General features: G+C 34.9%; 7 protein-coding genes, 4 long non-coding RNA genes and 3 pseudogenes across 17 annotated transcripts; 10 read left to right on the forward strand and 4 right to left on the reverse strand.

Annotated features, from left to right (window-relative positions):
• The first annotated feature begins 3,618 nt into the window (after window positions 1–3,618).
• Window positions 3,619–6,298, forward strand: LOC147544545 (cationic amino acid transporter 6, chloroplastic-like). Its single transcript, XM_086634742.1, has 5 exons — window positions 3,619–4,152; window positions 4,259–4,478; window positions 4,757–5,087; window positions 5,215–5,446; window positions 5,571–6,298. Exons 1-5 carry the CDS (start codon window positions 3,753–3,755, stop codon window positions 6,155–6,157), a joined length of 1,770 nt encoding a protein of 589 aa, XP_086490868.1. The 5' UTR covers window positions 3,619–3,752; the 3' UTR covers window positions 6,158–6,298.
• Window positions 6,299–13,866: 7,568 nt separating this feature from the next.
• Window positions 13,867–14,406, forward strand: LOC147544546 (secreted RxLR effector protein 161 pseudogene; annotated as a pseudogene).
• A 7,576-nt stretch (window positions 14,407–21,982) lies between these two features.
• LOC147544547 (glutamate dehydrogenase 2-like) lies at window positions 21,983–26,029 on the forward strand. The gene is made up of 9 exons (XM_086632637.1): window positions 21,983–22,333; window positions 22,447–22,560; window positions 23,798–24,019; window positions 24,269–24,343; window positions 24,452–24,568; window positions 24,644–24,894; window positions 24,995–25,070; window positions 25,438–25,524; window positions 25,619–26,029. Exons 1-9 carry the CDS (start codon window positions 22,226–22,228, stop codon window positions 25,802–25,804), a joined length of 1,236 nt encoding a protein of 411 aa, XP_086488763.1. The 5' UTR covers window positions 21,983–22,225; the 3' UTR covers window positions 25,805–26,029.
• Window positions 26,030–26,272: 243 nt separating this feature from the next.
• LOC147544548 (light-harvesting complex-like protein 3 isotype 2, chloroplastic) lies at window positions 26,273–27,653 on the forward strand. Its single transcript, XM_086632638.1, has 3 exons — window positions 26,273–26,636; window positions 26,762–26,899; window positions 27,338–27,653. The coding sequence occupies exons 1-3, from the start codon at window positions 26,273–26,275 to the stop codon at window positions 27,598–27,600; spliced, it is 765 nt and encodes a 254-aa protein (XP_086488764.1). The 3' UTR covers window positions 27,601–27,653.
• A 9,181-nt stretch (window positions 27,654–36,834) lies between these two features.
• On the reverse strand, window positions 36,835–39,900 carry LOC147544549 (protein FAR1-RELATED SEQUENCE 8-like). The gene is made up of 4 exons (XM_086636481.1): window positions 39,709–39,900; window positions 37,391–39,597; window positions 37,198–37,311; window positions 36,835–37,118 (listed from the first exon to the last, which is right to left on the reverse strand). Exons 2-4 carry the CDS (start codon window positions 38,108–38,110, stop codon window positions 37,038–37,040), a joined length of 915 nt encoding a protein of 304 aa, XP_086492607.1. The 5' UTR covers window positions 38,111–39,597; window positions 39,709–39,900; the 3' UTR covers window positions 36,835–37,037.
• An 8,162-nt stretch (window positions 39,901–48,062) lies between these two features.
• Window positions 48,063–50,301, forward strand: LOC147544550 (ankyrin repeat-containing protein BDA1-like). The gene is made up of 2 exons (XM_086636189.1): window positions 48,063–48,676; window positions 49,306–50,301. Exons 1-2 carry the CDS (start codon window positions 48,104–48,106, stop codon window positions 50,119–50,121), a joined length of 1,389 nt encoding a protein of 462 aa, XP_086492315.1. The 5' UTR covers window positions 48,063–48,103; the 3' UTR covers window positions 50,122–50,301.
• An 11,363-nt stretch (window positions 50,302–61,664) lies between these two features.
• LOC147544551 (uncharacterized) lies at window positions 61,665–64,424 on the reverse strand. Its single transcript, XM_086635102.1, has 2 exons — window positions 62,272–64,424; window positions 61,665–61,918 (listed from the first exon to the last, which is right to left on the reverse strand). Exon 1 carries the CDS (start codon window positions 63,987–63,989, stop codon window positions 62,313–62,315), a length of 1,677 nt encoding a protein of 558 aa, XP_086491228.1. The 5' UTR covers window positions 63,990–64,424; the 3' UTR covers window positions 61,665–61,918; window positions 62,272–62,312.
• A 4,265-nt stretch (window positions 64,425–68,689) lies between these two features.
• On the forward strand, window positions 68,690–71,358 carry LOC147544552 (uncharacterized). Of its 3 annotated transcripts, none has more exons than XR_015223641.1 (5): window positions 68,690–68,839; window positions 68,945–69,146; window positions 69,245–69,327; window positions 69,645–70,885; window positions 71,205–71,358. It is a non-coding gene; the product is annotated as an uncharacterized LOC147544552 (long non-coding RNA). The 3 variants fall into 3 exon arrangements; XR_015223642.1 differs by having other exon boundaries at window positions 69,245–69,812; window positions 70,017–70,885; window positions 71,205–71,356; XR_015223640.1 differs by having other exon boundaries at window positions 69,245–70,885; window positions 71,205–71,356.
• A 4,209-nt stretch (window positions 71,359–75,567) lies between these two features.
• LOC147544553 (pre-mRNA-splicing factor SLU7-B pseudogene) lies at window positions 75,568–76,011 on the reverse strand (annotated as a pseudogene).
• A 4,780-nt stretch (window positions 76,012–80,791) lies between these two features.
• On the forward strand, window positions 80,792–81,763 carry LOC147544554 (importin subunit alpha-4-like; annotated as a pseudogene).
• A 3,558-nt stretch (window positions 81,764–85,321) lies between these two features.
• On the forward strand, window positions 85,322–87,078 carry LOC147544555 (uncharacterized). 2 transcript variants are annotated; one of them, XR_015223893.1, is made up of 3 exons: window positions 85,322–85,640; window positions 85,772–86,794; window positions 86,901–87,078. It is a non-coding gene; the product is annotated as an uncharacterized LOC147544555 (long non-coding RNA). The 2 variants fall into 2 exon arrangements; XR_015223894.1 differs by lacking the exon at window positions 86,901–87,078 and having other exon boundaries at window positions 85,772–85,843; window positions 86,028–86,890.
• A 22,323-nt stretch (window positions 87,079–109,401) lies between these two features.
• On the forward strand, window positions 109,402–113,436 carry LOC147544556 (uncharacterized). Of its 2 annotated transcripts, XR_015224255.1 has the most exons (5): window positions 109,402–109,898; window positions 112,096–112,147; window positions 112,330–112,692; window positions 112,810–112,984; window positions 113,075–113,436. It is a non-coding gene; the product is annotated as an uncharacterized LOC147544556 (long non-coding RNA). The 2 variants fall into 2 exon arrangements; XR_015224254.1 differs by having other exon boundaries at window positions 112,810–113,436.
• Window positions 113,437–113,886: 450 nt separating this feature from the next.
• LOC147544557 (uncharacterized) lies at window positions 113,887–116,754 on the reverse strand. The gene is made up of 2 exons (XR_015223412.1): window positions 116,176–116,754; window positions 113,887–114,373 (listed from the first exon to the last, which is right to left on the reverse strand). It is a non-coding gene; the product is annotated as an uncharacterized LOC147544557 (long non-coding RNA).
• Window positions 116,755–124,182: 7,428 nt separating this feature from the next.
• On the forward strand, window positions 124,183–129,575 carry LOC147544558 (uncharacterized). 3 transcript variants are annotated; one of them, XM_086634130.1, is made up of 7 exons: window positions 124,183–124,451; window positions 124,871–125,069; window positions 125,174–125,224; window positions 125,570–125,621; window positions 125,693–125,751; window positions 127,739–127,784; window positions 129,201–129,575. In XM_086634130.1, exons 2-7 carry the CDS (start codon window positions 124,944–124,946, stop codon window positions 129,341–129,343), a joined length of 477 nt encoding a protein of 158 aa, XP_086490256.1. In that variant the 5' UTR covers window positions 124,183–124,451; window positions 124,871–124,943; the 3' UTR covers window positions 129,344–129,575. The 3 variants fall into 3 exon arrangements, with proteins under 3 accessions (XP_086490256.1, XP_086490257.1, XP_086490258.1); XM_086634131.1 differs by having other exon boundaries at window positions 124,313–124,451; window positions 124,866–125,069; XM_086634132.1 differs by lacking the exon at window positions 124,183–124,451 and adding an exon at window positions 124,588–124,707.
• Window positions 129,576–132,145: the final 2,570 nt, after the last annotated feature.

Here is a 132,145-nt window from a genome sequence, read left to right on the forward strand (position 1 = left end):
AAAATATTTTAATTAAAAACTTGTCAAAAAATTCTAACAATTTGAGGGATAATATACCGAGAGATTTATAGGACAGTGGAGGAGGAAATATTGGCGTGAAGAAGAGGGAGAAAGGTGGTTAAGGATTGTTAGATTAATCTTGATCATAACCATAAATTAACTAGAGAGTTCTACGAGAAAAATTAAGTAATGGTCTGTTTGGAGGAATGAATGGTGAATCCGTGGATTCACGAGTCTTTTGGATTCATGATTCCTCGGATGCATGAGTCCAAATGATTTTCTTTGATATGTTTGGTAACTAGTAAGAATCCTGAGATGCATAACTCCTTGAATTCTTTTTTAAACACATATTTAAAATTATTACTTTTTTGATAGAACATTTTTTTTTTGCAAAAACTTTCGTTTTCTTTTTCAAAGTTCGTTTTTTCAGAAATCATTTTGTTCTGGTCGAAAATCGTTTTCTCGAACACTATTTCCTTTTAGGAACCTTTTTTTTTCACGAGAACCGTTTTGTTCACACGAAACAATTTACTCCACGAAAATTGTTTCTTTTCCCGAAACAATTTTTTTCACGAGAACAGTTTTCCTCACGAAAAAACGTTATTTGTCTTAGAAAATTGTTTTTTACGAAAACGGTTTCTGAAAGTAATTGTTTAAAAAAAACGATTTCTTAAAGAAGAAGAAAAAAAGAAAACAGTTTCTAAAAAAAATAACGGTCCCCGAAAAAAGACTGCTTCTTAATGAAAAAACGGTTTTGTGGAAAAACAGTTTTCGGAGACAGATGATTTTTCCAAAAAAAATAAGGGTTCGAAAAAACGACTTTCCGAAAAAAAGATAGGGGAAAACGGTTTTCGATAAAAAAAATGCAAAAAATTTCATTTAAAAAAAGTTTTCATAAAAAAAACAACTGTTTTTAGAAAAAAAAATATTTTTCTTGGTTGAGTTTAAGTTTAAAATTTGGTCTCCAAAATCCCAACAAATCAGAGAATGGTGAGATTTTGGTCTAATTCAAATTTTAGACTTGAGGAGTCCTTAGGATTCAAGAGTTTTAGGATTTTGATAGGCAAATAGACTAAATAATCTTAAATCCTACAAAATCTCATTTTTAGTAGGAATCCGGCAACCAAACGCACGATAAGTTGATTTCGAATGACAATTGCGAAGGAAAACTATGTTTTTACTCATTGGTGTTCATTTTTCATCATGTCTCCATCCCTCATTTGGTATTCTTCTGAAAATCTTTTGTAACTTTTTTTCAATTTTGAAGAGAATATATGGCTTTGAATCACGTCCCATCTCTGATCCCAAGTGGTAAATATTTTGGCCCTACTGGCCAATGAACTTTCTGCCCTATAACTTGCCATCCACCTATAAGCACATCAATAAATCAGTTTGGTGATTTGTAGCCCCTGGATTCTTGGTTTCTTTTCCATCCAGTTCACAAGAAAGTAATCTAGGCGGAAAAGTTACTCCTACTATTAAATATATGCATAATTGTGGTGACCGACAGTGTCTTCAACCAGCGAATGATTTGGATATCTAGAAAAACTAGTACCATCTTTTTATTTTCCAAATCTCAACAAAAAAAAAAAAAACTTTTTATTTTCCAAACCGCAAAGATGAAAGTATTTCGATGGTTTTGTACAGTTGAAAAACAAAAATATCACCGGAAAAAGTCTTTCCAGACAGTACAAAAACCGTCAGAAATGGAGAAGTAGGAAATACTATTTGCGATGTACCCATCCTGTCATGAAGGACTATTTCAGATGGCTCTGTATCAATGTGCCGTCGGATGTAGAGGTCGTATGGTGCAGGGAAATCCTATAATATCTGATGGCATATCGACACATACCCGTCTAAAATAGTGGGGCATACTAATTTCTTGGGATATTTTGTGAATGCGGCAAAAGTAAGTAATGGATGATGAATTTGAGACATATAATAGATTATGGAACTGGAGTGAGTTTTAAGAATCTTCTTCAACTATACTTATGATTTTGAGGACGTTACAAGAATAGATATATGTCGCAAAGAGATAAACATTAAAGAGAAAAGATAATATTAAAGGAATCTTAATATAGGATATATTTGTTTCTTCTTTGAAGCCAGATAATTCTTTCTCTAGGTTTTTTCTTCTCTTGGTCTCTTTACCTTACTATCGTCCTGCAAATTGTACAGAGGATTAAATTAAAAGGTTAATTTGAAGGATAATTTGATAAAATAGCTTTGATGTACTCTTTAGTGAGACAATCATTGAACTGGTTGTTGATCAAGTTTCTATTTGGTTTAGAAAATACAAATAACCAAGTAACTAATTTTGGAACTACAGTGAAGAACAAACATGTCATAATCACGACAGATTCAGAAGCCATATAAAAAGAAAGGTTGCACTTAAGTATATCCTCTGACCACCACCGCTATTTTTTCTCATTCTCCCTCCCTCCCTCCCTCCCTCCCTCCCTCTCTCTCCCTCTCTCTCTCTCTTCTCTCAGTGTTCCGGGGAAGGAACCCCCTTCAGGTGAAAACCTTATAAAGGGTTTCCTTTGAAGTCTTAAAACCCTTGAGGATTTTGAACCCTTGATTATGGGTCTCAAACCCCCGAGGAGGATTACTAGTGTTTCGACGAAGGGAATGGTGTCCTTCGCTGGAACCCTCTTTGTCTTCACGAAGGATAAGATTGTCGCTTGAAACCTTAATCTTTCAGCCTTCTGAAGCCCTCGAGTAAGGGTTGGAAGCCTTCAATTGAGGGTCTGGAACCATTTGAGAAGAGTTTTGCCTGAAACACCTCCACTTCGTCCCAAACGAAGGGGGAGCCCTTTGCTTTGTCAGAGAAGTGAGAGGTAGTGGTGGTAGGCATCCAAGATTTTCTCACCCAAAATCTTAGATTCCTCTAATCCATAATGTTTCTCCAATGTGGCATCCTAATTATTTTATCTTTTTGAACAACACTAAGTTACTTGAATATTGATAGATATAATTTTGTAACATTATGATACATAAATGCTTATGAATTAACAATGTTTATATTTATTTTTTAATTAATTTTTATTTGAATTAATGGATGGATGCATACAATCAACTTTGTGGTTACAGTTCCTGTAATATGTATGTTTGTACACGAGATTTATGAATTTATGTGAGTATGTAAGTTTATGTGTATATGTTTTATAGGTGTACTTAGGTTATTGATTTTCATATTGAATATTTGTGATGTCTTTTCATCAAAACTAGTATTAGGGGCATCTGAATTTAAAATTAAAAATTCGAAGAATTCAGTGGTTAAGAAATCTAACTTTTGGATTAAGGGAAGATTTAACTAACATTATGGGTTGTTTGACGTCGTTACTCTTTGGACCACATAGCTAGTCAGGGTTAGTTCATGCCCCAATTAAATGAGGCAATGCCCGACCATAATCCCGGCCCAATCCCAACCGGGGTATGTGGTCGGGATTGTGGTCGGACATTCTATCAGGGCTGATTAAAAAAACAACATCTTTATGTCCCAAACTCATCACCCAGTAGTTATGTAATCATAAATGTATGCATCCACATAAGCTCACATTTTCAAAAAGTATTTGATGGTAATATGTGATCAGGGTCACACCACATAGGTTTCTTGAGTAAGACTCTGAGTACAACTCAAAAGGAAAATCATTTTAATATTTCCCAAGGTAGTATTTAAGGTGTATGTCATTTGGACTTTGTCATGAAAAGCAAGCCAAAGATTTCAAACCATTTCAAATTGTTATAACATGACTACAACAATAGCAAATCCTCCTGGTGATAACAACACCAACATCTTCACAACTTATCTTCAGTCTCTCTCTAAAACACCTCATAAACTTAGAAAGAGAATGTTAGCTACATGGACACCAGATGAAGAACTTAATAAAGTAAGATTGAGATCAGGTTCAGACATGAAAAGAAAACTGAAATGGCATGATCTTATTGCTCTTGGTGTTGGAGGTATGCTTGGTGCTGGTGTTTTTGTAACAACAGGTGAAGTTGCTCTCAACATCTCTGGCCCTGCTGTTTTCATTTCGTATATCATCGCTGGTGTTTCCGCTCTTCTTTCTTCTTTATGTTATACCGAATTCTCCGTTGATATTCCTGTCGCCGGTGGTGCCTTTAGCTATCTAAGAATAACCTTTGGTATGAAAATCATCAACTCACAAACTCATAGTGGATTATTGAAGTTGATGATTTCATGTTTTTAGCTTAACTTTTTTTTTTCTTTTTGTGTTGAATATTTGGACAGGTGAATTTGTTGGTTATTTTGCTGGACTAAATATACTAATGGAGTACGTATTATCCAACGCTGCTATTGCTAGAAGTTTTACGGAGTATCTTTGTAGAACAGTAGGCGTCGACCCAAATTCATGGAGAGTTGAAGTTGATGGATTAACAAAAGGTTATAATAAGTTGGATTTTCCTGCTGTTGCCCTAATTCTTGTTCTAACTCTATGTCTTTGTCATAGGTTTGATTCTTTCTACCTTTATTTCTTTCTCTTTTTCTTCTTCTTTTTTTTTTTTACTTTGTTTGTTCTTGGTTTAGTGCCTTAGTGGCCATTTTCTTTTGTCACCTCCTCATTAACATAAATTGTGTTAATGGGTAGATGATATATATATATATATATATATATATATATATATCATGTCAACATCATTTCTATTTTGACATAAAAGTCAATCTGATCTTGTCTTGGTGGGTTTTGAAGAGATGGGTTGTGTCTAATTTGGGATATACTTTTTGCAGTACAAAGGAGAGCTCAACATTGAACCTTATAATGACAGTGTTTCATTTGATGTTCTTTGGGTTTATTGTTATTGTTGGTTTCTATAATGGAACTTCCAAAAACTTAATAAAACCAAAAGGATTAACTCCTTTTGGTGTTAGAGGAGTTATTGATGGATCAGCATTAGTTTACTTTAGCTATATTGGTTATGATTCGGTATCAACGACAGCCGAAGAAATAAAGAACCCATCGAAGAGCCTTCCTATAGGCATAATAGGATCTGTCCTTATTGTTTCGGTTCTCTATTGCTTTATGTCCTTAGCTTTGTCCATGATGCTTCCTTACAATGAAGTTAGTATTCTTATAACATCTCTTTTTATTATATGTCCATAAGTTTCTCTTTTCTTTCTATACATAGCAAGCCATTTTCATTGAGGAAACTTTCTTCTTTTTTGTTTCTTCTTTCGTTTATTTGTAGATTTCAGCTACAGCATCATTTGCTTTCGCTTTTGAAAAGACGGTGGGATGGAAGTGGGCGGGTAATGTTGTTGGGGCTGGAGCGTGTTTAGGAATTGTGGCTTCGCTTCTAGTTGCAATGCTAGGTCAAGCTAGATACTTATGTGTTATCGGACGGGCCCGCCTTGTGCCCGTTTGGTTAGCTAAGGTTCATCCTTCTACTGGGACTCCTATGAATGCCACACTATTCTTGGGTAAGGATTATATCACTCATTTCATTACTTACAAGTTAATGTCCTCTCTCTCTCTCTCTCTCTCTCTCTCTCTCTCTCTCTCTCTCTCTCTCTCTCTCTCTCTCATTGTTATTACATTTTGCAGGGGTGTGCACAGCATTACTTGCACTCTTCACAGACCTTCAAATAGTTCTAGAGATGATCTCCATAGGAACACTACTAGTATTCTACTTAGTAGCTAATGCACTAATATACAAAAGATATGTAAACATTACTAACAATACTACAAATCATAATAAATCCCTCCCAACTCTACTCTTCTTGACTCTCCTTTCATCAAGTTCAATTGGTTTTTCTTTATCATGGAAGCTCAACCAACAATGGTGGTGCTTAGTCTTATTTGGAGGTGTTTCCATTACAATTACTGCATTCTTCCAATACTACATGAACCATCACATTAGTCGTCCTTCAAAATGGTCAGTGCCGGCGATGCCATGGCCTGCTGCAGGATCTATCTTCCTCAATATATTTCTCATGGCTAGCCTCCAGAAAAGATCATTTCAAAGATTTGGAATATGGGCTTGTGTGATCACTTTGTTTTATGTATTTTATGGAGTTCATTCAACATATAAAGAAGAAGAAGAAAGGGAAGTTAGGGTTGATGATAATCAAGTGAATCCTGAAATTTCATCTACTCAACGACAAAGTAAGGTAGAAATTCAATTGGCTTAGAATAACCATAACTTTGTGTCCTTTTGTTGTTCTTCTCTCTCTCTCTCTCTTTTGTTTTTGATTTTTGGATGGCCATTGTTTTAATTGGTTGGCACTCATTATTGAAAAGAAAATAAAAGATTAAATTCTTTTTTAGAAAAAGTAGATAGGGATAGAAATATTAGAAAAAGGTAGCTTTCTTCTTTAAATTTGTTTGGCTTTTTTGCATTTTATATATCCTCACTAACCAATAACAATTTTTACTACCATTATCATACAAAGAAAAAACTGAAGTTGGCTTACCATGGTAATAACAATTTTTACTACCATTATCATACAAAGAAAAAACTGAAGTTGGCTTACCATGTACCAGCACTAGATCTTTGTTGGAACCGGACCCCTACCCGGGTTCGTTTTTCCCTAATTTGACAGACCAAGGTCGTCGAAATCATAAGCTCTCTTGATCGTGGGGTTCCTCTCCTTGAGATCTTGAATTTAGACGTAAGGCTCGTTTAGTTCTGATTGCCAGTGAATGAGTCTTTAAATCTTTAAATTAGGTATGAGAGTAGAAGGTCAAACTAAGTTGTGAGCTTAAAAGACCACATTAACCAAAAAGAAGGAAATATTCCTTATATTAAACAATATACCCATGTCTTTCAAGAAAAATACAACTTACCCTGTAAATTAACCACTTGCACGCCTATGGGTGTTTAGGGTGCACTAGGCGCTTCTGCCGCAAACTCTGTGAAGCACGTGTCCTATGATCAAGAAGACAATGCGTCAAATAGTTAGAAGGATTGGATGATGAAAATCTTCGAATTTAGTTATTTCAGTGATCATAGTGTTTAGCTAGAAACCAACTAGGGATTTTGGAAATTTCTTTTTCTCTAGTATTCTTATAAGTTGAAACAAAAAAAAGGAGGAGTTTAACTCACCTGAAGTTCTAGACAACTATTTCGTGGTGATAGTGGATTGAGCTCGTGTGTCTCAAGTAGAGGAACTGCAATTAAAATTCTTTAATTTTTATTTATTGGAAATCTCAAATCTTTATTTGAAGGAGCACGCATGTTATTATTCTAAAGGAATATTTGGATCATATTAAGGAATTAAGCGCATAAGGTATATGTTTCTGCAACCTCTAAGCTAGTTCTATTATATTTGGGTATGTTCTCCAACGTAATTAATGATAGATGTTAGACTTATGAAATTTCGTTAATAGTAATAAACTACCTGAAAATCCTCATTGATTTTTAATGATTTTGGAAAGTTGCTTCCCATGAATTGTCATTTTTACCTTCGATTCATATGTGCCTCCTTGTCGTCGGCGACTGGAAAATGATTCTTAGGGAAGGGTAGGGGTTGTCACCGCCTGACAGAGACAGAAGTCGGGGCCAATTCAAATGAATCCGCGTCTGACCACCTACAAAGACGCTATGACGCTTCGGTCAATTTAATATTCTTTCTAGGGCAAACCTGTGTTGTTTATCTAGATTTGCATGGGTGGTCAATCACCGTATGTGATTCTGCGGGTTAGAAATCGTCTTGATGAAGGTCTCGTGGCAAAATCGTTAACGGAAAATTTCGATATGATCATGGTAGTATGATCATAAATGTTTGCTAGGGCAAGAGATTATTATGCGCAATCTGGCCTTCTGCGTAACTGATGTTTCTCACCCAAAGTACGGATCTTGGTGTCAAGCTCGTTACTGCACATGCCACCCCTATGTCAGTTCTATCAAAGTCTCACTCATGCGTATTCTCGGTTGCAGCACATGCTGCCCTAGTCAATCAGTTGACTCCCTTACTAGTCAAGGCTAAGCAATATAGGAGCCTCTTGAACAAGTCCAATTTGATTGGTCGCGGCTTTAGGGCATCCTAAAGAGTCTTCGGAGGATAAATATTTAGTCAATATATATTTACGTAAGGGGCATAATTTTTAATTAGCTCAAAAGCTCACTTGAGTGTTTTTTCCCCTAATCTCCATATTCACCTCTCCTCCACCACCATAACTTTCGACCACCACCACCGACCACCTCACACTCTCTCTATATGTCTCACTCCCTTCATCTATTTCTCACTCTCTTTTTCTGTTTCTCTTTGTATCACTTGTCTATCACTCGCTCTATCTCACTGCCTCTCTTGAAGGAGATGTCCATTGATCAAGATGATAATGCGATCAATTTAACAGGCATGAAAAATTATGAAGATCATAAAGTTAGTTTCTTTTAGAGATTGTAATGTTTAGCTAGAAACTCACTATTTGTGGCTCATTCGGATGACCTGCAACTAACGACGACTGCGCGGTACACATAAAGAGTGTCAACTGATCAAAGATCTGAATATAGGGAATGAGGCATAACGCGTGGATTAGATCTGGGCAAGGGATGCTCAATGGGTCCACTAGAAGTCGGGCCAAAGATGAATATGGTGAAGGAGTTGAAGGAGATGTCCTTCGACCAAGGTGACAATGCGAACAATTTGTCGGATAGGCCAAATGATGTCGAAGATCATCAAGTCCGATTGATTTAGGGATCGTAGAGTTGTAGCTAGAGACCAACTACGATCGTCGAATTACGAAGTAATTCGCGACTAACTTCGATCGGATCCTACAACGGGTTACACATAAGAATGTCAAATTGATCTAGGATATGACTAGTGGGAGTGAGATATAACAATGGAAATATCCCATAAACATATCTCATAGGCCTAAAAAGGAATTAGGCAAAGGTAGTACAAAAAGGCCAAAAACAGAGTTTTTGGGCCTTAGCCGATTCGAGCACTTCTAGCACTCGGATTGGGATGAAATTTTTATGGGAGATTTATGACATATCCAGTAGTATTCATGCAAAATTTCGTGGTGTTTGGACACCTCCTCATTAGGGAATTGAGAAAATATCGACTATTTCCTTAAATCTTATTCTAAAGGGTGTTTTAGGAAACCTTTGAGGAGGTGTATTCTCATTAGGGTTCTATATAAACACTTTTAGGGAAGAGAATAAGGTGTGGAATTTCTCTCTAAGCTTTCTTACTCTACCATATCAAGTAGAGAGGAGAAAGTGAGCTAATTCCCATTAACTATCTATCTAGTCAAGAAGAAAGGAGTTCTTCTTCCAACCACCATTGGTGTGCTAGCTAAACAACAAGGTGGGAGATCAAGTTGATTGCTCATGTCCCAAGTAGAGAAGCTATGCTTGAAGCTCTTGGTCTTCTCATAAGCAATTGGAAAGGTTCGAGGGAAAACTAGCGAATAAGGTATTTATCTTTCTAGTTTTACTTAATATTATTATGGGCTTATGCATGTGATCCTGGGAATACTAGTGTAGACATTAGATGTCTTATTTCCGCTGTAAACACTAGTAGAAGGGTGTAAAACCCAACAGTGGCGTCAGAGCCTCTTGCAATTAGCCTATCTTATCTAAGTTTTGGACCAATTCCATGCTTTTCTAGATAGATTATTGTGTTTAAAAGTGTTTTGAACACAAAATTTTGATGAATTTTGTGGCGTCAGAGCCTCTTGCAATTACCCTATGGGTCGTGCCATGTCCGGACCTTGTCCGAGCCCTTTTTGAGCTTGGGTCGGGACTTGTCTAGGACTTGTCCCGGGCTTTTTCAAGGCTTTTCGGACCACGAGAAGGGACCATCATTCAAGTGAGAGTTTTATCCAAATTTTCTCCCGATTCCAATACAAATATTTCCGAAATTAACCCGGGTCATTCAAGGCCCAAACGGAATTTCTCTTTAAAATCGGATTTTAAAATCAAACCAAGATGAACCATTAGTCTAATCCTTTGATGTAGACTTAAGGTCCGTACATGACATATGGATGTCGACAAGAGTATCTCCCCTATATACATGCATATATAATTGATTAGCCTTGAAATATTATATGATTGCATGTGATGCGAATGCGGAAACTAGTATGGCCATAGAATTTATTTCTTATTCTTGTTTTAAGCACGGATGGGTGCATAATTTGTAATAATATTAATTTCAAGTTTACACGATCTGCGAATCGTTTGAGTCTTGTAATTAGAGTTTAGGGTTTATGAGACCATTGAAAAAAACTCAAGGAGGAAATCCAAAGACGAGTGGGAGAAATCAATAGAGGTTCAAAGATGGAGATCTAAACGAACTAAAAGGCGAAACAAGAAGCAAACCAAAAGAGATTAGATCTTCTAGGTTAGGGGCCATACTAGGATCCATATGTGCTTGATTTACTTTCTCGCGCGCATTTACTTACTTTTTTTATGTCGTGGATGTTAGTTAGGCTAATTAGTTCACTAAAACAAACGCCAGACTAGCGTAAAAGTCCCTAAAAGTAATTTTGAGTATAGTGCCTATCCAAATTAAGACCTATCCAAATTAAGACACTCCTTGCACCCTTGTTCGAGGAAGGTGGGTCGGCCTTCGCAGAGTACCTCCTCTACCTTGGGACATTGAGGGTAGGCCTATAGAAGAGGCCTACATGTCTAAATGGTTCTACTCAACGAGATCAGCAAGAGAGGCTTGGATACTCGAGCAAAAGGATGGATTTTACACTAAACATGTAATCCATCAACCGAGAATCATATGGTATGATCAGTGAAAGTGTTCACTCACCTAAATCAATAGGAATTAAGGGCAGGGCCCTAGTCCGCTTAGTCCTTGAGAGGTGGGATCTCGGAATCGCATTATTCATCTAGGGACACGTTTTATCTTGAATAATGTGGCAAAAACTTAGGACTTTTTCCAAAATTATCGAATGTAATACTTAGCAAAATCCTTTTTCTGTTTCATGTAGTTTTACTATGGCGAAAATCAATCTTTTCAACCTATGTTCAATCCTCGATGAGGACAAATTGAACATGGATAACTTCCTTGATTGGGAAAAGAGATTGAGAATTGTTCTCAAGTCTACAAACAAAGAAAGCGTACTGGATACCCCTATTCCAAGGATAACTGCGAACTCAAAGGTTGAGGAACAAAAGCAAGCCAAAAGTATCTGGATGAAATCAGTTTCAGTAACTTGCCTTATGTTGGCCACCATGGAGCCTAATCTTCAAAAGAGATTCAGGAAAATGGATGCGCACACAATCATCCGCCGATTAAGGGACATGTCCCGAAAGAAATCACGGTTGAGGAAGTACGGGACTTCCAAGACAATCCGGAGTGGCATTGGAATGTCTGAATCAAAGAACGAACTTCAACTGATTCAGAAGAACAAAAGGAAAAAGGAAAGAACTCACGGTTCCGACCAGGGTATCAATGTTATCGAAGTTAACTTAGCAAATACATTTGATTCTCAATCGTGGGTATTCGATACCGGATGCGGTGCTCATATCATTTCTGATGTGCAGGGCCTTAAGGGAATCAAGTATTTATCTGCAAGGGAGCTTGTCCTACGAGTAGCAAATAGAGCAATGGTTGCTGCGAAAGCTGTAGGAACATTCAGTCTACCTTTAGAAACTATTCTAGTTTTAGAACTTCATAATTGTTATTATGTACCCTCTATTTCTAGAAACATTATCTCTGTCTCAGAGTTAGACAAATAGGGATATCACCTATTAATAAAAAACCAGCGTTGTTCTTTGTATAAAGGTGAAATGTTTTATACCAGTGCTAAGTTATACAACGGTCTCTATATTACGAATATTGAGAACGAAGTCTTTAACATAGAAACCAAAAGGCTACGGTCAGATGATTCGAATCCAAGTTACCTTTGGCATTGTCGTTTGGGTCACATTAACAAGACACGCTTGAAGAAGCTCCATAAGCATGGACTTCTAGGTTCGTGTAATTTAGAATCATATGACACATGCGAATCATGTTTAACGGGTAAAATGACGAGGTCTTCTTTTAAAGGAAAAGGAGACCGAGCCAAAGAACCTTTGGAACTCATACATACGGATGTATGCCGACCAATGAGTACTCCGGCGAGAGGTAACTATGGCTAATTCATCACGTTCACGGATGACTTCACTCGTTATGGTTACATATACGTGACGAGGCATAAGTCCGAATCGTTTGACATGTTCAAACAATTTCAGAATGAAGTAGAGAATCAACTTGGCAAGAAAATAAAAGCCATTAGATCCGATCGAGGTGGTGAATATTTGAGTCAAGAATTTGACGATCATCTTAGGAGTTGTGGTATAGTATCTCAACTCACTCCGCCAGGAACGCCTCAGATGAATGGTGTTTCCGAAAGGAGAAATCGCACCTTGTTAGACATGGTTCGATCTATGATGAGTTTAGCAAATCTTCCGAACACGTTCTGGGGGTATGCTCTAGAAACGGCTGCTTTCACACTTAACCGAGCTCCGTCAAAAGCTGTAGAAAAGACGCCATATGAGTTATGGTTTGAAAAGGTTCCAAAGTTGTCTTTTCTCAAAGTCTGGGGATACGAAGTTTATGTAAAACGTTTACAAGGAGATAAACTCGCACCCAAATCAGACAAATGTCTCTTTGTGGGCTATCCAAAAGAGACAAGGGGTTACTACTTCTACCACGAATCTGAGAACAAAGTGTTTGTTGCTCGAGATAGTGTCTTCCTTGAAAAGGAATTCCTTTCCAAGCAGACAAGTGGGAGAAATGTAGATATCGATGAAATTCGATATGAGCAACAAATAAACAAGGATATAGAGATATCAAGAGGTTTAGCGCCTCCTATCTATCCACAAAGTGTGGAAGAGGATAATGAGGTCGAGATAGAGAAACTCGTGGAACCTCCTGCACAAGTCGAATTAAATTCGCAGGAGACATCTCAAATAGTTGATAACACTCCAAAAGTTGCTCAGGCCCTTCGTAGATCTCAAAGGGTCCAGGAATTATCTCAGAAAACAGATTTCCCACTGTTAGAAGATAATGAGCCGAGTACCTACAGTCAAGCTATGACGAGCCCCGACTCCGAAAAATGGCTAAAGGCCATGAGATCGGAAATGGATTCCATGTCAGAAAATCAAGTATGGGACTTGATCGATTTGCCCGATGGAGCAACACCAATCGGATGCAAATGGGTTTTCAAAGTAAAAACTGACAAGGATGGACACGTTAGCGTTTTCAAAGCTAGACTCGTGGCAAAAGGATACAAACAGATTCATGGTATAGACTATGATAAAACCTTTTCACCTGTGGCAATGCTTAAATCCATTCGGATCATTCTAGCAATTGCAGCTCATTATGATTATGAGATTTGGCAAATGGATGTCAAAACCGCCTTCCTAAACGGACACTTGGAAGAGGATGTGTACATGTCACAACCCGAAGGTTTTGTAGATTCCAAAAATGCTGGAAAAGTTTGCAATCTTAAGAAACCCATTTATGGACTCAAGCAAGCAAGCCGGAGTTGGAATCTTCGATTCGACGAGAAAATCAAAGAATTTGGATTTCTCAAGAATGCAGAAGAGTCTTGTGTTTACAAGAAGGTTAGTGGGAGCAACCTAGTTTTCTTAGTCCTTTATGTCGATGACATATTAATAATAGGAAACAATATTCCGATGTTGGAATCAGTTAAAGTCTGGCTTCAGAAATGCTTCTCTATGAAGGACCTAGGGGAGGCAGAATACATATTAGGAATCAAGATCTATAGAGATAGATCAAGGAGGATGATCGGACTCAGTCAAGAAACTTATATAGATAAGGTTCTTCAACGGTTCGAGAAGACAAACTCCAAAAGAGGATTCCTTCCCATGACACATGGCATAGTGCTTAGCAAAGATCAGTGTCCTAAGAGTCCTGATGAGCTAGCACACATGATGAAAGTACCTTATGCTTCGGCAATAGGATCAATCATGTACGCCATGATCTGCACTCGCCCAGATGTCTCATATGCATTGAGCATGTGCAGCCGTTACCAATCAAATCCAGGCGAAACGCACTGAAGCGCCGCCAAGAATATTCTAAAGTACCTGAGAAGGACTAAGGATCACTTCCTGGCATATGGCGGGGAAGATACTCTAAAGGTTGTAGGCCATGTGGATGCAAGCTTTCAGACGGATAGAGATGACTTCAAATCGCAGTCCGGTTACGTCTACTGGCTGAATGGAGGAGCTGTGAGTTGGAAAAGTTCCAAGCAGAGCACAATTGCAGACTCTACCACTGAAGCAGAATACCTAACGGCCTCGGAAGCTGCAAAGGAAGGAGTTTGGATTAAGAAGTTCATAATAGAAATTAGTGTCGTACCTAGCATAGAAGAGGGAGTGACTCTCTATTGTGACAACAATGGAGTGATCAAGCCAAGGAACCAAGAGCACACCAAAAATCCAAGCATATCCAAAGGAAGTACCACTTGATTAGAGAAATCATAGAGAGAAAAGATGTGGTCATTTGCAAGGTTCACACGGATGACAATGTTGCAAATCAGTTGACTAAACCGTTACCTCAACCCAAACATGATTCACACATGAAGGGCATTGGTATAAAGCGCATTGGGGAATGGCAACAAATGTAATTTGGATTCATAAAAAATTTAATGTACCTAATTACTTACATTCGATAAATAAAATAAAAGGAATTTTATTTTTGTCCTTAAAATTTGGTTTGCTATTTAAGAGACAGTCCGTAGATAAAGAAAGCACTCCGAGTAGGCTTGTCAGATACGTGATCTGATGAATGAAACCCTACTAAGTGAACTTGGAGTGATTCATTATCAATTCCCTAGTCCAGGTCATTGCATGAACAACAATGACTCACGAAGACTAGTACGGGAGTTGATGGGACAGCGCAGTTTCATGGGCTATAGGAATAGTATATTCGATTCGACTACGTGAGTGCATAATAGGGATTATACGCTGGAATAACCCTCAACATGAGAAGTTCATCCAAAGAATGATAAATCGTCAAACTTCTCAAAAAGACAAGATTGAAGAGATTCCTGAAAACATGAGTGCTAAGCTCATCTTATGTAAGGAATGTCTGACTTTGGTTGCGTTAAATGCCGCGCCGTAAAAGGAGGTTATAAAAACGGATACTGGGAAGGACAGGATAGGCATGAAGTTGAGTGGGAGCCCAAGAATGGATTATGCCCTCCTAACCATGTTAGGATGCAGTGTCCTCGGCCACTTGACTAGCAACAACTGAAAATGCATGGCCATGCTCAAATGGATTAAAAAATAATCATTTGTTTTGACAGTTGTACTCGAGATCAAGAAAGTCTGGATGACGTGACGTATCAGATGGGATACTAAGTGACATGGGAATCGAGCATTGTACTTGTTCTAAGTCCAAGTGGGAGTCTGAAGGAGTAGAAGGAGATGTCCTCCGACCAAGGTGACAATGCGAACAATTTGTCGGATAGGACAGTTGATGTGGAAGATCATCAAATCCGATTGATTTAGGGATCGTAGAGTTGTAGCTAGAGACCAACTACGATCGTCGAATTACCAAGTAATTCGCGGCTAAGTTCGATCGGATCCTACAACGGGTTACACATAAGAGTGTCAAATTGATCTAGGATATGACTAGTGGGAGTGAGATATAACAATGGGAATATCCCATAAACATATCTCATAGGCCTATAAAGGAATTAGGCAAAGATAGTAAGCGAGAGAGGGAAACAATGTGAGAAAACGAGAGAAAGAGAGAGAGAGAGAGAGAGAGAGAGAGAGACAAAAGGTAGGAAGAGAGAAGGATATAGAAAACAATGAGGCTACTATTGGGGGGGCAAAAACTTTAGTTTTTGGACCCAAAGTGAAGATGGCCCCCCAAGTCAAATATAATTGACCAAAAATTTTATTCGCCGAAGACCTTTTTATATACCCAAAGCTGCGGCCTTTTGATTAACTTTGATTTGAAACGTTTGATTATCATAAAAGATTATTGAAAAATCAAATGAAGAAAAAAGAAATCTTGACAAGGTCCCATTATATTTAAAAAGTCGACAATTTCTTTTTATTTCCGTAGACAAAAAGGTTTGAAGAGAGAGCTGAAGACGATGGTGGTAGTGGTGGATAATGGTGGTGGGAAGAAGATATAGTTTAAAGTTATTTCCTTTTAGCTTCATAGTCTGTGACCAACTTTTTTAACGACCTCATGTTTTATATAAATTCAAAATTTGCCCTCTGTTTTTAAAATTGTTAGTTAATTTTAACCGTTAACTTTAACTGTTAACTTTTTTGTTTTTATAATCACCTTTATTCTCTAAATGAAGTCTCATTTACCTTTTCTTTCTTTTTCGACATTTGTAAAGTGGTCGTCGGCGATCGTCAGACCGGCCAACCGCCTGCGACCTTCAAGAGATTTATTTCTTCATCTTGTTTCTTCTTCTTATTCTTCTTCCTTCACAATTTCAAATCTCTGCCTATTCACTTCTCCACCCTTTTACTTGCCCCAAATCCCACATCCCATATTTTTTCTCCTTAGATCTGTGTTCTTGTGGCGTCTTCTTCTTCGAAGTAAGATCAAGACTGAAAGTCGAAGGACAACCATCAGGATGTGTAGATATGATAATGGGGAACCACCACCAACACAATACGACTAGCGATTAACTTTTTGTTTACGGTGGAGAAGTATTAATGAAGAAATTTAAGGAAAGAGGATGTACCGCCAAAGAGAGGATTGGTAAAACGCCACCTTGTGTTACCTGAATAAGGGGCTCCATTTATAGAGGCGTGACCAGGGACGGATACAAGGAGTTGCGGTCGCACCCCCTGGATCCTCCCGAAAAAAGAAACTAGTAGTAGTAAATTTTATTTATATATATAGGTATATAAATTATATATATATATATATATATATATATATATCTAATAATGTATAAAGATGACATAAAAAAGCTTGTGTCTTGGTGGTTAAGGCATCCCTTGGAGTTCGACTATGATTGTGAAGTCATGAGTTCAAGTCCCTTCTTAAGTATTATGTTTGTTTGTTTGTGTGTGTGTGTGTGTGTGTTTATAACTATATATCTAATCATGTGTAAAGATGACATGAAGTAGAGCTTGACTCAATGGTTGTGGCGTTGATTTGTGGATGAGTGGGATCTTGTGGTCGCGGGTTCAAATTGTGTTTTAATTTTTATGGTTTGAAATTATTCAATTCATCTACTATAAATCCTATAAACTTTATTCATCCACAATTCAAAAAAAAACCTCAAGTCATCTACCATAAACCCCTACAAACTTCAATTCATCTACCATAAGTCCTATAAAATTCAATTCATCTATCTTAAACCTTATAAACTTCAATTCGATGTGAGGCAGAATGATGATGTTTCATATTTAGATGGGATTGAAACTCTTTCTAGAACATTGGTGGAAACTAAGAGATATAAAGCATATCATTTAGTTTATTTGCTTATCACTTAACTATTAACTTTGCCGTTTGCAACTGCCTACATTAAAAGAGTTTTTTTTTAGCTATGAAGCTAGTTAAAACACGTTTAAGAAATAAGATGAGTGATCCGTGTCTAAATGATAGTTTAGTAGTCTTTATTCAAAAACATATTTTTAGTGAAATTGACAATGAGTCGATTATGCGAATATTTCAATATATGAATTCTCGTAAAGGTCAATTGCGTTTGTAATTATTGACGTATTAATATAATTAATGAATATGAGTGTATTGTTAATTACTGTATTGGAAAAAAAATTTATTTAGGTATATAAATCCGCACCCCTAAGTAAAAATCCTGGATACGTCCTTAGGCGTGACCAACTATGAACTGCAAGTCTCTCATTTACTGCACCTAAACCCTAGATTTACAGCTTTAGTCGTTTCACTCTTTTTTAGACATGGATGGATTGCGCGTTACAATGCTCACCTTTGGGATAAAAGCACCTGTAAGTCTGTAACCAAGGCTAGAATCAGAAATAAAAACAAGGTAAATCTCATTTTGTAATGATACTCTATTCTTCTCTCAATTCCATCTATTGAAGCGGTTCATAGAGAAAATTTCTCCATTTCTTTTTTTCTTTGAGTCTATTGATTTGCATAATAATTGCTTAATTCTTCTTGTAGTCTACTTAGGTAAGTCTAACCAACTTTGATGATTAGTCACATATTATCCTCTTAATTCCCATTCCATGATTGAACAATTAGTAGGAGCTTCGAGAATGATTTCTTATTCACTTCATTTTGGTTGAAATTGTGAACGAAGAAGAAGAATGAGATGAAAAAAAATCTCATGAAGGTCGTCTGCAGTTGGCCGATCAATCGACCACTAGCTACATTTTTCAAACGTCGGGGAAGGGAGAAAATATCGTGTTAGACGAAAGGTAATTATGGAAACAAAATGTTAAAATTTAAACTTAACTGACGATTTAAAAAAAGCAAACCAATTTGAAATTTACGAAAAAAAGAAGGGTCCATGGGTATATAGACCAAAATAATGTTCAAAAAAGGTTTATGATCCAATCTTCCCAAAATATGGATATTTAGTCCTTTTACATTATGGACATAAAAACCCTCACTTTCTAAACATAGAACCGTCAATGTCCCACGCTCAAATTTTGCGCGTTTTGGAAAGATAAATTTGGGCGTGATTTGGGGGATTTATTAGCAAAAAATGGATTGAAAAAATCATAATTTCTCTTTCCTCTAAACAGATCTGGAAATTAAATTTTCTCTTTCCTATTATCCGAATAAATCAGAAACTAAAATCCTAACCAAAACAAAACGCCATCACCACGGATATTTCCAAATCAATTTTCTCTCTCTTCTTTACAGATTTGGAAACCAAATCAATTTTCTCCATCTTACTATGTAATTTTTTTTCGATTCAAATCAATTTTCTCTCACTTAACTTTCAGATTTGGAAAGAGTATATTTTTTGGGATCAATTTAACGTGATTTGGGGGTTAATATACAAAACATATATATCACTTTCTCTTACTTAACTTTCAGATTTGGAAATAATATATTTTCTAGGAACATTAAAGCAGCATTTGTTTTCGTTTTTACTCATATATAAATACACATCAAATACAAATTATGAAACAAATTTGTAAATTATGTATTATTTCTGACGAGGAAACCATCATTTGTCATGTATACAACGTAATTTATCAAATGTATGTGGGTCTTGTTCAATAAATTACACATAATTTCTTTTACATTACACATCATTTACATTCTGTTACTAAAAAAACGTACAAAATCTTCTCTGGTTAAAAAATGGTGCTCATCCATGTACTCTCCATTTGTAGTCTTGACCAGGACAAACAACAGTTACACTATATTGTCAAAAAGAGCATATTCAAATGTTTTTGCACCACCAGGAAACAACTGACCAACTTCAGTAAATATTTTATCCGAGCCATCATTCGTTGACTTACTTTGATTTAATGATTCTGTTTGAAATTCCATCTGTTATATCAAATCTAAACACATAAATACACATATATTGAAAAAATTCATATATTGTATTATAAACTACATGTACAGTTCCGTAAATTATGTATAATGTTTGTCAAATTTTGACAATATTTGAAGGTTTTGAGTAGTTTGGTAAGCTTAACAAGGCTACTGTTTTGTGTGAAAAGTACGCGTAATAGTAAATAAATAATACATAATTTATGTGCACTTATACGCTGTTTTAGAATTTATTATAAATTATATATAATGTATAACAAATTACGCGTATTTTACATAGTCTTATAAAAACATGATTCGGAAGATGTTTGCGTAATGTACTAGAAAGTATGAAAATTTACTGTAAATTACCTATACTGTATATTCTGTTATGATAAAGGTACAAAATAACACCTGGTTCATAAAATTGTACGAAACTAAAGATCTGAGATGAAGAAATATTAGAAAATCAAGAAGCTTAAACCTAAATCTAATAAAATGATATAATAATCAGATGAAAACAAAACATAATCGATTTGAAAGAATCAGTAAAGAAGGAATAAACATCAAGATCATAAATAGTTATGAATATCTTAGAGAGAGAAATAAACAGCAAATCGAGTATGTTAATTAAAAGAGTAATCAAAGTGAAATAGATTCAAACAAGATTTCTGTCAAAATCTGATGTTTTTAGAGAGAGAGAGAATATGATTCTTTAACCTGAGAAGCAATATTAGATCTTATCAATGGTTTGAACAAAGAGTTTCACAGTTTAAAACCTGATAAACAATAGAGGTTTTTATACTGCTGCTGTAATGAAGATGAAACAATGGAGGTTTGTACTACTACTGGTGAGTTTAATGGAGGTTTATTGGAGCTTTCGTTTTTAGAGAGAGAAAGTTTCCAGATTTCAGTTACGGAAGATATTGAAAATAATGTTTACTTTGAATTTAAACGTGATTGGAGAGAGAATGTGGAGATAAAAATGAAAAAAGATCTTTTGGGTTTTAGAATGTAAATCGGATTTTATATATAAAGAAGGTTAGTATAGGTATTATAAATTAATATAATATGTAATCTAGGGATTTGTGTATTCTCTCTAGATGAGACCAAATGGACTAGATATCCATTTATATTATTTTTTGGTTTTGAAACCCTTTATAGGATTAGAGAGGACTATATCTGCTATTAGGACCCGTTTTTTAAGTTATAAACCCAAAAATTAAAAAAAGAATGCCAAGCTAGTAATAAATAAGGGTGCTAAAAATAGAGATAACTATATAATGTATTTTAATGAAGTTTAATTGGTGACTATCTGCCGACATACATTTGATTGAGGAAAATGACAAGGAGAAATACTAAAGGAAAAAAAGATGCCAAACTAGTAATAAATTAGGGACCCAATTAGTAAATGGACATCAGTCTTTTTAGTAAGTGGATATTTTTTCAAAAAAATCTACAAACATCATTTATTCACTTCACAAGACTATGTTAAAAATCTACAGACATCATTTACAAAGTGAAAAACTTTTAATGGTTAAAAGATCACTTTCTCTCTCAAATGATATTATGGACCATCTTTAGATTAAGTAAAAGATTGAAAGAAAATTCTGGAACAACATAATATAAATAGAATTCCCATATAAATAATTCAATTTTTTCGACCACTATGCTCGTAATATGTCTAATATTCCATAGTGGTCGAAAGATATCATCTTTCCCGATAGAAAGTGGCTGAAATTCTAGCAACTAAGATTTATGTACTTTTCTTTTTTCCATTAAGATAGTTCTTAATCCAAATAAAATTTCTTGATTTTTTTCCAACCTCTATAAATAAAGTCTCTCTTACGATTCCCAAAATAACTTAAAATATGAAATGGTAACATTTTTTAACTTAAATTATGAAATGGTAAAATGTTTTAAATACCCCTGTACAATAAAGTCGTGTCCCCTACCAAAGACCTTAATAAATTGTCATTTCTTTTAAATATTATATTAAGGATAATAAGAGATAGTTCAACAAAAAAAAAAGGACAATAAGAGATAAGGGCCTAATCTCTTACGCGGCGACAGGTTGTGATATCTCTCATGTCACGCTGTAACACATATCGCATCCCACGTCAAAATGACAAATGAGATTATTTGCTTAATTTTCTTTCTGAGAAATCAACTACGATCTACATTAGTCGTTACAAAACATTGATACATCATGGAAATGTGATAAGCACGATAACTGTCTAAGTTAAAAAAAGAAGCCTAAAGCCCAACAACATAAAAGAGGCCTAAATAAAATCCAACAAATTTATTACATTATTTATACCCCTAATAACCCAAATCTAATAATCATGGTTCTTCCTCTTCTAAGAATGCAACTTGGGATCTGCACGATTTTAAAATTTATGTCAACACTATCTACCACTTGTGCAACAAAGTATTGACCATTCGCTTAACTATTAAGGTGTATAGTAAATGATAGACTTTTAATCTGCCACTCATCATAACCGTTTAAGATTACATCTTCATAAATGGACGGTACATGTAGGACTAGTTATTTATTAACTTACGTTCAAGATACACAATATCATCCATCACCTTAGTAGTTCATTCGGGTCATTACTGGTGAAAGTCTCTTTCTTCTTAAATTTTGGTAAGAACTGGCGGCGTCTCTTTCACAAAGATTATTGTCTTGGGAATTGTCATTGACCCTCTCTCTCTCTCTATATTTGCTTACTCTCTCTCTCTCTCTATCTCTATAAACATCTCACTTAAATTTGTACAAGCAAATCTCTCTCTGTATCACTACTCTTCTTTTCGTTTTTCATAGCCATGAATGCTTTAGCTGCTACAAATCGTAACTTTCGTCATGCTTCTAAGATCCTTGGATTAGATTCAAAGCTGGAAAAGAGTCTTATGATCCCATTTAGAGAAATCAAAGTAAACTAAAAATGGGTTTGATTTTAATTTTGATTTTGATTCATGGGTAGGTGTTTTTTTTTTCTTTCTCATTAGGGTTTTTAAAGTTTGTTTTTTTGGTTATGAATTTACAGGTTGAATGTACTATACCTAAAGATGATGGAACTCTTGTTTCTTATGTTGGATTTAGAGTTCAACATGATAATGCTCGTGGACCTATGAAAGGAGGAATCCGTTACCATCCTGAGGTGAAAATGTTTCCCCTCTCTTCTTCTGCATCAATTGATGGTCTTGATTATATGCATCAATCATTGGTGTGGTATTGGTTTTAGAATTTGATCTGAATATATTTGGGGTTTTGGGTTTTAGTTCTTCCTGATTCTGTTTTATCTATTTGTGGGTTTTTTATTTGATAATGGATCATCTAAATATAAATTGCTTTTTGTTAGTAAATTGACTATTTTGTTCCGGATTTTTAGGCTAAATAGTTAGATACAGTTTTCAATTGAGATGCATTTGTTTGATTTTCGTATTCCTAGAAGTTCTTTAAGGGTTAAAGATTCAATGTTTGTTATATCCTACTGTTTAAGAATTAGATTGTTTTCTTACTTGATTAGAGTAACAAAAGAAAGGACTTTTAAGCTATTAAAATAAATATGTATTGTTAAGTTTGTGGTCATCCAACTCAAAACCAATTGGCAATGAGTGGAGATGACCTAGACATCATATTCTTGATTGCTAGATAGCACTTCTCCGATGTGGGACTATTCTCACATGCCTCCTCACGTGTGGCGTGGTTAGCCTAACACTTGTTTTTTTTTCGGGTGATGTGGAGCACGTGTGGCTTTTAAGGCTATCACGTGTGGCACTAACTTTGATACCATGTTAAGTTTGTGGTCATCCAACTCAAAACCAATTGGCAATGAATGGAGAGGACCTAAAAGACATCATATTTTTGGTTGCTAGATAGCCCTTCCCCCATGTAGGACTATAATCACACTTATATATATATATGGAGCTTTCCCGATGACATGATCATAAAGAAATGTTGTATTACACGCGTAACGGATACCTAAAGCTAGATTCTCTATTCTATTAATATGATTTTTATACTTTCTGAAATTGTTGCATTAATGTTTTTATGATATGGTGTAATACCATTTTGATTATTTTTTGTCCTTAACGTAAATTTTAATCTAAAAAGAATCGTCCGCTATTAACTTTTTATTACATGCTCTAATGATTTGAATGCGATATCTATTCTCGGTATTCACGTAGCCCTTGGATCATAATGTCCGTTGTTGTCTTAGGAATGTTTCTGTTATAGCGCCACGTATTCTCGTTATGTCTTCTATCTATTCGAATGTAACATGAGAATTAAATTTTGTTTGGTTCTTTATTAGTCATTGATATCTTTATGTTTGTTAGTTTGTCACTTTGTTTTGCTCGATAGTGTACTGAGAGTTGAAATGTTATTCTTACAAGGTTGATCATGATGAGGTAAATGCTCTGGCTCAACTGATGACATGGAAGACCGCTGTAGCAGATATCCCTTATGGTGGAGCGAAGGGTGGGATTGGTTGTAATCCAAGGGATTTAACTAAATCTGAGTTGGAACGTCTGACTCGCGTATTCACTCAGAAGATTCATGATCTCATAGGAATTCATACTGATGTTCCTGCCCCTGATATGGGAACTAATTCACAGGTATAATATTTGACAATTGATTTTGATGTATAAACCCGTCTCTTCCTCGATAACGGGTAAGATAACTATAAGCTACTCAATAACCCAAGTTTGGATAGTCTTCCTGAATCTTGAATAATGTGGGGCTAAATCCATTGCACACAAACCTTACATTTCCATCAGATTTAGAGAACAGGATCTTCCTAAAGTTACTCCCTTCCTATAAAAGCTGCGATTTATTTCCTTTGAAGTTTGAACTGTTTTCTTCAGACAATGGCGTGGATTTTGGATGAGTACTCGAAGTTTCACGGTCACTCACCAGCTGTTGTTACAGGGAAGCCTATTGTAAGTGTGTCTGAATCAGAAAAATTTGGTATTATAGCTATTAAGATCAAAATGAATCCATAAGCATAAACAGAAACTTGATTTTGTAAACTTCATATTTAATTGTAGGATCTTGGTGGATCACTGGGCAGGGAAGCTGCAACAGGACGAGGTGTCGTCTTTGCAACTGAGGCTCTACTTGCCGAACATGGAAAGAATATTGCGGATTTGAAATTTGTTATTCAGGTAGATTCAATATTTCAATCCGCTTTGGTGTTTCAGTGTTGTCTCAATCTATTATAACTAAGATTTTGCTTTTAGGGTTTTGGAAACGTGGGGTCTTGGGCGGCAAAGCTCATTCATGAGCGAGGTGGTAAAATTGTTGCAGTCAGTGATATTACTGGAGCGATTAAGAATCCAGACGGAATTGATATTGAAGCACTGCTTCAGCATAAAGAAGACACCGGCACTCTAGGTAACTTCCAAGGTGGAGATGTCATGGATCCGAGCGAGTTGCTCGTCCATGATTGTGATGTTCTCATCCCCTGTGCTTTAGGAGGAGTCCTCAATAAGTATGTTTCTTTCTCTGATAACCTCAATTTTATTTGATATATTAATCAAGTTTATCTACTCCGACACTCTTTCTTATTTTATCTTATACTTGACTTACAGGGAAAATGCTTCCCATGTGAAGGCCAAATTCATAATTGAAGCTGCCAATCATCCTACTGATCCTGAAGCGGACGAAGTAAGTAAACAAATTGATATTGGTTTTGTCATTGCAAATTAAAACTACCATTCTCTGTTAGAGAATTTTGGTCAAAATTCCCTATCGATTTTTTTATCACTCAATTATTTCTAGTATTAAACTCCCTAGGTATTTTCCTAACATGCAATTGATTGCTCCTAACGGCCAAAGCGAGCCCTTTCATTTCATTCTGAACGAAAGAATTCAGAATGAATAAGAGGGTTTGCATTTGGGTTTTTAACCAAACAAAATACAAATGTGTGAACAAAATATAACTTGTCTTTTGAACAAAAAAAAGTTGACTTGAAATCGGGCCATCGGCCCAATTTATTTTCCTGATATATACTGCATCTCATCTTTTCTACAGATTTTATCCAAGAAAGGAGTGGTTATCCTCCCTGATATATATGCTAATTCTGGGGGTGTCACTGTTAGCTATTTCGAATGGGTTCAGGTATTTGGAATTACAAAAAAAATGCTTTTCTTTTACTCCTTTTTTTTTCAAAATAGATCAACATTAAGAATCTAATGTGTTTCCAACGTCGCAGAATATTCAAGGTTTTATGTGGGAAGAAGAGAAGGTGAATGAAGAACTCAAAAGGTACATGACAAAAGCATTCGGCAACATCAAGTCAATGTGTAAGACCCATGACTGCAGCCTACGAATGGGTGCATTTACTTTGGGGGTTAACCGAGTAGCTCGAGCCACCACCTTGAGGGGTTGGGAAGCATAAAAGAATTCCATCAGTTTCCTCATCAGATAACTCTATCTAGTAACAGATGATGAAGAAAAAAAGTAGCTTTTAGTTTTACAACTCAGTGATACTTTCTTCTTGTTACCTTCATTTCTGAAACTTAAATTATTGTATTTCAGTCATTTAACTTGGTTTCCATAAGAGATGGATAGATGGGAATTTTAAAATTGTATACAAAATAAAAAAGGGCTTCCAATTTCCAAATAGTTATCATGTTTAGTCATGAAGATTTTCCAGTGTCTTCTAATAAGATTTAAGAGATAGATAAACTAGACAGGCCTGCCCATGACATTACTGACAGTGAACTGTGAATAGGGTAAAAGGATAAGTTTTCCAAGCATGGGTTTTCTTTCTTCATTTTGTATCTTCTCATCTTAACTATAACATATTAGAGAGAGAAAGAGAGTCACAGAGATAGATAGACAGAGAAGCTAATTTAGAGCATCTATGGCTTTTATATCAGTATCATCCTCTCTGCAGATAGCTTCTACTTCTCACCATTTCACTAAGAAACATCATTATCTAGGAAGACCTAGATGCTCTCTTGAAACCAAGCAGAAAGACAATCATGTTATTGGTGTTGGTGTTGAACTTGAAACCAAGGCAACCAAATTAGTTGATCAAACAAAAACCAGCTTCGACGGAAACGGCGGTTCAGTGGGTGAGGGGAACCAAGGGGGACCAACTCAAGAAATGGCGAATGACTCAGCTGTTCTTCGATTTCATGATGATAGGTGGAAAAATGGAACTTGGGATTTGAATCTTTTTGTCAAAAATGGAAAAATGGACTGGAATGGTGTTATACTTGCAGGTGAGACACTATTCTAACCATGAAACTTGTAACTCTAAGCTCTGGGTGTTGAAGAAGCAAGAAAAGATAATCTTGTTTCTGATTACAGATATGATATATAATCTTTTCAATTGTTGATTATGCAGAAGCAAGAAGAAGAAAGATTCTAGAGATGTATCCAGAATCAGCAACAAACCAAGAACCAGTGGTTTTTAGGAGTTCTATCATACCTTGGTGGGCATGGATCATGAGGTCTCATTTACCAGAAGCAGAGCTTCTCAATGGTTAAAACTTCAAACTAAACCTCAATGAATTTCAACAATACAAAATTTTCAAATTCAGATTTGCATATAAGCATTTTTTTTAGATATTGACTACGATAGTCATTAATAAGGCATTGATGCGTAAATATGATGTGATAAGTACAATAACTGCCAAATTTAAACCCTTTCCGCCTTTCCAGGCCTAAAGCCCTACCAAACTACTGGTCTAAAAGTCCAACTAAACTACTGGCCTAGAAGGTCATCCAACTACTTTTGTTTGTACCCAAGTTCAATATATCCTAGATTTGTGCTTCCATAGGATCGAATCTGAGACCTCTGTATTGGGAGAAAATGCATTGCCAATTCGGCTACCAATAATTGGCCGTTAAGCATTTCATGATAGGCTTAGTTTTACATGATCTTTTAGAATTATGTTCTAAATGGATGATTTTTTGACAGGCCGAGCAGCAATGATCGGATTCTTCATGGCCTATTTTGTTGATGTTTTAACTGGACTTGACATGGTAGGACAAAATGGAAATTTCATCTGTAAATTGGGACTATTGATCACAATCATTGGAGTAATCTTGTTTAGAAGAAAAGAAGATTTTGAAAACTTGCAAAAGTTAGCCGACGAGGCTACCTTCTATGATAAACAATGGAGAGCTTCATGGGAAGAGCAAAATACAAGTGATATCTCTTTGAAGAAAGATCGAAAATAGATGTAATTTTACCTTGGGAAAGAATAAACATAAATTTCATTCTAGTTTATGAATGATTTCTATATGTAGTTATATAGATTAATAGATAGGATAATATATTTTCCTCTATCATCACTTTCTTGCTACAAGTTAGGTAAGGAAAATTATTCATTCTATTCGGTTATTCACATTTTGAGATTTATATATGGTGACGAGGATAAGAACTCGTTGTATTTAAGCTTTACACTTTGTGTACACTTGCCTCTAAGACTAACATCGCAAGTCCCCGAACTATGATCTTTTAGAAGTATTAGAATTCTTCTTCCGTAGGTAGATAACCTTGGAAAAGAAAGAGATAATTCATATATCAGTTGCATAATATTTCGACATTTTCTAAGCAAATTTGGAACTATGTCCACATTGACAGAATATTGTCATGAAATATTTCTTTTTCAAGTTCGATGGACATTTCTATGCTGAGACCAAAAATCTAATTCGCGGGGAAATTTGAGAAATTATGTTGTCAAGACTATATGTAAACATTTTTGTCAAGAAACGATACAACGTATTGAGTCCCCTCAAAGGACCTTTTGGTAGGGAAAATCTAAAACCTTTCACACCATTAATTGGCATGTCATTTGCAAGCCACGCAAATTAGGTGGTCTGGGGTTTCGCCTACCCCTCTTGGATAACCAGGCTTTCATTAACAAATTCAACTGGCGTCTCATTAACAACCCCCACTCTATTTGGGCTCAAGTGTTTAAAGCCAAATATTTCCCCAAATCTACTAAACCTTCCCTTCCCAAGGCAAGTCACTCTTGGCCTTGGAAAACCATAGTAAACAGTTTGATCTGGTCAATAGATTAATCTTCTGGGATGTCAACAAAGGCACTCATATAAACATTTCGAATGATTTCTGGATCCCTACCCATCCTCCGCCCATTACTAATTCTAACAACTATAACTTCGAATGGGTTGCCCAACTAATTATTAGCAATCAGTGGAATATCGAGTTGATAAACGATTGTTTTCATAATGAGATAAGAAATGCGATTCTAAGCATTAATCTGCAGGTCGACAAAGAGGATGCACTAAAATGGACTCTAACCAAATCAGTTAAATTCTCTATTAAATCTATGTATAATTATCTGAGAACAGGAACCAATAATCCGATGCACGATACAACGGATTGGCTTTTCATATGAAATCTGAACACTATACCTCGGATAAAACTATTTCTATGGAAATGTTGGACAAATAGCCTGCCAGTAAAGGACAAAATAGGGAGATATATTGGTAATGTTTATAATTGCATATACTGTGATAACGATGAAACTATAGACCATGTTTTGTTACACTGCAACTATGCTAGAGTTATATGGTTTCATTTTCAGATCATGACGGAACAACTAACAACAGTTAAACTGTGGACTGAACAATGGAAACAGCTTGACGAAGAACTGGCGATTTTATATGCTAAAATCCTTTGGTTTATCTGGAAAGCTAGATACGGAAATTGTTTTAACTTTACAAAGCAATCACCAATACAGGTGATCCAACGAATCAACAATACGTCAACGAAACCTCTTAAAAGTGATAAAACTTCAACTATTAGAAGCAGTGAAAAACCAAAGCAACAAAAATAGAGACCTCCATCGACACCATTTCTCAAAATCAATGTAGACGCATCTTTCAAGCAGTTATCAGAACCAGCAAGGATAGGTTGCATTATTCATGATGAAGAAGCAAAATTCATCATAGCCATGACAGACTCAGTCAGAGGACAAAATGCGGAAGAATGTGAGAGCTTAGCATTACTCCAAGGTATCTCATGGGCGATACAGCTATGGATACAATATGTTCATATAGAAAGCGACAACCAAAACATCGTCAATCACTTCAATGAACAAGGTAATGGTTTACACTGGCAATCGAATCAGATCATCTCAAATGCGATGGCGCTCAAGAATAAGTTTACGGAGATCAAAGTCACATACGCTCCAAGAGAAGTTAACGTCAAAGCAGATGCCTTAACCAAATGGGGCAGGAAAAATAGTCATAAATATGTTTGGAATGTAATACGAAGCAAAATGCAAGAAAATCAATGGGTAGAAGCAAAATGCAAATTTCTTTATCACCATTCCCATCTATATAAAGCTAAGAAAAACGAAGAAAATTTCAAAGTTGCGTTTGATTGATGAACTCACAAATTGGAAGTTTGCTACTTTTTCTTTAGATCGGCAGGGGCATATTCGTTCCAGGTAGCCTGCCACTGTTTGTCATAAAAGGTAGTTTGTTCAACTAACTTGTTTACTGTTTCTACATCTTTATTTTCCGAACCACATGCGGAGACTAGTGTTACTCGAATTTATTTTTGAGTATAGATGGGTGCCTTTGTAATTTCTTTCTTTCTTTGAACATGAACTGATTCTGCCTTGGTGATTTGTATCATCTTCATAGTTTTATACAACTCACGTGGAAGAATCTTGTAACTAAAGTTAGGTTACCATTCAAAGAGCAAAATATGAAGATCTATCGTGGAGTGGGGGAACTCTGTGGAGGTTGAAGGATGGATATCCAACGCAAATCAAGGCAGAAAAAAGAAACCTAAGATAATTAAATCTTTACGATTTTAAGGCCATACCAAGATCAATGTAATTGATTTACTTTATGCCCGCATTTACATTGTGATAAAAAGTCTTTAAAAAAAATTGAGTAGTAAGTTTTACCCATAGTAAGACGCCTATAAAATCATCGATCATTAATGGGTAATTCTGCCTGCTTACGTACCATTTATTATAGGAAAATGATTTCTTGCCCATCTTGTTCATTCCCCACCCTACCATATTGCTGATCTGGAAAGTAAATGAAAAAAAGCATCCGTTAGTTACCACTTACAACCCCGTTAACTCCAACCGTGAATCTTGACCGTCCCTTAATGTAGACTAAATCTGACCGTTCGTCGAGATTGGTCTAAATAACCCTAGACTCATTTCATTCCTTAGTAAGCAAACAAATAACCAGACAACTCCTAACCAGCAGCCGTGAAAGTCTCTCACTCCAAACTAAAACGAAGAAGAAACTCAACCATGATAGTCTCTGAATCTTCACAAACAAGGAACTCAACCATGAAGGAAACTATCATGCTCGAATAAATCTTATGCTCAGATTTCCTTAATCATCTTCAATACTCAGAATCTCAGATCATCCTCAATCGATTGCTACATCATCAAGACCTGTAAGCTCATCTCTCTCTCCCTCTTTGAAATTTCAAACTTTATCCTTTAAATGTCTGAAAAATGACACGATGTATATCTCAACCGAGTTAAATAGGAGAAATTTGTTCGACCTAGGGTTTTGATTTAATCTTTCAGTGTATCTTAAAATATGTCAAATTAGATGCGATTTTGTAAGTTGGGTTAAATGGGAGAAATTTGTTCGACCTAGGGTTTTGATTTAATCTTTCAGTATATCAAAAATATGTCAAATTAGAGGCGATTTTGTAAGTTGGGTTAAATGGGAGAAATTTGTTCCACCTACGATTTTGATTTAATCTTTCAGTGTATCAAAAAATATGACAAATTAGAGGCAATTTTGTAAGTTGGGTTAAATGGGAGAAAGTGAATCTCTTGAATTCCAGCCCGTGTTCGGATAAAAAACATAAGAGATAGTGAGGCTCGGGTTGGTTGCCATTAGAACAATAGTATCTTGCTCTATTCCTTTTGCTAAAACCTGAATACATAAATTCAATCACAGTATCTTGGAGTTTCAACACTAAAAAAAAGCAGTATCTTGGTCGACTGAAAGCGTGTTCAATGGTATCTTATATCTCTATGTTTTCTTTGATAATATGTCATGGTTATTGATCGTTCTTTCGTTAACGAGTCTTTGATGTGGATTTAATAGTATCTTACTTATATCTTTAGTTTTAGATCACGAATAGGAGAATATCAAATATACCTTGTTCCTGTGGTGGTGGCGATATGGAAATAAAAGTATCTGCATCAAGTGCAAATCCGTCAAGAAAGTATTATAAGTGCCCTTTAGGTCGTGATCACCCGAAGGCTTTCATGTTGTAACGCCCCAAGCCTAGATTTCCACGTCGGCCGCCATGAAAACCTAAACTCAAAGCATTTCTCCGCAGAACAGTAAACATAGTTGATATACCCATCAAAAGAGACAAATAATATCAAATGTGAAGCTCATAAGAATCAATAAATCATCTAAAAGAAATCCATTAAACTTTCTTAACTCAAACAATGGTTCTGAATCATCGACACGTAGGTCTGACAATAACGAATGAAACAAATAACTATCTAGAAAGTGAAACTCCAAATAACTACCTAATCTCGAAAGCGAAAACTAAGAAAGAAGCTCTGAGCTGACGAACTGGGATCAAGCTGGTGGCGCTCCCCGATCTCTATCACCTGAAAAATAGTAGGCTGGGTCAGAACCCAGCTAGTAGATTTCTAATTACCTGAGGTCTAAATAGACCAATTCAATAACAAAACCAAATATCGAACAGAAGAAAAACAATAACAGTTTATTGTGTTACACCTTTCGTGTCAACACCACTAAAGTCAACCTGATTCATAGTTTAAGAGATTCAAACAATACAACTTCCCTTTTTGAGGGGCATAACCAATTTTGAGGTCCACAAGATAGCTTCACTTAGCATCCGTGTTTGCATCGACTTAAACCTCTCAATAAACCATGGATACCTCTCCAAAAGGCAATCCGTGCAACACGAGCACTTCTCATATGAGCAGGAGGCGAGCCAACCTCTAGTTGGTAAATTACTTCTCAAACTAGAAGTATGTGGTCCACAAGAATGAACTTGTGTTTGCATCGATCATCCTGTCGAGCCAACCACCTATGGATTACAACCGTCAATCCATATTAGAACCCAAGCCCCTGGTCCACTAGGTTGTCCAATATCAAATTGACAAACCCGTGTTTGCAATCGACCCACATGTCGAGCCAACCAGTCTTAGTTCAATCCATTAACGAAACTCAAGATCATGGTCCACCAAGTTATCCAATATCGTATTGGTAACAAGTGTTTGCAATCTACCCACATGTCGAGCCAACCATTCTTGGTTCCGACTAGCCTATGCTCTCTAGGTTAACAACCTAAAGCAATATATCACACACAACTATGGATAGCACTTATGTTCCAATATCATACATATAATCTCATACAATCAAACGAGTCAAACATGATAAATATTGGTTATAATATCACTATAACCTATTTCGATGAATTTACTTATATAAATATGTCTAGAGGTGCAAAATATTACATCTAATTGATCACAAACATCAATTATCAACATCATTCACATAAACACAAATAATTCTCAGCTTCTAGGTTGCTGTCCGGATCTATTTGTACTAAATTTATATAACCTTAACGGCCTAGGTTGTTGTTCGGGTATGTAAATACTCTATTACTATAAGTATAATGTTCTAAGGTTACTTTATTGTTGTTGAGATTAGTTTCTAATCCAAGTATATGTATATTGTATCACTAATTGGTACTAATTTGATGATAACCTAACAAAAATTCATGGTTTAAAGTTGTTATTGTTCTAACCATTCAAATCTAGGTTTGAAATTAAAGAGGGCTATATAAACCCTAGGGAAAAAAAAACCTACCTGATTTTGTAGCACCAAGAAGAAGAAACCAACCCCTTTAGTAAAGCTCTTTGATCCTCCTTCTCCTTCCTCCACACTTTCTCTCTCTAAGCCACACTTTCTCTCTCTAGATTCCTCCCAATTAATTAACTTGTTGCTGCCCTGTTTCTCACGATTGCAAAAAGAGAGAAAATATGAGGGGTAGTAGGGTTTTTAAAGGGGTGATAAGGTGGTCCTACTATAGGCACCCCGTAATTAATTGTTAGGGCACTACAATCTCCCCTACTAAAAGGAAGTTTCGTCCTCGAAATTGAATGTACCTGTCTAGAGAAAGAGATGGGGGTAACGAAGTTGCATATCGTCTTCACGCTCCCACGTAACTTCCTTGTCATTGTTGTGATGCCACTGAACCTTGACCATGGGAATCGTCTTTCGGCGAAGAACATGCTCTCTACGATCAATGATACGACCTGGTTCCTCTTCATATGACACATTTGGCTGGAGCTCCAAATCATAGTAATCTATCACTGAATGTTGATCTCCATCTCTCACATGTTTTCGAAGCATCGAAATATGAAAGACATTGTGGACTCCTGTGAAGCTTGCAGGCAAGTCAAGACGATAGGCTACTTTCCCACCTTCTCAACTATTCTGAAAGGTCCAATATATCTAGGAGCCAACTTTCCTTTCTTACCAAATCGCAAAACACCTTTCATAGGTGACACCTTCAACAAAACCTCATCTCCAACAATAAACTCCAAATCCCTTCGTCGGTTGTCGGCATAACTCTTTTGACGACTTTGAGCTACTTGGAGCCTACTTCGAATTAAAGCAATTTTCTCAGAAGTGTCCCGAATCACCTCTGGTCCTTCTAGTTTAGCGTCACCTGCCTCTGTCCAACACAATGGTGACCGACAAGGTCTCCCGTATAATGCCTCAAAAGGTGCCATGCCAATACTAGATTGGTAACTATTATTATATGCGAATTCTACCAAAGGCAAATGATCTTGCCAACTCCCTCCAAGATCTAGTATTGAGCATCTCAACATATCTTCAAGTACTCTATTAACTCGCTCTGTCTGCCCATCAGTCTGAGGATGAAAAGCTGTACTAAAATGTAAAATGTCCCCATAGAATTTTGGAAACTCTTCCAAAACCGTGAAGTAAAGGACGAATCTCTGTCTAAAACAATAGACACCGGAACTCCATGTAACTTGACAATCTCCTTAATGTAAAACTGTGTCAGTCGGTCCCCACTATCTGTCGTCTTCATTGGTAGGAAGTGAGCCGACTTAGTCAACCTGTCAACTATCACCCAAATAGCGTCAAAGCCTCTACTAGATCGCGGTAAACCCGTGATGAAGTCCATTGGTATATTCTCCCACTTCCACTCCGGAATGGGCAACGGTTCCAAGAGTCCGGATGGATGTCGATTTTCCGCTTTCACCATCTGACACACATTACACTTCCTCACATACTCCGCAACATCTTTCTTCATCCCTGACCACCAGTACTGCCTCTTAAAGTCTTTGTACATCTTGTTACCCCCGGGGTGAACTGTGTACTTACTTCGGTGTGCTTCATCTAATATATCCCGTCTCAAGACCGGATCTGCCGGTACATATAATCTCCCTCGAAATCTCAATCCACCGTCCTACCCGGTACTGAACTCAGTCTCAGTCTCTTGCATTAACGAAACCTGTTTCTGGCACCACTCATCATCAATTTGGGCATCCACAATACGATTCAACAAAGATGGTCTAACAACCATACTACCCAGAAATAACGAGTCAATTCCTCACCCAACCATGTCAATGTCGTATGTTGCTACATCCTCCAACATCTTCCACGGGTTCATCATCAATGTTGCCACGATACCCCTCGGTTGTCGGCTTAGTGCATCGGCTACCACATTTGCCTTACCCGGGTGGTATTGCAACGTGAAGTTATAATCCTTCATCAACTCCAACCACCTGCGCTGACGCATGTTCAACTCCTTTTGTGAGAAGAGATACTTGAGGCTCTTATGATCGGTAAAGAGATCGAACTTCTCACCATACAGATAGTGCCGCCAAATCTTCAAAGCAAACACTATAGCTGCCAACTCTAAGTCATGAGTTGGATAGTTTTGCTTATGTGGCCTCAACTGCCTAGAAGCATAAGCAACCACTTTATCTTTTTGCATCAATACACACCCTAAACCCTGAATAGAAGCATCTGTATAAATCACAAATCTGGTGCCACTCTCTGGAATGACCAACACCGGTGCCGTAGCCAACTTCGTTTTAAGTTCTTTGAAAGCCTCATCACACTTCATATCCCATGAGAATGTCACTCCCTTCTTTGTAAGATTCGTCAAAGGTCCTGCAATACTTGAGAACCCCTTGATGAACCGTCGATAATACCCAGCCAATCCCAGAAAACTGCGAATCTCAGTAACCGAGGTAGGCTGCTTCCAATTAAGCACAGCTTCAACCTTAGAAGGGTTAACCAATACTCCGTCCTTCGAAATAACATGGCCTAGGAATTTTACTTCCTCTTGCCAAAAATCACATTTCTCGAACTTTGCATATAACTGATGTTCCATTAGTCTCTCTAACACCAATCTCAAGTGATCTTCATGATCCTCCTTAGTCTTGGAGTAGATAAGAATGTCATCAATAAAGACAATGACAAATTTATCCAAGAAGTCCCTGAACACCCGATTCATGAGGTCCATAAACACTGCAGGAGCGTTAGTCAAACCGAAAGACATAACAAGAAACTCATACGAACCATAACGTGTCACAAATGCCGTCTTAGGAATGTCCTCCTCTCGGACTCGTAACTGATGGTACCCTGACCTCAAGTCAATCTTAGAGAACCACTTGGTCCCTCTCAGTTGATCGAACATATCGTCAATCCTTGGTAAAGGATATTTATTCTTCACAGTAACCTTGTTGAGCTCTTTGATCCTCCTTCGCATCTCTAGGAATGTACTTGATTTTGTAGCACCAAGAAGAAGAAACCAACCCCTTTAGTAAAGCTCTTTGATCCTCCTTCTCCTTCCTCCACACTTTCTCTCTTTAAGCCACACTTTCTCTCTCTAGATTCCTCCCAATTAATTAACTTGTTGCTGCCCTGTTTCTCACGGCTGCAAAAAGAGAGAAAATATGAGGGTAGTAGGGTTTTTAAAGAGGTGATAAGGTGGTCCTGCTATAGGCACCCCGTAATTAATGTTAGGGCACTACACATGTGGGCCGCACCTCCGGAATACGAGAATTCTCAATCTTTAATTTCGGCCAATTCCACATCACTTAAAGATGAAGTCGTAACATCTCAATCAAAGATGGGGGAAAAAGTTGAAGATCTTCTAGCTACCTTAATTTTTTATGTGAAAATTTTGATAGTTATTTCTATTGTACATCTTTACCATGATTGGTAAAGATCTTTTTATGACTTTTGTTGTGTAAAATGAAATGAAGAATTTGTAACCGTGTTTTGTATTACAACCTAAATGTTGATGTTACTTCATTATTTAAAATTAAAATTAGGTTGTTTATTTTTGTTGATCATTGTTCTTCAATATCTCATGGGTACAAGTTAACAAAGAAACTACTTCAATATCACATGGATATAAGTTCAAAAAACATAGATCCGAATTAACAAAAAAACTTCTTCAATATCACATGGATACAAGTTCAAAAAACATAGATTCAAATTAACAAAAAAAACTTCTTCGATATCACCACTTCAATCTCACATGGATATAAGTTACATAAACATAAAAAGTTAGCAAAAAGAAAACAACTCTAATAAAAGTTCCACTTCAATCTCACATCTTATTGACCATCATATCTTGGCTCTGCTCGATTTAGTAACTCTTGAAAGTTGAAGTGATGAGATTGTTGATTCACATTGACCTACATTACACAAGAATTAAAATGCAATACAAAATCATAGATGATAAAAAGTATAATAAAAAGTGCAGTAAATACATACACTTCCGTAAGGGTTATAATGATCGTAAAAGAAATGTTGTGTTTGCTTAAAAGTGTTATTTTCTTGGATGAGTGGGGCATCATTAAGATTGTTGTCTTCGGTACATTTAACATCCTGTGAATCAACAAAAAAATTATTAACATGCCTAAATGGTAGGTAAAAATAAAATACTTTCAAGGCATTGAATTTTTACCTTGTTCTTCTTTTTACTCGAGGGTTTGAAACTTTTAGCTTGTAACAGTGTAGAACGAGGTCTCCCTTTACGCCTACTACCTTGTGGATCGAGTATTACACCTTCTTCACCATTAACATTTGAAGGGGGTAGATAAGCACTTGAGTGTTGAGTTGACGTATCAACTACTTTATATAAAGAAGGTATTGTGTTCTTTTCGTTTTCACACCACTGAAAGTATCTTTGACAACGTTGCTCGTCATCACAGTCCAAGTTTGCTACTTCAGTAAAAGCACGACACAATTGATCATAACGGATAAGATCCCCACTTAATTGCCAATTTTCATTCCCCATTTTCATTTTCGTGTGTGATCTCTTAACATCCTTTCTCCATCTACGTAAAATATATCTATCCGGAATAGAGTCACAACCATTGTGTATCATCACCATCAAAGCATGCCTACATAATATACCTTTAAACTCGAATAAACAACAACTACACTTAACCAGTCGATTTGTTTGACTAAAGGAAACAATATATACCATTCTTTTCAGCCCATTTTCTCCAATGTGTATATCTTCTTGTAGATCGTGGCCTGTATACATGTGCATTTGACGAACACCAAGAGGATAGAGGTATAATAATGAAATCAACTCTTTTTGAACAGCTATGAAAATATTATTAGTGTAGACTGCTTGAGCTTCAAACTCAATCCGATATCTAGTCACACATGGTATCATTTGTGAATAAGACCCAAAGTCTGCTTGTGCCTCCTTTTCTGCCTTCTCTCTCGCTGCACGACCATATTGTTCAACAAATTGTTTGAGAGAAGTTTTAGGATGCCCTTAACCATAAAAAAATGCATTAACACTCTCACTCCGTTGTGTACTTGACATACCTGCCCAAAAACTTGTTTTAAGATAAACTAGGATCCAACGATGTCTATCCTCATATAATTCCAAAAGCCATTTGTGTTGTTCTAAGCCGTACTGGTGAATCATATCCAACCAACCTCGTTCAAACTCATCTTCGTATTGGGAATCGTATACTAAATCATGCAACTTGTAGTTAATGTTCTTATAATTTTTGTCACTTCCTAACTTTTGAGGCAACTTCTTTAATATATGTCATAGACACAACCTATGCCTAGTGTTAGGAAAAACTTTTGCGATGGCAACTTTCATTGTTGCATCTTGGTCTGTAATTATTCCCATAGGATGAGAATTGTTCATGTAAGTAAGCCATGTTTCGAATAACCATACAAATGATTCTATGTTCTCATTCGCAATAAGACCACACTCAAGTAAGACCGTATGACTGTGGTGATTAACACCAATAAATGGAGCAAAAGCCATATCATACATGTTCGTTAGATACGTAGTATCAAACGTGATCACATCTCCAAATTCTTTGTAACACTTTCTGCTCCTCCCGTCAGCCCAAAATAGATTCTTCAAATGACCTTGTTCGTCGTGGTCCATGCAATAGAAAATGTCTTTGTTTTGTGTTTGCATATTTACAAAGTAACGTTGTATTGCAACAACATCACCTTCAACAAGAGCTAATCGCTTAAGTTGATCTACATAATTTTGACGATCTCTTTCTGTTACAGTTACATTTTCATAATCGTGAGCATCTTCGACAATTATACCATAACTTTTATACATTCGGATTCCTGCTCTTTCATTTAATTCCAATCTTCTTCTTACAGAAGGCGTAACATTACGATTGCATTTGTAGAACCTGGATTGGGTATGACTAAGAACATGGTTGTGACCAAGAAAAGACAATGTTATTCTCCATTTCTCATTTACTCCAAGTGCTGCTCTTAGACAAACTTTACAGTCTATCTGCGATAATGGTCTAGGTCGCAAGACATAAACAGAGTTGTTGTATTTCTTTCCTTCACGAGCACACGTCAAAATAATGTATCTAAGTATACCATCACGGTCCTTTTTACTAGATCGCTTCCGGATCGGAAATCCCATGAAAGCCCCAAATTTTTTGAAACAATCATATATTTCTTCTTTCGCGGTGAATTCGGATCCAACCTTTAATAAATCTAATAAGTCTTGTTTATTAATTTCTAAACCATCATGCTTTTTTTCACTTTCTCTGCCTGCATTGCAATCGTCTATCTCCTGAATATCGTCATTAGTGTTTGTCCCTACATCACCATCTTCCACCTCTACTACTTTTTGTTTACCATGTATCTTCTCCATTTATACTACGAGCATTTTTAGGAAAAACATAAAAATAAATTTCAACAAGAGAAATCTGAAAACGATGAGGAAATAAAATAATAAAAATGAAACCAAGAAAATAAATGACAAATTACCTTACAAAATATGGCCCAACAATTGAAACCAATAAAAACCTTCGATCACTTCCAATCTTGGAGAACCCAATAATAAGATGGAAAAGGAGTGGAAAACCAAGTGTAAATACCAAGTGTAAAACCGATTAAAACTCTGGTGGTAGAGCCATTTGAATTATATAACAAAAGGGAACAAGTTGTTTGTATTACTGTAAAACTGATTATAAGGAAGTTGAATATATAAGGAAGTTGTATTAAAGACCCCACCACAAAACAGTTGGATCTCACCTTCCCACCTTCTCATTTAACTTCGTTAAAGAGTTCTGTTGCAACATTAAAGGGGTCCACCAACTTTGCTTTCAAATCTCCAACCAGATAATTTTAGAAGAGAAAAAAATGCTTTGTCTTTAGTACAAGTGCCAGTGACGGTAGGGTAAGAGGTGTTGTGAGGAGTAAGCGTATCACGTTTGTTTATTATATCCATGTGGCCCGGCAATCATATGCAAAATCTCCCTTAATTGCCACTGTGGATCAACATGCCCAATATGAACTTTCAGCCCACGCCGTCCTTATTTGATTTATTTCCCTCCGCCAGGTAAAGAAATGACGAAAGTTGTCTATAAATTAGAGAGAAAAATCTAGGTTTAGAGAGAAACTCGTCAGTCTTTTTCTTTCTAAAATCCATTTCTCCACTTCTTCTAGTCGAAATTTGCTGGGAAATCTTTGATCAAGTTCTGATCAAATCTATATTTTTTCCAGAAAGTTCAGTTCATTTGTCTCCCTTAAAAGTCTTCAGCGCTACTGCTATGTGAACAAACCGACATCCATTTGGGAGATACAAGGTATGCCAATCCCTAGTTCTTTCTTCTACATGCATGTTAGAGGAAACCAGGTTGATCATTTAGGGCAAATGCTATAAAAGAAAAAGGAATGGGGGCAATGAGTGGAGATGACCTATACATTATAATCTTGGTTGTTAGTTACCCCTTCTCTCATGTGCGACTATTCTCACACGCCCCCTCACGTGTGGCATGGTTAGTGATAGGCCTAGAAAAAGTCTATTCCCGCAAGTATACGGGGTCAAGTTATAGTATGTTAGTAAATTCGTGAATCGTCCCAAGGGATAGGTAGGTAACTTCGGATATTAAAGGCGAGTTTGACCCAATAATAGATATGTTAATAACTACTTAGACTAAAACACACACATACCCCACTTCATAAATTTGATGATTGATTGGTAAGAAATAAGAAAACAAATAAAACTAAATAAACTATCTAAGGTGTTGTTTGTTTTTTTAATGAATTCAGATCTGAAATCTGAATTGGTCGCTATTTCAGATGTCAGCTGTTTGTTTTTTATTTTGAACAAAATCTGAAAACTTTGCTGAATTAGGCCATTGTCTGAATATGCTGAAAAAAAGCCCCTTCATTTCAGACTTCACAACAAGTCTGAAATGAAACACCGAAGTCTGAAATGTCAAAAATGACGTCTATAACCCTATCATTTGGAAAAAAATGTCCCAATTTTCGCCAAAACCCACCACCACCAGCAGAAAACCACCACCACCACCACCAGAAAACCACCACCACAAGCAGAAAACAACCACCACCAGCAGAAAACAATCACCACCACAACCGACCACAAGGACTACAAACCACCACCATAGAGAACACCATGACGACCACCACATAAAGAATTCTATGAAGACCACCACAAGAACCACCACGAAACCACCATAGAAAAGTCTGCAAAACACTCGCCGGATCTGGAGAGGGTGATCTTGCTCGAAACCCTCACCATATCCGGCGAGGGTTTAGGTTACTTGGGGCGATTTTGAAGGAATCAACTGCTTTTTTTTTCGTATAAATCAGGGGATCTTCGTCTTTGAAACTCAATAATCCCCCATCTATTAATCTATTTCTCTATGAACCCTCGCCGGATCATCAGTCGTATAGGACAGAAAGAGTACAACACAGTCGCTGAAAAGGGATAAAGAGAGAGGGAGAGACATAGAGACTACAACAACAACAGAACCAGTCGTTGGAGAGAGAGAGCCAGTCGTTGGAGAGAGAGAGAGAACCAATTGTTGGAGAGAGAGAACCAGCCGTTTGTGGAGGGAGAGAGAACCAGCCGTTTTAGGGTTTTTGATGGAGAGAGCAGGAAAGAGACAGATAAAGTAAAATGCAATTTAGGGTTTTTTTTTTGTTAAAAAGTTGAATAGGGGTATAAGTGTCAAAAAATCAATTTCAGACATAATATTTCAGATTTAAAAACAAACATGCTAACTTGATAAATTATTCAGCCAATTCAGATTCAGCCAATTAAGTTCAGCCAATTCAGATTCAACCAATTCAGATTCAGACATATAAAAAAAACAAACAGCACCTAAGTGAGAGGTGAGAGAGATATCTAAGGTTATAAAATCCCCCGCACAATTTCACTTTATAAAACAAACACTTAATTACTTAAATCTCTTTTGTATTTACTCGGGATCCAATATAATGAACTATTTGGATTCTGGATGATGTTCTAGACAAAACAATTTTAAATTTCTAATACTAATTGTCTTCCTTATAGAGATTCAGATTGCTTAACTATTATTCATCATCTAAAAAGCATACTCCATCTAACAACTTAACGAAAGTATGAAATATCTAATTATGAGGCATGAGTAATGGAAAGAAAATCCAATCCATATAGATAAACAATCAATAGAAATTAAAGCACATCAAGAGATTTTAATTAATCAATAACAAGTGTTACAAAGATCCAAAATGGGTTTCATTCAGAACCTTAGATTGTTAAGTTAACTATACATGAAATCTAAAGTAACATTCATTGACATTGTAAAATAAATGAAAATACTAAGAAATTAATGGAAAGAAATTACCAAGAATGTTAAAGATCCATATTCCCATGTATCTCAATTTTATCCAAGATTTGCTCCATTTGTGCTCAAGAATTTTATTCCAAGAATTCCAAGTAATAGATATTTTATTGCACCCAAATAAGAAAAAGAAGGAAAAGGAAGAAATTAGATGTAGAAAGAAGTTAGAAAGAAGAGATGAAAGGGGATAAAGATGTAGAAGAATATGGAAGGATGAAGGAGAAGACTATTAATGAAAGAAAGAATAGTGGTAGAGAAGAAGTAGTAGTTGTAGTAGTAGTAGAAAAAGATGGATTAGTAAGAAGAAAGATGGATTTAATAGTAGAGAAGAGAGAATAGGTTGGAGAAAGAAATAGGTAGGAGGGGATAGGTAAGAGGAGGTTGAGAGGGTTAGTGAAAGAAAAGGAAAAAAAGAAGGTCATATAATAATTGCATTTCCCTGGAAAGGGTGAATAATAAGGAACAGGATTGCATAGCCGATTCACTTTGTGGTATTCTGCCCATAACCTCTCTAATAAAAAGGCATGAGCTCTTTCTAGTAGAAAGAAAGTTCAAGTCTAGGTTTTAATGGAAGAACAAGTGCTATTAAATAGAGTTGGAGTTTTTGTTAAGGTTAAAATGGTAGAAGGTGGGAAGATGAGGGTTAAAATTGGAATTTTAGGGGCTTAAGTGAGAAAACCCTAAAATATCTGGTTGACTAGTGGAGGCTAGGGTTTGGCTGGGATTTCGGAGGATATAGCCGGATCCATAGAGTTAAGTTGCGGGTTACACAGGAGCCGTCGGATTAGAAGACGCGCGGATATGGAGGGACGGGAGAGGGACACGCGTCCGGGAGCACGGAACCTAGCTGCTTCGGACAACACGGAAGCAGGCCTAAAGGAGGAGATGCACAGGAGCCGTTGGATCTCAAAAGCACGGAAGCAAGCGGTCAAGATTAAAACGTTGGAGCGGGACCACAGATGCAAGTTGCGACGCGCTACACTGTATCAAGCTCTTTGGGCCATTTCGCTGCTTAGCGCTAACACGGGAATTGTATATACCGGCCTCCGTCCTTCGCCACGTGTCTAGAGAAATACCGCATGCCAGAACCGTGCCCGAAGGTGTCCCACCAGTCAACATCCTTTGACTTAACTTTGACCTTGATTTATTCCTTCGTCCGGACTCCGATTTGGCTTCCGTTTTCTCCTACGGACTCGTCTCGACCTCTACTTTTCAACCACGCACTGACCTTGGCCAAATTACCAGAATGTCCTTGACTCCAAATGACCAAAATACCCTTTATGCATCTTTTCCTCGTTTTTAACCGTGTTTCACACCTAACTCTGCAAAAAACACCTAATCAAGAAAATCAACCATTTTATTATAATAAAGACTCGAAACGAACTAACTCGACTAAATTAAACAACTCAGATGGGACATTTTCATGACCCATCAGTTAGCCCAATACGTGTTTTTTTTTCAGGTGACGTGGAGCACGTGTGGCTTTTTAAGCCTATCACGTGTCGGTCTAGCTCTGATACCATTTTAAGTTTGTGGTCATACAACTCAAAATTAATTGGCAATCAATGGAGAGGACCTATACATTATATAACTATTCTGACATGATTGCACTATAATAATTTATTCTTTAGTTCGGAAATATAAAATTTGATTAGATATTAATAATTCAAACAACGAGTTTTGCATAGATTGAGTCAAATTAAAAAGTAAAATCTCAAACAAATTTTGAATAGGGCTACTTTTGAATAAAAATTTGAATCTAATTCTGTCATTAATTGGGGATTTTGACCTTCCTTTTACTTCTCAAGTTCGATCTTTAATCAGGGATTCTGTGACCTCCCTTTTACTTCTCAATTCTCATTCTCATTGAGTAAAACAAGTAGAAGGAAGGCAATATGCATATTGTGACCTACTATAACATGGCCGACCCTTAGTATGGCCCGAGCATTATGTCGAGCCACCTATTTTTGCGCTGGCACTTGGCCTCACCCTTACTAACTTTGTCCGGCTATTAGTTGGACCATTTTGTGCATAGTTTGGTGGATCTAATCCATAACTCTTTATCCCTAATTCCTCTATTCATATATTACGATCAAGTCAACATTCTTTGGTGTGACTTGTGTAGGATGCAATCGTAGTTAGCCTTGAATCATCTAAGTTGTTCATCACTCGTAAGCATTACAATCCCTAAACAATGGACTTGATGATCTTCGTCATCATTTGTCCTATCCGAAAAATCGAGCACATTGTCATCTTGATCGAAGGACATCTCCATCACCGACGATCAATAAAAGTCTAAGATTCACTCAAATCCCTTGCAAGGAATCTATTCACTACTCCGATGAACACAACTACTCATCGGGTCAAGCAGATAAAAGCTCAGAGATCTCATGAGCAGATTCATGCAAAGGCAGAGCGAGGATAAGAAAGAAAATTGGAAGTTTGGTTGAAGGAATTGGAGAAACAAAAAAGAAACTAAAAGCAATCGACCAAGTCAAGCTTGTAAATACATTGTTTTTAACAATAAAGGCCATTACCTATAAAATCTCCCTCCAAGGTTACATGGGTATTTCATATTGGGCGCGTCTATAGGCGCCTCCCAAACTACTGTAGGGGCCTCCCTTCTGTAGGCGCACCTGTACGGCCCAGGAGGCGCCTCCCAGGCACACTCTCTTCTCTTCTTTTTCCGTTGCTCTACTTTCTCTCTCTACTTCTCCTAAAATCTGAGATTTCAATGGTGAATTCCCGTTCACATTAATGTGTTTTCCTAAGCCATGAACAACCTCAATGTATCAAATGGCATTTTTCATTTTTCAATCTTTTGAATCTATGAAAAGAACAACCCTTACCATGAAACAAAAAACCCTAATCATGAAATGAAGAACCCTAACCATTAAACAAAGAAACCTCCCTAACCATATTTTTGACTTTTTCTTTTTTTGTAATTCCATCCACCCTTCAATTTTTTTTCTATGATTTCCTTCTCTCCATCTTTTCAAATTCATCACCATTACACCTGTGTTAAAGTAACATGGTTTTCTTCCTTCAAAAACCCTAGAAATTTCTGAATCAAACCAAAACCCATCTGTGAAATAGTTTGTGAAATTAGTATGACAATATTGTGGTGCACCAATAACGCTTGAATTAGAGAGAGAGACATTCCATAGTTTTTTTAATATCATCAACAACAATTATATCTGAATCAAGATAAATTACTCTATTAACATAAGATTCAAGTAGCTAAGTAATTTCTAGCATAATTTAATGGGTTTTCAAGTGCTAATCTAATTGAAGATGAAATTAGATTCTTGACTTGATCTTCGTTAAAAAGATAAACTTTGAAATTGAGAGAAGGAAATGTTGATCGAACTATTTTAGATAGAGAATTTTGTTTAAATTTATCAGATTGAGATGAAATGAAGTGAAAGAAAATGTTTTCAGGACAAGAAGCATGCCAAACCTAAAGCTAGGTCCCGGACTGCGCCAGCCCGAGACATCACGGAGTGGACAGTCCATCTCGTCTCGGGTTGGCCCAGTCCGAAGAAATAATAAAAATATGTGTTGGACCTAAAGCTAGGTCCCGGACTGCGCCTACAGCTGTCGGTAGTTGACTGTGGTCAAACACATTTGAGAGGCCCTTATAGTAAATTTGGGAGGTGCCTATAGAGGCGCCCTTTCATATTTTGATCATTTAGAAACAGTCTCCTGTAGTCTTTTTTTTTTTGTTGAAAGAGATAAATATAATTAAGCTAAGCATCCATTACAATATAATTTAGCTAGAAAGTAAGGAACATGCTTCCAATTCATCTCACGGTTCTGTCGCCTAGCCCATTTGGCGATAAGATCAGCCTGGGAGTTTTGGGATCTCTTCGTATGATGGAATATGATACTGTCGAGCTTTGAGGTCAACTTTCTTATGCCATGTACATGAATTTTGGATTGCCATGTAATAGCTTGTCGATGATCTTGGATATGCTTGATGATGCTTTGGTTGTCGCTTTCGATGATGACTCTTTGATATTTTCGATCAATTGCCCATTTGAGACCATTGAGTATGGCGATTGCTTCACTTTCTTCACTATTTCTTGCCCTGGAAACATAAGCTGCCGCTTCTATGAATTGAGACTTCGAGTCATGGACTACTAGTCCAGTTCCTATAGAGGTATTGATTGAAGTGAAGGATGCATCTACATTAATCTTCAGAAATGAGTCGTTCGGGGGTTTCCATTTTTCAACTTTCTTCTTATTAGGAATGGAGATCTCTATTCGTTTCTCTGGGTAACTATTGATCGTATTAATGATTTCTCTGGTGTCAGCCTTCACATTCTTGAAACAGCTGTCACATCTAGATTTCCAGATGATCCACAGAATAGTAGCGAAGTGAGATTTGTTTTTATTATTACATCTATGTTGATCATTACTCCACGAGAAAATCCAATCTTTGATAGATTTAACATTATCAACTATGATATTAAAGTGAAACCAAATATTCCTAGCAACAGGGCAGTGTAGGAGTGCATGCTCTAAGGATTCAATGCATGGGCATAAGTGGCAGTTCAAGTTATTTCCTATATATTTACCGATACGGTTTTTAACAGGTAAAGCGTTATGACAAATTTTCCACAGGAAAAGCTGGATCCGCGGGAGGACCGGAAGTTTCCAAATGAAGTTCCAATTTAACTGTTCAGGGTTAGGGGTTATATTGGCCCTTCTCATGTGATTGTATAAGGATTTAACTGTGAACTGTCCAGACTCCGTCAGAGTCCATCTGATTTCGTCTTTTCCTTCATTATAAATAGGAATAGCTTTTATTAAATTTCTCGTGTTTTCATCGAAATTTTCTTCGAGTATATGGTCATTCCATTCATGGTTAGTGATAAGCTGAGCGACCCACTTTAGATTGGAATCATAGCGGTTAGGGATGGGACTCTCCATAGAAGGGATCCAATTATCCTGCCAGATGTTTATATTTTCTCCGTTGTGAACCTCCCAAATGCTAAAGGTGTTAATAGTATGAAATGTTTTGCAAATGTTTTTCCATATCCAAGAATGATGTTGTTTGAATGCTCCTGAATGTTTTGCAAATGTTTTTCCATATCCAAAAAAAGTCTCCTGTAGTCTTGATATGAAAAAAAATTCTCATTGAAGTTTCAGGCCTTACCTATGTCAATTCTTGGGTCAGCACACTGGTGCCACATGTAGCCGTTAGCTAGTTTTCCCATTGTTAATTTAATGCTTCATTCAAGAAATAATTTTCTAACTTCATTATATTGAGTTGTTGATTGATGGTACATAGTAATTGGTGCTTCCCAGCAAAATTCTCCTTAAGCAAGCAAGCATTTAATCGATATTAGAATACAATAAAAAGCCCAAGTAATGAAGTTGACTATGATACTAAAATATATTATCTTTTGCTTCTTTGACAAGTAGAACAAAGAGAAACTGAAAAAAATAAGTCTTTAGATGTTTCTTCCTCAGTTTTCTATCATCCTTCCCATGTTTGAAAGGTGACATAAAATCTTTAAGCCATGGATGAAAGACTATACTTGGCTGCCCTCACAGGAAATGTAGATGATTTGCATCAAATGCTCTATGAGGACCCCTTAATACTCCATTCTGTTTCGCTAGCATCTGCGGAAACTCCTCTACATGTTGCTTGTATATCAGGGCACCTTAGTTTTGTAAAGGAAATGATAAGGTTAAAGCCCGAGTTCGCTCGAGAATTAAACCCAAAAGGATTTAATCCTATTCACTTAGCATCGGCTAATGGGTATGTCGATATAGTGAAAGCGCTTTTAATGGTTAACCAAGACAATTCTAGACTTAAGAGTAGAGACAGAAGAACACCTCTTCATTATGCAGCTATTAAAGGTAGAGTTGATGTTATTAGTGTATTGATTTCTAGTTGTGGAGAGTCCATTGAAGATGTAACAATTCGAGGCGAAACAGCTCTTCATCTCTCTGTGAAAAATTATCAATTTGAAGCTTTTAGGTTAATGGTGGAAATGGTTAGGCAGTTGGGTAAGGAGGAAGTCTTGAATATGAAGGATCAAGAAGGGTACAATATCTTGCACCTAGCAACCTCCACAAAACAAAGAGAGGTATTGTATATCTCTAATCTATTTCATTTTTTTGAATAAGTTCTTTAATAGATGTTATCTGCATATCAACTTAGCTAATAATGGAAGTAATAAAAAGGTTGATATGTCAGAGGGTTAAATCTATCATCATAGACTCTCTTTGTACAGTTCCAAGATCTTATTCCCGAAGAATATTGTGAAGAATCACACTCTCAAATAATAAATTTATCAACGATGCTAGACGGTCCGAAAAATGGGCTGACCACAGACCGAAGACCAACGTGGCTGACTCCCATTATACGGGCCTTTTCTCTCTCAACACGGCCCGTCCAATGGGAGCCGGCCATGTCTGCTTTCGGCCTGTGGTCGGCCCATTTTTTGGGCCATTTAGCAATTTTATCATTTATTTCATAGGCAGGTTAGTCCCACGCCCCAAAGCAGCCTTGGGCCCTAATGTTATTAGAGGCCCCATAGACTTTGGTCAGGGAGACTAGATTGGGCTAAGACTTCCAAATTGTAGCTTAGTGGTATGAATGTGGTTGTATCATTTGTTATTCGTTGCCTTTTCGCGTGCTAATAATGTTTTCTTTTTCACTTTCTAGTCTTCTCTAATCCATTTTCCGATTCCAATTTAAAACTTAATTGAACAGGTAATAGAACTATTGCTTGACCAAGATCTAAGTCATGCTATGGAAGTAAACACAATGAACAACAACAATCTCACAGCACTTGATTTCCTACTACTTATTCCAGGCGAACCAAGCGATAGAGACATCGAAGAGATACTTCGAAATGCCGGAGCAACAAGAGCAACACCTTTACATCCCAATACCAATCATTCTACTCCCGAAAATAATAGTAATAATAACCAATCGTCGTCGGTTAGAAGGACTAATAAATCTCCTATGGATCGTGTAGTCGAATTCTTTAAGTTCCAACGAGGAAGAGATTCACCAAGTGAAGCTCGAGACGCTATGTTAGTTATCGCTATACTAATGACCACTGCAACTTACCAAGCTGGTCTTAGTCCTCCAGGCGGAGTTTGGCAAGATAATGGTAACCCAAATGACAAAATTAAAGGCAGTAAAAATTCAGCAGGGATATCGATACTGAGTACAAAAGATGCTGTATCTTTTGGGTTGTTTATTTTTTTCAACTCTGCAGGATTTTATGTGTCTCTTTTCATGATTAGGGTTCTTACCTGGGGTTTCCCTTTAAGGTTGGAGTTAGAAATCTGCATTGCGACAATGGGTATTACTTATAATATAGCAATGTTAAGTATCACTCCTAGGGGTAAGTTATGGATTATTTTTCAAGTATTTGTGGCACTTATTCCTTTGGCAATTCCATTTATAATTAGATGGATTAGAACTGTATATGAGAAAAAGGAGCTGTGGAAAAGTTTGTCAAGTAAATTTAGCTTCACCCGAGCTCAACCAAGCCAAATAAATCCTTCAAGCATTTGATTGACCCGCTTATCGCCAAATCATGCTTGTATATGTGATATTACATGAGACGAAGTATCTGTTTACTATTCTTGTTATTTCGTGCAGATTTTTTTCGTTATTCGGTTATGTATTTATAATTAATTGGATTATGTTTTGGGGGAGTATGATCAAGAAGGTTGGAAGAATATTGTCAGAAAACAATTCTTTCTATACTGTATTATTTTTGTGTTAGTCCAACTCTTTTGACTCGCTGCTTATTTACTATTGACTACTGGAGCAAAAGACTATATCTTCAGAGTCATGAGGTAAGATTATAAATTGATCCAAGATTATCTAATTTCTCATGTATAGCATTGTTGCTAGAAGCAGGCCATAAGTTTTGTTGAAGTAACATCAAGAATGCTGATATTTGTGTTTTCAACCATTTCAACTTTGGACGGTCGAAAGATTTGGTTGAGACACAAGTAAGTTGGTCTAGTTTACCACATTTGGGGTGAGAGAAATAACAGGGTCTTTCGGAAACACAATAAACCACCATACACTATCCTTCAAACAGTAATTACTGAGGTTAAAATCAAATTGGTCGCTTGGAAACAACCACCGAAATTAACAAGTGAGGCCCAACAAATATTAGCGAAGTGGAACCTGGTAATTCCTTTACATTCTAAGGCACCCACCATATGTAAATGGCAAGGCCCATTGGGTGATGAGGTTATCATAAACACGGACGGATCATACACAGAATCGTGGGGCGGATACGGGGCCATCCTACAAAACTCAGAGGGGGACCCCATTGTTGCTGCAGCAGTCAAGACAACTCGGGTATCAGTTCTGATGCACGAAATGCAAGGGGTTTTGCTGGGCCTTCAACTCGCCCTCAAGTACAACAGGCCCAAGGTTAAGATCGCCATGGATTCAACCCTCACGGTCTTAATCTTGACAAAGTTAGACAAGGAACCCCCTTGGCAGATTATGAGAATTGTCCGAGAAATTAGAGATTTATGGGTACGACTAGAGGAATGCTCAATAATACATGTATATAGAGAAATAAATCAAGTGGCAGACTTTCTTTCCAAAATGAGTTTACAGGTGGGTTATACTGAGATGACACCAAATGAACTTCCGGACGAGTTACAAAGGCTCATACGGGAGGACAAAAGAGGAGTAATAAGAGTGCGGCATCCTTAGATTTTCATTATTTTCTATTTCTTAGTTCAGTTTTGAGTTGTAAGAGTATGGTTTATTTGATTTCTTAGACTTGCCTTTTGGTTTCTTTCTTTGTAAGGGTCGGGCCCCTAAATCCCGTTGACAATTTCAAATAAAAGTTGGTCTAGTTATAAATCAAAACCACGAACACATTGAGATTTTCTTTATTAAAATGTGAAATTCATTCAAGAAACTATAAATATTGTAACCTTAAACCACTGTATAGGTGAAAGAGGATTGAAGGAATCAAATTCCAAATCCGCCCCTCTATTTTCTTTGGTTTTTTTTTTTTTGAAGAAGGATAATATATTAACCGAGTGCTTAGGAAGCACGAAAAGAAAACTACAAAATCAATGGAGATTGGGAGACTTTACATATTAGAAACTATATCCTCTCAAAAGTTTAACAAAAAACCCACAAATAAATTCTCAAAGTACCTAGTCGGCAAGCCCCAGTTGAAAATGGTGGCTTTGATCGACATAATAACTCTATCAGAGGAGTTAGCAACATCACGAAAAAGGCGATTATTCCTCTCTAACCAAACACACCACCAAATGGTAGAGGGAAGTAACCTGCTGATGGAATCCTTTCATCGCATCTGACTTCTCAAACTTCCAAATCCTGAAGGAAGTATCCAAAGTGGATCGCATTGGAAACGGGCAACCGATCACCGGACGGAAATATCTCCATATGATTTCAGTAAAGCTGCAGGAGATGAGCAAGTGAGAGGCATTCTCTTCAGCTGATCTGCATAAAAGACACATGTTTGGGTATTGAAAGCCCCTCCTTTGAAGCATGCCCATAGTGGGGGCTGAATTGAGGACACAACAAGCCCATAAAAGGAAAGAGACCTTAGTGGGTACCTTTTCCATCCAAACTTTCTTCATCGGAAATTGGGTTGGACTATGATCTTGATTGGAAGCAATGTCAAACAAAGATTTTACACTAAAAATTCCATCCTAGGACGATTTTCATTTCCTGTTATCGGACTCTATTTTCTTTGGTTGCCAACTATATTATTACCTTGTGGGGAATATAATAAAAAGGAAATGGAAATTAATGATGGGGTTAAATTTCTAATCTCCTTGATGATTGCCTTTGGCAGCCATTGTGTCTCCCACTTTTGACCCTGGAGCCATTGAGTCTCCCACTTTTGACCCTGCAGATGTGATGTTGAACCACCCATTTTATCCCTCATAGAATGATTTTTCGCTTCACTTTCTTCACAGGTGCAAGCTTTCGATACGTGAGATGTGGGTTATTTTCAAAGATGAATAGCATATGCTTTTGTATTCCTTCAAAGATATTAAAGAGGCATACCGCATACATGTTAAAGCTTATACTATGGGTGCAGATGTGGTGATGACTAGGTTGACTAAGGTTGCATATTTCTTGAAGCATCTTTTGTCGAACTTGTTTTCTACTTCAGAGCTTTTTGGAAAAGTGAGAATTCGATTAATAGTATCCAAAGTATGAAAATAAGTTTTTTGAAAAATAATTGACACCGGGCTTTCGGAATGTTCCATAGAGTTGTGGCAAATAAAAGATCTTACCTTTTTCGTTTCTCAATCATAGTATTCGATGATGATAGCCATCATGTTAGCAATCCTAATGAATCTGTGTTGATATTAAAGTAAACCGATACATTTCTAGCTAAATCTATTGATTCAATCCTGTTAGAACAAACTAATACACAATTATAATCACTTTTGATATATTTGCCTATTTTTTTTCTTAACAGGACGCGCATTAGTACAACGCTTTCATAGAAATAGTTGAATTGTTGGAATTATATTTATATGTCATATAAATGACCGTTTATGTTCGCTAAACTATCCGTGTTTTAATTATTATGATTTTACTTGTTATCGGATGTTCATCACCTTAGAACGAAGGTTGATTGAAAAGGGAAAAAAGAATGATTAAGAATAGGTTACAATGGATTTTTGTTTATAATTTTGTAAGTGGTATTAAGAAAATTAAGGAAGAAAAGTCCTAATGTCAGTAAGGATGATTTGTCTTTGGCTAGAGAAAGATATTTTTTTTTTTTTTGTTGAAATGGCTAGAGAAAGATATCAATATGACTGTTGTTGCTTGGAAGATATTTTGTTGGATTGTATCCTAGCTGAATTGAAAGAAATGAGGGGATTCTGGCCTTAGAATATACTCTGATTTAAACACTATTATAGTACTCCTATGATTTAATTTTTTGGAACCTTCAGGTTTTCTTTTGCTCACTTTCAACAACAACAAAAAATGTTTTCTTTTGCTTTATTCAATGTGGATATCTAGGACAAGAACAAGAGTCAAATACCATGTTCTCTGCATGTTTCTAAAATCCATTTCATACTTTATCCATAAGAATATTTTATTAAATAGTACTTAATGTTGAATATTTAATGGCCGCGGCTTTGGGGAATAAAGAAAATTCTCCGGGGAATAAATTCTTGAGGGAATCTAGATTTTTTTGAAAGTTTTCCGTGGAATAAATTTTTATGGGGAATACAAAATACATATTTTTGAAAGTTCTCCTCCATCTCATCTGTTCTCTCTGCCACTTCATCTTCTCGCCACCTCATCATCTTCTCCGGCGAAGGTCGCCGGCCGACCAATTTTCCGGCCGGCGACCTTCAAATATAAAAAAAAAATTTATTTTCTTTCTCATTTTTTTCCCTTTCTTCTCTCTCTCTCTAGAACAGATCTAGAGAGAGAGGTTTCATGAAACTAAGTACCAGCAGCAGCAGCGTTATCAGCAGCTGCAGACTAGAGAACCAACCAGGCCACCACTACCACCACCATCTTCTTTTTAGAGAGAGAGTAGATGAAGAAGAACATCTCCTTGTTTGGACCTTAATAACGCCATCAGTGAAGATGATATTACTAATACTACTACTCCTGAAAATACTACATTGTTCTCTTCCTTACCACCGTCTTCTTCATCAATTTGTTTGGAGCTTTGGCATGCTTGTGCAGGACCTCTGATTTCACTTCCAAAGAAAGGAAGTATTGTTGTTTACTTCCTAAATTTGTTGTGAATTGGAGAGATTTCTTTTACAGGTTCTTATGTTTCTACTTTTTTGGGAATGATTGATTATTTGGGTTGTTGTTTTTAATCATTAAAACCCTAAATTTCTTGTATAACTACCAGATTCAACAAAAATGGGAAGGTGGGAAGATGGGGAAAGACATTTTTTTGGAACAAGAAGAAATTGAGGGTGAAATTGGTAACAACTCCATTACTACTACCGCCACCCCTCACATGTTCTGTTAGACTCTTACTGCTTCAGATACAAGCAGAACTCACTGTACAAGAATCTTGCTCCAATTTACAACAAATTTAGGAGAGAAAATCAAGCCCTTTAAAACTTATCTCTTTTCTGAGCATGATCCTAAGAAAGTTCTATTATTGAAGAAAACAACAAAAAGTTTCCAAATAACATGTCGGAGCATCATATGTGTTCATAGATCTGGTCTGTTCTCCTCTCTCTAGATCAGATCTAGAGAGAGAGAGGAAAGAAAAAAAATATATTTGAGAGAGAGAGAGGAGAGAGAAAAAATTTTAATTTTAATTTTAATTTTTTTTATGTTTGAAGGTCGCCGGCCGGAGTTTTTTTTAATTGGCCGGTCGGCGACCGTCGCCGGAGAAGATGATGAGGTGGCGAGAAGATGAAGTGGCAGAGAGAGGTGATGAGATGGAGGAGCTTTTTTTTTTATAGCATCTTCTAAAATTAGAAGCCCCTTAGCAATAAAAAGAAACATAAAAGCCAATCTTATTTGACTAGTTTTAAGAAAAGTCTTTATTCCCCGGAGAATTTTCTTTATTCTCCAAAGCCGCGGCCTATTTAATAATAAAGACAACTGCCCTAAAATCAAACTAACCTTTAAGTAAGCAACATATGCCAAAAATTGGCTGGTGCTCAAATTAGGGGTTGGTCTATGATTCTTAAATAGGGTTTGATCACAAAAGTAGAAAACAAATTCACAACTTGTCTACATATATTAACTTTATTAAATTTCTCTCTCCAATCAAGCTGTTTATTGAGATAGAATTGTTCATTAAATTGGTCATGTCATATCCAAATACAAAAAAATTACTATTAAACAATACGTTTTCATTTCTTTCCAACCACTGGCAATTTTTTTTTAACAATAAATTTAAAATTAGTAAATTTGGAACTTGCCCACCGACAACCAAAAACAATAAAACTAAAATCAATTGTGGATTTTGTTTTATAAATATCTTTACTCTACGTATAATAGAAAATAGTTAAATTGTATCAAAATACTAAGAAGATAATACTAGTTTCTTTCATCTTTAACCGAAATCAGTTTAGGAACACTAATAGTGCAGTTGCTGGCCACTTTTGTCTCTCGATCAGACCAGTAATAAAAAGTATTCATCTCAATTTTCTCTTCGATCCCGGACGACACTATATTTTGAATATTAATATCCACCTTTGTCGTGCAGTTTTTGTTGCTTATCTTCCAACTCACTTTTTGTTGCTTACTTTTATTTTTGGTTATCAAGTAGATTTAACTCTTTATCCAAGATTCGTAACATTTTCACTTCCATCTCTTGTCGCAATTCATTTGCGATCGTTTGTCGGATTAGCTGGGTATTTATACTCGGGCTATGACGGCGATCCCATTTACCGGGTATCTGACCTGATTCTACTATGTAGAACTCGAGCGGATATGGTCTCTTTATATGGAGAATACTAGCGAGATACCCCGGAATCATCTTTTGGTTTCATCTTGCAGATACCCTCGTTTCTTCATGAAACTTTGGGTGTATGTTTAATCCATCTTCAATGTTACAGAAAGTTAGGTACAAGTTTCATCTTTCATTCAACCAGAAGGATTCTCAAGATCAAATTTCATATCATTCTCAAGAAGAGCTGCCAGACTTGCAAGCTACAGAATGAAGAATGCTTTAGAAATCGAAGTTATCTTCTGTAATTCTTTAGTTATGTTATTTTGTTTTTCTACTTTGCTTATTGTAATTTTGTTTTTCTACTTTGGTTATTGTAATAGACTCTTATTTTAATGCATTGCCTTTCAACAAATTAAAAAATACTAGCAATTTAAACAATAAGTTTAAAATTAGTAAATTTCAAACTTGTCCACCGACAACCAAAACAAGAAAACTAAAATCAATTATGGATTTTGTTTTATAAATATCTTTACTCTACGTATAATAGAAAATAGTTAAATTGTGTCGAAATACTAAGAATAAAAAAAAGAAGATAATAATTTTTTCAATTAACTAAAAGTTGTCATAATATTATGTGTAATCGCATCTCAAGTTTAAAACATTATCCCTAATATGAATCAGGTCATTTTTTATTTTACTTTTTTCTATATTACCCCATGATAAAGTATTTCTTCTGTTCTCTGTTTTTCTGTCTTTCTCTCTCTAAACTCAATCGACACAACTCTCTCATTCTCTCTCTCTCTGAACTCAACCAATCCATCTTCTTCTCCAGTGACTCATCATTTTTCTCTCATCTTCTTAATCACCGAGTAATCATCTTTGAACATGTGATTTTCACTACGAAATGAAGTCCACAAACCATATATGAAGCTACAAAATGAATCCCTAGAGCCAGGTCTTAAGTTATGGAACCGCAATATTATGAAAGATGAAGTCGAAGTTTTCTTTTTCGTTGTATGTCTGATTTTCAGATCTATTCTCATTCAGATCTTTTTTGTGAATCGAGGGATAAATCGACAAAGAAATCGAGTAAGAATAATTGGATGAATGGAGAGAAGAAGGAGAAAGTTTGCAAACTGAGTTTGTTTGATTTTGCAAACTGAGTTTGTTTGATTTTTCAAACTGAGTTTACATTCTACAAATCAAATTTGCAAGATCTGCGAACGAAATTTGCATTTTACAAATCAAAATTGCAAGATCTACAAACCAGATTGCGTTCTGGAAATCGAGTTTGGAAGATTTGAAAACCTAGATAGCATTCTGCAGATCGAGTTCACAAAAGCTATAAATCAAGTTTCCAATTTGCATCTTACAACCCGTGTTTACAAAATTTTCAAACCTAGTTTGCAGAAATACAAATACAAACTTTTTTTCCTAATTTCTTTGTAAAAAGGAATTAAAAGTGTATCTTGTTAGAAACAAAGTAAAAAATCTTTTCGAAATACGTAAGTTCTATCAAAATCAGACATATAACGAAAAAGTTTTATGTGTTTAAAGTTTTAAAAAAAAAGTTAAAAAATGTATAATTCTATTTTGGCCCCCTGAAGATGACTAACTCACCAAAATGACTCCTAAAGATGACTAACTATTGTTGTAGAGCCCTTTTGATTTTTATGTCAGATATCTTTAGTTATAGACGTTTCTTTCGTTTTCTACCTCTCTCTTGAATTTTGTCCCCATCCTTTGTCATTTTCTTGTTGTCGGTTGTCGGCGCTCACCAACGATCCCTATTAAAAAGGAAACAATAATTCTTCTTCTTTTCCTTCCTCCCACCACCACTTCTCCGCCCGCCCACCACCTCCATCAATGGAACCCTCGAACAAAGGTTCCAATTGATGTTTGGATCCCTCGATTGCGGGTTTCGTCTTCTCTTTCTCTCTCTAGTGTGTTGAGAGAGCACAATTGAGGAATGGAAGTGTTGAGAGAAAGATGTTGACAAAAGAAAAAGATGATGAGATAAGAAGATAGGAGATAAATTAGGAAAGGGAGAAAAAAAAGGGAAGAAGAAATTGAGAAGCAGAGATGATGTTGGTTGGTGGTTATATGGTCGGAGAAGGGGAATAAGAAGAAGAAAAAAAAGGATTTATTTTTAATGATGGTCGTGTCGGGAGCCAACTAACCACCGACGACCGACAAGAAGAAAGTGACAAAAGGATAGGTAGGGAAAGAGTTTTGAAAAGAGGCATACAAAATAAAAGAAAGGTCACTGATTAAAGTTGACTGATGCAAAAAAAGGAAACGGCTAAAATGGAAGCTAGTCATTTTTGCTATTTTGGCGAGTTAGACATTTTTTGGGAGCCAAAACGAAATAACACATAAAAATTAGTCGTTATAAAAATTTTGACATGATAAGTACCAAGTGATGAGTTTGGGATTTTTTTTTTGAGTTTGGGCAATGGACTAACTTTATCATCCAAAAAGTAACGGCGCCAAATAGCAATTACGTTAATTAACTCTTCCGTTAGTAAAAAAAAAACGAGATGCCACAAACACTAGTTTTATTAATTTTTCAAATTTGTGTTACTAATACTATTGTGGCAAAAAAAATTTTTGAAAATTATTGAAAACAACAAATAAGAATTTAATTACATCTATAAAATATATTTTTAAATATACCTACATACTTATCATTTCTCTTTACTAATTGTCACTATTTTTTCTCCCTCTCTCCGTGCACTTTCTCTTTATTTCTCTACTTCTCTATCACTCACTATTTCAGCGAAGAGAGAATATCCTTCGTCGAAATCCTCCTTTGTCTAAGACAAAAGCAAAGGGTCTCATGTGAACTTTAAAACTCTCGATGTTACTCCATGACTCTCTCAGTTTCTCTCTTCTAATTGTTGCGACGGAGGAGAAGAGTTTTACTTGAAATCTTAAAACTCTCCATGCGAGTTACCGATAATGGTACCATTCCTTATTTTGTCGAAACAATGGAAAGACAGAGAGAGAGACAGTGATAGGGTTCATCTAAGATTTTCCACTCAAAATCAGGATAACAACACTAAGCTACTTAAAATATTGACGAGATTATTCTTTAACATTAAGATACTTTAATATTTATAAACAAATGAATATTTATCGATTTATTACATTTATTAATTTTTAGATTAATTTTTGTGTGAATATATAGGTTTATGTGAATATGGTCAATGAATGTAAATAGTTTATTTTGTTTTTAATCTGAATAAGTCTCAAAAATTGTAAAGTTGTGTTAGGAGCATTTGAATTTAAAAAATGAGTGTTCACGTTTTAACTAAGAGTCAACTAACGTTAAGGGACGACGTTACTTTTTGGATGATAAAGTTAGTCAAAGTTAGTTCTTGCCCCAAATTCAAAAAGGAACATATTCATCCCCCAAACTCATCACCCGGTACTTATGTTTGTCCCTTTCACAAAGTAATTCTGAAATAACTACTCATTGTGAAAAAATTGATATCAGTCGAAAAATCAGGTTTGAGACTCATTTCTCAAGCTCTTGTGGTTAAAGTCTTGTTGGTAGGTCAAAAGGTAAAATACGTCAGGCACACATGTACCTATGTTGGACACACGTAGTAGACACACAATACCAAATGACGTATGTACATTCTGAACTTGGTATACAACATTACATTATTCGATACAATGACATTTATTCAACGTGAACCCACCTTTATGCACGACAAATATAAAGTAGAGAACGACAACAGCAGTTCTGTCAATGAACATCTGAATTGTGTGAACTCTAAAATGAATCATTTTGAATGCACAATGCATCTAACATTTTGTGATATACAAAGTGAAATATGGTACAAATAACAAGGTTGGATTATGCACCAAGGCAGATAACTTTTGTTGACGCCAAGCACACTGTCTCATGATTTAGTGGCCACTTTAAATTTTGATTTTTTTTTTAGATTGGCCCCTTAATTTCTCTGAATTTGAATTTCTAACTTATTGATACTCATTTATTTTTTGACCTTTTGTCCAACTCCTCTTGAAATTTCCATTTTCCTCACATCACCTTTCAACCCTTGGTCTTTCTTTATTTGGTACAATTAGTTCAAAGTCTGCTACATGCATACTTTCAATTTCAAAAGTGTCTTTAGAGTTAGAAAACTTAGGTTAATCAAGACACCACTCCACCAAACAAGTTCAACCATGATAACATTGTTTTTCCATACTGGGAAGTACAGAGTACTCTGTGTTTTTCCAACCTAATTTCAGAAGGGATTTGGCTATTGCCATCGCCTAACTAGCTAGTACTACAAAGCCAATCTAGGGCCATCGGCCCAAACTTAAGCAATATTTTAATTACATTTCGATTTTTAATAAACAACATGCCAAACATTTTAAACCAACTTATCAATCAGGACTCCATAATATGTATTATATTATTTGTCAGTTTAACTTGTATGCATTATATAACTGCAGCTCGTGTCTCTCTGGAACATGAAAATTGAAAAAGAAGCCGAGTTTTTATTTTAATTAAAATTGAAGACTGAATTCCTATTGTACTTACCCTTTTTTTTTTTTTGTTGAACTATTGTACTTACCCATTTAGCCTACAAAAGTCTCCAAGACTACTATCACTAGACTAGAAAAACAACAAAAAGCTTTCTGGTGGGGCAATAATACTCGAGATTCAAAGATGCACTTTATAAATTGGGAGACTATTTGTAGCTCCAAGAAATTTGGTGGATTAGGTATTGGTACTCTAGAAAAAGTGAATGACTCACTAATTGCAAAGATAGTTTGGAGAATGTTAATCCATCCTTCAGCTATACGGGCCAGACTAGTGAATAGCAAATTAAACAATAATTTCTGGGACAGTAACAACAGTAGATCGACATCAATACTGTGGCGATCATTTCAAAAGTAAATGATACAATTTTTCAAAATATACTTTCGCAAGTTGGAGATGGCTCTAAAATCAAAATATAATTTGGCCGCTGATTGCAACAACTTACACAGAAAGTACCAACTCCTCTATTCCCATTACCTAGCGACTTTCGCCGGAGAAGATGATGAGGTGTCGAGAAGATGAAGTGGCAGAGAAAGGTGATGAGATGGAGGAGCCTTTTTTTATAGCATCTTCTAAAATTAGAAGCCCCTTAGTAATAAAAAGAAACATAAAAAGTCAATCTTATTTGACTAGTTTTAAGAAAAGTCTTTATTCCTCAAAGCCGCGGCCTTCTTGTTTTAATGTTTGATTCCATGTAGGTATATCCCCTCATTAGATAGAAGTAAAAAAAAAGTCAACAATGTTTCACTTACATCGGGTCCATAACTTTTGTCCACGCGACATATTTGTTTGTCTGTATATTGATTACCTTATGCTTTGGCTATAGTTCAGGAAAATTTATTTTTTTGGGAGCCCAAGCCTGCTGCCTGCCCGTCAAATGCCAGGGGCTCGGCGGGTAATGTTCCTTTTGGTTTCAGGCAGTCTATATATGACATAGTGGGCCACATTTAGACTCTCGTTTTTTTGACGTTTTGAAATATTTGTGATTTTTTCTATTAGCTCATATAGTATCGAATTAATAAAGGAAAACTACTCCACGTATTTACAAAGATAGTTTTGATCGATAATATTCTAATTTCTAACTGTTAAATAGGTTCAACTGATAGAGTAATGTGATATAATTATATATGATTGTTATTATTTAAAACTCGAAGATATTTATTTAACTTAAACTTTACCAAGGGTTTTACTTAAACATGCTCTAGATCAAGTCTTCAAGAACACTGCCATTCATAACATTACATTTTATAAACTAATTAATCAACATTGATGATTACATATAAGACTCATCATTTTCTTTCAACTAATTCCTTTTGCCCGCTCATTAAGAAAGAAGACTCTCACAAGAACTCTAGTCCTTTTTGTTCTCTTGAAAGGCCTTCATTTGCTGCAAGCTGCAATTTACAATAATAATAATTAATATTAAATAATTAATAAATAATATATTTATTTTTATATACTTCTCCTGTTTGGCTGTTTTCCATGTTGTATTTGGGAAATTCTGAAAGGGTAACATACAATTGCTTTTGGCGCCCCAAATACACATAAGTGGCCCTTGAATTTTGCATTTGAAAGGGCGCCAAAAGCAATAACTAAGGGGGTCTATAGAACCAACCATTGTATTTTCTCAATTATTCTTAATCTAACACGCAATATCCAGCATAAAATTTTATACTTAATATAAGATGTAATTAAGTATATATAACTAATTGCGATAATATTAATTAGTTTGAATGAGCTAGCTTACCCATTATTCGTTCTCACATAAACAGTGTTTGCTAACTTTGCTTAGTAGTGGTGAGGAGGAGGTGGTGAAATATAGTAGTAGATAGGGTGCTGAGGTGGTGGAAGTGGAAGAGCTTTGGGTGGTGGGGGTGGTGGGGATTTGTATTTGTAGTACGGTTCATGTACTTTAGGTGGTGGAGGAGGGAAGTGGAAGTGATCTACAATTGGAGGTGGTGGTGGAGACTTGTACTTGTAGTATGGCTCATGTACTTTAGGTGGTGGAGGAAACTTGAAGTGATCTACAAATGGGGGTGGTGGAGATTTGGGCTTGTAAGGTGGCCCGGGAGTGGGTGGTGTTGGAGGTTTGTATACATGTGTAGGAGGTGGTGGAGATTTATACTTGTAATATGGTTCTTGTACTTTAGGTGGTGGAGGGAAAAAGCGATCTAATGGAGGTGGTGGAGTTTCGTGCTTGTAAGGTGGTCCAGGAGTAGGTGGTGTTGGAGGTTTGTATAAATGTTGAGGAGGAGGTGGAGATTTGTACTTGTAATATGGCTCATGTACTTTTGGTGGTGGAGGAAACTTGAAGTGATCTACAAATGGGGGTGGTGGAGATTTGGGCTTGTAAGGTGGTCCGGGTGTAGGTGGTGTTGGAGGTTCGTATTGAGGGGGTGGTGGAGATTTGGACTTGTAAGGTGGCCCTGGAGTAGGTGGTGTTGGAGGTTCGTATGGAGGAGGTGGTGGAGATTTGTACTTGTAGTATGGTTCACGTACTTTAGGTGGTGGAGGAAAGTAAAAGCGATCTAATGGAGGTGGTGGAGATTTGCGCTTGTAAGGTGGTCCAGGAGTAGGTGGTGTTGGAGGTTTGTATAAATGTTGAGGAGGAGGTGGAGATTTGTACTTGTAGTATGGCTCATGTACTTTTGGTGGTGGAGGAAAGTAAAAGCGATCTAATGGAGGTGGTGGAGATTTGCGCTTGTAAGGTGGTCCAGGAGTAGGTGGTGTTGGAGGTTTGTATAAATGTCGAGGAGGAGGTGGAGATTTGTACTTGTAGTATGGCTCATGTACTTTTGGTGGTGGAGGAAAGTAAAAGCGATCTAATGGAGGTGGTGGAGATTTGCGCTTGTAAGGTGGTCCAGGAGTAGGTGGTGTTGGAGGTTTGTATAAATGTCGAGGAGGAGGTGGAGATTTGTACTTGTAGTATGGCTCATGTACTTTTGGTGGTGGAGGAAACTTGAAGTGATCTACAATTGGGGGTGGTGGAGATTTGGGCTTGTAAGGTGGGCCAGGAGTAGGTGGTGTGGGAGGTTTGTATAAATGTTGAGGAGGTGGTGGTGGAGATTTGTAGTGGTTATGGACCTTAGGTGGTGGTGGAGACTTGTAAAGGTAGGACACCTTAGGTGGAGGTGGTGATGGGGGAGGAGGAGACTTGTACTGGTAGTGGACCTGTGGTGGTGGTGGAGGAGGAGATTTATCGTGGTACTGTACCTTAGGTGGTGGAGGTGTTGGGTGAGGATGGTGGGGGTGGTGAGGAGCATGAGGAGGAGGAGGAGTTGATATGTGATGTGTAGGAGGAGAATAAGGAGTTGATTTCTGAGGTGGAGGAGGAGAGAAGTAAGGGTAGATTGCAGTGGTATGCAGTGGCAAACTTAAAGAAACCATCAATACTAAAACACCAATAAACATGGCCTCCATTGAGGAGGCCTTCTTCTCTCCTTTGCTTCTTCCCATAATTTTCATAACCTAATCTCTGTTGGTTTATGAACTTAAATAACTCTCCTCTCACTCCCTTTATATAGCCTATCAATTTACCTTGCTATCAATTTTCTTGGTAAAACTTGTTTGTATAGACCCTCTTATACATTGAGTGATTCAAGGGAACAAGAAAAACTAGGTAGACTCTTGACAGAATCCCTTATATAGTTTGTCGTAATTCGCAATTTCGTGGATCAGAATCATTAGAAGCACAAATCACAGCAAGTCATAGAAGACTTCTTTCTCGAGTCATAACAAGCCACACAATGATTTGATCAGAAATCTAATTTGGTTCATTGTGATTCATATTTTCAATGATTGTGACCAGTTGAACTGCAAATCGCGACAAACAACATTCGAATTCTACATAGAATTTACTTATTTTTACTTGTTCCCTAACATCACTCTTCGTGTTCGGTCGCATTTTTGTGATTTTAACCTTTCACCACTGTTAAGTCGTCCATAAACAAGACAAAATGAGCATTGCTCATGAGCTGTCTAATATATCTATCATTTTGTCTCAACTTGTACTATTTGAATTATTAATTTCAACTTCAAGGGCCTGCTACACTATATAGGGAAAAGAAGGCCTTTAAAACATTATGTATGACTTTTCTGCTTTTTGGTTCAAAGCTTGAAAAAGACAACCTTGCTTTATAATTCTTTTCTATTATTTTAATTTTCATGTTAGAAAATGGGGATTGCTTGCTTCAGTGAAATGTTCTAAAATTTTGGGTTTTCTTGAATTGATCAGCCCTGACTTCTCTGCAAGCTCCCAAATTACACCAACTCCAAATAAATATTGTCCTAGAGTAATTGGTTAATTTTGGGTTTTCTTGAGTAATTGGTTAATTATAAGGGAGAATTTTAAAAATCACACCAAATCACACTAAATCACTATGTATATCACAAAATCTTATTTTTGTTATTTTTAGCTCTTATTTATTTTAATTAAAATAAGATTTTACATTGCAAGTTTACAACAACTAATTTATTAAAATACTAATTGAGATTACAACACTTAATGCAGGTAATTGAGTCTAACAAACTTATAAATACTAATCCAAACATAATACAACCTTTAATTAAACTACTAATGCACAATTAGTATTACATTAAGTTATTTTAGTATAAGTTGAATATTTAATTTTCACTTTTAATCATAATTTAATTAAATTATTTTATTAGTTTATGTACGTATTAACAAAAAAATAAGTATCAATTCAATTGATATAATGACCTAACACAAACAGAATTCATCAAAAAATGACCTAAACTGAAACCAAACAAGGAAAAGCACAAAAGAAAAATAAAAAAGAACGAGACAAACCGTTTAGTGGGATGAACCATTAGTTCATCACTGTTCACTTAGACTGGAACCTTCTCTGGGATTCGAACCTGGGACTTCCAGGGATTTCTAGAGTTTATGTCAACACCTTGGAACCACTTGGGCTACCAATTGTTGACTCAACATACTTTCTTAATAAATCAAGATATTAATTACTCCCTCCGTCCCATTTTGTTTGACCTTTTGGGGGATCCAACTTATTAAGGATTTTCATTTATTGCTTCCTAACTAAATGTACTTTCCTAAATTATCCATATTTACTTTAGAGTATTACAATGAAAACTACATTGGAAGTAGTGTAGAACCAATGGAAACTTTTTATTAGTATTAAAAGTAAGGGTAGATTGAGAAACATCAATAAAACTAGTAATAAATGAATCTTATTTAAAGTAAGTGGACAAATATTTTGAGACTTCCTTAAAAGGAATAACACCCAAACAAAATGGGACGGAGGGAGTATCACATAAGAAATCAACACTTGTGGCTCCAATAAATCAGTTCAACTTATATTTAACAAGAATAATTGCAAATAATGTTACAATATTTGCAGTTTTCTTTAGAAGAAGAGAGGATAGTTTTTAATACTTGAAGGTTGAAACAACATCTCGAGGTATATATATCCATTGGATAATATATGTTTTTTCCCTAACCTGAGATGAGCAAGGAACTCCTTTTAACATCTTGAAGAAAACACTTCACCTCCTTAGCATAAAAGAGAGTCAATACAATTTTTTTTTAGTTTGACTCACTTGTAAGTTTTCAGAAATTTAATTCAAAAACCAATTGAGAAAATATTCTAGACATTAGTTTGTTGGTCAAGGAAATTAATTTACACCAAAGAGTTTCTCATTTATCAAATTAGTATGAAAATCACAAGAAATGAACGAGTGATAAATAGAGCCTATCAACCTAAGATGAAACTTGGGGTTTCCCACCAAAACTCTCGACGTAGAAACATTGTGCTCACTACGAACGAGAAAATGTTAAAGTGATAAATCACGTAGTATTTTGGAGGTGATGACACTAAAGAGTAGAGAGATCTGCACTCAGCTTGACATTGATGTGGCCCATAGCGAGTTGGACAAGTGTGACCCCTAAACCTAGTAAATGTTATAGTATAATTTGTAAATCGGGAAATCGTCCCAAGAAATAGGTAGATAACTTCAGATATTGACGGCGAGTTTAGCCCAATAATCAAGATGTCAATAACTAACTTAGACTAAAGCACACACACACCCCACTTCATAAATTTGATAATTGATTTGCAAGAAATAAGAAAATAAATAAAACTAACTAAACTATCTAAGAAAGAGGTGAGAAGATATCTAAGATTATAAAATCCACCGCATAATTTCACTTTATAAAACAAACACTAATTACTTAAATCACTTTTGTATTTACTCGGGATCCAATATAATGAACTATTTGGATTCCAGATGATGTTCTAGATAAAACAATTTTATAATTGCTAATTCTAATTGTCTTCCTTATAGAGATTCGGATTGCTTAACTATTATTCATCATCTAAAAAGCATACTCCATCTAACAACTTAACGAAAGTATGAAATATCTAATTATAAGGCATGAGTAATGGAAAGAAAATCCAATCCATATAGATAAACAATCAATAAACATTAAAGCACATCATGGGATTTAATTAATCAAGAACAAGTATTACAAAGATCCAAAATGGGTTTCATTTACAACCTTAGATTGCTAAGTTAACTATACATGGAATCTAGAGTAACATTCATTGACATTGTAAAATAAATGAAAATACTAAGAAATTAATGGAAAGAAATCACCAAGAATGTTCAAATTCCATATCCCCATGTATCTCCAATTTGTCCAAGATTTGCTCCATTTGTGTTCAAGAATTTTACTCCAAGAATTCCAAGTAATAGCTATTTTATTTCACCCAAATAAGAAAAAGAAAGAGAAGGAAGAAATTAGATGTAGAAAGAAGTTGGAAAGAAGAGATGAAAGGGGATAAAGATGATAGAAGAATATGGAAGGAAAAAGGAGAAGACTATTAATGGAAGAAAGAATAATGGTATAGAAGAAGTAGTAGTAGAGAAAGATGGAAAAATAATGGAGAAGATAGATTTAGTAGTAGAGAAGAGAGAAAGAAATAGGTAAGAGGGGATAGGTTGAAGAAAGAAATAGGTAAGAGGGGATTGAGAGGGTTTTCAAGTCTAGGTTTTAATGGAGGAGAAAGGTGTGTTATATAAGGTTAGGGTTTTGGTTGGGTTAAATTGTAAAAAGGAATAAAGAGAAGGTTATATTTGGAATTATGGAGGTTTAAAATATAAAAAAAACCTAAAGCACTAATGACCCGGCGGCTAGGGTTTGCTGGGTTCGAATTCGGATGCTAGGGTGTAAAAGGTATCATGATATTAAGTTGAGAGAGACACAGCAGCCGTCGGATGGAAGGTGTACGCGGATCTGGATGGTTTCGGAAGGGGCCACGCGTCCGAGTGCATGGAGGCTATGTTGCTACGGGTGACACGGGAACAGATTAATGACGGGACCATCCGAAGCCGTCGGATCTTGAAAACGCGAGAGGAAGCGGTCAGGATTAAAACCTGGGAGCGGGACTACGGAGTTAAGTTGCGACGGAAACATTGGATCGTCCACTTAGGGTGCACTTGGATGCTCAGCGGAATCACGGGATATGGATGTAACAGCCTCCGTCCTCCTACACGTGTCTGTTGGTGTACCACGCGCCAAATCTGTGCCCGACACTGTCCCGAGTATTGACCAAATGTGCACCAAATGTTGACCTGACTTTGACTTTGCATTTTTCACTCATCCGGACTCCGAATTGACTTCCGTTTTCTCCTACGGACTTGTCTCGACCTCTACTTTTCAACCACGCACTGACCTTGGCCAAATTACCAGAATGTCCTTCACTCCAAATGATCAAAATACCCTTCATGCATTTTTTCCTCGTTTTTAACCGTTTTTCACACCTAACTCTGCAAAAGACACCTAATCAAGAAAACCAACCATTTTATTACAATAAAGACTCGAAAAGAACTAACTTGGCTAAATTAAACGACTTAGATGGGACATTTTCATGACCCATCAAAACGTAAATATACTATATATATATCTATTATATAAAACGCAAAGTTTTTTGCTGACTGGGACAAACTCGAAGACAAATCCGGTCGTCCGTTGTAATTTTGATATATTTTTTACCTACGGATCTATTACCCACCTTAGTTTATTGACCCACCAAAAGAAAAAAAAAAGTAAACAAAACCCTTAAATCTGGTCCGTTATCTCTGCTGGCGCCTTTTTCCACCTTTCCGTCCCGCGTTACAAACCAGTTTTCATTATTGATGAAGAAAACTGACGAAGAAATTGATGACCGAAATTGATGACCGAAATTGATGACCAAAACTGATGAAGACCAAAACTCCAAATGGATTTCAGCCTTACAACCTCCAATTTCTTTTAAGGCTCGGGTATTTAGGGTTTGGTAATGGGTTTTCACATAAGATTTGAGTGTTTGTTCTTTTCAATTTCAGTTGTTTATGAAATTGAAATGGTTTTGTAATGGTTTCTTATTGTTTTTTCTTTTCAGGTGTTTATGGGTAAACGGACGAAGAAATTGATGAAATTTATGGGTAATCAGTTGGTGTATAGAGATTAGGGTTTCTAATGGGTTTTTTCTTTTCAATTTCAGGTGTTTATGAAATTGAAATTGAAGACCAAAACTGATTAAGAAATTGATGAAGAAACCCTTTGTAGTCAGAGATGACTTCGAGATATTCTAATTAATTTATGTATTGAACTCCATATCTATTTCAGCCTCTATCAGTTGTTTATGAAATTGAAATTGTTTTGTAATGGTTTTTTATTGTCTTTTTCTTTTCGATTTCAGGTGTTTATGGGTTTTCACAAAGATTTCGAACTCGAAATGGTGTTTAGGATTCGTGGTCATTGCATCATTTCTATTCAATTGAGGTATAGAGATTAGGGTTTTGTTTATTTGATTTTTAGGTATAGAGATTAGGTGTTTTTGGGTGATGAAATCGATGACCAACACTGAAGATATGGTTTTTTGATTGAAATGGTTTAGGGTTCATGGCAGTTAATTGTTTTTAATTGATTCATTGTTATGCAATTTTACTTTGCTTCATCGTTTTAATGGTTTTTATTCATGGTTCTTGATTGTTTTTACTCCGAATCGAGTTTTTGATTGTGTTTAGGGTTCGTGGTCATTACATCATTTTTATTCAATTTAGGTATAGAGATTAGGGTTTTGTTTATTTGATTTTTAGGTATAGAGATTAGGTGATTATGGGTGATAAAATCGATGACCAACACTGAAGAAATGGTTTTTGTTTACTTTCCTTCATCGACTTACAAGAACGAGAATTGCATGGGTTCGATGTAGACCATTGTTAGCGTTGAAGAAAAAGAAAGTAATGGTGGATTCAGATATTGAAGTAAGTTTATGTTTTTATTTTCCTTTTAATTAAGCTACAAATTTCAGAATTGAAGTTTGTATTAATCTAATAACTTATCGAAATAGATTAAGGAATAGGATTTTGAACACAAAAATCAATTACAAACCAAATCGATTCTGATATTTGTTTCTATTAATCTAATAACTCATCTAATTTTTCGGGTTTCGGTTGTCTACTGTTCAGTATCATTTCAAATGGAGAAGACTCCCAAGGTTTGGCTTATCTTTCATTTTCCTTGCTATTGTTGCCTAGGCATGATTCCAACTAGGACATTGTTTGTTCCTAAATCCTGGTGAGGACTACATAAACCCACCCAAAAAGCCTCTGCTCCTGCTAAGCTCTAACTTCGAAGGCCCCAGAAGCAATGCTTGAATATCACATTTTGTTATTTTTTGTCGTTCTTCGGGAATGTTATTCCACGAACACAAATAAATGATACTTATACTGAATCAGCTATACCAATTAGACACTTCTGTGAAGAATTATTAAAGCATATTGTTTCCAGTAGATTGTTGATGGAGAGAAGAAGAACCATTTTCATTTAGTTATTCTCTGGTTTTCATTACCCATTTCATCCGGTACTTAATTTATCAGGAGAATGTGGCTCCATTTAGCAATCATCAAAGTTTTTTGTATTAGCATCTCCTTAGTTGATTTAGCAAAGCTCTTTGTTATTTTGATGTTGTATTTGAAAGTTATTATTGGACTTCTGATGTATTATGCTTTGTGAATAGTTTTTAAGTTTCTGTTTAAAGAATGTTCGGGTCAATAAGTACCCAGAATAGTTTTATATAAACCACCCCCGCTTATAGAAACTCTTGGTTCTGTTCCTAAATATGGTAGAAGGTATCTTAACCAATTTGCAAATGAATGTTAATAGACACGGTGCTTGTATGCAGATTGGCGTGGTTCATTGTTGTGCTCTTCATGACATCCATTTCTTTGTCATTTTCTTTTGGTAGACTATGAGGGGTCTTAAGATTTTCACGAGCTGGTTATACATAATGCAATGATAATACCAGTAAGAAAGCATCAACAATTGAAAATTTCAGGTAACTTTTTACCTAGAAATTGCCATACTAATAGTCAGTTATGAATACTTTACTCTAAACAAGAGTCTTGGTGTAGGACAACATAAGGTAGCCATTCATGTGACTGTTGACGAAAACTTGAAGTTGTCGATTTGACCATTTGGTTAATCGGTGACATTCTTGAGCTACTTAAGATTTTTTTTGAAAATTACTTAAGATTTTTTCATTGGTTGAAAAAAATTAAACTATGAACCTATGCAGTTTGGTTTAGGATGCATACAAAGAATCTAATGATAAGATTGTTATCTTTGTCCCAGTAATGAATGATTATATGTTGTAGGAGGAAACAAGCGCCACATTTGTATGAAAATTGAAGATCTTTAAATGCAAAGTTATTTCTTATTGTTTGTTATTGCTGTAATATTGTAAAAGTAGGTTATTTAAGTACTTAGAAAAGGAATGAAATTTTTGTGAGTTGTTCCTGATTGATTAACAAAGCATGAAAGTCTATGCGATCATGTTATAGTTAAGATTTATCAATAGTGGTCTCTGTAGAAGTCATGTACAATAATTTTTACTTTTAACACTACAGATCTATATTGCTATTATATTCATTGATATTATATCACTGTAAATGTTTCATGTTATTTGTTTATGCTCACACGCTACTAACACCACCTATGTGGAATGGATCTTCGTTCCATGAGTTCTGATATAAAAACTTAATGATATACATATACGGCTACATGGTACCCATGTGAAATTGACCGTCATCCTGTAAGTTTTAGTATAGATACTTTATGATACACGTATTCAGTTACATAGTTATAGTCTTTTTAGGCGAATGAGTAACTCATGACTCAACTGGAGGGCATCCCATTCTTTTTGTTGCTGAAGAAGAGTCTTACGTACGTCTCAAAACTTAACTTTTTTATATAACGGATTATATATCTAAAGTGACTTAGGAGTTGGAAAAGGGGACTGCTAATCCTTGACAAAAATCCTCTGACTCATGCTATCTCAAAAAGTGTTGGCTAGGACAAATCTTAGTGTCCAAATTTTTCTTGGATTTTTTGTTTCTTTTGGTGTTGCTGAATGCTGATTTAGGGGCATTACACAAGTATACATGTTCTGGGAATTTTTGTACTTTAGTTTCATATCTAATTGTTCTTTTAATGGTTTCTTACTCTTTGGTGTACTTGTATTCAAAGTTTCTTCGTAATAACTTATATACAGATATAATTAAATATATTTCTTTCATATTCTTTTTTTCATGTTAAATGTGTATGATATGCTTGTTAAATATATTCACTACAAAAAAATAGCCTAATAGGGACATATGTTTTTACGTCTGTCCCTAACACTTTCAAAATAGGGACAATTTGTTAATATCTGTCCCTACAAAATTTAAAATAGGGACAAATAGATGTACTTCTGGGACCATTTTTAATCATCCTCTATAAAAATTTAAAGTTACCCCGACCAAAAATTGCAAATTAGGCGCTCATATTTCCCGCGGAAAGGATAAAACGTGGGTGGCCGGTGAGTCAAAGTGTATAAACCCTAGAAAACTTCTCAGTTTTCTTCTCTTTGCACGATTTTCTTCTTCAGTTGTTGCCGTTTCTTGCTTCTTCTTAGTCTTCTTCTACTAGTACAAACCAGAGAAATAGGAGACTTCTTCTTGTCCCACTACTACAAACTGGAGAAACAAGCGGCGATTCGGATTGGAAGCACGGGATTCTTCTTCTATTTCTACAAACCAAAGAAACAACAATTTACTCATTTCGGTATTCTTAGATTAAATTTCTTCTTTTTTTGTTCCTAACCCTAATTTGATTAGAGTAATAATGGCTAAATTAGTTAGGATTTTCAAAATCATGGACCAAATCACTGAAGTAGGAAAGCAAATATTAGGGTTTCCTTGTTGATTGTTTCAGATTGAGATCATTATCATGTAATATAGTTTAGGTTGGAATGGGACTCAACAATGGTTTCTGATAGAATGGGAAGCCTAGCTCCTTTAGTAGGAATAAGACGAGATATTCCTGATAGATAGAGAAATAGCGAAAGAGAGAATAAGCTAAAGATCTAGTACATCACCAAGGTATACTAATGATTAAACCAAAACTATTTACTTTGGGTTCTTAATTAACAGTATTAGTTGCGATTCAATCCATGGGAAGATATAATTTAACATTTAGGTTTAGATTTCACCTTTTTTGTTTCCTATGTTAGTATTTTACCGACTTGGGATTTATTTTCTTCTACTATTTGATATTTTTTTTGTTAATAACTTCATAGCTACATATGATCATTTCTTCTGCTTTTTTACAATTATGAATCTGGAACTAATTTTGTTATTAAAAATCAAATGGGCTGGTTGTCTTTAAGTTTGAAACCTAGAAATTTAAAATAGGTAGGTTGTTTCTTATGAGCAATTTGATCTGTTAGTTTCTTGTTATATGCAGGCAAAATATCTTCCTCTCCTTCCTTGGCTATAATTATTCGTGTTGATAATTTGTGAATGATCTTGACTGGAAACTGGTCTTGTATTATGTTTAAAGTGTAATCTCAATATAAATAATTCTTGTATTGGGTTTAGAATATTACTGATGAATTCTATCTATTTAGGACACTACTAATTGGCTTAAAAGTTGCTCAGTTTAGGTTTCTTGTGTATTCCTCCTACCTGCGCCTTTTAAGAATTTCCTCACATACTTGTTTATCTGTCAAACGCTATCTAGTTTGGTTTGGAGAAGTTAAACCATCAGTGGACCTGCTTATAGTATCGACTTCCATAACTCAATTCTCTCTTTGCTTCTCTATTTTCAGCTCACATACATGTTAATTTAAGATGAAACTTGACCATCACTCGACCTTGGTGTTTAGAGTAGGTGCATCCAGCTGCTGTTTTCTATAGTGTGAGTCATGGGTTTAGATTAAATTAATCAGTTTCAGCAAGAAAAATCATTCCAAGTCTTAAAGCTTCTGCAAGTTCATTAAGGTACGCAAAAAGTTCTAGATTTTTACTTAGAAAGTTCATTTTTTTTTGCATCCTCTTTTTGTTGAAAATCCATCAACGGATATCATGTAAATGTATGAAATTGGGACATGTTCTATAAGTTAGAGATTGGATGATGTGCGGGTTAAAGAGAAATTACAAGATTAAGAAAATGGGGTGTCATAGTTTTTGATGTAGATTGTTGCAGAAGCGTAAAACTATTAGAATCCATTAAATAAACTAACAAGAAAACGATAATCAAATAACGATAAACTGAAATAAATATAAAAGAAGTTGCAATCAAGGGTTTTTGTAATTCAATTCAATGATTAACAAGACAGATCAGACTTCTCTTATATAGAGATTAGACTTTTCTAGATAGACTCAAATAAAGAAAGAAGATAACTACTATAGATACTTTCCTTGATTGCTAGGACTCTAAACATGGAAACCTGAAATACTAAACTGGAAACTATGCTAATATAGGATCCTGGCCGTTAGGCCCACTATTAGTCTTGCCGAGAGGCCGACTAGGTGGATGGCCGCCATCATACTCCCCCGCTGTGGAACAACTTGTCCCCAAGTTGGGGTCTTCGTAAATTGGCTCTGCCAGATAAAACGGGTAGATATCGGCAACATTGAAGGCAATCCGTAGTTCCCACTTTGCTCGTGATTTTTTGAAAATTTGAAGAACACAAATAAGGACTATAGCACGAAATATAATCGGAATCAGATGATGCCAAGATACTCGCAAAAGCAGTCGTAATGCATAAAAGTCCAAGAAATTGCGACATCGTCCGTCATTTTTTAGGTTGATGAAAGAAACCACATTTTTCCCGATGAAACAATTAACGTTGAAATCCTTGAACCACTTTATTACTTGAACAATCCTATGATTCGAAATAATTAATTCTTCTCTTGGGATTATATACGGATCAAATAAGTCGTCGAAACCTTCTTCGTGTAACGAACAATAAAAGTAAACTGGTGGCGATATACTTTTCTTCTTCTTCACATTACTTTTTTTTGTTAATCCCAACAAAGAAGCAAAACTAGTTCGCGGATGAATAACACAAACAGTTTCAACCATCTCGTATTTCGGTACCTTAGTCTTGACGATGTAGTTACGCAGATCCCATAAGTTCACGGCCTTGTCTCTTCCATCGTTGACCAAGGTCCACCCATTTTCAATAACAACCAATGAAGTTACTACTGAAAAATGCTTTTCTCCAAAATTATCATAAACGCGTTGAGCATCCATAACATCATGCATGGTTACCATATTATCTTTTTCGTCGGAAATGCCGGATCGAATTCGCACAAGTTTTTCATAAACGGTTCGAATCCGAAGTTGTCTATGGACAGCTGAAAGCAATGGTGGACTTTGAAAAACAACTCCAGTTAGGGTTTGAAGACGCAGTATCCTTATAGTATCATTATAGTAACTGTTCCTAATAAATTGGTTACAAAATTCATATTCCCAGTGATGATCCTTCCACCTTGATTGCCAGACAGTCGTGTGGTTGTCGATAATGACGTCTTCCTCGTATTTACTACGTGCATCGACCATTTGTTCTAGAAAAATATCTCTCGGAAATTCTTCTTCAGAAGTTGCAGTTTTGTTTGTTGCCATGACTATGTCCTTCGTTTGGGACTTGAGCTTTTCTTTAGTTACTGTGTAGTGTTTGAAGACAAAATCGGCTTAAGAAGGAGCTGCTCGATTATGATTATCTCCTCTATAGAACGTTTCATTACAATCATTGTTTGGAAGAGGATCCTCACGAATACAACGAGTGTTAGGATCATAATGGGTTGAATTCATATCTAGATTCAGAAGATATTTTGTTGTATCCTCTCGAATAAGCAAGTTTCTGACACTTACCGTTCTTCCACCCCCTTTGGGTTGAACATGCTTCTCAACCTTCGCAAAATTCATCTGTTTGTTGTCATCCACCTTAAATTTATCAGTAGGGTTATATTTCTCGACGGTACGGGCATCAGTGGCAGTATCAAATTCATTCCATCTGTCTCGCTTCCTATCATAATAAAGCTCATAGGTTTTCATCTTCTCAATAGAAACAATGTGCTTTTGTATTATAACAAAATCTGGTTGTTGAAGAAAAATCCTACATGATGGATTAGCCATGAACGTGGCCCCTAAATTTGGTCCTTGAAAGATATTTCGAAAAAGATAAACAAGAGAAGGCGAAGATCGAGACCGTGAAACTGTCAAGGCTTCTGGATCCAAACAAAATAAAAAAATTCTTCCTCGAGAGAGAAATCGTGGTCTTCTGTGAGTGAGGCTGTGCCTTCGTTAGACGATGATCCAGATAGGGAAAAAGAAGATTGAGAAACAACGAATTCAGATTTGAGGGCTTCATTATTCGGGCCAAATTCAAGACCTTTGGTATAAACAAAAAGATATTCTTCGTAATTGACGAGGCCGACATGAGTAGAATCTAAAGGACCAGAACCTTTGAACCAGGGTGGTTTAAGTTCTACCATTGTATCTGCAGCAATTAGGGTTTTACCGTGTTGATGAAGTGAAACATGCGTCGCCGAATTATTAGAGTTAAGTGCCTGATTGGTTGGAGCAAGACTGATTTCGTGGGAGAAGAGATTGCTTGCTTCGGTTAACGTATCGTCGCAATCCTCCTCTTGTACTGTATTATCGAATTCATCTTCTTCTTCTTTAGCTTCATGTAAAGGGAAAAAAACATATCGAAAAATACTGCTCACTTTAATCCAATCATCTACGAACGATTTTCCTTCATTAATGAGTCTCCGTTGCATCTCGTTGAATTTGTCGTAGACTCTTTCGGATAGGTGTTGCTCAACGACAAAAACCTTATCTTCGTCACTAATATCTTGGTTTATGAACAAATCTTCCATCTGTTGAATCCAAAAATCTATATGATATTGACAATCAAACATAGGGATTTTGGAAACGACATTAATTTTATTTTGATCCTTTCGATTAACATAGAGTTGTTGTGCATCTCTAAAAGGATCCCAACCTAAACGTGGAAGATTTTTCCAACATTCAAGATGAGAAGTATCTAAAAAAAAATTATCTGTTTCCAGATTCTTGAAGCTCTGAATACCAGCTGATGTAGATTGTTGCGGAAGCGTAAAACTATTAGAATCCATTAAATAAACTAACAAGAAAACGTTAATCAAATAACGATAAACTGAAATAAATATAAAAGAAGTTGCAATCAAGGGTTTTTGTAATTCAATTCAATGATTAACAAGACAGATCAGACTTCTCTTATATAGAGATTAGACTTTTCTAGATAGACTCAAATAAAGAAAGAAGATAACTACTATAGATACTTTCCTTGATTGCTAGGACTCTAAACATGGAAACCTGAAATACTAAACTGGAAACTATGCTAATATAGGATCCTGGCCGTTAGGCCCACTATTAGTCTTGCCGAGAGGCCGACTAGGTGGATGGCCGCCATCAGTTTTGTTGATTCTCTTTTTGGTGCACTTGCCTATGTTGAATTTTAATCCATTTCATTGTAGTTCAAAGTTCTTAGCTAATTAAGAAGATTTTATAAAATTGTCAAATTTTGGAACAAGTTGTAAACTAGATTTGCCTATCAGAGTTTTCATGTAATCTACGCATATTTAAAGGTGAAATTTTCCGAAATTGGGAATGAAATGTTTTTCATTCTCAAAATGCTTAAATGGTTATACTTCTGTTTTCCGTTATTGCATGCCTTCATTGAATTGATTCTCCTTCAGCTTGCACAATTGTGAAAGAGAATGGTTATTAAAATGAGAATATGTATTAGAGTAACCATCCCTCTTAGGATCAACAAGAAATTTTAGATGAAATATTGTTTTATATTTGAAATGAGTGAAAATTGTTTGATTTTTTATGTAGCGAGAAACTTATAATTTCAATATATTATCTTTTGGTAATACTGAAATATCAATGTTTGAAGCTCATTTTGGTTGTCAATGTTAGATTTAGATTTATTTTGTATACTAGAAATTTGGAAGTTCAAAAACAATATTATCTTCTAAAAAATAAATGTATTTCGGCGGATATTTATTGTTGGAGAAATTCATTAGGGACAAATACTAACCGTCCCAAATGTAAACTTTTGAGGAAATTCTTGTTATATTTTTGGGACAAATATTGTCTGTCCCAATAACAGTAAGTTATAGGGACAGTACACAACTGTCCCTAAATAGTATGGGGACGGACAACAACCGTCGCTGTCCCTAATACTATTTGGAACGCAGCTTATAGGGACAGATAGAACCGTCTCTAATATACTATTTGGAACGGTTTTTGACCTTTTGGGACGGTTTTATGCCGTCCCTAATGCTATATTTTTTGTAGTGATTTCTTTCATATTTTTTCATGTTAAATGTGTATGAATATGCTTGCATATTTTTTTCAGATTCACATAATTGCTTTCATAAATTATTAAACATCATTTTCTCTGAGTATGGATTATGACCCAAAGCGTATAATCAATACCCTGCTATTTTCCTCTCTACTTTTGAGTTTCGACACTAGGTTGATTGTTGCAACAGATTGATGTTCAATTGAGCGGATGATGTGTGGTATGCAAGTATGTTCAAGGTAGTGGTGGACATAGTCACATAGACGAGTAAGCGAAGCGATTCATATGAGTTTCCGTCTGTATTCACTTGAAGACATTTGGTGTCTGCTTTTTGAGGTACATAAGGGAAGAAGAAAGATGCCAAAGAATGACTTGGTATGTAAAGTTTGATTAGATAGACGGTGGTAGTTTTATGTGTTAATTATGTAGATTGATGTTTCCTTTCTTATACCTTTTTTTTATGAGAACTGCTTTCTTATACCTTAAAAAGATCAAATCAAACTTTATAACCCCTTGATTTCTCCGAAAATATTCCACGTGATATTTGATCATCTCGACGTATTCTATTTTAGTTGTATCTACAAAATTTATTTTATTTTTCTTCAGAATTGTTCTTCAAAATTTTGAGATCACCAAGAAAGAAAACTTATTTTATTTCAGAGCGAATCTTATCGTGCCGAAGGCATGGGCTATACCTAGTATTATATGGAGGATTTCTTCGAACCAGTGGTTGGCGTTCCGTGGAAAAATCCTCTCCATTAGGATAGATAAAGAGAGAGAGAGAAAGGAGAAAAGAGAAAGGATGTGAGAGCGGGCATGGTGGTGACTGGAGGTGGTGGAAGTGGTGGGCGGAAATGGGGTAGATGAAGAAGAAGATGATGAAGTTTGTTGCCCATAAAATTTGACAAAATCCACCGTTTACTACCTTCAAAATTCTGTACCATGAAAATATTTCATGTTTTTCAAAACGTCGATCTTCTTAAAATGAATGTGTCTCTAGGTTATTTGACTGATGATGTTGATTCCAAAAGAAATAGAATCGGTGACCCACCTACTTCTTGATTGAGAACTCCTCCTTCTAGGGAGATCCCTATTCCGATAAAAACGCAGGGTCTTAGATATTTATGTATTTCAAATACCGCGCTCATGAGGACTCTATGAGGATTGTAATTTATCCTCTTGCATCAAACAAGACCAAGAGGATATTCAGTACACAATAATATAGTGATCGTCATGAATTATATTAGAAACCAAATAATGAATGATCAAAAGGACTTCAATAAAAAACAAATTTATCCAAAGGAGTAACCCTAATGTCAGTGGCTTAGGGGTTTGTGGATGTGTGATTCGTTTTATTCCTAAATAATAGTTAATAAATCAAATAATCTATGTAGCAATGATATTCGATTATTTAATTTTTTTTCCTCCGCATTTGGTACTTTTTCATTGTAATTTTAAATTTTCAGATTAACACTCACTAAAGATAAGTATTGTCTTCTAGAGGCACAAGATTTATTGTAAATTATTAAGATTTTCGAAACTACAAAACTTTTTTTGGTTTTGATGTTTTAAATCTATTTAGTAAATCTTTTCAGGAAAATTTTTTAGTTTTCTTTTATAGATAGCTCGCTGCCCCCCATGTTATTTTTCTGCACATGTATTACTAAAAATGTTTGCAAATTGTGATATAATTATTAGATATAATTTTTCATATAGGTTCAAGTCCAATTTGATGCAATCAATTAAGACCCCATTTAAAAAAAAAAATCCAAAATCCAACTTGGGTGTAGTAGACATAAATTTAAATTGTTTTGAAAATTACGTTTAACAAAAAGTTATGAAAATTTGAACTGTAAGATTCTAACCACATAGTATTTGAGCAAACAAAAATTCACTATGAAAGAATAAAAGACATCTCCATTCTCAAAATGATCAATACATAAAGGGGTGCAATTATAAACTGTAACTTCACTTTCCATCATTTCGTGTTAATTGGATTATCAAACCAACTCCATATCACAATAACTTAAAGTTAGAAGAAACAAAATCAGATTTTTAACAAAAGTAAACTGCGAGATAAATGAAGTTATGAGAGGGAAATGAACACATATTTTTGTCTTTTATTCTTTTTATAGGCAAAGAAACACTTGGTAACTAAATGAGATAAATGAATGGTCAATGAAAAAGAAATGATAATAAAGTAATGAGAGGAGAAAGAACGCTTGATAAAAGAATGATAAAAATGATGTGTACATGAAAAAAAAAGGACAATAAAGTTGTGAGAGGGAAAAGAACACTTAGTAATTGAATGAGATAAATGAAGGGTCAATGAAGGGTACATGGGCATTCATATTGAATGCGAAAAAATGGATGCTTGGATATGAATGAGAAGTGGTTGTCTTGATCATATGTTTGTGTGGTTGTCCAGTCATCATCTGGGAACAATAATTTTGTCCTAGTCATATTGATGTATTTTGTATAATAGATATAGGTTACACCCAATTACTGGATTTAGGATGTCTACAAAAAAAAAAACACATCCAACAGAAAGAAGAATACATGCGGGAGTGTGTAAGCATAGTCCCGCCCACATGGACAAAGGGAAGTCTCAGCTAGTGTTTTGAGTCAGATGTAAACATTATACTTGACTTCGTTCCCGTGTGTTTTCGGAGCGCATCCCTCCGATTGAAGAAGTAATCAAAGCTGGTGTTGTGCCTAGGTTTGTGGAATTTCTTGAAAAGCATGACCAACCTCAATTGCAAGTATGTGCTCATAGATTTTAGTTAATCTTCAAGAGAAAAAATATTATTTTAAACGTTTTGAGGTTAAAACTTGTTTGTTGATTTCAGTTTGAGGTTGCGTGGGCCTTCACCAATATTGCTTCTCGGTCATCAGAATATACTCTGAGGGTTACTAAGCATGGTGATGTCCCAAAGTTTGTACAACTTCTTATCTCCTCAAGTGATGATGTTTGAGAATAAGTAATGTTGTAGACTCTAGTAACTCTTTATATATCCTTCCAATGCTATTGATTTTTCTTTCTTCAGTTTCACAACTAATGTATTGGTTTTTTCTGTACAACCTCCTCTTTCTATGACAGGTTGTGTGGGTAGTGGGTAATGTGGTTGGTGATTCACCGAACTGTAGGGATCTTGTTCTTAGTGAAGGTGCACTCGTCCCACTGCTCAGTCAGTTAAATGAAAACTCAAAATCATCTATCCTAAGGAATGCAACATGGACTTTGTCAAACTTTTGTCGCGGGAAGCCACCAGCTTCTTTCAACCAGGTCTGCAATTTTTTTGGATGTCTTTGGTTTGGTAATCAATGTTTACGATGTCACTTAATTGCCTTTGTTTTACATTAGGTGAAATCTGCTTTGCCTACGCTTCAACACCTTATCCACTTGACGGATGAAGAAGTCTAACAAATGCTTGTTGGGTTCTCTCTTATCTCTTTGATGGCAAAAACAATAAAATCCAAGCCGTGATGGAGTTCAGTTTGTGTCCGTGTCTAGTTGAGCTTCTAATGTAAGATGCTATGTCTTGTGTGTATTCTGTTGCATATTTTTGTTCAAGTCACGTGTTAAAAAAAAGTTTCTCTTTGATTTGGTCTTCTTCTCCCTCTATTTAGAAAGTTATTGATTAGTTTACATATCATAATTGACTTATGGAGTGTGTAAGCATAATTACTTCCCTTCAGTTGAACTGAAAACCCAACAGAGACCCCAAATACTGGATTTAGGATTACACCTCCTCAATGAAGTTCAAAATACTATATATTTATTACAGTCTAAAATTTAAATCTTGTTAAATAAAAATATTATACATTTATTTTTGAAGTTTTTAATAAACTGATTAGATATTAAATAAATTGATATTTTTAAGTGAAAATACTTTTTAATAGATATATTTTAAGTGAATATGTTTTTCTTCTTATATTTAAGTTTTAAATAGATATATTTTTCAGTGAAGATATTTATATTAAATAAAAATACTATATATTTATTACAGTCTGAAGTGTAAATTTATCTTATTAAATAAAAATATATATATTTATTTTTTGATGCTTTTAATAAACTGATTAGATATTAAATAATTTATATGCATTTTTGCTCAAAATAAAAGGTATAACTGTAAAATCTTATCTTTTTAATAAAACTAATATAATAATTTAATGAATGCAACATGGACATTGTCAAATTTCTGTCGCGGGGAGCCACCGACTCCATTCGATCAGGTCTCCAATTCTTTTGAATCTCTTTTGAATGTCTTTGATTTGAAAATTCGATTAGGTCTCTATTGGATTTTCTGATGGTATAAAGAATAAAACCTAAGTCGTGATAGAGACCGGTGTTTGTCCGCGTCTAGGTGACCTTCTACTGTAAGATGCTATGTCTAGTTTGTATTCAGTTGTATATTTTTGTTTAAGTCACGTATAAATGGATTTAGGATTATACCTTTAAATTGATTTTATTAAACAAAAATATCATACATTTATTTTTAAAGTGTTTAATAAACTGATTAGATATTATATAATTGATACATTTTTAAGTGGAAATATTTTTAAATAGATATGTTTTTAAGTGAATATGTTTTTCTTCTTATATTTAATTTTAAACTAGATATATTTTTAAGTGAAGATATTTTTATTAAATAAAAATATTATATATTTTTTAATTTTAAACTAGATATATTTTTAAGTGAAGATATTTTTATTAAATAAAAATATTATATATTTATTTCAGTCTAAAGTGTAAATTGATCTTATTAAATAAAATATTTTTATTTTATTTTTAAAGTTTTTAATAAACTGATAAGATATTAAATGATTGATATGCATTTTTACTTAAAATAAAAGGTACAACTGTTAGATCTTATTTTTAACAAAACAACTGTAATATTTAATGACATGAATATATAAACTACTTTATTATTATATTAAACATGTTTTAATAAAAAATATTATACAAAAATTTAATGATATTAAAAGATTATAAACATAATCATCAAAATAAGTTTCTAAATGGACTTCATGAAAATATGTTCGGCTTTGGGCAACTTGAGTGCTTGGTTTATGTGACCGATGGTAATTTTTTGCATTTTACTTTTAAATAGTTAGTAGTATTACCATGTGTGGCATTGAATAAATGTACTCGTGAGCATTTTCCGATCAAGATGAGGGAGGAAGAGAATGTTTGGTCTACTACTTTATTGCAATTGAAGTTTAATGTTGGATTTTACTTTACATTTACTAATTTTCTGGAGGAAGTTGGAATCATCATAGGAGGAAGTTGGACGTTATAAAAAAAAGAGGTGACTGTGGTGAAGGAACATCTAGATAATCCTGGGGCCAGATAATTGATCATGAAGACATTGAGGAACATATATAATGACAAGAAACACGGTAAATTTCTATCTTTGATAACTTAAATCAGAGTTTTTTTTTTTAATTTATATATTTGCGATTAGGATTTTAAATAGTTAGTAGTATTATCATGTGTAACATTGAATAAATGTACTTGCAATCAAAATGTGTGGCATTGAAAAACTCAACGAATAACACGTTAAATTTTGACGATCAAGTAAATTTCTGTATAAATAATTAACCTAACCACCTCTCACTTAGCCTTTTTCCTGAGGTAAATAGACATGAACAACGAATAACACGTTAAATTTTGATAATCAAGTAAATAACAAATATATTTCCTAAAAAAAAGTAAATAACAAATATAATAATACCAAAATCACATTTCTCCCTAAATCCGCAAAAAAAAAAATGAAAGGGCACGATAAAAAACAATCTTTATAATTAATCACACTTCTCAACTTCTTTATGGACAACATTAATTAGGGTTGTCATTGTTTCGAGTTAATTTTATGCAAATGATACGTAAAATCTCTGTCACTTTTGTACTTCTAATCTTATTTACCTCTAAGAAGTATACTAATATTGTATTTGCGTTCAGTATTTGCTTGAAAGTTGGTTTATCCAATCTAAAGTGAAAACGAGAGAAATCATTGTTACAAATCTAAAATCATATGTTTACAATCTAATAATCTCATAATGGAATATGACAATGATGAATATAATAGAGTTTTTCTCTAATCTTATACGGGGTAAAAATAAGTTGGGAGATTTTAAAAGGCCTCCCCGTTTTTGTTAAAAGGCCTCCCCATGATTTCGTTGACTTAGTAAAAAGCCTTTGACTTAGCTTTGGTTAAAGGGCCCCCCCTCTTTGAATGGGTGAAAAAAACCCCCTTTAAAGGTGTATTTCACCCACATTTTCTCTCCTCCATCTCATTTTCTCTCTCTGCCACATCATTTGACCACACCACATCATCATCTTCTCCGGCAGGGTCGCCGGCCGGCCAAACTTCCGGCCGACGACTTCAAATTTTTTTTTTTTTATTCTCTCTCTTCTCTCTCTCTCTCTCTCTAAAAACAAAAAACTTTTTTTTTTTTAACTCTCTCTCTCTCTCTACAGATCTAGAGAGAGAGAGAGCAGATCCGAAGGTCTGCGAACAGACCTTCAATGGATCTGTTCGCAGACCCATTGGAGGTCTGTTCGCAGACCCATTAGAGGTCTGCGAACAGACCTTTTGAAGGTCTGCGAACAGATCCATTAAAGGTCTGTTCGCAGACCTTCAATGGATCTGCTCTCTCTCTCTCTCTAGATCTGTAGAGAGAGAGAGAGAGAGAGAGAGAGAGTTTAAAAAAAAAAAGAATATTTTGTTTTTAGAGAGAGAGAATAAAAAAAAAAAATTTTGAAAGTCGCCGGCCGGAAGTTTGGCCGGCCGGCGACTTTGTCGGGGAAGATGATGATGTGGCGTGGTTAACATCACCGGTCTTGGGTTAAGTTTGACCTAACGGCGTTAACTTTGCCGTTAGGTCAAATATTGATGAAGGAGGTGCTCTTTTGTAGAGGGGGCCCTATAACCAAATAGGTTATAATGAGGGGCGCTTTTAGCGGGGAGGCCTTTTAACAAAAACGGGGAGGCCTTTTAAAATTTCCCAAATAAGTTAATGATGGATAGAAACCCAAAAATGGGTATTTTAATTCAGAAATCTATTATCTATTATATTAAAACAGCTCGGTCGGTTACTCAAGGTATAAGTCTGGCCGTCCATTCTTTGTGTAGTTTTTGTATCCGACGGACGAAAATATCTCAAAATCCATACCGTTTAATTCAGTTTCTTTTGTCAAAAAAAAAAACAAAATTCAGTTTCTATCTCTCCCTCTCTATCTTTCTCCTGGTAAAAAAATGAATGTCTCATTCTCTCTCAAAATCAATCTACTTTCTCTCTTTGTCTCTGATTAAATTCCTCCGTCTCTGATCACTTACTTCTTCAGTCTCTATCTCTCTCTATATCCACTTCTCGCTCTATATCTCTCTCCCTCTGTTACAAGGTAAAATTGCATGTTTATTTTGAATCAAGATAATCTTAAATCGAATCCAACTTTTGTTTTGACTCATTTATTAGAAGTAGTAGATTTTTAAAGATTCACTTTTACAATTTGTTCACTTTTCAATTTTGTAGTTCCAATTTCTGCAAATAAGGTGTTCGACGAAACGTCTGTGAGAAGAATTTTGTTTTGTTAACTCCTTCCATGTAACTATTTCCTTAATGAATTTCTGCATCTAATTTTTTATTACCACTGTTCTTCATGACTACCCATGGGTAATGGTACTATCTCTTTGGGTAATGCTTGACTGAATTGGTTAATGTTATTTTGATTATTTTATAGGAAACTTTTGTGTTTGAACTCATCTGCAACTTGGAGTATTTCATCCAGGTTGTACAAGTCACATACTCAAACCTTTGAACCATGGCAACCAAGAGCGAACTAATTTGCAGGTGAACTGGCATACGTTATTGACTTAAGAACATTTTTATGGTTCAGTTGCAGGAAATACATTTCTCTTTGCAGAGGTGAGAGGTAACGAGTTCGATGTGGGAATTTATGTTAATCTTCTTCTTCTCTTTGCAGGAAATACATATTTATTGTTCATTTGCAGAGGTGAGAGGTAACGAGTTTGATGTGGGAACATTTTGAAATAAAATTATAGGTGCAGCCAGCCATTAAGAAAAAATTTATTGAAGTGCTAGAATAATTAGGATTGCTATTTATAATACCCATTCTTGAATATTGACTTCTCTTCCATGGACAGTAACTTGCAATTTTTATTAGGAAAAATTCACCAGTGTTCCTTGAGGACTTTTAGGATGAGATGCTTCTAATTTTAACATACCACAACATTTACTACTTAATCATAAAACAACATAAATGTCTTTGTTATCTTGCAGAGTACTTCTTTTCATTTCAGCAATTATGTCAGGCACTTACACCCTTTAAGAACATAATCCTACTTATTTTATGATTGCAGTTAATAAACCCTGCGGAAACTTTTGCCAATATAGTTATTGATTGTCTGTGAGATATTAGCACCCTGGAGTATCTACTTCCATTTTTGAATGTTCTAAGTGACTCTAATTATAACAACCATGTATCGAAAAAGCTGTTAAGTTCATTGAAAAGATTCAAGCACCAGATGGTTCATGGTCTGTTTCTTTATTCCTCTTTTATCCATTCAATAATCTATTCTTATGCCTTTACTAATGTTCATGTAGTATTTTGTAATGCATGATCTTTTTCTTCTCTTTGCAGGAAATAATAGATTCAAAACAGAAGGCAGTCACAAACATTAGCAAAAACCAAATCAATGTAATACGTATACCAAGGACAATACTTAGATGATTCGAAAAACAACACGATGTTTTATGTTCCAGGATAGATTATGAGTTTAACATAAGCAAGATAATGTTTCTATTCAATCTATCCTATATAATTTAATTTAGGAATATAACTTAATGTAACAATCCAGAATAGATTATAGCCACAAGATTAAGAAGATTTAAAACCTTATTCAAGTTTCCAGAAGGTCAGTTAGTCATGCTTTCTGTTATCCCAGTCTTATCAGAGTCAAACATATATATTAGTTCCAACAAAGACAAATAGAATAAGAGAATCAAATTAACCAGACCGTCACAACTCAGAGATATCTATATTAAAACTGGCCACTCTATTCTCTAAAGTATCAGAAATCTTCCAATGGCCAACAAATTTCTACTGACTGATAAATAAATAAACTAACCCAGACACATTAATTCTCATGCAAAGAAGGTGCATAATTAATTCCAATGCAAAGGCAAAAGTGGACAGAGTGTTTATAAAGGTTTGCTCTCGTTTTAACAGAGACCCACAAAGAGAGATAATTGATAAGGTCTGACTCTGTTATTGAACACTAACTAAAAGAAAACAAGAACTTGGATTAAATAAACTACTTGACGAGCGAAATCCGACACACATAATAACGTCTTAAGATTGTTGGACTAATTAGTTTAATTGTCCTTCTCGAATACACAATTCGATAATGATTCCGCTCGACAAATTATATAATCAAGTAAGTAGAATAACAAGTAATAGTTTTATGACCGAGTCGAGTATTGGATACTCTCTCCTTAAGACGTTATTCGTCCCGCATTGGTGCTAAGCCAGGTTATATATACGAATCGTCTCCCAGGATAAAACAGTCTTACCTTCTTGAAGCGCAACACTTCTTTCTTCAAGGAACTTCGAACCAAATAAGTAGAGAACTCTCTTAACTTCTTAGACTTCTAATGCAAACTCTAAACTCAGAAAACTAATTGATTTTTCTATATGGAGAGACATCTATATGGAGAGCCATGATCCTAGGTATGTGTCTCTTTTCATTTTAATTCAACCAAGGCAATGGTTGAACCGAAGCAATGGTTCAAATTGCCAACACGTGGGAAGGAAAAATAAATTGATTGTTAGATGACTAATATAACCTCAGCTAGGGTACTCAATTACTAAAACATTTACACTGTATAGATTTTGGAATATTTTCACCCGTCGGATGCAAAATCTGCTCAAAGAATGGACGGTCAGACTTATCCCCTAGATAACCGACTGAGCTGTTTTAATATAATAGATATTTTCACCCGTCGGATGCAAAATCTGCTCAAAGAATGGACGGTCAGACTTATCCCCTAGATAACCGACTGAGCTGTTTTAATATAATAGATAGATATTTACTCTTATGTTTTATTTTAGCAAATAGAATTTGCAGGGAAAACTTAAAAATGGTTACTTATTATTCTATTTAATTTTGTAGAGGACATTTGTTGTGGTTGAAATTTTCAGCCTCTTTCAAGAGGTATACCTAAGGAATAATGACCCAAGCGTATAAAATATTGTCGGCCTCTCTGAGGCAATTGGTGAGCTAAAAGTAGAGGCATGTCATTATTTTTACAGCAATCATCTAAATGTGTTTTGGTGAGCTAAAAGTAGAGGCATGTCATTATTTTTACAGCAATCATCTAAATGTGTTTTTAAGTCTTGAAATAGTTGATTTCATGTTTCTTGATTATACATCTAAAATGTCCTTGATATATCAATGATATTTAAGCTAGGCTGAATTCAAATTTTAGTTCCTAACTATTAATTATTCCGACTAACGAGATTATAAATATCCACTTGGGAGGGAAAGTCTTTAGCAAAACACTTATACTATGTTACCTTCTTAGAAGGATTTCCTATAAGTTGTAGTAAGTTATGATACAATCCAATAAGATTATTCTCTTGCAAATAAGGTGTTTTTCATCCCTTCACAAATATAAGCCTTTTGAGCTAATGTGCATGACAAAAGATTTGCTCCTCTCTTATATTTAGGCTCTTTGAAGCAAAAGGTTGGTTGGATGCTGCATATGTTTCTAAATTTCGGCAAGATCCACAACTCAAGGGCAAACAATGTACTTGAGCCTTGTAGAATCATCTTTACACATTATTTTTTTTCGGCAGAATGATGAGACATGAAAATGTCCCATCTTAGTCTCTTAATTTGGACAAGTTAGTCTATCTAGGGCAAGTTACTCTCATGAATTGCCTCTTTTTCTACTCAGGTACCTTTTTCAGAGTTATGTCTGCAAAACGGATAAAAGTCGGAGAAATGCAGACTAGGGGTATTTTGGTCATTTGTTTATTCTGATTTCATGGTCAAGATTAGTGCTCGGATGGAAAGTAGATTCCAAGACGAACTCGTAGGCGAAAACGGAAGTCAAATCGGAGTCCGGATGAATAAAATAGAGCAAGTCAAAGTTGGGGTCAAATTCAATGGACTAAAAGTCAAGAAGGACCTAACTAATAACCCAACTTGGATGACGTCAGCTGACGTCATCATCTTCTTCCTCCTATTTCCTGTTATAACCGAGAGCAGCTATTTTTTTCTAAAAGCCGACACCAAGATTCCGACCGACTCGAAGAAAAAGGAAAGAAATGAGAAAAAGGAAAGAAAAGAGAAGAAAGGAAAGAGAGAGAGAGTTATAGAAAGAAGACAGCTACCGAAACAAGGAAGGAAAGAAGATGGAGGATATTCGTAGAGAGAGAAAAAATCGAAGAGATAGAGGTTTCGGTTGGGTTACTACATAAACAGAGAACAAAGGAAAGCAAATGATCTCATCTTTGGGGGTCCTCTCGGTTAAGAAAGAAAAAGATTAGAGAGAGAGAGGGACTCGGCCATTAAAGTTATAGCCGAGCTAGAGAGAGAAGCCGAGAGCTAGAGAGAGAGAGAGAAATCTTCAAGTTTCTGTTTTTCTTTTCTTCTTCTTCTTTTAATTCCTCTCTTAGTGAGAAAGAGAGAGTTAGATAGAAAGAGTTCAGAGAGAGAGAGAGAGATATTGTAGAGAGAGAAAGATTGAATCAAATTTATAAACTTCATTATCATCTTCTTCTTCTTCTTTCTTTATCATCACTCGGTTATAATTATTAGAGAGAGTTTCTGTATTAATTAGAGAGAGAAAGAGAGAAGTTTGGAAAGATAAATAAAGAGAAAACAGAGAAGGAGAAGAAAAACCAGGGAAGGAAAATTATTTTCTCACCTGGAAATCGTTTCCGGGAAGATGAGAAAATAATTTTCTCTAAGGGTCTGTTTGGCAGAATTTTGGGAAAACAGAAGGAAAATCTTTCCCTAAGGCCCTGTTTGGTTCTGAAATGGTGAAAAAGTTAAGTTTTCTTCTCCCTCTCTTTACTTTATTTTCCAATTTCTTTTATTTAATGTCCATGAGTAATTAATTCTCTATCTAGGGTTTTACATGAAGTTTCAATAATTATTCTAATGATTAATTTATTACAGTTTTTATTATTTTAACGATAATATCTTCCGGGTTTTTAGACCATCCATGGACTGAAAATCTGAGTTATACAAAGAACAATCGAATTAGACCAAATTAAATTGTCGTTAGAACTGATTATATAGACGGATTCAGAAAACCCTAGACTCTCTCCCATTTGACTTCTCCCCATTTGAGTTTCACTTTTTTTAATCTTTTTAATATTTTATTTATTTATTTATTTTCAAAACCAAAACCAAAATCAATTTCAAAACCGAGTTACTTTCAAGTTTTAGAATAGGTTTCACTTAGTCTCTGAGGAACGAACCGGTCTTACCGGAAATTATTACAACTTGACACCCGTGCACTTGCGGGTGTAGACCTATTTAGGGTAACCTTTTAGGCCCATCACAGAATCTCTACACATCATTAAATTTTGTCTAACAGATAAATTGATATTTATTTACTAATTTTCTCGCACTAAATCGGAAACTTTTATGTAGTGCCAGCCACCACGTCTGTGCTTCTAAAGTAAGCCAAGGCAGAGAACTTTTGACGAGTTTGTATATTTTAAGTTGAAATGGCTTTATTCACTGTTGGATATGTCAAGTTATATTATCCGTGCCGAAGGCACGGGTTATACCTAGTATATATTAAAACAGGTTGAAACAGAGATAAGTGGGGCACGTTAGACGAAGAAGAGATAAGTCTGGTCGTCCATGGCCATATCAGCAATAATATTAGCTGTTGGATTGTTTTGATTAGCGTAACACATGACACGTCGTTATTATTTTAAACCATTAGATTTTTCTGATTAACGTTACAATAACATGTCAATATTGACTCAAACCGTAGGATCATTTAATTGCATTCATTCTCTAAATGCTCTAAATGCTTTTACGCTCTTGGGACCATAGTTTCATGCTACTGGTATCCATAAACTAAATCAGATCTCCAAATCGGTCACGACCCAAATTAATCACAGAACAATATTCCATTGGATGGTTACAACCAAAATCCCCAAATTAATCACGGAATAATATTCCGTTAGAGGGTTAAAACCAAAATCTAAATTTATTTAGAGACAATTATGATTTGATTAAACCAAAATCAGGTTTCCAAAATCGATTGGAGCGTTACAACTAAATCAGTTTTCCAAAATCCCCTAAAATTTCCCCACCATCAAGCTCTTGGATTACTCTAGAATTATTTCAATGTTCTAGAATTTAGTAAATATCTCGAAGCTGGTTCAGAGATTTTAGTATTTTTCAATGTTCTAATCCTCTACCAACATATTCATTTTGAAATGCTTATCACATGTTTGATGAAATGCTTTAGAGAGTTGGTTATCACATGAAATGTTGATTTTTTTTGTAGGAAGACGTATTATTGTGTTAAGTATTTTATGACTTTAGTAGTCCAACAATTAACCTGATGTTTTTGAATGTCTATGATGAATAATGGGTTAGTTGCTATGATGAATGAATTTAATTTCTAAATTTTTGGGTGACAGAAATCTTCATTAAAGAAATAATTTTTTAAATCTTCAGCAAAGAATCAAACTTCTCAAGGTAAGAAATCGCTCCCCCATTTTTCGTATGCCTCTCTGTAAATAGGGGTAAATCTTAATTCAACTCAAAATTTGATGTACGAATCCAATCTGTAAGCAAAAATTCCTTCCTGATCTCTCATTAATTTGTCCCTCTAATCAAGTTCTCTACAAAATTATTGTTTTTCAATATTTGGGTCACTGCATTTACCCAAATTTTGGACTTCCATCCGGTATTCGATTCATAAATTAGTTATTTTATGATTTGATTTGCTTGCTTACTTGATGAGTTGATGATATTAGGGTTTAGGGTTAGGTATTCGGTATCCATTTATCCATGAAATGTCTAATAGAGAGAACTTGTCATATATTGGGAGTCGTCACATGGGATAAACAGGAAGAAGGCTTTGTAAATTCTACCTATTTTATACGTCCAACTATCTACACATATGTTCACATTTTACATAAATGAATGGTGAAGGTACTTGCTTCTCTTGGAGGCTAGCTATAGTTTCACTCAAGTAAATATGAACTTCAATATCACGTTTAGCAAAACATAATCTAAATGGTTAGTTGCTCAATTAAAATGCGCGTGGATGACCACTTCAAGTTTGAACTCAAAATAGTGTAGCATCCAAATGAAATCACTATGCACAAGCTACAGTTAAGGGTTTAATTTACTACATTAATAAGTTAGACTGGTATGGCTATATTTTTTTGTTTGGGTACATGCTTCTGGTATGAGAATCTGTATCTGTGTTCTTCACCTATTACTTTCTTAGAATATTATGCAATTCTGTCTCTGTTATGCTATCTATCACTGTCTATGATGGTTCTGTTGTTCTGGTTTAGCCATCAATAACTCATGAACACTGACTTGATTTTATTTTGCAAGTAAGAACTGAAATATGTTCTAAAATAGGTTTCCTTCGAGGGAAGCAAGAGAAACTATACGTATGCAGTTTGTAGGATTTATTGCAGTTCCTTTATTTGTGATTGTTTTAGTATGGTTTGTGATCTTTGGGTAGTCTTCATCACTCATTGGTGCTTTTCTTGCTTCTGGCCAAAGAGAACCGTGTGGCTGTTCTCGATTACCACATAAGCTAAAATCCAAGTAAGCCTATACTCTTGATTGGAAGGTATACTCTAAAATACAAGCGAAAGGAAAGTTAGACCATATATGCTATGGCATCAAAAATTGCTGATACATTCTTTTGTACACAATTTACTCCATTAATATGTTATTGAAACTCATTAGCGTATTCTTGAACTTCTGTAGATGTAACTTACAGTTATAATTAAATTCATATGATACTTGAGCACAAATTCCTGTCAATTAACAGATCCAATCGGGCCAAGTTGTTTTACATTCTAAGCATCATGTAGCTGGCTTAACTACTACTTACAAAGATTCTATGTTAGGGAAAGGAACTCTTGAGAACACACAAAAACTTTAGTAACAGTGTGCACAAAGATTTTATCAAACTTTTCTCATTGCTGATGAGTTTGTACGAGTACGAAAAGATAAGTATCAGTTGTTTGGTAAATGTGAAAGTAAGCGTGAAACCAACATAATTCAAAGAATATGTCATATTCAAGTAATATAGTACTTGCTAATTGAAATTTGTTGATTTTCTTAGTAACAACTAATTTCATAGGTTTGCTGTTGTGGTTTTCGTGTGATATTTCTTATGTGTTTCTTTGAATTAGTTGGAACAGAAATATAATCAAGTAATATAGTTTATTTAAGTATGTTAATGCAAAAGATTTCCCAATTAATGGAGAACCCTAAAAAGTAAATATATATACGTATAATCTTAACCCTCGGATGGTCGTGTTGCCCGATCAATATTTTCCCTCTTCAGCACATCGTGTTGTGGTACGTATTAACGTCAAACTTCTTGGTTTTGTTACCTAGAAGCGTTTGATTTTCAAATTCTTTTGGTAAGAATAATGCTTTGTAATTTCTACCTATTTTAGTCTTTGTCCGACTCTCTATACATATGATGTTCACAAACTCACATTTTACATAAGAAAATCTCAAAGTACTTGCTTCTCTTGGAGGCTAGATATAGTTTACTCAATAGAATATTAGAAACATTTTACAGATATTACTACTATGGGCTAATCCCATGGTATGTCTCAAACACTTAATAGGTTGTTTACTGTGTTACAGTTGGTGAAGTCAATCTTTCTCATTTTTTAGCTGAAATTCCCGTTTTTTTATGAGGGTCGTAAAGAGGTAGGACATATGTTGTATATCTTTGTATTCAGATTTTGGGATGGAATGGAAAGAGTAAGAGAAATTAGAAGATAGTTTTGTGTTCCAAGTTGGCTGAAACACGTTTTGTGTCCGAAGTTGTGGTATATGTGTTTGACGAAATGAGCACTCTTCAATATGTTTAGTAAGTGAATGTTATTGTTGCTTCATGGATTATCCTCGACAACATCAAAGACTTTACTCCTGAAGGTGTGATTAGTATGTATGCATTATGGGGGCTTCTCTAGATGTGCACATGGGATGTATTTCAGTGCAAAGGATGAAGGAGAGATGATGTCCATTATAGATGATTTGCTATCTGAACTTAGTAACGGTTAACATTAAACATCATATGTGTTTTTTCAAATGTTACACATCGATAGTAATTTTTGTATATTTTGCATCATTATGTTGGTCGAACTATGAATATGTGAATCACTAAAATTCGCATGCATTATATATCAATGTCGAGTAGTTTGATGAGTGTATGTCAGGTCCGAACAAAAAAAAATCGAGCATGATCTGGATACCATTTTCAGCACTTTGTAATTTTGCAGTTATTACTTTTTTTGTTTCAATTTCATTATTCTAATTCAAATTTTTAGGAATAAACCTGTTATAAATTAAAGTGGTTTTTAAGTTTCATATTTTCGTTCAAGTCAGCAGTGTCCGTGCCGGAGGCACGAGTCATACCTAGTGTATATATATATATATATATATATATATATATATATGTATGTATGTATGTTATTTTATATATATATATATATATATATATATATATATATATATATTATACAAAACAAATCAGTGTGACTGGGACATAATCAATACTCCTACATGCTGACTAGATTGCCACATACACAAATGATTGCGTCAAGCTCTAACTTATACAATATAAATGACATACCTTTTGTCTTCTCCTATTAAATCAATAATAGTATTATTGGGCTTTTGAATGCCTTCTTCAATTCAAAGTTAATCTCTTGTTTTGGTAATGAAACCTTTTATCCTCCATTCATTGTAATTGACTACTCTTTCTCCACTTTCCCTCTCAACTATTTCCTTAACAATAAATCCAGATGTCCATGTGATATTTTTCGTAAAACTATCAAACATAAATCTACTACTACTACTACTACAGTTAGGGGTGGGAAAACGGTTTGGAAACTCGGGATCCGACCCGATCCGCCCGGACCTTAGACCCGCAGACCGACTGCTACCCGAGCCGGGCATACCCGGCCTGATGGCTCGGGCTTATAGTCATATAGTGGCGGAACTTGGACAGGGATTCAAATTCGAGGCCCGGCCCGATACACGAGCCCGATGCCCGCCTCATCTCTCTAGTCTCTTTCCCATCCTCATCAAATCTGAGAGAAACCAACTCCAATACTCCAAGTCCGGACCATCTTCTCTCACCCACAAACCCTAAAGTTCTAAACGACTACTCTCTCTCCGACTCTCTTCTTATTGTTTTTTCTATTTTTTGTTTGTGGTTTGATTCGTCGATCATGCGTCTTGAAGCTTCTGTAACAACAACAATTATGTGATTTGATTCGTCGATCATGCGTCTTGAAGCTTCTGTAACGACAACTTTTAAAAGAATGGAATTACATTTACATGCATCTATTCTTTTTTACCCGATTCCATTGTGTTACTTTCATGATGAACAAGTAGTTCCTTTATTTTAAAGGACTGAATATGTGTATATATTGAACAATTGTTCCCTCCTTTCTAATTGTCTTTGTGTCCAATTTTTTGGAGTTGGGTAATTAGGTTAGAATTTGTATTGGGTATGAATAATAAAAATATTGAGTAAAAAAATCAAGAGACAGAGAATCCTATCATACTCAAATATGGAGTATTATTATTACTTGTGTCAATTTAGAATTTGTATTGGGTATGAACTTGAACAAGTTGATGTTTTGGTGGGTTAATCTAGAATTTTTATTGTGTATCAATTTGAACATGTTGATGTTTTAGGGTTTCATTTAGACCCTATCATAATCTAAGGTTTCATGTTTCAACAAAAAAAATAATAATCTAGGGTTTCATAGAAAGTAATTTTTATTTTTCATTTTTCTTAAAATAAGTAAATAACCCGAACTCGTCCGGCCCGAGTCCGACGGAGCCCGTTCGGACAGCCGGTCTACGAGCCTTGAATTGGTTGAATCTGTCCGGCCCGATCAGTCCGGCAACTAGTAGCGGGCTAGCTAATGTAGTGCCCGATCTGCCCGAGTCCAGCTCTATTATGCCCGAGCCCGACCGAACTCGTCCGATTCGCACCCCTAACTACTACTACTTCATCCTAGATATTTATTCTCTCTCCAGTATGATACATATGACCCAAAATGCAAGTCTCCACTTTATTTATTATGGTGGTTCATCGAAGTATTGCTAGCTACGTGTTTGGTCAGTTTAGCTCCGTAGTCATCTCTGCATATACGTACAAATACACATACACTTAACTGCCTTTGTCTCCTCCTTGTTTTGTATTCTTTTGTAATATAGATTTTATTTTTCATGTTGTAATATGAATTTTTGGGCTTATAGTCCAAAAAACGGGTCCTAATAGTAGATATAATCCTCTCTAATCCTATAAAGGGTTTTAAAACCAAAAAAATAATATAAATTGATATCTAGTCCATTTGGTCTCATCTAGAGAGAAAACACAAATCTCTAGAATAAATATTATTTCATAATTCCTAATCTAACCTTTCCATATTTTATAACTGATTTATCTTCGAAATCTATACATATCTTTTTCCATATTTATCTCCCATATTTCTCTCCAATCATGTTTCTATTCAAAGTAAGGATATCTTCATTATTATCTCCCATATTTCTCTCCAATCATGTTTCTAATCAAAGTAAGGATATCTTCATTATTTTCAATAACGGAAACTCTTTATTTGATCTCTCTAAAACCGATTTAGTTGACAAACCTCCATTAAACTCAGAAAATCTTCTTCTTCTACATTATATTGATGTCCAAATTCATCATTTATCAGGTTTAATACTTTCGAAATCTTTATAAACACAATTGTTAATAACTAATATTTCTTCTTATAATTAAAACCTTAATTATTTCGCTCTATTATAAAACGTATTAGATTTATGATACATATTTTAAAGATCTAACTTCGAATGTATGATGTTTATTTTCTCTCTCTAAAATTTTCATAACTGTTTAAGATCTTTATGTTTATTCCTTATTCAATGATTCATAACTGAAACCTTAAAATTTTCATAACTGTTTAAGATCTGTATGTTTATTCCTTATTCAATGATTCCTTTAAAGTTAGTATGTTATGTTTGCATCTAGTGATAACTTTACATTTATGTTTAATCTTCTGTTGTTTGTGATATTTCGTGAGATCAGATTATCAATCATCAATCGAATGTTTGATGTTTATTTTATTTCTCTCTCTTAAAATTTCATTTATGTTTTTTATTTTGATGTTTAATCCTTCAACTCGAGTTTGACATTATTGCAATCAATCATCATAGCAGATATCTTTAGATTTGTAGTTTAAGCTTAATGATATTCTCATTTTTTTTCTTCAGATCTGGTTTTCAATCCGTACGGATTTATCAAACATTTGTTCTTTCGTACGGTTACTCATAACAGAATTTACAGTACATGTACTTTATCGTAAATTACCACAATTTATAGTAAATTATGAGTAGTTTATAGAACATTACCCGTGCTTTAACACCAAAACAATACTCATTTCATTAGTAAAAATACTTCGCTTTACTATCAAATCTCGTGTACTTTGCAACAAAGTATATATAGTTTACGTATATCTTCATGTTCTTACCATTATGTATATAATTTACGTATAAGTGCACATAAATTGTGTATTATTTATTTACCATTACGTGTAATTTTCACCCAAAACAGTAGCCTTGATCAGGGGCGAGCCCACATAGGGGCCCGTGGGGGCGCGTGCCCCCACGGCCCAAATGTGAGCTCCTTCATTAATAGGCTTGGACTCAGGTTGAGGGTGCCTCTAATTCCTGTCATAAGGCCATCATCAATTCCCAAGGCCCATCATCAAGTTAATAGTATTAAATTTCAAAGACCCATTTGGACATATCGTCACACCCACCAATGCCACCATCAATTCCCAAGGCCCATCATCAATTTAATATTAAATTTCAAAGACCTTGTTTACTCTCAAATTCTCAATGCATCACCGTGTGAACTGTGGAATGTGCAATTGAGCAGTGATGTGGAGCGGACCATTATGACCATTAAACATTTTTTGATGAAAGATGACCATTAAACTTTAGATAGCTTTTTTAAACTTTAGTTCACAAGAAAAGGAGAAAGACAAGAACTCGAAAGAAAATCATGATGATATTTCATTGTCATCACCACCAATGGAACAAGAATTGTTAGAGTATAAAGAGTGTTCTCTGGTATGAGTATTGTAAAAAACAGATTACAGAATCGAACGGGAGACGAATGGATGAATGATAATTTACTTGCATACATTGAGAAGGATGTTTGATACTATTAGTAATGAAGTTGTTGTACAACGATTTCAGAAAATGAAAACTCGTCGAGGACAACTATAACTATGTAATTTGTTATGTCATTTTACTAAAATGTGCCCCCACATTTAAAAAATCCTGGCCTCGCCACTGGCCTTGATAAGTTTACCAAACTACTCAAAACCTTCAAATGTTGTCAAAATTTGACAAACATTATATATAATTTACGAAACTGTACATGTAGTTTATAATACAATATATGTTTTTTTTCTTTAATGTATGTGTATTTATGTGTGTAGATTTTATATACCAGATGAAATTTCAAAGAGAATCATCAAATCAAAGTGACTCAACGAAACTAATGGAGAGTACATGGATGGGCACCATTTTTGAACCAAAGGAGATTTTGTACTTTTTTTTTGTAACATAATGTAAAGGATGTGTAATGTAAAAGAAATTATGTGTAATGTAAAAGAAATTATGTGTAAGTTATTGAACAAGACCCACATACATTTGATAAATTATGTTGTATACTTGACAAATGATGGTTTCCTCGTCATAAATAATACATAATTTACGTATTTGTTTCATAATTTGTATTCTATGTGTATTTATGTATGAGTAAAAACGAAAACATATGTTGCTTTAATGTTCTCAGAAAAATATACTATTTCCGAAACTGAAAGTTAAATGAGAGAAAGTGATATATATGTTTTGTATATTAACCCCCAAATCACGCTAAATTGATCCTAGAAAATATACTATTTCCAAATCTGAAAGTTAAGTGAGAGAAAATTGATTTGAATCGAAAAAAATTTACATAGTAAGAGAGAGAAAATTGATTTGGTTTCCAAATCTGTAAAGAGAGAGAAAATTGATTTGGTTACGATTTTTGTTTTAAATTGATTTGGAAATAGATTTGCTTTCCAAAACGGTTAGAAGATGGAAAAAAATCAATTTCGGATTTATACGTTAGTTGCTTTAAATCCCCTAAATCACGCCCACATTAGAAACATTCCAAATTCACCCTGGAAAATTAAAAATCTCGTGATTATTGTAAGAGGGACATGGACGGTAGTTCTCTCATAAAGAATGGGTTATTAGGTCCATAATGTAAAAGGACTAAATATCCATGTTTTGGAAAGATTGGATCATAAACCTTTTTTGAATATTATTTTGGTCTATATACCCACGGACCCTTGTAATATAAACAAACTAAACCAATGGGTTCTTCAACAAAAAAAAAATTAATAGGATAAGATTATATATTAAGTTGCTTTGGTGTGAGAATGATATCTATGTTGATCCTTGAGTTTAAAGTTTTTATTTTGTATAATAGATTTTAATTGTCATGTTGTAATATTAGCAGATTGAACTAATGTGATAAGATTATATGTCAAGTTGCTCTGATTTGAGAATGACATCTATTTTCATCCTTCAGTGTGAAGTTTTTTTTTTTATTTTGTCATCCAATATTCATATTTTGTCTATAATAGCTGTTGAGACTGAAACAATTTTAGGAAGGTGTACTGAAATTTTAAGAGTGAAAATAACTGAGATCCAAGAAATTCCACTTGTGGTTTGTGTCTTTGTCGAGATACGGGGTATCATTTATTTATGTATGCAGTACAAATTGTTAGATTTTCATTGAAAAATTAAATTATTCATTTACCATTTGAGTCATTATCTATATAACAAAAGTCGAACGACAAATCCGACCATTCATTATGTTTTTCCTTAAATTTTAGTCTTCAGATTTGTTACCTACCTCAAAAATACAAATTTTGATCACCCCCTCCAAAAATTTTATTTGTTCACCGTCTTTTGCATGTATTATCCAAAACAGATGGGAATCTAGATGAGCTATACTTCAATCTAACGTTCCAGATTAACACTCTCTTGGGTTTCTTCTTTCTTTCCATCTTCCTCTCATTCTCTCTCTTGCACTCACACTGCTCATTAACATTTAGTCCTACTAATATTTGTCCAAATTAACGATGATTTAACTCAAACTAACATTCATATTTTCCTCTTTCTTCTTTCTCTTCACGAAAACCTCTTTCCCTCTGACTCTCTAACGCATGAATCAATTCATATAAATCAATTCCCTCTAACGCATGAAATTAAATATGATGGAATTTGTAACCACAATTCTACTTTCCCTCTTTCTCCCTCCCTCTCGGTGATCAAATGTATTCGATATATATTGCACCTGATACAAATCATAAGGAGAAATTGATATTATCTCTGAAATCTTAAACTTCTACTTTGGGTTTGGTCAGCTTCCCTTTCTTTGATTAACCCATTGTTTAATACATCTTCTTCATTTGCTCATTCTTGCTTATGGCTAGGGTAGATGGATGCCTTTTTTTATTTTTACGTATACCTGATTTAGTTAATTGTTTATGTTAATAGATTTGTAGTAGATTATGATAAATCTTCCTTGTTGGTTTGAAAAAATACTTTGGGACTCTTCATGTTTAGATTACTCTCTGACTCCAAGCAATGTTTGTTTTTTTTCAAGAGTTGAAATTCTTAGGGCTTTTGGGTTTTTTTGTAGTTGTTTGTTTGTTTTAGGATATTGTTAATTGCTCAAATACTGATTATGATTTCACAGAAGCAGAAAGCTGCTCATAGAGTAGCTTAACTCTTGCCCTTCGTCCAAAACATCGGGTAATTAATCTATCTTGCTTTCCTTAGTGTTCGACATTACTAATGACAGGAGATCACATCATACGGATCAACTGGGCATTGACATATAAGTGAAAGATGTCAAGATAAATGAGTTAGACAATGAGGTCATAGATCAGTCTAGATCTCTAAGACCCCAAAACTTTGGTGTGTTTTGTATCACCAGTTTGTTTAAGTACGGGACAATTAGTTACCAAGTATGGAACAGTGGGCATGTTGAAAACCAATATATTTGATCTATTTGTCACCAATACTACACCCTAGATTAACAATTGATTTTCAAACGTGTTGAAAACCTAGGTTTAAACACTCTAGGTTTGTTTTTTGAATGAACCGAAAGTGATAAATTTATGTTAGGTCTTAGACTACCAACCAAACACCAAGCTTATGGTTTGTTCATGACAATGTGTCCTAATTACAGTAATGGAACAAAATTTTAAGCAATGTAAATCATTGTATCTAAATTCATACAAAAATTAGACACAGTGATTTACATACATAAGTTAAATTATGTATCTCAGGGTTTCGAGTTATCATCTCTTTACCACAATGAATACTTATACGGTGTTTGAGCTTTTACTTGATTTCCCTTAAATATTTTGGTTTGATTTGTATTGACAATAGTACTTGTGTTTGTGGCGCATTGAAGTTTCAGTAACTTATAGTTTCATTTTTGTTGGATGGGTTGCGGCTTCAGTGTTGCTGCCCCTTTCTATATCAATGTTTTTCTTTAAAGTGTTTGCAGTTATTATGTGTATCTTGTATTGAAATATCAACATACTCCAGCTTCACATATAATGGGCTAATTCTCCTCTTTTTGTTGACAGGTAACCCCAAATTAGGTAGGACAAGGCTTGATTTAGGTTATGTATGTTTCAATTTTATTTTTGTTGTTGCAAATAACTTGTCTATAAGTGAAATATTGTACCTTAGTTTTGTTGGTGATTGTCCTAGGCAGTGTCTGAGTCATCCATGATGTTGCAAGCGTAGAATTTGTCATATTTTCGTATTCAATAGACATAACCGACTAAATCGTATAAATTGACACAAATTATACCGATGAACATTGTTAATTACCTGCCTATAAGAACTTCTTGCCTTCAATCTCTTAATCTGTCAGATCAAATGGTTTGCTATTGTTTATTTAAATTAACTTAGTATTAATTCAAATCCATTGGAATAATGCAATTTATATCAGGCTAATTTGTAGGTTAAGCTTCCCTTATGTTGACTCCGAACCGATATACTTACATATATAACCGACATTCTTTACTGTAAGAAATTCTAAGAACTCTAATTTTATTGTTCAATCAATTAGTTCCTCTAGTTTATTACAAGTATATTTATACTAATGAAATACAAAGAAGAAGAGAAAGAAAAGATTAGACAAGTTAGTTAGACAACTAAAACAGAATTAGATGTAACTAACTTTATTATTTATTCTTGTTGCAGGTTGACTGGTCAGAGGACTTCTTGGACTTTGCTTGACTCGGCTTGACCAAAGACTGCCTTGGTCTTCACTTGACTTGACTTGACCTGAGACTTGGTCAGAGTAAAACCTAGATATAAAAGGCAAAAGTTTGCCCTAATCTCTATTTCGATTTCTCTCTAAAACCCTAGTTTCACAGGCCCCCTCAAACTCATGGTGAAGAGCAGCGATGAAGCATGAGTTTGCTTTGAAAATAGGTAAATAGATCAAAAGAAACCCCTTTGGTGAAGATATCTGCGAGTTGTTCTTTCGTTGGTAGATGATGAATCACCAAAGTTCCATTCAAAACCAGATCTCTGACGTAGTGAAAATCGACTTCTATATGTTTCGTCCTGGCATGAAATATTGGATTTGAGGCTAAATATTTAGCACTAATGTTATCACAGTAGAGAAGCAATGGTTTCTTCAGAGAACAACCAAGTTCATGCATAAGGTACGTAATCCATACCATCTCAGTAGCAGTGTTTGATAAAGCTTTATATTCTGCCTCCGTTGAGGATTTGGCCACTGTTGCCTGCTTTATCGAACACCAAGAAATTAGGGTTGATCCGAGAAACACACAGTAGCCCCCTGTTGACTTTCGTGAATCAGGGCAACCAGCCCAATCCGAGTCTGAATAGGCTGTTAATGATGTTAAATCAGATGGAGAGATTTGAAGTCCTGAACCCAGAGTTCCTTTTACATATCTCAAAATCTTCTTAACCAATACTAAATGTGTAGTTATTGGTTTGTGCATGAACTGAGCGGCGTAATTGACTGCAAAAGAGAGATCAGGACGGGTCAAAGTAAGGTATTGTAAAGCCCCTACTAAACTCCTGTACTCTGTTGGACTTGGGAGCTCATCACCATCTGTAAGTGAGACTCTTTTACCATCTGATACTGGTAATTTGGAGGGTTTTGAATTCAATAAATCTGCTTTTGAAGTAACTGAAGTGCATATTTATTCTGTGTGAGTATGATAGACCCTTGTTGTTGAGTATGAGTTACTTCCATACCCAGAAAGTAAGCTAATGACCCCAAGTCCTTCATTTTGAAAGCCATACTCAAATCCTTTATTAGGCAATTGATTTGGGAGTCAGAGCTGCCTGTAAGGATGATATCATCCACATATAGTAATAAAATCATGCTGCCTGTACTAGAGTGATACACAAACATTGAGTGGTCTGTCTTGCTCTTGTGAAAACCATAGAAGTATAGACAAGTAGCAAACTTGTTGAACCATGCCCTTGGTGCTTGCTTTAGCCCATATAAGGCTTTGTGTAAATGACACACATAAGATTCTTTTCCAGACTGAATAAACCCAGAGGGTTGAACCATAAAGACATCTTCATTAAGAGTTCCATGAAGGAAAGCATTTGATACATCTAACTGCTTGATGTGCCATGATCTAGTAACAACAATTGTGAGCACTATTCTAATGGTATTTGATTTGACCACTGGACTGAAAGTCTCTGCATAATCAACTCCTTCCTGTTGATGAAAACCTTTTGCCACAAGTCTGGCTTTATATCTTTCTATAGTACCATCACTCTTTTGTTTGAGTTTAAAAACCCATTTGCAGCCCAGAACATTCATACTTTTATGATATGGTACTAGTGACCAAGTTTTATTGTCTAAAAGTGCTTGATATTCATCTTGCATAGCTTTTGTCCATTCAATGTGTTTTGCTTCCTCTTTGTAAGTGGTAGGCTCAGTGGGTAATTGTAGAATAGACAAATATGCAACATTGATAATGTGAGGTGATGTAAAATGTGCCACAAAATCAGAAGGAATATTTTTACTTTTGATTATACCATTCATTCCTCTAGTAGTAACCTGTCTAGTCTGCTGATTTGGAACTGAACCAAGCTGAGATGCTGGTGTACTAGTTATAGGATTAGCAATGCCCATCTCACTTGGAGATTGAGTTCTAGTTACTGAATTAGCTGGTGTACTAGTAGATGTACTAGGTGTCCCTAATTCAGTAGAAGGTTGGTTAGGAAAGATAGAGGGAAGAGGTAATGATATATGTGGTGGTGTTTGCTGATCACTACTAGGCTGTGTTTGAGAGATGAGAATGAAAGGAAAACTATTCTCATCAAAAACTGCATGCATAGATATATAGAGTCTCTTACTAGAAGGATCATAACATCTATAGCCCTTGTGCTCATTACTATAACCAAGAAACACACAAGAGGTACTCTTTGGACTGAGTTTATCTTGTCTAAGTATTCCTAGATTGGGAAAACATGCACATCCAAAAACTCTAAATTGAGTATAGTCAGGAGACACATGAAATAGTGACTCATAAGGGGAAATACCCTGAAGTGTTTTTGTGGGTATTCTATTGATGATATAAACTGCAGTATTGAAAGCATCAAAGCAAAGAAATTTTGGTAAATGATAGTGAAAAGACATAGTGTTACCTAATTCAGTGATATGTCTGTGTTTTCTCTCTGCCTTGCCATTTTGTTGTGGAGTATATGGACAAGAACACCTAAATATTATCCCATTTGTGTCCAAAAACTTTCTGAATTCACCATGTTTTAATTCAGGAGCCCCATCAGACTGAAAGTACACTATCTTTTCCTTCAATAAATTTTCAGCTGCAGCCTTGTTTAGTTCAAATGAATGAGTGGCAGTAGATAAAGTAGAAGACCCAGTGTCTGTAATAGGCAGAAATTTGCCACTACCCACCATGACTGCCTCTGTCCCTTTATAGGATTGAATTGATTTCAAGATAGAAGGGCTATGAGTCATATGACTTCTTGCTCCTGTATTTGCTAGCCATGTTGTATTTTGATCAGATGTAGTCTTTGTGACAACATGACACTCTTCTGCTGTAATGTTAGATGATTCACAGTAAAAAAATACATCTTCTGCCATATTTTGAACAATTGCAGTGTGACACTCTTGAAATACCTCATCATCATTAGAACTATGATAACTTTGAATCATATTAGAGTCATATAATTCAGCATCATTACATTCTAATAAGGCTTCATCTTCATAAAGATAGGACTGTGAATCCTGTATATGTGCAGAATTTTCTAACGAAGAATCTTGCTTATCTTGAGATTCAGAGTGGTAGCCCATATGATTTTTTATTTTGTTGATACCTGAAGTAACAAACACCTGCTGAATGTTCCCACCTTTTACAAATTCCACAAGGGACCTTTGAGAAATCAAAATCATCTGCTCTTTTCCCTTTATAATGTTGATTTGAGCCTCCTGACACTTGAGAAGATGATATATTGTCATCTTTTTTTACTAAGGGTTGATTCTTATAATAAGAAGGAGAGGGTTTATAACTTTGTCTAGATTGCTGTTGTTGGTTATATCTTCTTACATAATATGCTTCATGATCTACTTCTCTTGATAATAACCATTGTTCATGCTGAATTAGCCTAGATTTTAGTTGAGCAAATGTTAAGTGCTCATTGTTTGCTCTCACAGCAATAGTAAATTGATCATAATCAACACTTAACCGTTGAATAGCAATTCTTACTAGTTCTGATTCATTTACTTTGTCATTAACAGATAGTAAAGAATCAGAAATCTTTTTCAATCCCCTAAGATAGACAGAAATAGTAGAATTTCCCTTTTTTATATTTTGTAACTTCTTTCTCAATTGATCTTTTTGAGACTCAAGGCCTTCATTGTTTGTGAGAACCAGATAGTCCCATATTTCTTTAGCAGATTGAAGGCCATAGGTATCATAATAAAGAGATTGGAGAGAGTACTTTTGAGATATGATTTCACAAAATTCTCTTTACTCCTCCACTGTTGGAAGTCTGGGTTTATTTGTTCAACTCCATGAATGTAAGTAAGTTGTGAAGGTGCTTCAATTGTGCCAGTGACAAACCCTAGTAACTCATAAGTACTAAGAAGGGTTTCAACTTGGTCTTTCCACATGAGAAAGTTAGAATCATCTAACTTCTCAGTAATGAAACTAGTAACAGATGAAATTGGGGGCAGGTTACCTGTAATTGAAGTCATTTGAAGAAATGCCTGAAAAAACAATAAGTAATGTTGTATTGTGTTGTAGTTTTGATGATAATCTTTGAAATCTTGATTATAATGTTGAATTTTCTGAATTTTGATGTTGAATTTTTCTGAATTTTGATGTTGAATGTTGAATGTTTTCTTTGATTGCGAGATGATGATGATTGTTATTGAGCTCGAAGAACCTTATCTTTTGGATCACAAAAGACCTAGACTGATACCATGTAAGAAATTCTAAGAACTCTAATTTTATTGTTCAATCAATTAGTTCCTCTAGTTTATTACAAGTATATTTATACTAATGAAATACAAAGAAGAAGAGAAAGAAAAGATTAGACAAGTTAGTTAGACAACTAAAACAGAATTAGTTGTAACTAACTTTATTGTTTATTCTTGTTGCAGGTTGACTGGTCAGAGGACTTCTTGGACTTTGCTTGACTCGGCTTGACCAAAGACTGCCTTGGTCTTCACTTGACTTGACTTGACCTGAGACTTGGTCAGAGTAAAACCTAGATATAAAAGGCAAAAGTTTGCCCTAATCTCTATTTCGATTTCTCTCTAAAATCCTAGTTTCACATTTACTATATTATACAATCTGCCAAAAAGCATTGACTGCTAAATATTTCTCATGAACCCCATCTTAAGTCAACAAGGGGTAAGTTCATTTCTTAATTTTATTTTCTTCCTTCTTGTTTTACCCTTCTTGTTTTATTGATTTTTTGGCTCATTTTTTGTTTAAATAGTTCCAACATGAATGCAGGATATTGGGTCACAAGTTGCTCGACTTAGAAAATCCCTCAATACCTATTATTGGTTTATAGCCTTGTAGGTACTTTTCATTTTCAGACATAAATGACTCTCTTATTTGTCTTTCAATCTACGAAGATCAAAAAACATCTTTATCCATACAATTTTCTTCATTTCATTTCGTTCTTTGTATTCTCTTTTTTCTGGGTTTACTGATATTTGACTCATTTAAGTTTAGATTTTTGCCTACAAGCTTCACCAACGTTTCTTAAATTTTAGGCTCAAGTAAGTTCTATTATTTCATATCTGGTTATGGTACTTTATCTAATCGGTTTCATCATAAAATGATACTATTGTCATAAATTGATACTATTATCTTAAAGGTATCTTATAGTATCAATTCATTCTAAATTGATACTATTATGCAATAACGTGGAAAAACAGTTAGTATCAGTTGATAAAAAAAATTATTATAAATTTATGATAATAGTATTGTTATTAAATGGGTGTGTACCAAGTTGATAACAACAAAACTATTAATCTTGTCTAAATCCATTCAATATAACTTAAAAATATGTTTATATGTTTCTAATATGCCTACTAAATGTCACAAATTGATACTATTGCGCGATACGATTTTGAACACTTACAAAAAATTATTCTACTGGTTCATCATTCTTCCGTCGGAATAAGAATGTGAAGAAAAGTTATAGAAAGATTAAGGAAGATGTGGATCCGATTGATGTTAGCGCTTCTGAATTTATTGAATTGTACGAGAAGAATAAGTTGAGCAAGAACATAACTTCTCATATGATCAATGATGAACCCAAGAGAGATTATGTTGTGGCAAAGATAACCAAGGCAATTCATATTAAAAAAGGGAAGAGGTTTAGCATTCGACTGTCCGAGGAACAGTAATGTGAAGAAGTGTCAAAAGATGAAAAACAAAAGTGTTATTGATGATATTAATGTTCTGGCTTTGGAATTTACTGAATCGTTGGAGAGAAAAAATTTGAAGAAAACCGTCAAAAAGATGATTATAACTTCTGAAATTATCAAAGAAGAGAGCAAGAGATATATCATTGCAGCAAAGAAGATGTATAATGAATTTAAGATTGAAAAAACTGCTGCAATCAAAGATAAAAGCCAAGATTTTGCATCAATTCGGTGATTTTTGTGTCTGAACTCTCTGTATGGCGTGTAAAAAGATAAGATCAGGAGAAAGAAAATGAGGTGTTCATGGGTCTTTTTAGTTTGGTCTTGATCTTGAATATAGTAGGTATTTGTTACGGAGGAATTACTAGTAGTTTTGTTTGAAATGTTGAGAAAACTATTGATACTATTATTACAAATTGATATTATTATAATAGTAATGTTTTTATTATTAGTGTTAAATTTATTTTATCTAAATCAATTCATTATAATATTGATACTATTATGTAATAATGTTAAAATAATTACTGTTTCAATTCACAATGGAGTATCAGAAGTGATGGTGAAAATTTTCCATCGTTCAAATTGACTAATTATAAAAAAAAAAAAATTGTCTTTTATTTAAAGAAAATTAGAATTCCAAAGAAGAAACGGGTCACTAATAGTCTATATAATAAAACAGGTGGATGGGTGCTAACTGGTACAAACCTCTGGATAAATCCAGCCGTCCGTCCCACATCAGCACTATCATCCACCCTTGGATTTAACAAAATCTACTAGGTTGGCACCCGGGCGCCTATGGCCGAAGTTACTCACTCATCTCCTTTTTCCACGTTGATTTTCTGTTTGTTCAACGACACATCTTTTCGATTTACGGGACGCATCTCCTCTCCCTCACTAAGAGCCACTCTGAAATCATTTCCAGCTTCCTTTCGTATTTGGTTGGATTAATGTTCTAAGTTTTATGAAGTGTTTGATCCAATTAGCATTAAGTTTGTGATATTTTGTGATGGAAACCACATTGATTCTCGATGCTTATCTGCACCATTACGAAGTTCTACGATTCCCCTTATTTGATACGGTTATCTGCTATACTGCACCCTGTATTTGTCTATTGTATACATTCGATATCATAAGCAGATATTGGAAGGGCTTCTTAAATTGGCTGAAAATAGGGAATGTGCTGACTGTAAAAGCCTTGAGGCTTCTTAAATTGGCACAACATAGAAGCCTTGAGGTGCACAATTGAGAGTTTAGAAATTGCTTCATTATTTTCCTTCATCATTTTGGGTTGGTTGTTGGGGAATTAAGGGCAAAGGTTAGTATTTTCTCATTGATCATAAGTTTATTTAATGGTAACTTCATCTTTTATTGTTTGTATGTTCTCATTAATCATTTTTTTGAATTTGTTTTGTTTCCTGTTATTGATGATTTTCACCACCTTTGTTTTCTTTCCAATCAAATTTTGTTAGGGTATGGCTTTCTTAGGTCATAATTCTGTTAGGGTAAAATATTGTTTACCTCTTTACGTGTGTGTGAATGAATGTGTTTGATGCTGCCATATATGTGTTTGATGAAATGTTTAATAGAAAAAATGCATTCACTAGAAGCCCCTTCTCAATTTTGTGCTTGGTTTAATCACCATACACTCAACAAACAAATATTGTTCAATTTTGAGCTTTGATTCATCATACACAATAGAACCTCACTTCTGTTGAGTGCTAACAGTATGATGTCTCTTTCTCTACTGGAAAGACCAGCGGTTCAGATTTATCTTTTTCCAAAAAAAAGTTTGTCTTTGTTTTTTTGGAACACTAATATAGTCTGGACTAGCATATTATGGATTAAGATCGTAGTAATGTTCTTTATTTTGTGGTAGAATGCTAGCCGATAACATAAAAATAAGTAAGAAATGTCCCAACTTACACTATAGATACCAATAAGTCACCAAGCGAGAGAGTTCAGGTGGTTATTAAGAATAGGCGGGGATAATCGAATCGAGCTCATGGATTTATCTAGGTCATTTATGGCCCAACAGAAAGAAAGGATTTTTCTGTCCCAAGCAACAACAGAAACACATAATAGTTGGATCTGAATAGCAAGACATCTAAGAAATGAACTTATAGTGTTACAGTTCACACTCCATGATACATCAAATAATAAGATGGCTCCCTCGAAACATTTGTGGGTAATGAGCACTTAAATCTCTTGAATTTCTAAACCATATGAAGGTTAGATATTTAGACTAATTCCATTTACCTGCACCTATACGATTGACTAAGACAATAGAAATTGCCCAAATAAAACCTTTTAAATTAAACTATAGAGAACCGCCGGAATATAAGCATCCTTATTCTTAGGGCAATAATACACTAGCAACCATCTTCTACGGAACAATCTAACCACGAGACAACTTCAAGTGACAAGGGAAAAAAAATGATGTGTGAATCAAAAGCACTAATCTTACTTTGCAAAATTGTATTTTGTTTAACAGTAAACTTGACTAGGACCTATCATCATTTGTATCTAACTCATTGATGATCACGTTTGTATCTTCAATTTGGATGGACCTATTATAGATTATAGTAGTTTGTTTTCTTTTGGAACATTTATTATCACTTAGCAATCATCAAAAGTATTTACGAGTGTGATAGCGTGTGACCTAATGCTAGAAAAGAAAACAAACTCAATCATCTTTAATCTTTGAAATGTATCTAATATTAATGTATGTAATGGGTCTCCTCAAACATTCTTATAGTTTTTCATAATCCGAGACTTATGTTTAGGATTTGAGAGGTGTAGAATATTACGTTGGGTTGTGTATAACTGCGTATGCAGCAGTGAGTTATGCTAGAAGTAAACTCATCAAGTTGAATGGAAGTATTTATGTTGTGCCTACCTATTTTATCCTTTGGTTCCATATTTTTCTCTCGTCTATCAACTTAGAGTTAGAAGCCTGTGTTGGTATTCTAAGAGGCACATACATATTTATGATATAGGGAAAACAAATGATGTGTGAATCACAAGCACTAATCTTATTTTGTAAAATTGTATTTTCTTGATCTGGTTGTTTAACATTAAACATAACTAGTGCTATCATCATTTGTATCTAACTCATAGATAAGAAAAGATGGGCGTCATAGTCGGGAAGGAAATAGAGCCAGAAGTAAGTTATCCCACTCACTCCATCTCCATCCATCTTCTTCTCGGACTGTTCTGTTTGGTTACACATAACACATAGTTGGGTTTTTCCATTCTGCTTAGTGAATGGTTTTCTATCTTCTCTGATAGTGTGTGTTTGTGATTTGAGGAGGCATACCTAATCTAATTATATGCAAACAACCTAATTAAAGGTTACAACCGCAGAAAATAAAAGACAATGACATTCACCAAAAGTTTCTTTTTTCAGCGGGGAAAAAAAACAAGTAATTCTGTGTGTGTGTGGTGACATGTTCACTGAAAACCTCATACACATGTCTGGATCAACATCTGATTATGATTTTTCTTTATCCTAGGTGGTATAGATACTATAGAGCTCTGGAGCTGTGTGGATTATTCATTTCGAAGGTATTGTTTCCTTTGGCATCTAAACCAGCATTTACTTTTCAACAGAAAAAATATTCAACCAAATTTGCATTGCCTCATTATAATATGCTCATATGCTCATGCATTTCGAACGATTAAAAGTTAACAAAGTTTAACTCATGCTTGAAGTGTTTATACCCTAACGGTCGACATTTGGAGTATAGGTTGCACCTTTGCTGAAGTATGAATAGGGAAACCATTGCTTCCTGGTTAAAATGTTGTCCACCAGGTTGATTTGATGACCGGCTTAGTTGGTACACCTTCATTAAATACTATTTCTCGGGTACGACACATTAATTATAAATTCTTTTATGCCATCTTATTATTTGAGGCTATGCTTTTCTTATAGAGGTAATCATGACATCAATATTATGTTTTATTGTGGCTATTGGATTGAAATGAGAGGAGATACCTAACTAGCATGCTCTCATTCGCGCAAAAGGTCCCAAATTTCGATCTTGTGGGCCATCAAACTGTTCGAACAACTCTCACCACTTGATCCCAACGATCGGACAACTGCTGAACTGGTATTTATTGTACAACCATGAATACAGATTCTGGTTTTCTCATTACAGAATGCTGGTCATTTACTTTCATAATGATTAGGATGTATTTTCTTAATTTTTTTACTATGGAACTTGCAGTAAACTTAAGCTTGGTTAAAATACAGTGTCCTACCCGAACTTGCCTTGGTCTGAAGGGAAGTGTTGTATTCATTCAGAAGTTGTACCTATCCTTTTAATTTACTTCTCATCGACAGATCATGATCTTCGTGCTCATTTTACCCCTATGAAAATTATTTTTCTTTTTTCAATCATGGTAGCTTCTGATTTAATTTTTATACTTCATTTGTGGCCTTCATGCATCATGTCCAATCTTAATGTTCTTCTTCCATGTTATTCATGACAGACATCGGTTGCATTGGTTGATCCTTACTTCAAAGGGCTGGGCAGGGTGGAGAGGGAACCATCTTGCGAACCAAACATTATGTTAGAATTTGAGTTTGAGATGAGAGTGACAAATGAGGACATTAAGGAGCTCATTTTTAGGGAGATATTAGAATACGACCCCAACTTCTCGAACACTACATGGATGGATCTGAAAGAACAAATTTTCTTTACCCTAGGTTCTTTTCGTACCTATCTTGTTTCATGTCATTAAATATTTATGAGTCTAATGATCTTTACTATGTACATGCAGTGATGATAAATTCAAATTGTAAAACAGTCAGCAGTCAATAATTCAATATAAGTCTTTAACAAATTTTAATATGTTTTTATTCGATAGTTTGTTTATAGGGCTTTATATTCTCCAACATTTGGTTTGATAAATTTTTTGTTTCAAAGATATCAAATAATTGTGATACCAAATGGACCATTTTTATAGACCAAATGTCTTTTGATAACAGGTTCTTATAACGTATATAATGCTTAGCTGAAGCCTCCGTGTCGGAGGCACGGGTCATACTCTAGTATTATATTATATATATTAAAACTCTTCATATATCTTTAGTCTTCTTTAAGTTTCTCAAAACAATATATCAAATTAATTTCAAATCGATGAATTTATTTCTTTTGTTTATATTGTTCTATTATTTGATATTCTGACCATAGAAATCAATTTTGTTGGTGCAGGACGCGAGCCTGAAATTTTGTTTCCTCAAACCGTTGAACGAAAATATGAAACTTAAAAGCTACTAAAGTAGTATAATTTATATCAAGTTTATTCCTAAAAATTTGAATTAGAATAATGAGATTGAAACAAAAAAGTAATAACTACTCGTACAAAATTACAAAGTGTTGAAAATGGTATCCAGATGATGCTCGAATTTTTTGCTCGTACCTGACATACACTCACCACAAAGACTACTCAGCATTGATATATAATGGATGCGAATTTTAGTGATTCACATAGTCATAGTTCGACCAACATAATGATGCAAAATATACAAAAATTACTATCGTTGTGTGACATTTGAAAAAACACATATGATGTTTAATGTTAACAGTTACTAAGTTCAGATAGCAAATCATATATCATGAACATCATCTCTCCTTCATCCTTTGCACTGAAATACCTCCAACCTGCACATCTAGAGAAGCCCCCATAATGCACACATACTAATCACACCATCACACAGGATATTATTGGAATAAAGTCTTTGATGTTGTCGAGGATAATCCATGAAGCAACAATAACATTAACTCACTAAACATATTGAAGAGTGCTCCTTTCATCAAACACATATACCACAACTTCGGACACAAAACGTGTTTCAGCCAAAATGAAATACAAAGATATACAACAACTATCATCTACCTTCTCTTACTCTTTCAATTCCATCCCGAAATCTGAATACAAAAATATACAACATATGTCCTACCTCTTTACGACCCTCCTAAAAAAACTGGAATTTCAGCGAAAAATGAAAAAGATAAACTTCACCAACAGTACACAGTAAACAACCTATTAAGTTTTTGAGACAAACCATGGGATTAGCCAATAGTAGTAAGATCTGTAACATGTTTCTAATGTTTTATTGAGTGAAACTATACCTAGCCTCCAAGAGAATCAAGTACTTTCACATTATTTTATGTAAAATGGGAGTTTTTGAAAATCAAGAGAGTTGGTCAAAGACTAAAACATGTAGAAATTACAAAGCAATATTCTTACCAAAAGAATTTGGAAATCAAACGTTTCTAGGTAACAAAACCAAGAACTTTGACATTAATACGTACAACAACACGAGCACAAAAGAGGAAAACTAATGATGGGGGGGGGGGGGGGGGGGGGGTCACGGCCATCCGAGAGTTAAGATTATACATATATATTTACTTTTTAGGGATCTCCATTAATTGGGACATCTTTTGCATTAACATACTTAACGAAACTATATTACTTAAATATATTTCTGTTCCAACTAATTCAAAGAAGCACATAAGAAAAATCACACGAAAACCACAACAGCAAACCTGCGGAATTAGTTGTTACTAAGAAAATCAACAAAATTTCAATTAGCAAGTATTATTTTACTTGTATCTGACCTATTCTTTGAACTATGTTGGTTTCACGCTTACTTACACATTTAATCAAACAACTGATATTCATCTTTTCATACTCGTATAGACTAATCAGCAATGAGAAAAGTTTGATAAAATCTTTGTGCACACTGTTACTAAAGTTTCTGTGTATATTCAAAAGTTCGTTTACCGAATATAGAATCTTTGTAAGCAATAGTTAAGTCAGCTACATGATGCTTAGAATGTAAAACAGTTTGGCCCGATTGGGTCTGTTTCATTGCAGGAATGTATGCTCAAGTATCATATGAATTTAGTTCTAACTGTAACTTACATCTACAGAAGTTCAAGAATACGCTAGTGAGTTTCAATAACATATTAATGGAGTAAATTATGTATAAAAGAATGTTTCAGTTATTTTTGATGCCATAGCATATATGGTCTAACTTTCCTTTCGCCAGCCGAGGGTCTAGGTATACATACTTATGTTTGAGAGTATACCTTCCAATTAAGAGTTTAGGCTTACTTGGGTTTTAGCTTATATGGTAATCGAGAACAGCCACACGGTTCTCTTTGGCCAGAAGCAAGAAAATGAGCCAATGAGTGATTAAGACTACCCAAATATCACAAACCATACTAAAACAATTACAAATAAAGGAACTGCAGTAAATCCTACAAACTGCATACGTATAGTTTCTCTTGCTTCCCTAGGAGGAACCTATTTTTGAAGATATTGCAGTTCTTACTTGCAGAAAAAAATGAAGTTAGTGTTCATGTGCTATTGATGACTAAACCAGAACCATCACAGACAATGATAGATAGCATAACAGAGACAGAATCGCATAACATCCTAAGAAAGTAACAGGTGAAGCGCACAGATAGATAATCTCATACCAGAAGCATGTACCTCAAACAAAAAAAATATAGCCATAACGATAATATTCCAACAAAACTCAGTCCTAACTTATTAATGTAGTAAATGGAACCCTTAACTGTAGCTTGTGCACAATGATTTCATTTGGATGCTACACACTATTTTGAGTTCAAACTTGAAGTGATCATCCACGCGCATTGTCATTGAGCAAATGACCATTTAGATTTTGTTTTGCTAAACATGATATTGAAGTTCATATTTACTTGAGTGAAACTATAGCTAGCTTCCAAGAGAAGCAAGTACCTTCACATTCTTTTATGTAAAATGTGAACATATGTGTAGATAGTTGGACAGAAACTAAAATAGGTAGAATTTACAAAGTATTTTTCTTGTTTATCCCATGTGACGACTCTCTATGTTAGACATTTCATCAAACACATAACATCCACAAACACATTTTTATGTTGTTTTTTGTTTTAAAATTTTTAAGAATGAATCAAATCTAATTTATCTAATTCATCCAATCTTCTCAACCAATGAATCACTCTTACTAGTTACTACCACAACCCAACATACTGATACTTTCAAGTTTTATCAGAGATTGAATATTAACCTTTTTGTAAACACGAAAACGGAAGGAAAATTATGAAGCAAAGACGAAAGCAGAGAAGATAATTATGAAGCAAACCGAGAGAAATTATGAAACAAACAGGAAAGCAAACATATCGGCACTAATATCTACTAATTTGTCTATGATTTATGTGTGGGAGAGGAGATGTGTGCGGTGAACTTAGAAGATACGCCCTGTGAACTAAAGAGATATGCCCCTTGAGAAAACATGAAAGCAGTTTGGCTATAGCGCCCACTGCCCACCTAATATATTTTGTTCAATCCAACAGTTATATTAGTGCTGATTTGGGTCGGAGTGTCGGACGACCAGATTTGTCCAGGGATTTGTCCCAGTCAGCAACCATCCATTTATTTTATTATACAGAATAGAATTATATAGACTAGGGATAGCCCGTGCCTCCGACACGGAGAACATCTTATTTAAATAAATATACTAAAATAAGATCAGGAAAGAAAAATATAAATTTCACCTTCATGAACAATGAACAACTCCCCATTAATTATCATAATAGTAATTCAGAAAATTGAACTCTTATTAACTTAAATATGAATTCCCATCATTACAGTCATTGTAATGTGAGGAACATTACCACTCAATTTGTCCGAGCTACGTTAGCTTTCTGGAACAATAAAATACTCGGCAAAGATGCCTAAACAATTTCAGTTGTCTGTAGCTACATAAAAACATTGTCAATATTTCTCAACTAATATATAAATAAGAGGGATCAACGTCTTCGCTTGATGGGGTTGCTTCACCACAGTTAGGGGTTTCTACCTAGTTCTGCTTTAAACCTGTTAATTTGGTTTGAAACATATTTGATTTGAGCAAAAGGTTAAACCATTGAAGCATTGAATGATTTAGAACGAAAGTTTTGATTTGCTGTATGTGAGGGAAAACACTCGAACATGGTAAGATTCGAATTCTAGCTGCCCCATCTGAGAGACACATATATTAACATAATACTAAACTCTTTATTTGCATATAGCTCCAAAATAAAACATGAATCTTCTAATTCATATCATGAACAATGATTCAAAGTTCAGACACTTCTTCACTGATAAAAAAACAGGCCAGAAGGTCCATCATCTGGTAAAAGAGCCAACCTTACCCGAAATTTTGCACCTTCTCAACAGTCAAGATTCCAGTATCGAAGTTAATATTTGTACTAACATAATCAGGACAAACCAAATTTACCCGAAAAGAAGGAAATTTCTTAGCTAAAATCCTTGTATATCCATTCAGATATGCTTTAAAGACTGTATATGCAGACATTACAGGACATCCTTTGCTTTCTAACAAATTTTCCTTCAAATTCTTCAAAAACAAATTCAAAACTTCATCGATTCTCTCTTATGTTAACCCTTCAGCATCACCAAGTATCTCCTTAGCCTCTTTGTTGTGAATATTCTGAAAAAAAAGCCCTATGTTAGCGGACCTTACACCATTGAAGCATAAACGATTTGGATCAATTTTGGTTTCTATATGTGATGGGAAAACACCCAAACGGGGTTGTAGAGTTCATGTTCATCCTTTCAAGAAAGTGATTATCTAACAAATGCCCACCAACATGACGCGAGTTCGTGTTTGATGTGCACAATGACAGCGTCTTAGTTGGTGATTACCGTGAAATGAACATTTGGGGAAAGGCACAGCGAGTGCATCCACAGAAGTAACACTTTCTTGAATTCTTAGGATGCTAATTCATTTTCAACATAAAAGAGCCATAGACATAGCTCTTTAAATTATATTAATCTAAAAATTATGTTTGTAGTAATAGCATCACTGTTTTATGACCAAACATATCGAACAAATGATACCCAACATGAGAAGAAATATCACATTACTTCATTCCCAAATAAACAACCAAAGAGCGAAAAGCCAGTTACCAACAAACATATTAAATCCATATTCACATTAAGATATCTACAACACAACAACATAAACCAATAAAATTATAAGAAATGAACAAACTATTCACACATCAATAGATAAACTGAAGAAAAATGACTGACCCCCTCGAATAAAAGCTCAAAGTAGGAAGGTAAGCCAAAACTGATAGTAAGATAATAAGAACTACTTTCTTTTAAGCATCAATGAAAACTTAATTTGCTGATTGTTTGGAAGAATAATCAGTCTTGTATCCAAGAGTGATCCCATTCATCAAGATGTCTGACCTCCTTGTATCCTCATAAATCAATAACTCCAATCATCAAAAACATGAAAAATGTATGAAAATAAACCAAAGTTCACACTTTGAGCTTCTTAGAATTCTAAGGACAGTTTTGTATCCAAGAGTGATACCATCCTTCAATCAACTAAAAATAAAGAGTGACACATAGAAGAACATATACATGAAACTAAAAGACTCGAAATTATGAAGATTGAAGCTCACCATACTCATCACCGCGACCATTTTTGCAACCTCTATAAGAGAAATTACCGTAAAAACCATTTCTATTAGAGAGGTTACAGAAAAAATATATTGTTAGGAGATTTTATCAAACAGGAATGAAGAAATTTTCAGTCGGTAAGCATTATAAACTTCAATAGAACTTACTTGAAATCAAAATTCCTTGAGTCGTACCTAGAACCGAAGGAGGTGCATTGTGAAGATGGAGCAAAGAGAGATCTTATAGAGGTGCAGGATCTTTTACCTGCACAAGTACATCAGAGATCGATGTGGCTACTAAGATTTCTAGTCCTAATTATAATAAAGCTGAAGATCTCAGTGCTATTTGCAATCATGAATTCGAGCAAAGGATAAAACACTCTTTCATACATCACTAGGTTAGTTTGGTTAATTTCACCCCCCTGGTTTCATGTATTTTTTAACTTATACTTGTTGATTCATTTCCTGCTATGATGGGAATAAGAATGCCAAAAATAGATGGATTTTCTACCAGAAAGATTAAAGATGATTGAGTTTATTTTCTTTTGTATCGTTAGATCACAAGCTAAAATTTACGTACTTTTAGTGACGGCTAAGTGATAATAAACGTTGAAAAAGAACATAAACTACTATAATCTATAACAGGTCGATCCACATTGGGTATGAAAGATTTTATATCAAGAAAGAAAAAAAAATCAAAATGTTTCAGAACATCCAATTATGTGTCATAGAGACATTTTAACAAACACTCAATACACAAATATTGTTAGATGATTATTGACAAACTAATCAGAAGTCTTAAAAAGTGAATCTCATTCAAAATAAAGATATTCTCATTCAGAAGTGGTGTGAACAAGTCAAGCAAAATCACATTCCGGGGTTTGCGATTCATTGAGCTAATCCAATTATAATAGCTTTGGAACTTGGTAAATGAAAGAGAAATGAGGAAACACCCGATTTGCAACGTTTAGCAAAAGGATCTGGTTCATGTCATACAATATGCAACAGTAGAAAAACCGAGTATTACTAAAAACAAAAAAACCCACGATGAATTGAGAAAATAAATAGAGACAAAGTGATTAAAACAAATCACACAAATTCTCAAAAAGAAAAAAACAGATCGCACAGATAGATGATGAAGCTATTAAAGAAGAAGAAGGAAGAAGAAGAAATGTAGGGCTTTGGCGTTTGGAAATCCGATTTTCTTTTATCTATGTAACTCTTTTTCTCTATCTTTAACTTTGTTTTAAGGTGTTGGGCAGTTTGGGCGTTTCAGAGATGACGAGTAATGTAGGTAGTAAATGGGGAGAGAGAGAGTTATATTAATCTAGCCGTTGAACCATCATTGAAGGTGTAGATTAAAAAGTTAGGGGGTATTGACATTCACTCACTGAGTGGATGATTAAATTTTCATTTTCTTAGGTAGGTAACGGATCTAAAGGTCAATACTTGAAAGAAAACGCAACGAACGACCGGATTTGTCTTTCGACTTGTCCCAGTGAGCAAAAAGCTTTGCGTTTTATATAATAGATATATAGTAAAACATAAGGAAAAACGTTGATTGGGACAAATATCATTTTTTGGAGTAAAACATATTGTCAGAAGTCCTTCCCAAAATTTAAAATATAGTCAGTCTTAGAAATAAACCGTGTCTCTCATAGAAATAAATGACTAATTTAAAAAAAAAACAAAATAAATTATAAGGGTTTAAAAAAGGAAATTGAAATCTCCCTCTCTCAATAAAATAACCAATTTAAGAAGAAAACAAAAGAAAATAAACGATAAGTTGAATACCAAAAAATTAGAGTATTTAGAATATAACAATAATAGAAAGTAGGGCGACATGTTTGGGGAGAGCGGCTAGAACAATACCATGGAGCACCTATAGAAGCACTGAGTTAAAATTTCGTCAAACTTGATTTATACAACTGTTTTTGCCCTAGGGCATGGGATATACCGTAACATATATATAAAAGTGTGTAGGTTGATTAGATGCTATAGAGAAGAGAAATTATTAATAGTTGAAAAATAATTTTAATCATAAATATCTTGTACACACGTAAATAGAGAAAAATACCTTAAATTATTTCACTACATTTAACCAGTTTCATCCTATATATATATATATCTAGTTTCACCCTATATATATATATATATATATATATATCTAAGATAATAGATTACACATATATAGTATTTATATATATATTTGTATATAAATATATATTTCTAGTGTTACAAATATGTAGAATCGATTAGACTATAAAGATAGGCAGAATCACGGGTTGGGTGACCAATGATGCAAACTCATGTGGTAAACGGGTTGGGTGACCAATGATGTAAACTCGTGTGGTAATGTGTAGTATAACTCCGCCAATGTCAAGCATCTGGTTCACCTACATCTTAATTTTCTCTTCTAAATACTAGTTTTACCAATGCTAGTTTTAATATTTGTCTAACTTTTAAATAAATAATGCTTTTTAATTCTACTGATTTTTATAATATCAAATTTCATAATCTTGTTTGCTTTGATATTAGAATTATTAACCACAACCAATATTGTTATTGTTTATTTAATTTGTTAGAAAAAGTGGATCCAACTTTTTTGAGAATGAATGACCAAACTAAACGAGTGAACAAGCCCTCTTCCAGAATGTGGCCCCATTTTTGCTTTATAATTTGGTGGTCCAAAGCGAGGCTTTACTCGCTTTGGGTCAGGGTCGGCCCTGTAAATATAAAAACATACATATATTAACAAATATTTATATACAGATGTTTATATGTTAATAAATATTTATATTTATGTACAGATGTTTATATGTTAATAAATATGTATATATATACTAATAAACATTTATATACTAATAAACATTTATATATAAATATTAGATATATATATATATAATATATTATATTAGATATATATAAGTATGCATGGGGTGAAACTAGTTAAATGTGGTTAAATAATTTAAGGTACTTTTCTCTCTTTACATGTGTATAAGATATTTATAATTAAAAATATTTTTCAACTAGTTATTAATTTCTCTTTTCTATGTATTTTTCTGAAGAAGAAATCTTAGAATTATGAAGAAGAAACATTATAATTTACTACCTTTAAGTTAGTTTGAGGTGGGAACTGGGAGCACATTTTGTGAAGCAAATCCTGAATTATCAACCGAAAATCAATAACCCAAATAAAATAAAAATCAATTATCAACAACATATGAAATGAACAAACCAATAAAATTATAAGAAAGGCTAATTTGCATAATCAGTGGTGATGAAGATGGGGATATTAGTCTTCGGCAGTGATGAAGAAGGAAAAGTCGGGGAAGATAGAGGTATGTAGATTGTAACTGACTGATTGAGAAATTTAACAAATTTCCAGTAACTAATATTTTCATGATCAATTTTAAGATTTCAGAAATTACAAGAGAGGGGGTAGAGTAACTGACTGATTGAAGAAAAAAAAAACTCACATAAAAGATGGATTTGATTGGTTTAGTAAAAACATACTAATAAACTTCCTTAATTTTCATGTGTTCGGGGCAACAAAATACTAAATGCTTCTTCTCAAAACTTGATTACTAATACCCCACGAAAGATTAAAAAAACAAAAATGAACTCAAATGGACACCTAAAATGAAATCGTAATCTTTAATTGAAATTCTTACCTGATACACTTAGTTTCCCATTGTCCCTTTCCATTAACCAATTCAAAGAGAGAGTAGAAGATATATATTAAAGATGATAGATCAAACCCTACAGTTCTTCGATGAAACTCCCGACTTCCTGTTCTTCGATGAAGGCTTGGAGATGGAATTCTAAGTTCTTCGATGAACGAAGAGAGTGACACAGACGAAAGATGAAGAAAATGAGGGGAACCAGAGAGACGAAGAAATCTTCATAAAGGGCATTATAGAGGTAACGCAAATTTGATTGTGAAATGAGAAGATATGTCTCGTGATTTATGATTGGGAACTGAGGAGATGTGTCGGTTGAGAAAATAGTTGTGATTTTGCTGAATCCAATGGTTTATACCAATGCTGATGTGGATGGGACGACTGAATTTATCCAGGGGTTGTCCCAGTCAGCACCCATCCACCTGTTTTATTATATAGATATTTCGTGATGGATGTACTCAGAAACCCGGTCTGTCTGTAGCTCCTTCTGCCCATCGTGGCCCAAGACAGGTTCTCTTGCATTAATTTTTGATATCTCCTATTTCCATGGAAATAGAAGAATTTCTACGGAAATAAGTATTTCCACCGTTTGATACGAAGTGTAATTCCACGACTTCAATTCCCTAGAGAATCTATTTCCATGAAATAGTCCATTTTAATTCCTTGCTCCCCCCTAGGAATTTGTTTCCGTGAAAAGTCAAAATAAAAATATTTTAATATATTTATTTACATGAAACCTGATATTTATCTCTATATATGTTCAAAATGACATTTTTGCCCATAAAAATTTAGCAAAATAAACTTTTACTTATACATTAGACAAATTACATTTTTGTCCTTTTCTTACCAATGATATGTTTACAAGTTGTCAAAATGACAAATTTTCCCTTTTATATTAGTAAAATTCTTTTTTTATCCATACGTTGTCAAATTTACATTTTTGTCTTGTTTTATCGACAACTTGACATTCTCACTCTTAAGTTAGCAAAGTGACACAAGGTTAAATAATTTTGTAACATAAGGGTAAAAGTAAAATTTTGACAACATAGGGCAAAAACGTAATTTGGACAACATAAGGATGAAAATGTAATTTTGGCAACATAACGGTAAAAATGTTATATTGACTACGTAAAGAAATAAATAAAAACTCTTTATTGAATATTATATTCGTAGAAGTTGGTTGTCAACCAAATAATAGAGTTCGTAATTCCACGGAATAATAGATGACTACCAAACGAAAGAACTCTTATTTTCACGGGATAAATTCCGTGGAAGACTTTCCATGAAACTCTTTTATTTCCGTGGAATTATTTCCCTGATATCAAACACAACCTTATTATTTCTTCTCGACCCGAGCCCGTCCGTCAAGTTCACTGGGCTTAGACTTAGGTTGTTCAAAACGCCCGAACCCCTTTCCCACCCCACCCAAGACCACTTGGGCCCATAGAAATTAGAACACGCCCACGATCGTAAAACCTTGTACCTGTTCGAGAAGAAAACTAGAGAAAGTTTAGGCGGTTGTGGCTCAAATCGTCGTGTTACGTCGCTTTTCTTGTTTCTCGTGATATCGTCGTCTCGAAAAAGAAAAGTCGACAAAGCAGGGAGCTTAGCAACTAGGGTTTTATCTTAAATCTTTACTTTCCCTCTCAAGGATACGGTTCGATTTTCAGTTTTGGGATACTTAGATTTCCGGTGAGTGCTCAATACTTGATTTGATTCTAACTACTTTGATGTGTAATTTGTAAAAGATTCTGAAATCTGAATGGTCTGACTCATAGAGATTATTGGTTTCTTATTCCTTAGGTTTTAGATATTATTTTGCTTTCCTTATAAAAATTTTATCAAGAAATTGATGACTCTAATTGAGAATTGTGGAGATGGTTTAGGTTGTAGTCCAACTGTTTGATGAAATGCCTCTTTTAAGTTTTTGTCAACATAATACTTGAAGGTTAGAAATTGCAAAGTTTAACTTGTTAAAGATTCAATTGATTTATAAATCGTGATTCTTAATTCTTTTAGAAATTATGAATCTTAGATATGTACAAATTATGTGAATTAGTTGTCAATTGATGTTATGATTAATGAATATGATTCTTACTTTCCTATGATAGGACGATTCAGCAATTCTGAATCTCAGATATAGCGGATCTGTGATCTCATTAAAGATCGAAAGGGTGATTGAAAATGGGTACTAGAGAGGTTTACGAGCAGAAACAAAGAGCTGGTAATCTCTATCATGATCCTACCATCAACCCTGGCCTCGGTTCTCCTCGCTGCCCTCGTTGTCTCTCTCTCTTAAACCCTAACTCTGTACGTTCATCTATCTCTCTCTCTCTTTCTCATTGCAAAGTAAACTATTCGACGGTATTCCTCATAAGCCGCTTAGCTATTCAAATTTTGTATGTTTGAAACAGGAAAGTGGAGAATGGACAATAACGTCAGTCTTGCATGATGCAACTGCTGTGGTAATTTTATTCAATTCCTTTGCCCAATTTTTGAGTACATGCTCAAATAGTCTATTCATATATATACAGATCCTACCCATATTTGGAAACTCAATTGACTCATCGTTTTTTGATTCATTTGGGAAATTCATTGTCCTGTTAAGAATTAGAAATTTTTCTGGGTTGGTTTTGTGGTTTAATCTTGGAGTTGGAGGTTCAAACGTGGTACCCAGAAAGGTCTTTGTTTGATTGTCTCTTTCTTTACTTCTAGATTGGGGGTTTAATTATTGATGATGCAAATTTGGAATTGGATATCTTAGAGTTCTTTATCTTAAGTTTCTTCCTCTACATTGTCTCTTGTTTCAGGCTGGAACTGGTGCTGGTGCTCTTCTGAGTGCCATTCATAGTTTTAATACAGGTACTATGCTCTTTATTTTCATAAATTTGGTACATGGAAATCTTTTATGGACAAACCTGTTTCTCTTGCAGGAATTCCATATATCCAGAAACATGTGAAGGGTCCGAAGTGGCTTCCTTTTGTTGTTGGGGTATAATATTCTTCTTCCTATCTATTTTTTTTTTTGACAAAGCAACTTCATTTCATTGATGTAGGATAAAATCCTAACATCTTGCATGACTTTGATTACATCATGTAAAAGCTAGATCAAATTACATCATGTAAAAGCTAGATCAAATTACATCATGATCATTGATTGAGCACTATACTGCCATCACACATATACTTGGATCCTTGGCCATAACAAGTCTCTTACAGCCATAACGAGACCCTTAAGGTCATAACAAGACCTAATGAGGCCTATACTCTATTTATACCATAAATTCATGGAATTTTTATACAAGGGTAATGAAAAATACCCTCATGAATCAAATCTCTGACCTCTTGGACATCAAAGTATGACACATCTAACTGGGCAATTAGTGAAGAATATGGAGCGTTAATGATAATGAGTTTGTTGAGCTGCGATGGTAATTGAATATGATATCTTCTTGTCATTTTAGGATTAAATTAAAAAAAAGTGGGTCATAATACTGTAACAATGTTCCAAGTCTATTTTCTTTTCCTATAAATTAGATTCAAGTTTTTTGTATATGTAGAATTACACACATTTCATACGTACTGGTACAAGTCTTTCTTGAATAACAAAAATCCTCTCTGTGGTTCTATCCAACCTTCTCCAAAACATGGCCTAACTTTCTCTCTCTCTCTCTTCAAGGTAACCGTAATCACTTACCTCCCATTCTAGCAAAGCGAGGGTTCCCTTTGCCGAAAACCCCTTCATTCTTGAAGGGAAAGATCCCCTTTTTTCCATCCTCACCATAAACTTCTATCCATGACCCTCTCCCTATGCTGTCATATCTGTAATTTAAAATCTAAATTTGTCTCTTCGGGTGGTAGGTTTTGAACTTTAACAAGGTCTATTCTGATAAATATATGAATCGTCATCGTCATAAGTTAAACAAAATCTGCGCATCGGGATTCTAAAAGACAATCTTATGGGGTATCTACTTAAGCACAAACTATTGAAATGGTTTTTTTCAAGGTCCATATTTATGGCGATGAGGCCTTCTTTGAAGGCGAAAGGAAAATTTCCAAAATGATCATAGGCATTTGAAGAAAAATCGGGTAACAGGAAGAGATTAGACTGGTCCTTTTTTGCAAGAAAAAGATGGCAGCACCTTTTTCTTGAAGAATCACGTTGATCTTCATTTAAACATTTCTTGAAATAGTGTGAGTACTAAGTTTGAAAATTATTCATCAAGTTGGTTAAAATGTGGTTGAATCACAATCTGCAATACTCAGATCGAGAAATCCTTTTCATTTAATTCTTGACATCGAAAGATTAGATGGATCGTGGGGATGCAAGTATTATCTATCATCGAAAGGATGACAGAGCCACTGATGTATTCATGAATGATGCAATATTAATTAACATCTTCCCCTGACCACGTGGCATGTTTCGATTGACAGCTTCTCTATATATTCTCGAATGGGTACACCTTTGCAATCTTAACGGCTGTGGATTCGATTCTTGAGATTTGATGTATACCCTCATGTAAAAGTCCATTTAATTTATGGTATATAGATATTATAGGTCTTGAAGGTCTTGTTATGGCCTTAAGGGTCTTGCTATGGCTTCTAAAGGTCCAGGTATCTATGTTATGACAATTTTATGTGCTTCCTTACTCGTCATGTTGTATGTTTAATTTGTATTCTCACGATGTAATCAAAGCCATGTAAGATGTTTGGATTTGATACCTACATAACGAAATGAAAGTTTCCTTTTCAAAAATAAAATAAATCATTCTCTTGTTGCAATTAAATGGTGAAATAATATGTGCCACATAGACGCATAGAGATTTTTTAGTTGTAGCATCGACCAAGTAGCCAAATGTCCCTATTTATCCTGCTGTTTAGGTTATAAATATCTTCTTTATGCAGTTATATACAGTAATAAAGTTATATAATTGTGAATTAATTCATTACTCATCAATTGTCTTTTTTATCTGTTTTAGCTTCCCCCGCTGCTACTATTTTCAGCCGCCAGTGCTGCATTTGGAGGTTTGTTCTGTATCTCATGATCTGATAAGCTTTCCGTTGTCTTTTTCGGTATTGCATTACTTTTCGTTTGTTCCTTATCATTGAATGGTTAATCAAAAAATAATATCAATCGAAACCTCTTTATTTGAGTTTTATGGTATGCTTGCAAGAAGCTTGTCAACCTCAAGGAATTATGTAGTGCAAATATCTTTCTTCTTTTATTCTTATGGGATGTCAAACTCGATTCTATCATTTCGTTAGAATTGAGTTTAACTTCTAGATGGTAATTGGTCGTTATTTTGAAATGAGTTCTATCCTCTAGACTTCTACCTTGAACTCACTTCTCCTCATGATGTGTAGAATACTAGAATCTTTGAGCTGATATCTTTTACTTCTTATTTATGATTTTTCATTTTCCTTTATTTGAAATGAAACTTCATGTTTAATGAAAAGAATTATCAGGGTAATTAGATACATGGACTGAAAAATGTCGAGTTGATATCTTTTCATAAGATCATTTATATACAGGTGAAGATCTATATAGGAAGAAAAGGTTTTGTGATCGTAAGAGTCTTATTTTTCTTTCTTATGACTCGGATTAAGGAAATCAAAACAGCCTGATTATTTTTTTTGGAAGGTCAGCATAGTTTAAGGGGTATGACTTCGTGTTTCGAACCCTTGACCTTGAGGGTGGAAACCAACTTGGTAACCATCCAACCAAAGGTTGTTGACAACAGCCTGATTTTTAGCACGCTATTTTCCTCAAGTTTTCTATCTAAGGGTACTACTAAAATTAAGAACACCATAAACTATAATTTAGGAATATGAAGCAAGGATGGAGAAAGATGATATATTACAAAGGAAGATAGGAGGAAATTTGCTGCACAAGCAAAGACAAAATCAGTAAAGGAAGATTAGAAAGTAAAAGCGGTATTATATATCTTAACAGAGAGAGGGTTTAGGTCGTTTTGTTTGTCTGGTCGATTATAAACCCCAGAAAAACAGAACGAGTAACGGTAAGTAGTTGGACGTCCTAGTAACTCCCAAGTCACTCGAACATGCCAGTAGTCCAAGCAGAGTTTGGTGAAATTGGCTCGAGCTTACCACTATGTTGTTGGACTTGGACATATGATGGTAAGTCAGCCTACTATACTTTTAGTAACTAGTAGATGGCACTAGTGGTTCAGGCGAATCTCATAACAATAAGTTCTAATTTGGTTGATATATCAAGTTATGAGTTTGGAGGAACCACATGTTAAAATCCCTTGATAAAAGTTTTCTGTTACTTCTGGATGGCGACATGTGTGTGCCGCTTATGCGTATACTGACTCATTAGGACTATTTTTTTCAGCTCGTGCCATTAATTCATCAGAATTGTTTGAATTGAAAATGGATCAGAACCTTATATCCTTTGCCATATCTATCTGTCTCCGTCAGGTTATGCAGTTCCAAAGTTTGCCCAGCTCTCAGTAACTTCATATTATGCTGCCTCAAGTGCTTCACATTATGGAATATCACACCTTACTCGATACATTGAAGATACCCACACCTCAAATAGTTTACACAGAAGGCCAACCTGATTGTTGAAGGTATGAGAAAAATGACAGGTTTACTTCAGTTTTGGGAATAGGTTCTGGTGCATATTTGAGTTATATAAAATGTCAAGTCTATGTATAAACGGGAAAAATGTTCAGATATTTATCCTTATAGCACCGGTACTTGGTCTTTTCGCTTGCTTTGTATCAGATCCTATCTAAAGCTTGTGAATTTTTGTTGAAAGTGATAAATAAATGGTTTACTTTCTGAGTCAAATATCTATTGGGTGTACTTATTATGTATTGCAATTGTACAAAGTATATAAGATATTCATGAGGTTCGAAATTTGTGTCTCCATCTCGCCCCAAGTCTCATAAATGAAGAGGTATTAGCTCCTAAAGGGGCTTTCGAGCCCTTGAGAGTAATGGGGGTGCCCACCGGGCCCCTAATAATGGGCATCTCTCTGTGGTTGTACAATTTCGTTCCTTGTTTCCCTTAAAGTTGAATGGACTCTCCTTACGCTTACTTTTCATCATGTTAATGCCCAATTTCATGGTCTCATGTTGATCTAGCCACAGGTTCCTAATAGGATAAACCAACAAATGTCAACCAGTCATTGGTCAAAAAGAGGTAAGTTGGGATAGGATAACACTTGATCTTTTTACACCACCACCATTCATTCCTAAACATCAGTTCACTACTCATACCATATGTGACACTCAAAAACACATACTCAAACCCAGACAGTTTAATTTTCTAGAGAGAGAAAGTAGGGCAAGAGGAGAATCAAGAAAATGGCTTCAATCACCATGAATACCTTACCTTTATCTAGCAGCAGCTTTAACCTCTCAAAAAAACAATCAACCATTACTCGACGAGGACTTATCGTTGCCAAGGCGTCGAATGGAACTGACGCCGAATCAACTAAGTTGAGTTGCAATGACAACAACACCGTGAATGTTGGAGGAGCGAGAAGGGAGGTAATGTTTGCTGCAGCAGCAGCAGCCGTATGCTCACTCGCTGGTGTGGCCTTTGCTGGCGATGAGCCAAAGGCGGGGACTTCTGAAGCTAGGAAAGTATATGCGCCTGTCTGCGTTTCCATGCCCACTGCTCGTGTTTGTCGTAATTAATGAAATGTGTACATGATTAATATGCTGTTTTTTTGTTTCATTTCCTTTTCTTCAATTAATCCCACAAATTTATGTTTGTCATCCTTGACCTTCTTTTATAGAACTAAATGATCCTTTTTTTGGCGTGGAAATTTTATAGCCAATGCCCAAACTTGTTAGAGACAATCTATTTTTCACCAAATACTTGGTCAAAACATATTGACCAAATATGGTTAGAGGCAATGCCCAAACTTGAGGTGTCTTTCACCCGCTTCTACTTTTTCTCTTTTTTCCATTACCGGCAGGCTGTATCCGGCCTCTGATCAAAAAAATTTCTGCTCTTCTTTTTCCTCCTTCCTCCTTTCTTTTCTTTCTATTCTCTACATTTTCATATTTCTTATTCAAGATGGACCAATCACTTTCAACAAAGAAAAAAAGTTGGATCAAACAATTACAAAATACGTCAATCATCACAATCATGGGAGGAGAAGCTACACTTCATCCTGGTCGTGTAGCCAGCAGGAGATTACTAGGGGTGACGACCTAACGGCGTAGGTCAAACTTTAGTTGGAGCATTGCCTCCTATGCCCACATTGCCTTTAATTATTTTAGGAATTGCCTTTAGCAAGCTTGCTTTTAACAAGTTTGGGCATTGCCTATAAAATCTCCCTTTTCGCTCTAAGGAATTCTTTTTAAAGAAAACTTCGAAAATTTAAAGAAAGTTGAGTGCATTTAGATCGGGTTGTAATATGTTTTTGCATTGGAAAATCAAGTCTCTAATCTTTTATAGATGGAGAAGCACTTTGAACTTTGATATATGGTGCCTTTAACATTTTTCAATGCTAAAATTTACAAGCTAATTCACCAACCAACGGCCAAGCTATTTCCTCTTCTTTTGTTTTTTTTCTCTATTGCTTCATTGGTGGAATTACAAATTACGTAAAAATCCGCATCCGAGTAAGTGTTGACATAATCTTCTTTTGTCAAAATTAATGATTTATCGAAGTAACACCGTTTCCATGGATATGAATTCAATTGAGACAACAATCTACTACTAAGTTTTTTTCGTTGAGAATTCTATTGTTACATACAGGGGAAGTGCATTTTGTGGGTTAGGGGTGTGGCTAAGAATTTGGGATTGTGTACCAAACTGTTAATGGGCCCTTTATGCGGATTAGGAAACACCAAAACTGAAAATCTGAGTGCAAGTCGTGTGAAGGGATGCAAGCAGGATACTATATACTTATGGACTTGAAAAGGTCATTCAATTTTTAACAATGTAGGACCTCAATTCTAGTGCTCACTCAACTTAATTAACTATGTAACCCATGTACCTGTGTGTCAAGATCGATAGTTCGATCGTCAATATATCGTTTCCAAGGAATTGGGTTTGATCAATCTTTAGCTCAAGACTCAAGAACTCGATTGGGAAGAACACAAGGATATCTAGAAATAACTAACTATGCTACTGTTGTGGGTTTCCACGATTGTGATCACTATTCTCCTAGTGTAAAGTCGTTTTGAAACAAAGGTGATTGTAATTACATATATGGCATTTGTTTTTAGAAGGCCGCAGTTTTGGTGCATAACGAAAAATTTGTGAAGTATAAAGACTTTAATCAACAAAGTTTGACTCAGAGGACATCTAGAGATCAAAAATTGGATTTTTCGTCTTTTGCCCCCTCATGTTCATGTCTTCTCTCTTGCGTTTATGTCGCTCTCACTGTTTTAGTTGTG

This window comes from Eschscholzia californica, unplaced genomic scaffold (assembly GCF_041429995.1).
Source record: "Eschscholzia californica isolate CP2 unplaced genomic scaffold, dmEscCali1.0.p SCAF_4, whole genome shotgun sequence".
Lineage (NCBI taxonomy): Eukaryota > Viridiplantae > Streptophyta > Magnoliopsida > Ranunculales > Papaveraceae > Eschscholzia > Eschscholzia californica.

Excerpts from the sequence above, each read along its gene's own strand:
- LOC147544545 (XM_086634742.1), top strand. The coding sequence starts at position 3,753 with ATGACTACAACAATAGCAAATCCTCCTGGTGATAACAACACCAACATC. Across the intron at positions 4,479-4,756 it reads ACTCTATGTCTTTGTCATAG|TACAAAGGAGAGCTCAACAT; the intron begins GTTTGATTCTTT and ends TACTTTTTGCAG. Across the intron at positions 5,447-5,570 it reads GAATGCCACACTATTCTTGG|GGGTGTGCACAGCATTACTT; the intron begins GTAAGGATTATA and ends TACATTTTGCAG.
- LOC147544547 (XM_086632637.1), top strand. The coding sequence starts at position 22,226 with ATGAATGCTTTAGCTGCTACAAATCGTAACTTTCGTCATGCTTCTAAG. Across the intron at positions 24,569-24,643 it reads ATTTGAAATTTGTTATTCAG|GGTTTTGGAAACGTGGGGTC; the intron begins GTAGATTCAATA and ends TTTTGCTTTTAG. Across the intron at positions 25,071-25,437 it reads CTGATCCTGAAGCGGACGAA|ATTTTATCCAAGAAAGGAGT; the intron begins GTAAGTAAACAA and ends TCTTTTCTACAG.
- LOC147544548 (XM_086632638.1), top strand. The coding sequence starts at position 26,273 with ATGGCTTTTATATCAGTATCATCCTCTCTGCAGATAGCTTCTACTTCT. Across the intron at positions 26,637-26,761 it reads GAATGGTGTTATACTTGCAG|AAGCAAGAAGAAGAAAGATT; the intron begins GTGAGACACTAT and ends TTGATTATGCAG. Across the intron at positions 26,900-27,337 it reads AGAAGCAGAGCTTCTCAATG|GCCGAGCAGCAATGATCGGA; the intron begins GTTAAAACTTCA and ends ATTTTTTGACAG.
- LOC147544549 (XM_086636481.1), bottom strand. The coding sequence starts at position 38,110 with ATGATACCATGTGTGACTAGATATCGGATTGAGTTTGAAGCTCAAGCA. Across the intron at positions 37,312-37,390 it reads CGAGTAAAAAGAAGAACAAG|GATGTTAAATGTACCGAAGA; the intron begins GTAAAAATTCAA and ends GTTGATTCACAG. Across the intron at positions 37,119-37,197 it reads ATTATAACCCTTACGGAAGT|GTCAATGTGAATCAACAATC; the intron begins GTATGTATTTAC and ends TGTGTAATGTAG.
- LOC147544550 (XM_086636189.1), top strand. The coding sequence starts at position 48,104 with ATGGATGAAAGACTATACTTGGCTGCCCTCACAGGAAATGTAGATGAT. Across the intron at positions 48,677-49,305 it reads CCTCCACAAAACAAAGAGAG|GTAATAGAACTATTGCTTGA; the intron begins GTATTGTATATC and ends TTAATTGAACAG.
- LOC147544551 (XM_086635102.1), bottom strand. The coding sequence starts at position 63,989 with ATGAAAATTATGGGAAGAAGCAAAGGAGAGAAGAAGGCCTCCTCAATG.
- LOC147544558 (XM_086634130.1), top strand. The coding sequence starts at position 124,944 with ATGGGTACTAGAGAGGTTTACGAGCAGAAACAAAGAGCTGGTAATCTC. Across the intron at positions 125,622-125,692 it reads CATTCATAGTTTTAATACAG|GAATTCCATATATCCAGAAA; the intron begins GTACTATGCTCT and ends TTTCTCTTGCAG. Across the intron at positions 125,752-127,738 it reads GGCTTCCTTTTGTTGTTGGG|CTTCCCCCGCTGCTACTATT; the intron begins GTATAATATTCT and ends TATCTGTTTTAG.